Source organism: Rhipicephalus microplus, chromosome 6 (assembly GCF_043290135.1).
Source record: "Rhipicephalus microplus isolate Deutch F79 chromosome 6, USDA_Rmic, whole genome shotgun sequence".
NCBI classification, from domain to species: domain Eukaryota; kingdom Metazoa; phylum Arthropoda; class Arachnida; order Ixodida; family Ixodidae; genus Rhipicephalus; species Rhipicephalus microplus.
The window spans coordinates 129,938,341-130,071,428 of record NC_134705.1 but is presented as its reverse complement, the minus strand read 5'-3'; the positions used below and the strand labels follow the sequence as shown (position 1 = coordinate 130,071,428).

At 44.9% G+C, this 133,088-nt stretch overlaps 6 protein-coding genes across 10 annotated transcripts; 1 reads left to right on the top strand and 5 right to left on the bottom strand.

Moving 5' to 3' along the window:
- Window positions 1-2,482: 2,482 nt before the first annotated feature.
- On the bottom strand, window positions 2,483-10,503 carry LOC119168466 (sulfotransferase ssu-1). Its single transcript, XM_037419868.2, has 5 exons — window positions 10,338-10,503; window positions 8,893-9,181; window positions 8,007-8,271; window positions 5,983-6,186; window positions 2,483-2,888 (listed from the first exon to the last, which is right to left on the bottom strand). Exons 1-5 carry the CDS (start codon window positions 10,350-10,352, stop codon window positions 2,675-2,677), a joined length of 987 nt encoding a protein of 328 aa, XP_037275765.2. The 5' UTR covers window positions 10,353-10,503; the 3' UTR covers window positions 2,483-2,674.
- A 12,043-nt stretch (window positions 10,504-22,546) lies between these two features.
- Window positions 22,547-26,317, bottom strand: LOC119168004 (amine sulfotransferase-like). Its single transcript, XM_037419454.2, has 2 exons — window positions 26,107-26,317; window positions 22,547-23,731 (listed from the first exon to the last, which is right to left on the bottom strand). The coding sequence occupies exon 2, from the start codon at window positions 23,679-23,681 to the stop codon at window positions 22,701-22,703; it is 981 nt and encodes a 326-aa protein (XP_037275351.2). The 5' UTR covers window positions 23,682-23,731; window positions 26,107-26,317; the 3' UTR covers window positions 22,547-22,700.
- Window positions 26,318-33,154: 6,837 nt separating this feature from the next.
- LOC142765499 (sulfotransferase 1B1-like) lies at window positions 33,155-42,235 on the bottom strand. Of its 4 annotated transcripts, none has more exons than XM_075866571.1 (2): window positions 42,123-42,235; window positions 33,155-34,287 (listed from the first exon to the last, which is right to left on the bottom strand). In XM_075866571.1, the coding sequence occupies exon 2, from the start codon at window positions 34,255-34,257 to the stop codon at window positions 33,316-33,318; it is 942 nt and encodes a 313-aa protein (XP_075722686.1). In that variant the 5' UTR covers window positions 34,258-34,287; window positions 42,123-42,235; the 3' UTR covers window positions 33,155-33,315. The 4 variants fall into 4 exon arrangements, with proteins under 4 accessions (XP_075722686.1, XP_075722688.1, XP_075722687.1 ...); XM_075866573.1 differs by having other exon boundaries at window positions 42,093-42,176; XM_075866572.1 differs by lacking the exon at window positions 42,123-42,235 and adding an exon at window positions 34,664-34,775.
- Window positions 42,236-58,393: 16,158 nt separating this feature from the next.
- LOC119168467 (uncharacterized) lies at window positions 58,394-83,480 on the top strand. The gene is made up of 8 exons (XM_075866570.1): window positions 58,394-58,542; window positions 61,876-62,058; window positions 63,659-63,915; window positions 66,572-66,675; window positions 70,618-70,741; window positions 73,892-74,020; window positions 79,359-79,481; window positions 80,492-83,480. Exons 1-8 carry the CDS (start codon window positions 58,467-58,469, stop codon window positions 83,360-83,362), a joined length of 3,867 nt encoding a protein of 1,288 aa, XP_075722685.1. The 5' UTR covers window positions 58,394-58,466; the 3' UTR covers window positions 83,363-83,480.
- Window positions 83,481-94,142: 10,662 nt separating this feature from the next.
- Window positions 94,143-121,826, bottom strand: LOC119168468 (sulfotransferase ssu-1). Of its 2 annotated transcripts, XM_075866568.1 has the most exons (3): window positions 121,724-121,826; window positions 117,167-117,204; window positions 94,143-96,407 (listed from the first exon to the last, which is right to left on the bottom strand). In XM_075866568.1, exons 2-3 carry the CDS (start codon window positions 117,201-117,203, stop codon window positions 95,443-95,445), a joined length of 1,002 nt encoding a protein of 333 aa, XP_075722683.1. In that variant the 5' UTR covers window position 117,204; window positions 121,724-121,826; the 3' UTR covers window positions 94,143-95,442. The 2 variants fall into 2 exon arrangements, with proteins under 2 accessions (XP_075722683.1, XP_075722684.1); XM_075866569.1 differs by lacking the exons at window positions 117,167-117,204; window positions 121,724-121,826 and adding an exon at window positions 104,990-105,197.
- An 8,489-nt stretch (window positions 121,827-130,315) lies between these two features.
- Window positions 130,316-131,524, bottom strand: LOC119168469 (sulfotransferase ssu-1-like). Its single transcript, XM_037419871.2, has one exon. The coding sequence runs from the start codon at window positions 131,509-131,511 to the stop codon at window positions 130,564-130,566; it is 948 nt and encodes a 315-aa protein (XP_037275768.2). The 5' UTR covers window positions 131,512-131,524; the 3' UTR covers window positions 130,316-130,563.
- Window positions 131,525-133,088: the final 1,564 nt, after the last annotated feature.

Below are 133,088 nucleotides of genomic sequence, written 5' to 3'. Positions count from 1 at the left end.
CCATTAGGCGGTCGATTCGGACATGGTTTTCCTCTTGCGGTTCCGTTGCTTTCGCATCGTGTTCTGAGGTATGCTTCGTTATAGTTAGCACCGAATTTTCAAACTAAGGCTAAGAAAAAAAAATACGCTGCTAACTTGAGCAAGAAGGAGAAAGAGGACATGCAGTACTAAATATAAGAGTTACATATGTTGCCTAAGGTAACATGCGGGTGCTCTATTTTCTACTAACACGACAGTCAAACATCTGGGTAACGTCTTTACGTTTCAGTATTACGTGTGTAGCGGTAATCCACGAATTTCCAGGCATTGGCTGTAGCACACCTCGATGTGTGCTCCTGACACCTCTATGTCTGTTTCTGCACTTAGGTAGTCAGGGAAGCCTCTAACAGAGAGCCGACGTGGGGCGTCAAAATGGCGCTTCGACCTTTGTTATTTTACTGACGCTATCACTGGTTACGGTAGATACTGCGCCTCTTTTCACCGCTTCAGGAAAGTATCGAAGAACGTGCGGCGAAAATTACTCTGCGAATCGAAAGGTTCATATTAATCAAGGAAGAGGATACCAGCAAAAGGTGGTCACTAGAGAATAAAACGAGACGCCCCAATTAGTTCTACTATTTTATTTTCTTGTAATCAGGCTTGCGCGCCTTGTATTTTGTCTGGATGAATTCCTACAAGCCAGCTAATTGTTCTGTTGTACGAGCATTGTCTCGTCTGTAAGGCGAAATAAGAATTGTATTTCCACTTTTAATTTGTGTGTGCGTGTGGGGGGGGGGAAGACAATTGTCAATATGTTTACACGAAAAGTGGTGCTGGCAGTCATCCTAACACGTTCATTTCTTTCTCTTCGTGCTCATCTGTTGATTTGAAGAGGACGTCTGCTGTAGACCGATGTCTCAAGCTGCGAATAGTTATGAAAGCATTGAATCTACACTAGCACGTAACTGGCCGCGAAAAATACAAAAAGAAGTGCGCTGTGGATGTCGCATAGTCATTTTACTTTTGGTGTCTTATGGTTATCCTTTTATAACTTCTTTGACTACCCTGATTATACGACGCTGGCTCATTCAGTACACTCTTAATCGGGTCGTGGCTAAATGCTGGGTAGGGTATATTCAGGAAACCAGACTAAAAAATGCCCGGTGTCCTGGCTACATCTAGCACTTTAAGCGACACTTCCTTAAGAGTGTAGGGGCAGGATATAAGCCACCAGATGGGGCAGCAAGAATTGTCGAATAAACAATTGTAGTACGACTGTTCTTTTTTCTTGGGCTGCATGAGTGATTTTTTCTCTCTCACGTGACGTTCTCTTTTGTTGTTATTTTTTGGCATTGTTGTAACTATCATACATCCAGTTCTTTCAGTTTTCTGCGCTGGCGCCAACGGTGCTGTGTATAGTGTTTGAATGAGTATGAAATAAAGACAGTCGTCTTCTGGCTTTCTTTTGGCTACTGTAGAAGGAGGTTGCTGGCACGTACGACCGCCATGTGCGGGCGCCAGTGATCATACAAGCGAGCACGGGCACTTGCAGTGAAAGCATCCATCTGCTTCCGCATTAAGGGAGCTCTACTTGAAAAAAAGTTTGGAGTTGAACGGCAGCTCGTATAACAAGGATGAAGAGAAATAGAGATAGGAAAACAAGCAAACCTATGACAGCTCCTATACTAACCGAAGAAGAGCAGAGCACGGGCATCCAGTGGTTCCTTATTGTAGAGTTCCCACTTTTCCGTTTATCAAAGCAGTGATGATGCCAATGTTTTAGGTATGTAGAGTTTCCTCGGCACGAGTAGATTCTTGTTCGGGAGATTCGAAAAACTCCGTGCGTGACTTAAGCACTACTTTTCTGCTGCGTTTCATCGACTTCCTGCTTGTTACGGCAATTAAGATAGGCATCGTCTGCAGTGAGTTCTGTCAGGTTGTCTACCCGCATCAGATGTAGTCACGTAGCGACTCAACGCCAGTGCAGCCCCGACGCAGAAGCGGCGCGGGCATTCGCTCGCTTGCTCGGTATACGCGATGACATCCCTCTCGCGTGGTCTCGTAGTCAGCCGCAGCTTTCAGAAAAGTCCTTTGGCAAATTTTAGCTGATTATTGCGATTGCTTCTTGGTTATTTTTGTGGCTTACACTGTTCTAGACATTGTTGGTTCATTTCAACTCAACTCGGTTCTCAGCATCGGTAGCATTGTTGTGGCCTGTATGAAGCGCCCACAATATCCATGAATGGACAAAGAGCCGGGCCTGTAAAGTGCTTCGCACTTAGAACGTTGGCAGTCAGCACTCAATCGCGTCGTCGTTCTCCCTTTGCGCTTAGTGTATGCACTGTCGATGACTTAAAACTGTGTAGAACACCAACCAGTCCAACGCCGTTCCCATTTACTACCAGGAATTAACGAAATACGGGGTATTTTAAGGGCGCGTTTTTCTTTGCTCTCCACGGCATTAACTATAACATTTGTTAATAAGAAATGACTCGAACAACAATAACGAGAAATACTATTACATAGAGCATTGATTGGAACACAACATTACCTAGAGCATTATTCGGAATTATTATTGCGACTAGTCGGAATAGCAACGCAAAGTATAACGTACTAGACACCGATGAACGGCGGAAAGTAAGTAAGCAAGCACCGCTTGATTTGGAGATTGGTGCGGACATATCTGCCCTTCGTTTTAGAGTGCGAGGCAGTCCTTCCATAGGCTCAGTACGTCGATGTCTTTAAACTTCATTGCCGCTCTGTCCTTCAGCCTCTGCAGCTGCTCCGAGGTGAAGTGGTTCTTCCAGTCTCCCACGACACCTTTGCGGACCACGCTTGCGCCTTCCGCTGGCTTGCTGGTCGCTCGGTGGCCGGAGTGGTCCAGGTACAACTGTGCCCACCGGGGAAGCCTGTTATTGAGAGTTGAAAAAAAAAGGGAGGGGGGCAAAAAGCACTTCAACACGTGACATGTTGATGGATGTGTTGCCACTCAAAGTAATAACTTTATATATATAGTTGAACTGGTATAGCGCATTACGGGGAAGAAGAAACGGCCGAGCAGACCGACACAAGAGGGCAGAGCGCTACGCTCTGTCCTCTTGTGTCGGTCTGCTCGGCCGTTTCTTCTTCCCCGTAATGCGCTATACCAGTTCAAGTACGACGAACCAACTCGCCCAATCTTCAACACTCGTGGACTTTATATATATAGTTGAGATATTTCTGACCGCTTATGTTCGCGAAATGTTTGAAGTACGCTTGCATCTATACCATAAGTGCATGGTGTCTAAGCTCACAGTACAGCGAAGCTTCGATAAACGAGAATCGGCTTATAAACTGTTATTACCGATGATTATTTACAATGCTTTTCTAGCAAAGGTCGTTTTTATTCTTATCTTAAAGTGAACTATACTCGTTGACAATTGTTTTTGGCAATAAGGCGCAATTCGACAACGGACCCGAAAAGCGCGCAACCTTTGGCTAATAAAAGTACTCCCATAACTGTGTCAGTAAGTTATATTGTGTGAATCGTGATAAATACCTATGAATTTTCTACATGTTTTAGAATTTACCGAAAAGCACGTGTGGCTCTTTCAAACGTGGTGCTGCTGAGTCAAAGGAGGTATCATTGCTTGCTTTCTCTCTCTATACGTTGGCATATTTTTTGTATGAGTGAGAAAGTTGAACTTTTTACGGGTACCTGTCGACAAAGGAAATCGCAGCTGAAAGTGGCGAAGGAGATTTCATGCTTCATTAAAAGAAACGAACTTGGACCAGTGGATGTGAACGTGATGCCGCGCACCCCTCAAGCGTGACAGACAGTGAATGACTGTGCGCCGTGTTATCTGCCGTCTTTCTCTCCCTTTCCTCTCCATATTTTAACGTGGCCCCATCCTACTCTCACGTGTAGGGTAGCAGACTAGTTGCACCAAACTCGTTAACCTCTCCGCCTTTCCTTCTCTACTATTTCTTGTTTTCGAATGCTGAGCGGCGTCATCGGTTATATATGAAATGCTGACCTCACGCAGCCATCCTATTCTACAACAGCGCGAACACTGTAAAGCGCTTGCAAGCAACACTTCGCGTAGGAGCACGTGTTAAGAAGCAGCGCCCCGAATCTTCATTTCCCCTTAGCTTCCCCTTAATTTCCACGACAAGTTGACTGCAATCGTACCACTTTGTCTGGTATGACCAATTTATAGGCGGGCACACTTGGGGTGCTAGGGTGATGGTGGCCCCCCTTATTCGTCTTAAGGGAGGCGCCAAATTCGTCTTACCTTTACTCAGTCGTAAATGTCCCCGGTCCTGTTTAAATTACAAGGATATGACCATGCAAGTGTTTGATAATAACGGTGATCGCGAACCTTTGATGTTCCATTTCAAGGACTTTTAACGGTTCACCTCTGTGCCCCCGTTAAGCCGGGGACCGAATGGGTAGGCCATTGCAATAAGTGCGTAGGCACTCCGTTCTGTTTGCAAAATCGGAATACCATAATATTTATTGTTATAGATAAGCATAGAGAAAAAGTCGTCGTTTCGTTTTAAATGCCGAGTAAATTCATCGAGAAATATGCTCCACTTCTTGCAGTTCGTAGATTTCGGCTGTGAAATGGTGAATGCTGCGAAGTTCAACTATAGCAGGTTAATGAGACGCTTAAAATGCAACTTCTTCATTTCCGTGAGTATGAACAAAGTATAAAATGCCATTGAAATATATTAAGGCTAAAAAAAACGAAAGAACACACAGTTTGTGTCGACAATACGTAAGCTTTTTTTTTTCTGAAGAACTTGAAGTAGTTATATTAATGCTAGCAAATATGACTCTGGAAAACCATGATACCGTTTGGAAAAGTACCATGTCTCGGCTACCTTGGGAAATTTGTAGCAATATGTCCAGTGTGCAAGACTGCTTGTGGAAAACACGAAGAACTTAACTACCATGCGTAAATACAGAAAAAAACGAATATGCTTATGCCCCCAATTCCAGTTTGTTCACGTAAGTACGTATTCCGTCATCAGTATTTGAAATCACTCTATCAGCTCCACCGTAGACAGTGTGAGAGAGAGGGGGGAAAGAGAGAGAGGAATAGGAAGAGCAACAAATGAAGAAACAAGCAAGCAAACAAACAAACTTTGAAACGTAGCTTTTCAGCCTAACGTCATGTTCGTGAGGCAGCAATTATAAAGCCGGGCAATATGATCTCACACAGGGAAATTGCGCGGTATCTTTTACCACACATACCTCGAGAAAATGCAATGTTTTTAGATTTTCCGTATCCCAGTTTCCGTCTCAGAGCACTCCAATTCTCGCCTTGATAGCATTCGCGATGTGAAGCAACAAGACAGCGTTGCTTTCGCGTGTGCTCAAAATGAAGCGGCCACTTAAAAAAAAGGAAAAGGCCACTTTGAAAGCCGCCAGGAAGGCCACTTTGAAAAACTCGTTTGGGTAAGGCAGTCTCAAAAGAAAGTTCCCGATCTTTGCGCAACACTCCGGAACTGCAGAATTTTGAGCCACTCCATATTGCCTTATAGAAAAGAACAACAAATACGAGATATGCTACTGATGTGCAAACTATTCAATAGAAAAAGCGCAGCACGGAAAATTGGTGTAACACCTGTTCAAGATAATTTGAAAACAAAACGGCGGTTTTTAGTACAGCACCGAAATTAAAGTCACGTATTAGTGATTTACGTACAGCAGTTTTCACATTCGTAAGTGTTAGTTTGCGTTTGACGAAATTAGTTGCCCCAAATCGCTGTCTCCGGCATTCTACTCGCGGAAAGCAACTGTGTTTGAAACGGAGTGCATGTGCTCGCGAGTAACTGATGACGTTGCAGTGACGTGTTGAGACAAGCTTTGTTATACGTGAGGTACAACTGCTGGCTATGTATGTCAGGCTGACCCAGGACTACAACCTCGACGAAGATGTGTTTTGTCATACGTATAGTCCCTACTTAAGGAAAAAAAAACTGTACGGAGGTCTCTGCTGCTTATGAAGAACTCACCTGTGCCTTGGCGTGTAGGCCATCAATTCAGCTTGGTACTCTCGCTCGAGCTCAGCTAATCGTCGCACTTCAGGAACGCTGGAAGCTTTCAGCACCTTGGATAAGACGTCCGAGTCGGAGCGGAGCGCATCGGCGTACTCGGCCCCGAGGAAGTCGGCCAACGCGAGAATCCAAGACTTCGTGTCTCTTTTCAAGTCTTCGTACCTGCAGCAGCCAACAGAAACGTAGTCGGTTCAGAATAAAATGTTGATCACTTTTGTTGATGCAAATTAACTTTCCACCTTTCAACTTTCACTCGATCAAACTCACTGGCTAAATCACTGTCCTATGATTACTCAGTAGGCAGTTAATGTGCTCACGGGAATTATCTCTCTCTTGTACCTTTATATTTTTTATGAGCTAGATAAAGAGCTAGATGACGCCAAAACTGTTCGGTAAAAAAAATGACTGATCGCTGTCACAAGGATAAGTGTAGCATAAAATTGAAAAGTGTATGGAAAAACTCAAGCGTATAATGTGCATTGTTTCAGCACAAAGACTAATGAATGGATGCGATGACAATCAGTTGTAATGTCACTCGAAGAACGGCAAGCAGCTCGAAAAGAGCAGTGCTCCGGTCAAGCTGAAAGGATGTACGGAAAGAGCGTACATGTGAAGTAACAACTGTCACAGCTCGACATCTAAAGAGACCGAGCAGTGATTTTTTTTCGACCCCGTTTTTTCCAGCGTGACAGTAGTTAATCCCCAAAACACGTAGTTATTTTATGAGCAGTATTTTTTTTATCTGAAAGGCTCCGAGAACAGGTGTTCCCTTTTGTCCAGCAACGCTTAGAATTGATAGCGATGCCGGTAGCCCTTCTAGCGATTTCGCACGATGTTGTTGTTCTACTTTTGCAGGAGTTGCAGCTATGCTTAACCACGCTTAATACAATCTTTACAACTATTTTTTATATAACAAGCCATAACAATAAGACGATGTGGCTTCATACAGCTTCACAGCTTCTACGTATTTGTACCACGTTACGTGCGCCGGAACCTGAGGTTGTCGCGCCTGTGTCGTGAATGGCTTGTTCCGTCATCGCAAGTCTCTCGACGCACGAGCCAAGCCAAGTCACCGAAAACGTCAGTGCGCATATGCACGCCCGTGCGACTAGCAGTACACGTCACTTCTGAGGGAAATTGTAAATAAAAAAAACCACGTCACTCAAAAATCTTAGCGACCCGTTAAGTGCGCGCATGCTTTCATGAGCACGCAGAAAAGTTGTTCGAGACGCGCTGACGAGCATGGGATGATTACGTCATGCGAAGGCAGCGCCACTTCAATGCGTACTACTAACACAGGCCTATATGCACATTTTATAGTGTAATATGTTTCAGTATAAAGAAGCAAACAATATTTCAATACTAACAGGAAAATTGTTGACCGCGTACATTAGTTTACGGTCACATAACAGGACACATCAGATAATTGAAGTTTATGCCACCAGGTAGTGTCACAGGCTAGTTTCCCGATTTCCAACGAAAAAATTAAAATAAAACTCCGATTTTCACGAGTCACTATGAGGGACAATCTTTCCTTCCGTGCAGTAATTTCATTTCATGTTCTGAGCAGTTGTCAGTCTGTTCAAAGCGCGCTGGTCAAACACAAAGCAATAACCATGAAACGGACGCAAATGTACACACACGACGAGTGTGAGCGGTCACAGTTCTTACTTTACGCTTGAGCAGCAGCCTCCTTTCGGACTGGGGCCACTGCAGTGAGCGAAGTGCGATTGAAGCACTTTCGGTTAAAGCATGAGGCGTACAAAATGACTCCCGCCACGTGATAGGCGTGCGTGCGCGAATGATCACGCTCTGTAGAGACATGCGTGCGGCGCAACACGAGGGGCTACGACCTTGCTATAGTGCACTTGGCGCGATATCGTTAGTGATAACGAAAACACGCTGGAAAGTAAAGGGAAAGAAATACAGGACATGGCAGGTAACACACAGTCGATCACACTGCGTCACGCTTGTACACGCACCTGATGAAAAGCACGTTGTGGTCGTTTCGGTGCGGGTACCACGAAGAGAGGTGGTCAAAGTAATCCCCGCCATCCACGTCGCCGGCGAGGAAAAGCTCGAAGAATTCGTCGAAGGTACCTTGTTCAAACTGGTAGATGGGATAGAGCTTGTAGTGGTGGTAGAAGGAGACGCAACAGTCGAAAGGGTTGCGCACCACGTAGATGTACTTGGCTTCGGAACAGATGCGATCTTCGTCGTAGAGCATATGCGTCTTGATTGCGCTACCTGCAGATAGAGCCACAGAGGAACAATTGGTACTTTTAAACAATGACGACAAAGATATTGCAAAATGCTGAGATATCAAGAAGATGCCTATCTATCTATCTATCTATCTATCTATCTATCTATCTATCTATCTATCTATCTATCTATCTATCTATCTATCTATCTATCTATCTATCTATCTATCTATCTATCTATCTATCTATCTATCTATCTATCTATCTATCTATCTATCTATCTATCTATCTATCTATCTATCTATCTATCTATCTATCTATCTATCTATCTATCTATCTATCTATCTATCTATCTATCTATCTATCTATCTATCTATCTATCTATCTATCTATCTATCTATCTATCTATCTATCTATCTATCTATCTATCTGTCAATCAATCAATCAATCAATCAATCAATGAATCAATCAATCATCAATCAATCAATCTATGATTATCCCAGAGCTGTATTGACCATTCTGATTGGCTTGAAATGCCACCATTACCAAATTTGACCTCACGGCAGAATTTCACATCGTTCCGAGCAGTAATCCCTAACGCTGTAATTTCAAGGGGGGCAAAACTGAAGATCGTTTTGGGTAACTTTTCGACAAGAAAGACACACACCGGGAAAGGACAGTCCCGCCAGGGCCTCTACTCCGTGCCTCTCGAGGAAAGGCATGCTTCGGAAGAAATGCTCGACGCTCGGTGGTGGCTGGCCAAGTCTGCAGATGTGGTAGACGATGTGCTGCATCCAGGTTGTGCCGCACTTGGGGTACGTCACAATGTACACTTCGCCCGGGCGGTGGCGGTAAGCGAGCGCTCCTCGAAGGATCTCCTCGGGAAAGTGCTCGCAGAAGACGTACGAGCCGACGCGACGGCTTCGCACCACAGAGTACAGGTCTTGCTCCTCCCGCTGTACCATGATAGACCCACGTGGCGAGTTAACTATACGGGTTAACTATACGAGTTCACTGTTGTGAGTTAACTTGGTGGGCTACTTGAAGTTGCAAATGAAGATACCATAACACGAGAGTAAAAGAAGGCACGCACTTTGGTCACCAATTTCTACTACATTTCTTTGTTTTTCATTTCCAAAGCCAGCCCTTAAGCATAGTACTACGCAGCTCCATAAACAAATTTACACTTGCTTTGCGCTATGGGTAAAAGTGGCCACCTTATACATTCTCACCAAGTCTCTTATTTCACTTCTCTTGGAATGTGCGTAAAGTTGGAAACAAAAACAAAGATGCCGACTAATAAAGTGAACAGGAAACACGCAAATTTGCTTGGCCATTTGACATCGTTTATTGACGGCCATGGTAAAATGAAATCGCACTTTTGTCAATGATGGGGTTGATTCGCACCAGTTAATTGCGTGTTGCAACATAACGAGAAGTACTTCCGCTCGTTCACTAAAGACTAAGAAGGTAGAATACGCAGCTGGGCAGGCACGCGTAACTCCAGTGACGTGAAATATTTAGCAGTTGATCTATTAACACGTAACACTCTTATTGATTGATTACCCTAACACGTAATCAATCTTTGCGCGAGTTGCCCTGTGCTTTACCCTAAGTAACAGAGGAAGGTAGGACCGAACAGGGACACAAGCAGCGACGGGATAGGTTTTTTGGTGTCTGTGGAGATATTAGTCATACATCCAGCTTCGCAGCTTGTAGGGTCTGCCTTGGTGGAACAGTGGCTTGGGTGTTCGGCTGCTGACACGACGGTTGCGTGTTCAACGCCAGCCGTGGTGGTGAAATTTCGATAGAAATGGTAGATTCCCGCGTTTCGCGCGATGCCAGCGCAAGTTAGAGAAGACCAGATGATCGAAATTTTCGGAGCCCTGCACTACAGCGTCTCTCGTAATTTTACCGTGGTTTTGGGATGTGAAGCAATATATATTATTATTATCAGAACTTCTCAAACAGTCGCGTTCACTCCCCACGATTCTACCATTTGGAAAGCGTGAAAAAAATCGTCATTGAAAGTATATTGACCAAAAGAAATAGTGCAGTCACACTTGTAGACCCCAAAGAAACAAAGCCGCTAAAAAAGTGAAAGGAACTCACCTGTTCTTCAGGCATGCTGACTCGTTAGGTGCCGCTGCAACAACTACGAAGTCACTTGCTGGAGGTAAGTTCAAACCACTGTAAAGCGTGGTGCTGTAGCCCGCTACTTACAACGATCTGGCACAAGGGAGGCTCCAACAAAACTTGCGTGCTCGAATTACTTTCTTCAGTTGTAAGAGTCACGACCAATGCTCTTAGGAACCTTACGCAATAATCAAATGGAGACCACTAGGAACTATTAGCACTCTAAAAGCCATATACACATTGTATCGTTCGTACATCGTACATGTTAATGAGCTGCGTTGCGAAAGTGGCGTATAGGAAAGAATAGAACCAGTGACTGTGTTTTATAGTGCTTTACACCAGCGGCGTTGACGTATAACACACGTCTCACTCTACACGGCGAATAACACGCAATTCAATGTTGCATCAATCTACCTTCTTTAAGTATGGGGCAGTGTATGACGTACTGTAACGAAGACGACGAGTCACACCTTTGGGGTTTGCGTGCAGTTGGTTCGAATCCAAAACATGATGGCGACAAAACTTATCTGGAGCCAATTGCTTCGTAGATAGAAGAGATGATACGACCGACTCACGGGGAGTTGCCCAAGAGGAGACGAAGGGCGGCTTTTTCGTGGCGTTGCGGATTGATAATTGAGTCACACGACCACCGTGCAAAGGTGGTTCCGGGAACAACAGCTTCACGGAAAGGGATGGATCGGTACACAAGTGCACATGGGTCACGCACCAAAGGTGAGGGTCCTAGGCGAATATATTTCGCCAGACGATGAAAGACTAAAAAAAATAATAACGGAAAAATTTCAGCCAGTTCCGCTTAAAAAAAACTGTCGCCCAGCGAAACCACAAGCGCGCGAGTGAACCTGTAGAAGAATCGTCATCTTCATTATCAGCATCGTTCTCACAATCATGGTCTTGAATATGATAATTTGGCTTTATTTTTTTATTCACCTCACATCTAAGCATGTCAAATTTCCTGCGGGCACGTGGCACGCAAATTAGACCTTCTTCTTCTTCTTCTTCTTCTTCTACTACTACTACTACTACTACTACTACTACTACTACTACTACTACTACTACTACTACTACTACTACTACTACAAACACTACTAACACTGCTAAAACTACTACTACTAGTACTACTACTGCAACTACTACTGCTGCTTCTGTTGCTACCGCTATTACTAAAACTAATATAGTACAACCAGTACTACTACTATACTACTGTTACTGCTACTACTACTGTTACGACTACTGCTACTTCTTCGATTACTAATATTATTAAACTGGATATACTTTTAGGAAGTTTGTCACTTGAACAACCTCACTACAATGACGGGCAATAGTTGTACTTCGAATGCGGCAGAGCAATCGTAACGAGCGCTGATGTGGCTCAGGGCTAACCTAATAAAGCCTAACGAATGCGGTGCGTTCTGCCAAACCACAGCGCATGGGGGCCTTTATTCACACGTTTAGACCCTGTGTACCATAACAATAACGCTGTGTAGAAGTGCGATTCAGAAGCTGCGCATGTGCGATTTGAGCAGCTTTACTTTTATTGCAGCTGCCAAAATATCAGGTCCACGCTTCAATTAGTGCGTACTTGTAGAGACAATGTACGCTAACATGGCGCCACTAAGCGTTTCCAGATAAACAGTTTCGTGGTCATGGTCAGCGATGTGTAGTACATTTCCAACCACCGAGCTTCACACATCCTGGTACACTCATCATCCGGGTATAAAGGGCAGGGATGTATTCAACAGGAGCTTATGCCTCGCGCTTACTGGTAATTCCTGGTTCAAGGGAAAAATTGCAAGCCCCTATCCCACTCACGAAAGAAGTTCCACGGGTTACTCAGTCTTTTCAGACAGGAATAAAGACACACTGCTTCCTTTAGTGTAGCGCGCGTGCGGCTACGGACATCTAAGGTCATCACAGACCTGTTATTGGTTCGTTTCGTGCGGCTAAGAGCCACTTGTCCTTCTAAAAAGGTTGTAAGGTGCTAAAAACCCCGCATTGATTTAATAGGCTAGAGTCTCGTTCGTTATCAGAATTAACCCGACAAATAGCTCCAACAGCTAAGAATGGCCATGTACCACCATCCACCGAATCAAGAAAGAACTCTGTATCTGTCAATCATGCTGCAGCTTACCTTCACCTTCTTTCCATAAATATAAATCTCAAATCACTCTTTGACACCCTCTTTTTCTTCCCAAAACCTTCCTATATACTTTCCTACACATGGCTAGTATACTTCCACTTTGGTTTGCAGCTGCACCAAGTTTTGAGCTGTTGACACCAAGAGTTAGAACTGAAGCCTAAAAAGTTCAGCAGTTAATAAAGGCAGAAAAAGTTGAGGTCGTTTCACTATGTAAAGTGGGTGACCGTGGGTGATTACAAGTGCATTCCCGTCTTCGTTCTCGTCGCCGTTCATTGCAAAGCGAGCTGCTCCTTGGGCGTTCTCACAATGCGTGGTCGCCATACTCGCTACGGAGGACACAGCGCAAACCCAGCGCCTCGATTCGACTGATGTGGAGGAACACGCACTGAATGGTTTTGGTCACGTTCTTCGGCCGCTACCTAGAAGGCTCCAGTTGCTTTATCAATTGTAGGCTTGAAATACTTGTTTGAAACATTAAAAGAATAAAATTTTTGGTGCCCTAATAGGAGTGGTGAAACAAATAGTGCATTCACATTAGTGCTTCCACCGTCTTGAAGAGGGCATTAAGGGTTTTCGAACATGAATAGCATCCCCCCCCCCCCCCCCAAAAATCAAAACAAAGAGAAACATTGACGGAAAATACTTGCAGCTCCGCTGTAGAGAATAAGCAATGACCGCTTTTTTACTTCGCAGCGAGTTTATGAGCCCGAATGATCGTCTCGCCTCTTGGATACTTCGAAAGAAAATTTCAATAGACAGACTGGCAATCGCATAGACATTTATGAAACCGATGCAATCTACATTGCATTTCTACCACCGTTGCATGTTCGACTGTATGCCGACGCTGTAGATTTACAGCGTGTTGCAGTATTGTCACACACGTTGTAAGTATAGATCGATTCATGAATTGAAGAGTGCGCTTTTATTCAAAGCCTGCTTGAGGGAAGAATTTTTAACATCTCGGCAATTTTATGAACAGAAAACTTCATGGTGAAGTGATCCTGGAAGCTGGTGGGACTAGGTCGACGATGAACCGTCGTTGATGCTCGCTGACTCTTGAACTGACGCTAAGGCGATGCCGTAGCTTGAAAGGTAGGGACCACCAAAGGGAGTTTTTTGTGTTTCATTGACACTGTGTGCAAGTGAACACGCTGCGTGACATCTGCGGGACGCAGTGGTACCACGTTTTCGTGATGTATAAACATCGAAAACTTGAGTCTTCGTGCTGCTTCAGAAACGTGCGTGTGGACGCTTTGTGCGACGTGGGCAAGCCTAGACGTTTAGCTGCAGGCGAATACTGTTTGTACGCCCAAGGGGGTGTCTATACGACCCTGACCATAACACGGTGTCCTAGAAGCTAGCAAGCGATGAAAGCTCTTATGCAGCAAAACCAGTGGTTACTCGAGCTCCTCGAGAGGGAAATAGAAGCGTTCCACGCCACGCCGGACCTCAATCAGGCTATCAATGATTTCAATTGTAAGGGCTCGTCCATTGAGACTGGGGCGGGGCTGAAGGATATTGACTCCATGGTAGTCTTGCTCTGCTCGAACGATAGCTTCAGACAAGAAAATGTTATCTAGACACCAGCTTGATTGGAACTTTAGGCTCATGTCTATAACATTACTACGTGGGAGGAGTACAACATTGCTCTCAAAAATACATTTGCGGGCCAGACAAACCTATCCTAAAGGTGCAAGCGAATGCAGAAAAATTCCAATCGAGGGGAGGGTGCATCACGTTCTACTTCATTGAAAGGACATTGGAATGCAAGGCATTGGATCGCAGTATTCAGAATACATATGCTCAAGTTTTTGTGTTGTGGTGGTTTGAAGACACGTGCGTTTATATGAATATGGAGTAAAAACAAAAAAAAACTGAGGAGCTGCTGGCAGACTTCTGAAGACTAGAGCGAATAAACGAAGCAAGTATAGAGAAGCCACCAAGAAACAAGCTACACGGTAGCGACTCAAAAGCCACGACACTTCCAAGGCTCCAATCTCAAGAGCTTTGGTTGACATGTGTCCAATTGAGCAAGTGATCCCTAATGCATCGGTCACAAATAAAAGTGGTAGTGGTGGTCCCCCCCCCCCCTACCCGTGTAAAAAACGCCAGAGACTTCCGAGCATGATTAAGTATAGCAAAAATACTACAGGCGCGGACGGTATTAGCCTCAAGGACATGCCGTGGCACCGCCTACGTGATGACGTCACTCATAGAATGCTGGGTTGTGTTGTCTGCTAGAACACTGCATTTCCCGCACTTTGTGGGGGTGCTGACACCGCCCCTGTAAAGTTGTCTGCGCCGCGTGGCGCACGTGTCTCGCCCCAGGGCGTTATTTCGGTGGTGACCACCACCGGGCGATAGATGGCGTTGTGTTCGCTCTGAGTACCACTGTTGGTAGAGTGGCAGCGCCAGTGGTGGCCCCTGGCGGAAGGCGGGCCTTGGTGGTGGGCGAGCGTTGAGCGAGCTCTTCTGCGCGTGGCGGCTGCCGCGAACGGTTGTCTGTAGCGCGGGTCCCCGGTGCTCGGCACCGCGGGCTTCGCGCCGGGGTCCCGCGTGTAAGGTCAGGCGTTGGCGACGCCGCCTTGGGTATGTGCTAGTGTGTTGGGTGTGTTAGTGTGGGTTTATCATGTTATTGTGTGTTTAGTGTGTCCCTGCGTTATGTTGTTTGTATGGTAGCGTGTTAGTTGAAATTGGTGTATCATTCGGCAGACGATATCGTCGTCTAAATTAGTTAATAAATAAATGTATGTTGTGGGCTTTGTACCGACCGTGTCCGCTGTGTCCGTTCACTCCAAGAGCGTGGCTTGGCGATGCGCTCGTTCGCCTCGCCGAGACCCCACACTGGCTGCCCAACGTGGAGCTCTTGGAGTGTCGGACGACAGTTCTTGCGGTTCGGTACAGGGATTTTGTTAGAGCCGGAGTAGAGTAGGCCTAGGGGGGACTTCTTTGCTAGCGTCGGTGGTGTGCTTTGTTGAGAAGCGAGGGGATTGGTTTTGTAACGTGTTTCAATTTGTCGGCAGGTTGACTTTCTTTTTTTTTTTGCTCGCAAGTGTTGTTATTTTTTGTTGTTAGTTTTCAAAAACGTTGTTGAATTAGGACGAGAGCCATGCGGTCCGCATCCTGGGGTAAGCAAGGCCTAGAGCACGTGGTTTGTAGGCCAGGCCCGAAGCGAGTGAGTACGGAAGCCTCGTGGGTGGTCCGATTTTCTGTAAATAGCTTCTTCTATCTCTTTGGGCTCAGGGAGCCGGGCGTCGTTGCTGACTTGTATTGCGGCTCGACGCCGGGGCGTCGTGACACCGCCCAGGGCGGGCGAAGCTCCTTATAGCGGCACCCGTTCGTCCCCCGTAGTGTGCAACAAGTATAACATTTTGACCTCCAAGGTGGCCGGTGAGAGACTTCTGTGCGTTGTTGAACAATAAAAAATAGTGCTCAATGTACATGTCAATGGCTGCTAATGGGGAATGAGAGACAGGAGCATTCGGCTTTTAGTTAACGCGCACGCTGCGATCACCATTAGCAGCCATTGGCATGTACATTGAGCACTATCTGACAAGAAAGGGTTGCTACGTTATACTCGCTGGGTGTAACCTCCTTAGCTTTAGAAAGGTTTAGCGAGCGTTGAGCCGCAGTGCCATGAATACAATTAACTTGTATATACCATGAATGAACTCGAGGTGGTTAAAAATGGGAAGTAGATACGAAGCGCTAGCCGTAAGAAAGTAAAAGCCGAATTTTCCGCCTCTCATTTCCCATTAGCAGCCATTGGCATGTACGTTGAGCACTATCTGACTGAAAAAGTTTGCTACGTCATACTCGCTGGGCGTAACCTCCTTGGTTTTCGAAAGGTTTAGCGAGCGTTCGGCCGCACTGTCATGAATACAGTAAACTAGTATATACCATGAACTCGAGGTGGTTAAAGGTGGGAAGTGGACCCGAAGCGCAAGCCGTAAGAAAGTGTGCGTGTGCCACCTCTCGTTTAGTCCTTTGAATGTCCGCTGGATGGCGGTGCTTCTATATGGGGAAGGTATCATGAAAAGATACGACATGGTGGTACTTGGAGTGTTGAATAGATGGACGAACGGACACATAGGCAGATGCATGGATGAACGCATGAACGGACGCAGGGGCGGCTGCTTGAACGAACGCAGGGACAGACGCACGAACAGACGCACGCACGGACGGCCTGATGGACGCATAGACGGTCACACTGACGGACGCATGGACGGACGGAAGCAAGAACGAATGGACGGACGAATTCTTCGCCCCACTCTCCGTCATTCACTCCGTGGATATGCTGCCATTTTTCCTGTGGACATCGTGCGGGCTTGCCTTTGTTTTGAAGCTCAGTGTTTAAAGAAGCAGTAAGACCTGATAATACGGGCAAGCAGAATACTAATCGGTGCACCCGGTGGCAGTAATTTGCTTCGTAAAATTGCGACTAAGAACCGGTGCGGCCATGAAGGACGATGCAAGTGGTGTCGCAAAAGCAAAGCTGCCGTATCCCACAACTATACTACGCAGCAAGGCGAGCGCACGCATCCTATCTGTGACGTCAAAACGATCGCAGCGCTGGCCTCTATAGTGGAGGCCCTAGTGGTCAATAGGACATGGGACGAGAAGGTGTGGAACAATAACCCCTGCTGGCAATTATGTGGTAAATGAAATTCTAACAAATGACAGCTGTCCAAGCAAAATTTATGAAGACTGTGGCCATTAGTGAACACACAATCTCTCGTTAAAGTTCAGACTGTATATTGCGTAATTAATCTGCTGAAAGATGTAGTCTTCAAGGTCTGCAAATCCCAACACGCGTGGGTTTGGGTACACAGACCAATCTATAAGGAACACCAACACAGCGACGGTCACCTCGGCCTAGTGGCATGCCATCAAGTCAGGCTGCCTGGCATTAAAAAACAGTACCCTGCCATGGACATGCTGGTCCGTAGGACCTGGAGAGAGCAAGGCCATATAGCGCACCGACGCATGGAAAATGAACGAAGGATTCACTGCCGGAATGATCTTCCTTTTTTAACGTCAACCTTGCCCAGTTTTAGCCTTCGGGGGTATGACTTCGTCTCGAGAGAACCATTGTGCTGCCCATTGGGCGATAATAGAAACCGGCAAGAACGAAAGAAATCTTGTCTTGCCTAGCGGGATAAGCAAAAGAAGGAGCAAACAGGCTGCTCACCGGAAGTTTGTTTGCTGATGCTGACCGCCCTTAAAAGAGCTAGCCCGCGTGAGTTCTGTGCATCACGAAAATTCAGTTGCTTGTAGCGCGCTGAATTCCGGGAATGACGTCAATGAACAATAAATGGATGCTGATATGCGTAGGCGTGCGCAGGATTTCCCTTCAGGGTAGAAAAAAGGAATATACGGGACTGGTTTTGCACCCTCCCCTCTCGAGTTGCAATGTCCCACTCTATTTCTCCGTGTATAGAAACGACCTAGCGTCCCCTCACCCCTATTTGGTGACCCACCCTGCCCCTCCTGTGCGCACACCAATGCTGATGTGCTGAACGAGTATGGAATTCCTTTTCACTGTATATTTCAGACTTTAGGTGTTGTATGCTATTGGGGATGAAGCCCTAGAGCGACCCACAAGTGTTCCAGTCAGCTGCACACTGGAGACGACTAAGGCAAAAAAATGTGAAGTGTTCCGAAAAATTTTCAAAGGGAAAAAAGCCACCAAAATATCCTTAGCATATGCTAGTTCATTGCTGCTTCTGAAAAGCAAAGCGGAGAAAATTGCCTAGCCTAGTCATAAACTGTCGACGGCTTAATTGCCAGATGGTACGCCGGAACAGTTCTCCTTGTCGACAAGCCATAGCGATTGTCGGGAGCCTAAATGTATGGCGTGTTAGACTGCAAATAGCTACCTTCAGCCACCCTCTCCCTTCCACCTGAGTGAAGAACGAAAGATAAAAAATGCATTTTTCCTGTCTCACGAGACTGGACAGTTTATAAGCAGGGTATTGATAAATTGTCCTGCTGTATTTCAACGTATAAAAAACAAGGTCCTCGGATCGATGCGTAACACAGTAGTATTGTCTAACATAGATGACCTAGCCTCAATGAGAACTGGTGCTCAGATAATGAGGCAGGAAAAAGTAAAGACGACGTTATTTATACTATTTTAAGTTATTGCAGTAAGTGTTATATATATGCGAAGGAAAAAAGTGAATGAAAAGACAACTTGCTGCAAACAAGAACCAAACCTGTAACTTTCGATTCTCTCTGCAGGTTGCAGGTTTAGTTCCGATAAGCAGCAGGTTGTTGTTTCATTTTTTTGCTTTCTTGACATCTGTACATCACAGTTACTGGATTACACTTAAAACAGAATAATTAACGTCTCCCGTAAGTTCTTTGGTGTGTGTGTTTACTGAATTTCGTTAATCCTGTGTCAAAGAAATGGACCTTTGAAACATGATTTTCTTCATTTATGGACATCTTAGTGATTCTAGCAGATGATTGGGAAGACTTTCTGGTTCGGCTTAAATCTGCACTGGATGATCTGTGAGCTGCTGGGGAAAACCTGCAACCAGACAAGTGTGCATTTTGCAGAGATGAACTCGGTTACTTTGGCTTGAAGATCGGGAAAGGTGGCCTGCAGCCAGGTGAGGCGAAGCAACAAGCCACGTTGAGGGTTGGCACGCCATAAGGTGTTCACAGTCACCGCGTATGTTTGGGCCTGACAGTACTGGTTTTTTCCCCCACTATTACCTGGGAGAATAGCGCTTACTTCTAGGGCCATGAAACGCACAAAGTTCACACGAGGAGTTCAGCAACAAGAGGTTTTTGAGCAGCTCCGTAGGGTCTTTACCAACTCCTATTGATAATGTAAGCGAAATCCAAACTGGAGGCAGATGACGGATGGCACAGAGGAGAGGTGGAGGGGAACGAGTGAAGTACAAAATTTTTCATATATATATTAGAGAATGCACTTTTCCAATAGCATGTGCAAGGCAAGAAATTTCTATCTCACCAAATTACTGTATTTTCGGCGAGAACACAACATATCAGCAACTTTCATAAAAAGGAGAAAAATATGCTTCGTGGTCTTTGGCAAGAAAGCTCGAATCATCAGCTTGCGTATGCCATAGCAACGCTTCAAGGAAGTGGAGACATTGAAGGGATTTGAGGGAATAGTGAATTTTCCAGGCTGGTGCACATGCAGATAGTGTCCTTTGCTCTTATTTGATAATTGATTTACGTAATAGATGCGAAACATTGTTTGCCAGCACGCAAGCACTTTTGGAATCTATCTATCTATCTATCTATCTATCTATCTATCTATCTATCTATCTATCTATCTATCTATCTATCTATCTATCTATCTATCTATCTATCTATCTATCTATCTATCTATCTATCTATCTATCTATCTATCTATCTATCTATCTATCTATCTATCTATCTATCTATCTATCTATCTATCTATCTATCTATCTATCTATCTATCTATCTATCTATTTATCTATCTATCTATCTATCTATCTATCTATCTATCTATCTATCTATCTATCTATCTATCTATCTATCTATCTATCTATCTATCTATCTATCTATCTATCTATCTATCTATCTATCTATCTATCTATCTATCTATCTATCTATCTATCTATCTATCTATCTATCTATCTATCTATCTATCTATCTATATATATATTTGCCTTGGTGCTCTCATGATCACCTCCTTCGATGGGGGTACAAAATAATTAGTACGGAATTTTAAGATGGTTTGACGAGTACTACTTACTGGTCATGGCATGAATAATGTCACAAATACTTCGCGTACATCGTCAAACACTTTCCGCCAGACAGTAGCACATACCATCGGGTGGGCATGTGCCACTGGTCCGCGGGTGTGTGGCTGTAACGAGCTGTATATCGAGAGACAAAGCTATAAACTAAACGCTCGTGTTTGCGGGAAAAGAACCACGATGACATAACTGTTATCGGTACAACAACGAGGCCGTTTATGCATGAAAAAAAAACCGATGTATTTACAGAGGATGATGGAACTCTACTGCTGGTTAGGAAAAGAAAACATGCACTAAGAGTTAAGAAGTGCCAAAAACCGAATGAAGCAAGGAGCGAGTACAGCGGGGGCAGCGCGGTGGCCAAGTCGCGGAAAAGTGCTGACGGCTCAACGACGCTGAGTGAGGCTCTCGATGCTTGGGTAGCACCGGGGTTGCACTGCCAGCCACGGTCAGTGACCATGCTCACCATCGGGGTGGTTTACCTCGAACGCGCATGGCTCCTGCCACGCTGTGCATGAATGCTGGCTGAGGCTCACGGTGGTATAGACGCGTGGCTCGCCTGGCGGGAATGTCCTGACGACTTAGAAGTATGGCGGCTTAGGCTAGTTGGTATGACATGACGATAGTTGTAGCACGAGAACAGAACGACGACAAAGAGACAAAGTGTCTATCGTGTCCTTCTTGTCTCTTTGTCGTCGTTCTGTTCTCGCGCTATAACTATCGTCCTGGCGACGTTTCAACCAAGCCATGCCCAAGGTGGGCGGAAGGCTGGTTTGGCCCCAGGTACGTGGGCAGCTGGTTCGGTCACAGGTGCTTGGACGGCTGGCTTGGCCCCAGGTGGAAACCTGCTGTTACCTCGAGTCCGAAATCCAACCGGTCTCTGCTCCCGCGCCCTGGTTCTTCGATCGGCAGCAACTTTGTTTTGTTTTGTTTTGTTTCCCTGGGATGTTGGCTCATACCCACTCAGGGGGATTGGCCAAGAAAGTGTAGTGCAGTTTTTCTGTGATCATTTTAACTATGTGTAATGAATTGGTATTATAATAAGACTAATGTAAAAATAAAAACAACATAAAAAGAGCAAACGAAAAAAAATCAAGTTAAGCAATTTTGAGATTTGAGGTGTTATGATTACCACTCAGCTGCGTTTACTTGACTCTGCCCTGGGGAGTAATAAATAATTTTTTTGATCGAAGATCACAAAGGTATACGCTTGGTTGCCTGAATATAATCGCAAACGGCATTGAAAGCACCCCTGTGGCAATCTCCCAAAACTGAGGCACCAAAGCTTAGGCACCAAGCATAATAAATGTACGCATAAAGTTGGTTCTGTACACATGTTTTTGTTTGTTGTGGAGGTGCTCACTATCGGTTTGGATTTTGTGAGTTGTCATGAATGCCAACTAGGTCGGCCCTATGGAGCTTTGGTTTCAGTTTATTCCGCTTATTTAAACTGAAATAGCATTGCCCCTGAAGAGACTCACTGTGGCAATTTTGACTCGACGAACGCGCAGTATAAATATCATGATCCCAGTAGACATCTAACACCAGCATTTTACGTGGCCGTCAAGTATTCTACCACAGAGCCACGCCAGGTTTCGCAACTTGTTTTCAAGTAGACCGTATACTGTTCGTGAAACGTTAATTGTGATTGCAGTGCTGGCTATTCAATCTTATAAGCAGTACCACGTGCTCCTATCATACAGCCTCCATGACAACTGTAGTTAAGTTCCGTGCACTGAAGCTCAGTTATCTAGCAGTGTCCAAAGCCGCCATCCTCGATGGCACAAGCGCTACATATCAGCTTACCGCATCTGGTATTGCTAATACCCATGTTGCTGTTGGCATTGTCATGCAACAATAAACATGTGACTGCTCAACATATATCTGTGCACACAACATTTGCGCATATCATCGGCATCATTACAGAACCTTTCACTTCATAAAAAATTACAACAAACTCGTTTTCGCTCGACATTTTTCACATGGCACCAATTCCCAAAGCACCTAAGATCTACTGAAGTTTTTTTTCTTACCAACTGAATACTCTCTAGCTTTTTTTTAACAAACTAATAGAAATCGCATATTCATTCTCTACAATACATTGCAGAGGAATGGCGTATAATGAATGACTTAATTTTTTTGTGATATGAGTCCTGTAAAACAGCTTAACTGAGGGGTTGTTTTTGAAAGAGATCGTGTATGCACCTTATAAGTGCCACAGATTTGTGCGAAGTGACCAGAAGAAACTAAATTATAGCAAAAAATATTTTTGCGACCGGGCTTTTTATTCATTATTAACACAGTACACATTGTGCGTTACTACCAAATAAGGTTGCGTGGCTAAAAATCACTTCACACCGGACCACTACCACTGTTACAAACTCCTTTCTCTTTTTTACGGCAGCGCTAAGATGTAAATTAATTGACGGGAATTTCCGGCCAAAGGCTCATTACGTCACTTCCAGCTGTCTTAGAAGCAATGTACCGCTTCATCTTAGCAACGTGATCATCCCTGAAATGCTTTTTCCAATCACCTACGACACCCTTTCTAGCGAAGTCTCCCTTCATGGGTTTTGCAAAGTATGCCTTGAAGGCCTCGAAACCCTTCACCAAAGCCGGGTGCCACTCTTTAATTCTCGAAGACAGGTCAGTTTTATCAGAAACCTGTTGGTCAACAGAGCCAACTTTCGTCTTGACGGCGTCGTACTTAGAATTCAGGGAATCTTTCATATTTTCGAACGATACGGCGTTTATGATTTTTTTCAGCAGGGCTTCGTCATCACGCAGTTTGGCTCCATAAGCATCGCCCATGAACTCAGCAACGCGAAGTATCGAAGCCCTCGGGTCACGCTTGATTTGCTCGAAGGTGAGGAAGAGGACGTTAGGGTCGTGGCGATGCTCGTACCACGACAAAAGGTGGTCGAAGTAGTTCCCGAAGTCCACTTTACCGTCGACGAACTTGTCGAGGAAGTCATCGAACGTGCCGTCCTCGTAGTGGTACATGGCGAAGTTCTTGGTATGGTGGTAGAAGGACACGCAGCAGTCATACGGGTTTCGAGCAACGTAAATGTACTTGGCGTCGGGCGAGTAAGGATTTAGCCAGAAGGGCAGGTGAGTCTTGAACGCTCCGGGCTTGAGGGAGTGGGTGGCGGCGTCGGCTCCTTGGATCTCGAGAAAGGGCAGGCGCAGCACAGCGTCCGTCTTGTCTTCAGGTATGTTGCCGTCGGTAAGGATGTTGTAGACGATCTGCTGCATCCATGAGGTGCCGCACTTGGGATACGTTACGATGAACAGGTCTCCTGGTCGTGGCTCGTAAGCGATGGTTGATCGCACGGCGTCTTCTGGAAAAGCCTTGCCGATGTAAAGACCCTCAATGTACGTGAAAGCGTCGGTTGCCATCTTAATATTTCGAAGGACCACTCGTATAGGGTACCCTGCTGCCTGGAAACCTGCGAATTAAGGGATGTGCAGAGAAGTTTTATAGGGTTATCGGACGTACACAGGAAGATCAGCAAGTCTGCTAATAGGGGCATGCAGAAAAATCTCCAAATTAGAGTAAATTCAACAATCTATAGAGAAGTGACTGTGGAATGCATGAATGCTTTTTTGAGAAGACTCCCTAGTTCTTCTTAAATAGGGTTTCCTCACGGAAGAAATAAAGCCAGATGCTTGCGAATACAAAAGTAGCGTACTTTTTCTCCAGGAAGGACATACTTGCGAAATATTTTTATGAGTAATGTGTGAAATAAGTTTAACGGGTCAGCAAGCTTGCGAATTTAAACACACTGCAGTGCGGCTGACACCAAAACAAGATATAACTTAAGGAGAAGATGGTTACTGGGAGTCATGACGAAAAGAATAGTTGAACATGGAATGTCCCTCTAAAACGGTCTCTGTTCAACATTTTTTTCTAGTTCTGCAGGCTTCATCCTAGCTCATATTTGTTGGTGAACACAGTGAATGTCATATGCTTCCATTGAAACAAGCCCCGCTGAAAAGAAGACGGGGCCTATAGAAACTAAAGACGAGGTGGCTTCGCACCGTGATGCACAAGTTTTAACATAACTTTGCTCAAAGGTGGATCTCCGTGTGTGGAGATTTGAGGGCGGGATGTATTGCAAATCATGTTCATAATTGTGCATCTTGCAGCGTCAACGTTGCTAACTCACTTACTCACTTCCATTCTCATGTAATCATGTATATGCGGGGCAGATGATGTGGTGCTTCGGTGTAAAATTAAGAGAGCACTGTTATTCTACGAAAGGGCTAGTGGGCGCTAATTTTTATTTGTGTCTGGCAAGACGCATCTTAGCGACTTAGTACAGCAGGCGACTCTAACGTTGGGACAGCCAGGCGAAGCCCATCGGCCACTGCGCGGGCCTCGCGGACGGCCCAAAGTTGGTCGGACAGGTGGGAGCTACGAAGGGGCGACTCCCATGTTGCAGGTGTGGTATAGGGGCTTGATGCATTGTCTTGCAATCTCAGAACATGTGTACAAGCGTGGATACTTGCCCGCATGCAGGGCAAGTGCCATTGGTGAACACCTCGGGATAGAAGGCGTATAGGATCCTCAGGTTAGGGTACGTCCCCGTCTGCTATAGTCAGAGACTGAGGTGCTGGGGACTAATAAGTTTGGGGTGAGGGAGTGGGTACACTCTTCGCGTGAGCTAAATGTACTTTGTGGTTTTGTTGTACGTGCCAGACACAGGCACGTGAGTTCTCATTTATAATTTCTTTGCTTGCAGCCTGGTTAGACAACAATTTTTGGCCTGTCTCTCTTTTGTATAGCCACAGGACCCAAAAGGCGTGATCACTTGTGGAGTTGGTATATATACCTTTAATACACTGCGAGCATGTGTTTGACAGGCGTCGGTGACATTGCACGATAAAAAATACTGTTTTTCAGAATGTCCTAAAGGAGATGGCTGGAGTGTGTTTTGAAACTACCGAGAGCAGGGCTTGGCAAATTTTTTCACGCATGCACTGTACGGTCCTGTGTTTTATGCCTACATCTGGTTTTTTTTTTTGCTGACTGAAAAGACTTAGTTGCGGGTCAGCGCTTATTCTTGTCGATCCTAATGTTTGTTTAATCCCGTTTCTAAGCCCTTTATTGAGATGGGTTTGTGCCAAGTAGCCTAGCCGAGGACATTTCTCCAACGTCAAACGTCTTAAGAAGGTGTGGTGGGCAGAACTATGATTGTAACGCGAACGCTTCTCATCCTAGTAAAACAAAATATAAATAATTTGCGGAAACTTTACACATTATTTATTCGAATCTTATGTAGTGGTTACAGAAAAATGATTTGAGAAAGCTTAAGGAATGGGCCCCTTGAAACAAGTTTTGCTGCTTTTCACATTCAGAGGGTAACCAGATTAACATTGTAAAGAAGAAATTGAAGAAATTTGTGTAACACACAGTTGTCTTAAGAAAAGCCTATCGGTATATCTTGTATTGTTCATCGACTTTCTTTTTGCTGAACCTGAACTACACGCATAGCTTGTTTTTTACCGGTGTCAGGCTGTACAATGTTGATCACGGTTAAGCCCGAACAGTGTTGGCTAACTTGTACAACTGGCGTAAAGGATTCAATCGTGATAAATATTTCAAACCGGATCAAGGCCCACCGATAGTAATCAAAGTGATTGTGTAACACAAGTCTAAGTTTTAGTGAAGTCTCACTGTTGGCAATGATGAAGTGAAGAGAAAAAACAGAACTGGTGAATTATGAAGGCTATTGCCTAAACTTTTCGATGGCTATGATGCACAGAGTAAGCAAATGTACGGCATAAAACAGGATGGTAAGATGTTTTGATAGAAACTCACAAATTTCTAGGCACAGGAACGTGAACCACTGTAGCAGTAGTGATCTTAGGTTTTCCTGAAGAGCTTCCAGAAACGAGTGCACAGCATGAAGCTCAGGCAAGGCCCTCCGTTCAGCGCAAGCAGGCTCATGGCTACTAAGGTTCTTATCAGAAGGGCCCAGCTGTTGTTTTCGAATGTACTTGCCCTATTTCAACCCAATGACCGCTTTGACCGAATTGATATCCGCGGAGAAAGCTGTTTGTTTCAAATGAACCACGGCTCACTTGTGACAATGCCCACTTTAAGTATAGGCTTCCAGTTGAAAGGAAGACATCAATCGAACACGAATACGAGACTATAGCCTTATCATTCATGCGCTCGTGAAAAACAGATTTCAGGAATATGTCTCTTAAGGCATTAATAGCATGGGGGCAGGTGCGTGCTTCGATGCACAAGGATGACGTTGCTGCTGATGGTGCCCTATTTTCTTTTTCAGTGAAGGGTGAACTGAGCCAATGGGTATGACTTTTTCATTTATTTATGTCAGCTCCTGCCAACAGCTGTTGGCGCTTCACGGTAGGTCTCTAACAAATTCAACGGCACAAGTATGATATGCATCTACAGGCTATTACTTTTAAAACTTGACGTGGCAGTGTATATACGCCAAAGTATTTCATGCGAAATGAAGAAAATTAATGTAGTACGAAAGTAATTGTAAACACAAAGGACACATATTTTAGACGACCACAATAGGTAAATTCGTTGCTGCTGCGCCGTTAGGCAAGTTGAAGCCATATTTCAGTAAAACGTGACGAGACATTTGCTAGTTATTTCTAACAAAATGCTCGAAGCTACAATGATAGTGAAAGTGGTTCCGACCAAGATTTCGCTTTAGAAAATAGTTTTTCGTTCTCTTTGTTTGTGATTGTCGTAACTATTTTCTCAGAAATTGGAATAGATTATTCACCACTGCGCTATAATCTTTCTAGGTGCAGGACCCCGAAATGAAATGAAATGAAATGAAAACTTGAAGGTACGATGTAGAGATCAATTTTGCTTACATGTGGTGTAACTTTGCAGCGTGTTACGTTCTCTGTAACATTTGAAGGTGAAAGTCCGCTGCCTAGCACTTGGCAAAAGCCATGGTTGTATTGAAATTCGTGGTTATAGAAGCAGTTTAGCTAATGTACAACCAAATCTTTCTACGCGCCTAAACCAACACTCTCAACATTGGTATGTTTCGAGACCATGCGCTATAACTATGGTTTGGAGACACTGTGTAATTGTTTGCCAAATACTCTAATGAACTTTAAAACTACGTGTGAAAATATGGCACTTTTTCTAATACTTATATTCTGAGTATGCTTCGCTAAATATGTCAATATTTATATTTCCTTGTTGTACACTTTTTCTCCAATGTATAGCATGTGCATTGTTGGTCCAAAGTGCGTCTTGATTTGCCTTGCTTGTACCGTCGTGTTCCGAGAGTGAATCTGTGACATAAGGCGTTGTCAAGCTGTTTCATGCAGCTTTTTTTCTCTGTCTCAACCACTTAATGCAAAACTGTATGTGGCAAACAAACTGAACTCAACTCAGTTCAAAGCATAAATGTTTACCATCATATACTGCATCCTTTCTCACCCTTGCTCCACCGTGGTGGTTTAGAGATTATGGCACCAGACGGCTAAGCCGAAGGCCGTAAGACCACATCGCGGTGGCAGCGGCTGCATTTTCAATGGTGGCGAGCATGTTTCAGGTCCGTTTGCATAGATTTAAGGGCGCGTTATGGAAATCCGGGTGGTCGAAATTTCCGGAGAACTTCACTACGGCGTCTCTCATAATAATATCGGGGTTGCGGGACGTTAAACCACAAATATTAAGATTCTCCACCCTTCGCACCAGTATTGAATCAAGCCTTGGATCTAGTGACATCTAGTCTTGCTCTTTATATGATCTAATCCTGTGCCGGCGCAGCCGTCACGTATAGACGCGATATGCAATCGCAGCAGTTGTGATGTTTTGTGTCGCGCCTTTCTCTCGTTTTCGCCCCGATGGATCACGATCAACCATGCAATAACAGGAAACAGGGGAATAGGTATGAGTAAGGGGTGAAAGTTTGTTGCAGTGCGCCCTTTCCAATTAGGTGAATGCACAGAGCAGACTTCCTGCAATCCTCCCTTCTTAGGAGACTGAGGTTGGCGGCCTCACACCTCCTCATGGCCCCCTAAAGGTGTGAGCTACCAGTCAGCCGAGACAGTGATGGCCTCGTCCACTGATTTTGCTGGTTCCTATGAGCAGGGGTCTGGCCATACATTTTTTTTTCGCGAGGGTGGTGGGCACAAAGGGAGGTTCAGCCAACCATAACTTATATTGCTTCACGTGCTTGCACGAGAGGGCGTGTGTGGCATGTTTTTCAAAGAGCCAAATAAAAAAAATTAAGCTAGGCTCAGTATTGCAAGAACGCAAGCCACGCCTGAGCTTTTTTTAACATTTAAAACGTATTATGTAATGTTGGACAGTTGCCGAATTTGTCGTGAATTAAAAGAAAATTAGCAGATGGGACGTACAGTGGGAATTGACGATATGCGAAGCACAAATGAGGAAGGTTGATATATCACTTCAAAATCAGCACAGCGTTACTAGACGGACGTAAATAATATCGCAAATGAGCTACATATCATGATTATGATGTTTGTGCTAGCATTTGAGTTGGTCATCCATTACGTTCCGTAATACAAAACTTGGTATATTTGAAGCTAGCGAAACGGCCGTGAGCGCACTATGAGCGTAGCATGTAGTAATGTTTTACGAAACGAATGTCATGATTATCATGTTTGGACGAGTCATTTACCATCTTCGTCTAGTCGCGTCACGTGATACCAAATTTGTTTTACGTGAGACTAGCAAACGACCGTGAGCACGGGATGAGCGTAGCACGTAGTCGTCACATATTACTGAATTTTGTATATGTGAAGCTAGTGAAACGTCCGCCAGACGTAAGCGTGCTTGCGGGAGCACGAATTTCAAAGGCTATGCCGCATGTGCTTTAGTTTTTGATATGCTTTAGTTTTGATATGAGCTGCTTTGCGATGTGCGCAGCCGCGTTTGTGACGTAAGCTCCGCATTTTCCCCCACATTTCTTGCGTTAATAAACCAGTTGGTAGTGAGCGTTCTATCATGTCTACTCGTTTCCTGTGTCCCGTCTTTATTTGCGCTCTACTTTTATTTTTATATATTTAGTGAAATGGTCACGAACGCATAATGAGCGTGGCACGTAGTCATGTTCTTACATGATACACATGTCATGATTATCATGGTTGCACCTGCCATATACCTTCGTCATCAATTCACGTTACGTAATACCAGATTTAGTATGTGAAGCTTGCGAAATGACCGCGAGCGAATTATGAGCATGGATTGTGTCATGTTATTACATGACACGCATATTGTCATTTTCACATTAGGGCTTGTCACTTATGTTCGCCATGCCGTCATGTCATACCATACCAGTTTTACAATATGTCATATGATAAAACCACCGCAAAAGCAGCAATACCAGGACATGTAAATGATGACATTATTGGCATAAATGTCATGGTTTTCAGGTTTTGACTAGCCACTTATGCTCGCCATACAGTCATGTTATGCGATACAAATTTTAGTGTAAATACTATTATCGAAACGGCCAGGAGAGCTTAAAGTTGCCGGCGGCTAGATAGGCAGATAGATAGACAGATACGGTCAAAGTCGCCGAAGTTCGCTAAGAAATGCTTCGCATTTAAAAGTGGCTTCGTATAAAAATATCAGGCAGATCTCCCGCCTTGTGGTAATAGCTTTCATGCGCAGATAAGCACTCGGTGAGTAATTGTCAATGTTGCATGTCTTGGCTTCGAACCAATCTTTACGAGGAGGATCGACGTATTTTCGTAAGAGTAGTCGTGCGCACATCGTGGGCTTACCAGGAAGGCTGACTATACTTGTTTTTAAAGCATAAGGCAATGTCTTACGTAACGTCAGCAGTCACTCTAGAGCACAGACGTCAGTATTTCAAAATGACGTGCACTTTACATTGCAATAATGTGCATATCATACGTAACATTTCGTAGCATACTCCTCCGGGTTGGAGTAACGCTTGAACATGACTTGTGAGGTTATAAAAATATAAGGACAATCGTAGTGACGAATACGGCTACAGGTACGGGAACGGCGTAGAAGACGGTTGCGTTTCATGCTTGTGCCTGTTCTACGGAGGCCTCTGACTGCTTGATAGTGCTGCTTTCCTCACCCTCAAACTCTGTATACGCAATTTATAGAATGCGCTTAGTAGTCGAGGTTAGACAACTGTTATATACGACGAACAGACGAGACAACAATCAGTGGCCTCAGCATAACCAGCACGAACATCAACCGCAACAACCGTATTTCTCGTGGTTCTCCTCTACGTAGTCTCCTATACTGTATTTGTCACTTCGGGATGTTTATTGAAGCGCTAAGAAGGTGGAGACAGCACTGGAACAACTATTCACGTTTCGCTAATGTTATCCCAGTCTTAGTGTCTATTTACAATACAGTTTCAAGAAGTGGTGTGGATCTATCGTAGAATACCTGGCTGCCACACAGAACGCTTGAGTTCAATTACTAATCGGATCCTAATTTCATCGAATGCGTGGAATCAGCGCCACCGATGTCGGGTTTTGTTAACGCTTCTGCACTTAAGTTACCAATGCCTCTTCGTGCCGTTACTGGGTAGACGTGAACTGCCATTCACCTGAGGCTCATACCATGGTCAGTCGTATATGAACATGTTCACCATGTGTTTGAAAAAAAAAGTTTATAGCGTATGTGACAGAATTTGCATGGTATCATTGTCATGAAAAGACGGTCGTTTTCGTCTAGTTCTCGCACCCTGTTATAACAGTTTTCGTCTACATGAAATTAAGAAAATAGTTAGACAGATATAAAGATACTAGATAGATAGAACAAAAGATAGATAGATAAATGTCTAGGTAGAAACGCTGAAACTGCCCTTGATTTGCTAAGTAATGATTGACATTCAAAATGAAGTAAATCCTGCTGCTTTTTGAATGTAAATTGCATGATTTGTTACACAAGCGCTGAGTCAACAATTGTGACCAAAACAACCAACAAGGCTGCATCTGATGTGTACAATTTATTACCTAGTCGCCTTGTGATAGTGTTTTCGCTCCATGTTAACTTTTTCTTGAGCAATGCGCTACTTACCGAATAACATGATATTGTAGAGCAAAATTCGAATGGAAATGGTAAGTGATCGACTTATTACTTATTTCTGAAGCCTGTCTTGTTATTATCCCTGCCTTCTCTCCCTTCTGGGTTCTTCCATGGCTTTATCTTCCAGTGTTTCTTTTTAAGTTTTACGCTACAGGATAGTGTCTCTGTTTCACCCCAAGACAATGTATCTGGAATAACAGGAAACTGAAACGACATTGGGCACTTTTTATTAGTTCAGGAAGAAAAATAGCCACCCCTAAATGATACGGTATAAAACCAGCCATGAAAAAGAGGAATGGTTATTGTAATATGTTAAACAGTCTAACAAATATGGCCGAAACAACTACCAACTAAAGATACCATTAACCGCTGAAAACTGTGAGTGTTATGGTGTCACAACTTAAAGTTTATTTCTGTTTTTAGTCCTGCAGTGGAAAACTACGTGGGCGTTTTTAGTGGGGCAAGCACACCTCTGCGGTCATGCCAATCTCAAAGACCACAGTTTGGCATTGTGGCTATTTGTTTGTGATATACCGGGTATGTCCCACATTTTCCCAGAATTTCTTTCAGTAGTCAGCAACGCCACCTTGCAAGACGGCGTTTTAGTTGCAGAAGCTAGCGAGGCGTTTATGCTTAAAAAAGACGGTCGTTTCGGTCACTTGAGGGCAGTTGTCGAGACGGATCCAGCCACTGCGTAAAAGTATCTTCTGCACACTCGAAGAGTTTTTAGAGCAGTGGTATGTATTGAAGTTTTGTGTTTAACTAAAACAAAACAGGACACAGACACTTGAAATGCTTCACAAGGCCTACGGTGACGATGCAATGAAACATAGTCAAAATTTGAAGTGGATGAAGATGTTCTTGGGAAGTAGGAAAGCTGTAAACGACGACGACCACTTTGAACATTCATTGAAACCACAAACTCACGACTCAGTGCAAAAAAATGGGCCAGGTTCGGACAAGGAGCAGCTTAGGTGTTGGGATGATTGCAGATAAGTGTGGAGTATGAAAAACAATCGTTCATCGTGTTTTGTCGAATGATCTAATAAGGAAGGACTTCGTGAACATGATCCCGAAGTCCCGACGAGACACAAGGAGGAGTCAAACCGCGCTAATTGTTTCCGAGCTGCAGGCCTAAATGAATGTCGCAGCGCCACTCCCACTGTGCGGCCTCGATGTGGTACCACCAGACTTTTTTTTGTCCCCAATAATTCGAAGAACCGCGGAAGGAACTCAGCATGCGATGCTAAAGACGGTAAAATCACCTTCGAGGACCTTTTGAAAGAAGGTTCTCGTTGACGGATTCTAGGGAATTTACAATGATTGGGTGAGGTGGTGGAAGTAGTACAATGAATTATAGACAGACAGTGCTTTGATAAGTTCTGGAAAGACCGTAAACTGATCCTCAATCAAAATTATAACCTAAACTTTCAGGAACTTTTGGGACAGACCCTGTAAGATGTGGCTTTTAACACGGCAAGAAGCTTACGTTTGTTGGTGTGGTGTGAACGAATAGAATGAATAGAAGTTGTGCTTAAGGAAGGAGGGCACTCGAAAAAAGCGATGATCTTATAAACTAAGTTTATAAGGTAATTTCGTTTGATGCACTTGGGACAGCCCTACACTGCGAGGAATGTTCATTCCACACGTTTGAATAAGTGAAGGTGTGGTATTGCCGTCCTCAGTGTCTTTGAAGGAACCCCAGTATCAGCATTATCTGGCGAGGTCATTCCTGGTGCTTTAAAACGCAGGTTTGCTAATCCTTGTAGAAAAATTCCTTTTGTTAAAGTTTAATGTTATAATAGTTCATGAGGCAACGTCACACAACCACCATATGTTTATTTACTGTTTTAAAATATATAAGTAACACAGTTCTCTTGAAATAGTGCTGCAGCCATACTAGTGCTGCATTACCATGACAAATTTGTATTTTACTTACATGCTACTATACAAAATGTACATTCTTGAACCTTAGTAGCACTACGTAATGTTGTTGCTCGGCCAGAGGGTCATCACATCGCTTCCAGAAACCTTCGCGGAAATCCACTCCCTCAGTAACTCCTTATGTAAATCACTAAGGACGTCCTTGTAGCCACCAACAGTGCCATTACGCACGAACTCGTGACCTGGTGGTCTGCTCTTGAGGAACTCTAGGACACTTAGCACCTCCTCAGAAACCGTAATGTTTTTGCTGTTTCTGTAGTTTTCCACAAACTCGACGTTGGCTGTGATGAAGTCTCTGAAGAATAGACGCATGCTTTGCTTACTGGACATGTCGACTACTCGCTGTAGCATTGCAGGGTCTATGGAGATTCGGTGAGCGTACTGTTTACCAAGGAACTCAGCGATCCTGGTCACTTGCAACTTGATGTTGGCGTGCAGATCCTCGTATGTTAAGAAGAGTACGTTACTTTCGTTTCTGCGGCTGTACCAGGGGAGCAAGCTGTCTTCCAAGTAGTTGCCGAATGGTACCTGGCCAGCCAGAAACAACCGAAGGTAGTGGTCGAAACTTAGACACTCTTTCGTGGCAGTGGTCTGAGCTGTCAACTGATGGTAAAAGGAGACGCACACGTCGTAAGAATTCCTGGCGACGTAGATGTACTTAGCGCGGGACGAAAATCTCTTCTCGTCGAAAGGCAGGTGAGTCTTGATTGTACCAGGTCGAGGCATAGATCGCACGGCGTCAGCACCGAAGAGCTCTATAAACGGAGACTTCGCCAGGAATTCTGCGAGGTCGGGTGGTGGCTGGCCGTCGTTGTAGATTCCGTACGCGATGCACTGCACCCAGGTTGTGCCACACTTTGGGAACGTAACAACAAAGACGTCCCCGGGTTGCGGCTCGTAGGAGAGCGCCGAAATGACGGCGTCGTCGGGAAAGAATCGAGGCACTGGCACTCCGTGCATAAATTTGACCAGCTTCATCGTCGGAAGGTTGATCTAGGCGAAAAAAGTCTGAAAATAAACACGCAAAGGAGGTCGTTTTGCGGGATTAGAACATGAAGCAAGTGCTTAAGTTTGTCTACAAGTAAGAAGTGTGAACTAACTAACTAACTAACTAATTAACTAACTAACTAACTAACTAACTAACTAACTAACTAACTAACTAACTAACTAACTAACTGATTAACTAACTAACTAACTCAATAACCAACTAACTAACTAACTAAATAAATAAATAACAAACAAACTAACTAACTAAGTAACTAACTAACTAAGGGGCCCAGTCAAAAGTGTTTTAAGAGGAATTGTGAACGAAGTTAAAGAAAACAAATCAACGAACAAGCAAACACGCCAGAAAACAAGCAAGCAAACAAAGCAGCAAACTAACTATTAAGCTTGGGGGGCGGTAACTTCAGATTCTCCGTATTGTCAGGTCAACATACAAGAGCCTCACCACCACAACGCAGTAACAAGCAGACTGCAAGAGGGCACAGCTGTGCACGTCTATATTCGTAGCTGTCGAGTGCGGAGTCTCCTCCCGATATTAGGACGCCACATGACTCGTGACGTTGGCCTCGATTCAGACGAAGTATGCGCACTACAATATAGCAGCAAAAAAAAATGAGGCAATAAGTGGGGGCGTGTCTGTTCTGAGTTGCATCGCCTCATGAAGATATCCGAACCTTTGTTATCTTGTACAAACAGGTCAAAACACTAGTGGTGCTTTTTCTTTGAAAGACACGAGTGCCTAAACCAAAACAGTGCTAAATTTCATGGCAACGGGAAGAACGACTAAATGTTTTTGAGAATAAAATCTCTTGTAGACAAAATTGAGTGATGGTGGGGATAGTTATAACGGGGACTCAGAAAGTCAGCTTCGAACAAACACACGAGGCAAAGCATGTACGCGTTCGAATAATAAAATTGAGCGACACCCATTAAAGGGATCTTGAAACGGTTTGTTGAAGTTAGGTCAGCGTTTAGAATACAGCACAATTAAACCATTCTCACCAGAAAATTAGTGACATGCTGTGTATCAAGGCCGCTACGAACTATGATATCATACCCTCCTCCTCACATTTGCCTGGTTTCTTCAACTCATGAGAAACGCTGGCATCGCTGGTGATCGCAGAGCTGATGAGCACGCGCAACTTTTTTAGCATTTACTTGTATAGACCTCCGAAATTGCGGGCCGACAGATTGCGCGTAGTCTCGTATTCACATAGTGTGCCCGGCAGCACGCGCGCTGTCTGGCAACAGAGACGACACTCATGAACTGGCTCATATATTCTTTGAAAGGTGCCGCCACCCTGCCAGCCGATCTTGTTTCCACAAGTTCTACAGCCCATGACAGCCAATCAGATCGGTGACGTGGCTGTTTACCTGCTCTAGCCAAGAACATGTCGCTCTGTGAATAGGGGTTGAAGGCGTGTTTGACCAAGTCGCAACGATCTGCACCAATGTGCAGCGGATTCTCGGCTTCATAGTGTTGTCATAAATTACACAGCTTACTCAGGGAGCTCCAATCGGTCTCTAAATAACCCTGAGGACTTTGTCTGCCAACTCAAAGTGCTTGCTAACTCAATATCACCAAAGCAGTTTCAAGGTCTCTTTAAACACGAGCTGCGTTCACAATTGTGACGGAGACAACTAACGTGGCCACATTCAGTCTGTTTCATTTGCGACCTAGTTGCTTTGTTATCGTGAATTCGATCCCCCTTACCCCCTTCCCCAGTACAGGGTAGCCAGCCGGTCTGAGAACTGGCTAACCTCCCTGTCCTTCCTCATTTATTCCCCCTTCCTTCCTCCGTTCCACGATTGCATTTGCATGGGTCAGTTGGCGTTCTGGAAGGCAAAAAATTGTACCAGTCTCTTTTTTTTGCTGTTGTTCACGCAGCACTTTGCTGGGGTAAAAAGAAGAAGAAAGAAAGAGGTAGACTGCCGGTGTTGCGGTTAAGGCGTGTTTAACCGCAACGCCGGCAATATACCTCTGTCGTATGCAAGACACCTGAAGCGATTATTTTAGCGGATTTAAGCGAGAAGCTTCGGCCTCTCAGCTTAGTGAACAAGGCTTCCGTGTAGAAGGCGAAACGTCTTTTTATTATATTTTTGACGCCCTCTTGGCCGTCTTCTTGTCTTTTGCGGTCCACTATACGGTATACTTCCCAACCAGACGAGATGTCCAATTCTCGACTTCATATATGCCATCAGACTGGCGTGCAAGTGCTATTGGCGTCAAAGCGACTTCAGATGTGGACGTGAACAATAGTCGTGAGAAAGAGGAGAAAACACGCCATAAAGCAAACAGTAGAATCTGCCCGACACAAATAATATTTACTGCATAGACACAGAAAGCTGTGCAAGATTTCTGTTATGTGCGGGGTTGTCGGCGTCTTATACACGTACTTTTGGAACGGTATTGAAAAGGCATCATCATCATCATCATCATCACCATCATCATCATCATCAGCCTGACTACGTCCACTGCAGGACAAAGGCCTCTCTCATGTCCCGCCAGTTAACCGGGTCCTGTGCTTGCTGCTGCCAATTTATACCCGCAAACTTCTTAATCTCATCTGCCCACCTAACCTTCTGTCTCCCCCTAACCCACTTGCCTTCTCTGGGAATCTAGTCAATGCCCCTAATGACCAGCGGTTATCCTGTCTACGCACTACATCCCCGGCCCATGTTCATTTCCTCTTCTTGATTTCAACTATGATATCCTGAACCCCATTTGTTCCATAATCCACTCTGCTCTCTTCTTTTCTCTTAAGGTTACACCTACCATTTTTTCTTTTCAATGCTAGCTGCGTCGTCCTGAATTAAAGCTTAACCCTGTTTGTAAGTCTCCAGGTTTCTGCTCCGTAGCTAAGTATCGGCAAGATACAACTGTTATATACCTTCCTATTAAGGGAGAGTGGCAATCTACCTGTCATAATTTGAGAGTGCTTGCCAAATGTGCTCCACCCCATTCTTATTCTTCTAGTTACTTCAATCTCGTGGTTCGGCTCCATGGTTATTACCTGCCCTAAGTAGACTTAGCCTTTTACAACTTGAAGTGCACTACTACCTATCTCGAAGCGCTGCTCTCTTCCGAGGTTGTTGTGTATTACTTTCGTTTTCTGCAGATTAATTTTAAGACCCGCCTTTCTGCTGTCCTTGTCTAACTCCGTAATCATGAGTTGCAATTCCTCCCCTCAGTTAGTCAGCAATGCAATGTCACCGGCGAGGCGCAGGTTACTAAGGTACTCTCCATTAACTCTTATCCCTAACTGTTCCAATTCTAGGCTTCTGAAAACCTCCTGTAAGCATGCGGTAAATAGCAGTGGGGATGTTGTGTCCCCCTGCCTTACACCCTTCTTGATTGGTATTCTATTGCTTTCTTTATGAAGCACTGTGGTAGCAGTATATCCCATGTAGATTTCTTCCAGGATGTTCATATATACTTGATCGGCGCCCTGATTCCACAGTGTCTGCATTACGGCTGATATTTCTACTGAATCAACGCCTTCTCGTAATCTATGAAAGCTATGTATTGTGGTTGGTTATATTCTGAGCATTATATTCTGAAAAGGCATAGGCGACCTTAAATGCTCAAAACTTGCTTATTCCTACTCAGACGGGGGCGGAAGTCGAACTTCCGTGGGTCAGCGAGCGGCGGATCATTCTATCGAGCGGGGGACGGAGGAGGAGAAGGAGTCCTAATGACTGGAGTCATTTGAAACCAGTCGTCCCCCACTTCACTGTGTACCAGTCGGAGGCTCACTCGGAACGCAGGGAGGGTTTGGGACACATTTCCTTCCTCCCTAGATTGTCGCTTGGAAGTGATCTGGGGGCCGCCGTTGTCGCGTGGACGCTCTGGGAGAAAGAGAAGCCTCGGCTCGCTGAGTGTCATTCCCTTGTGTTCAGAGCCGGTTGGCGGCGACGCCGATTCATCCGGTGCCAGATGCCAGGCTTAGTGGGACGAAGATGCTGTGGGGTGCCTGCTTGAATGGAAGCTTCCCTTGACAAACTACCTGGACGGCGTAGCTGATTAAGGTGGCGGCGTGTGGCCTTTCCGCCGATGTCCACGAGCCAAGACCGCAAACCTGTGCGTTTGAGCACCGTCGCTTCAACCGAGCCAGCCCTCTGTTAAACTGGCGGGCGTATATGCGCTGCCCACGTTCCATTCTCCTGCTACGCTAGAGCTTTTCTTCCTTGAACAATGTGTTCGTGAAGGGCTCCGGGACAGTTGCTGTCAGCTGGGTTCGCATTTGTCTCTATAGAACTTGAGAATCTCTGTGGACCCAAATGAAGTGCTGTTGTCGAAGACAACCTTGCGCTGTAGTCCGAACGTTGCAAGCAACAGCCACAGAGTGTCGACAACTATTTGGGTGCACGTTAAATAACCCCAGGTGGTCGAAATTTCCGGAGTCCTCCACTACGGCGTCTCTCATAATTATATGGTGGTTTTGGGACGTTAAACCCCATATATCAATCAAATCAGAGTGTCGACAACTGCCCCCGATGTCGTTGTGGCCATTTGTTTGACCTCCAGCCATTTGGTGTATGCGTGAACAACCACCAGGAATGAACATCCTTCGATAGGTCCAGCAATGTGCAGGGTGTGCCAAGGTGTTTCTGGTCTTTCCCGATTCGGTATAAAAGCTCTTGGTGGGGCTCTGTAGTTGCATTGGCAAGGCTGGCGATCGGGAAATGTTGATTTGTTGTCACCGTCGATACTCGGCCACCACATGTAACTTCTGGCGCACTTCCTCATGGTCCCTTCTTCAGCACTTCTTTAGGGGCAACGAATGACTCTTGGTGGCATGGCGACCAAGTCCATGGGACTTCTTTCTGCAGGAGCTCGTATAGATCGTTGGCCACTGTAGCTAGATCTTCTCAAAACCGGTCAAAGAACGTTATTAACCCTAAGAACGACTGCAATTATTGTTTGTTAGTAGGTAATCATGATCAGTGATTGCTTGCACTTTGTCTTCAGTGGTGTGAATACCCTGCGCGTTAATGTGATGTACAGGAAACTTTACTTCAGGCACCGCAAAAACACAATTTTTCTTGCTGATGCGCAAGTTCGCATTTGATAGCCTTTCAAGAATGAGCTCCAAACGTTCTGTGTGCTCTTCATTGGAGGCGCCCCCGACAGTAACATAATCTACGTAGACGCAAACTCCCGAGATCCCGCTAAGTGTAGACTCCATAAATTTCCGGAAATTTGCTGGTGCTGCAGCAATGCCGAATGGTAGCCTTTTCACTTTGTAGAGACTCTTACTGGTGCTTATCACGAGCATTTCAGATGTTGATTCACTCACCTTCAGTTGCTGGTAGGCTTGTGTCCAATCGAAGGTGCTGAAGATTTTTCCACCCCGAAGCGTTCTAAAACCCTCTTCTGGTGTCGGCAGTAGGTAGGATAATGCCTTTGTAGACAGGTTGATGGTGCTCCGGCAGTCTCCGCAGAGGCATAGGGTACCGTTCTTCTTTTGGACGACATTGAGTGGTGTAGTCCATTCTAAATGTTGCGTCGGTTCGATGATCCTATGCTCCTGCTGTCGGTCAAGCTAATTCTCGGCTGACGTTCGTAGAGCAAAAGTTCCCGACCTAGCTTTCAAAAAAATTTGGTGTTGCATCTTTTCGCAGCTCTAGTGTGACCGGAGGTCCGCTGCTTCCTGGTATTCCTTTTAAAAAGAAAACTGGCTTGTACTTTATTTGAAGCTGTTCTACTGACGGATAGCTGGCTGCATGGTTAACTCCACCAACGACCACTCCAAGAGGGGTGAACCAATTTTGGCCGGAAAGGCTTGATCCGGAGCTGTGAACGACTAGCAATGGCAGATGGTGGGTCTGGCCGTTGTAGTACACCTCTACGTTGGCACATCCCAGTTGTGGAAGGTAATGTCCTGAGCACGTGCTCAGCTGCGTGTCGTCTTGTTGGTGAGTTGGCGCGTTTTCACTCCAAGTAGGTCAAAAAGTGTCCTCACTGATGAGCGTGCATGCTACTCCAGAATCCACTTCAAACTTGATGGGGCTATGGTGTACTACAATTTCTGTCATTATCTTCGGTCTCGTGGCGAGATTCACAACGTTGTTTAAGTCGTATAGAGCCGCGGACGTTAGTGATGTTCTGGCTGTGCTATCTTGTGTCTGGCCCTTTTGAGCGTCGACATTGTGGTTACGTCGCGCTGGACCCTTTGGCCTGGGCTGTATGCTTTTGGTTATGCGTGCCTTTTTTATGTGTCCCCATTTTCGCGAAAATTGCACGCAGTTGTCTTGAATCGATATACCTAGGGATCGTGCATGTCGTCGCATCGCCAACAGCACTGTGTTTTTTCCTTGAGTTGGCTGTGGTAGCAGAATGGCCTGGCTGCTGACTGGTGTTGTGCACTGGCTCGACGTTCTGTCGGATATCCCTCTGTTGGTGACCAGCGCTCTCCGCCCGCTGAAAAATGTCTTGCGCTTTGGAGAATATGAGACCCGTCTCTGCGAACAGGCGTTGTTGTAGGCCTTCGTCACGCAGTCCGCACACAAAACGACCCCACAACATAACGTCCAAAGGGAGCAATAGTGGTGTTAGCAGGCGTGGTAGTCGATCCTCCCACCGGCGCAGTAGGGGAAGTTACTGAGGTCGGTGTCCCGAAATTGCGGTCAGCAGCGACTTTTTTAAGAGACACCACACAATCGCTCACTTTTTCGCCTTCCAGTTGGCCTCGCAGTTGGAAGCGGGCTCGGCTGTAGACCACTGATGGCCTTGGATAACAGTGCTTCTGTAGCGCAGCTACGATGTCGTCGTAGTCGACAGTAGCTGCAGTGCGTGGCTGAATCAGTGCACAAACTGTGTCATATGTCTGCTCCCCATACAGCGTTGGCTCTCTTCATTGCTGCGTCGGTGATGTTGTTAGCCTCGAAGTAAAATTGCAGGCGTCCAAACCACGATGACCATGATGAGCCGTTGAATTCGGGTTGCCAATTCCGGAGCCCGTGCGTAGCCATGACTTGCTTTTCAAAAGCGTTGTGTAGTGCAGGTCCAAATCCCATCCTCGTCACCACTGTTATGTCCGGAAGTGTCGTCGTACCATATACGTACTCCTGGAATGGCTGTGAAAAGGCATAGGCAACCTCGAATGGTTAAAACTTGTTTATTTCTACTCAGAAGGGGGTGGCAGCGGAAATCGTTCTGTCGAGTGGGGGACAGAGGAGGTAAACTAGAAGAAGTCTCAATGACCGGAGTCATTGCAACTGGTCGTCTACCGGTCCCCCGCTTCATTGTGTACCGCTCGGAGGCTCGCTTGGAACGCAGGGGTGGTTTGGGACACAACAGTCCCATAGCAAGCTAACATTTCACAGAGCTCTAGGGGTATGTACTCGACTCGAAGGCGGCTGGGTCAAATCACGGTGGCGGTGACCGCGTTTCAAAGAAGGCGAAATGCTGGATGCATGTGAACTGAGATTTAGATGCACATTAAGGAGCATCATATCGTCTACTGAATCCTTTCCCTGAGGCGTGCCTCATGATGATACGATGAATCCGGTACGTAAAACCTGAACACATTGCTATTATAAGCTGTGATCTGATAAAATTTAGATTGGTACAAGCTTTACCATTGTTAGAGAACATAAAACTGGTTCTGCCACAGATGAGATACAGAACATGACATTTCGCGGGATTGCTTGGTAAAACATTGACCAAAAATGCTGCTGTGCAAAGAGTTGCGCAAAGCCAGGTTCGTATACAGCCACAAACAACAGGAAAAAGTGACGTTTATAAAAAAAGTATGTGCCACACTTTGGTTAATGTAAGTATATAACCCGGAGTGCCTACTTACCACCATACAGGGCAAAATCATGCAGCTCACCTCTTTTCGGACAGCTGAGAAAGCTGGAGACCTCAAGATGTCCACGAGAGTGCCATCACCCTTACTTGGATAAAGAGCACTGTTAGCGGACCCTTACATATATTGCAGGTTTTTATGAACAATTTCCCGCTATCTGATTGCCGAGTGCTCTCCACTGAGCGAAGACGTTGCTTTTTTGTTTGATAAGATTAGGTGAAGGTGGCTAGGTCAAGTAGCGACAACCGCATCTTCGTTGCTAGCAGTACCAATTGTCCGAATTGCACTGAATACGACAAGGAGCAAAATAACTTTGTGGAGTTGAAGTTCAAGTCCCACAAAGCCGTGATTAATTCAGGAGGAAGTTAACAAAAAAAAAACGGCAGGCCTGCGCGGAACACGTGGCATTCATAGCGAAAGCTGGCAGCATGGCCTTTAGAGTGACCTTTATAAACTTGTATATGTATAAGCACAACTCCCGTTATAAACTCGTATATGTATGAAGACTCGTATATGTATAAGCTTGTACATGTATAAACATATACAAGTGCCCTTGCATGGTACCTACTACGCCATGTGTCGTCATAATTTTTCCCGGCTTAACTCCCAGTATTCAATCATCATTCATCCTCGGAGATTTCTCCATCCTGCTCAGAAGCGAGGTACCCAATGCGGACCTTCAAGACATTATGTAAGCTTTGTTGAGATGCTGTGGCCGAGGACGATGAAAAAGTTGGAACGACCCACTCGTTAAGCAATTCACATTGTGTGAGACGTAGTAGTTATTTTACTGCTCTACCACTCTGTGTAATGTTTGTTAACGCAACCATTCGCGCAGCACGACGGCTGTATAGGGCCTTTCTGCAGCGCAGCATCAAGTCTCCGCATGGCTCAGAATATAATACTCGGATGCCACGCAAAGCGCCTGCCTTCCAATCTAACCCTGAATTCTTTAGGGGTGAAGCAGCTTAGTGTCCGAGCTCGCACTACGGCGGCCCTGGCTCGAAGACAGTGCGAATAAAAACAGCTACAAGAATGGTAGCATGGATAAAAACGGCTACAAGAACGCGCGTGGTTCTAAAAGCGCTTGTGAGAAATTGGCGGGGATTACCAAAGAAAAACACCGTGCGAATACGTCGGTGCCGCCACTAAGCCAAAATTTCCGCAGTGCAGGGAAGTCAGCGTGGTTTTCGCTATCTTTTTGCACACTGAACATCGCGCCTCCTAAGGCATGTTCGTGGGCGTTCATTCTCTTTCGGGCAGGTTTTTAGTTCCACCTGTAGCGTGGAAATTCCCACTCTCGAAGGAAGCACACGCATAACTCTCTTGCAGATCCTTTCGCATCTATCAAATGTTGCAAATAAATAGAAGAACAGGTTGTCACCAGAAGGGCTTGCATCATGGCGGCAATGCGGCTGTTAGTAGATATGTCAAGAGCGCAGTGATATTGAATGCAATACATCGTAGCCACGTGATTATATGGCATAATTTTTTTTGTGTGTGTGTGCATAGTCTGAACGAAAAAGATTTTAGGTGAATCGTGCCACTCGCTGGCATTGCGGCTTAAGCATTGCTCCTAGGGCAGAGCAAATGCGGTGGGATGGCGCGGTCTTGACCGCGGGCGTCAGCCAACGAAAGTGATTGACGCGTGAAGTCAGTGATTGATTGATTGATTTGTGGGGTTTAACGTCCCAAAACCACTATATGATTATGAGAGACGCCGTAGTGGAGGGCTCCGGAGATTTCGATCACCTGGGGTTCTTTAACGTGCACCCAAATCTGAGTACACGGGCCTACAACATTTCCGCCTCCATCGGAAATGCAGCCGCTGCAGCCGGGATTCGAACCCGCGACCTGCGGGTCAGCAGCCGAGTACCTGAGCCACTAGACCACCACGGCGGGGCATCGTGAAGTCAGTGTAAACTCGTTGATTCTGAGAAGGCCCAAATTAAACTCGTTACTGTCATGGTGTCGTTGTCACTGTCAAGCATTTCATGTGGTGGACGCAAAGCAGCAGGTTCATTGATATAAAACATTTCGTCGTCTTGCACTACTTTACCAAGGCTGCGGCCATAGAGGAGCTTGTGATCCCTTAGCTGCCTTAATACGCCTTTTAGTTGGCCGTCTACTTATTCTGCTTGGTCTGTTTCGAAGTGCAGACCACATTAAATCAATCTTAAGTTTGTTTGTACTAATCAGCTTGGGCTTAATTAACAGAAGATGGAACAGTTTTGTATTGATTGGTAAAATTTTCATCGCAACAGCTGTAATTACCTTCGGTACAATTAGCAGCCTTCATTACAATGGAGAAAGTCAACATCATAGTTTACGATCATCATTCACAGTAAGGTGTAATTAGCACGACTTGCCTTAGCGTGCTGTTCTCACCATGGTTTTTTTTTACATTTTATTGAAGTTGTTATGACCACATTTCAAGAAATGCACAACACATTACATGTATGTGTTGTGTAATGTGCACAACACATTACACAGGCTATGTAATGTGCTTGTCAAATTACATAGCTTCATTAACATGGTCTTATTGAAATGTGGCTTAATTACTTCTGTCTTAGCAGGACTTGGCTTATTTAGCTCGATCATAGCATGTTCTGACCTAACAAGCCATGTATAAAGCCCAACCAATTGGCCAATCAGCAAGCCGCAGGAGCCCAGGTGCAAGCAGACGATGAAGACAGTACAGGCCGACCATGATCATTGAAGACGTGGCCTCGGTTTTAGATATGATTGCGTTATTTCAAGGCGCTTGGCCGGAACTAATGTCAGAGGCCACCGTGCTCATTATTCTAAAAAAGGAGAGGGTGAGAAGGGGAAAAGGGGAGAGAGTAAAGTCTACCGGAAGAAGACAGAAAGAAATAGACAGAGAAAAATACATCGACACAAACAGATAGAGAAGAAAACGAAAGGGATAGGCTAAGAGAGAAAAACAGCGAGAAAGAAATAGAAATAAATCAAGACAATGAATTATTGGTTGATTGATTGATTTACCGAAAAAGCTTTATTGAAGCCCTGCTGGAGCCCCGCTGTGGTGGTCTAGTGGATAAGGTGCTCGGCTGCTGACCCGCAGGTCGCGGGATCGAATCCCGGCTGCGGCGGCTGCATTTCCGATGGAGGCGGAAATCTTGTAGGCCCGTGGGCTCAGATTTGGGTGCACGTTAAAGAACCCCAGGTGGTCGAAATTTCCGGAGCCCTCCTCTACGGCCTCTCTCATAATCATATGGTGGTTTCGGGACGTTAAACCTCACATATCATCATCATCGAAGTTTTGCTGGAGGCGATCTAGTGCGCAGTGGGGAACTCCCACGTCGGGGCCACCAGGCCATGCCTTTTTCGGCCGTTTCGTGGGCCTGCTGGACAGCTCAAAGCTGGTCGGCCAGGAGGCGCATGCGGATGGCCGCTGTCCACCTGGCCATGGAAGAAACTGCGCTTGATTGAATGCACCCCTAGAGCATATGTGCTAATGTGGACTTCTCCTCACATGCGGGGCACGTGTCATCCGGATGGTTCTGAGAGTATAACACGTGTAGTGTACAAAGATTCGAGTACGTTCCCGCCTGTAGCACTCTAAAACGTAAGCCCCCGAGGCCGATTCTATTTCGATTGAGGAGAAGGGCACTCTCTCCACACAAGGTAATAGTTCTTTGTACTTTCATTGCAGGTAGCGGGCACGTCCCTTTCTTCAGAAGCATCGCCTTCGTCGAGCCTTGTGCCAGCGTGGTCAGTGAGCGCACGCGTGGCTGCGTGGACCGTCTCATTGAGGTTTGTAGGGACGCCTGCTAAGTGCCCGACATGTGTGGGGAACAATATTAGCTAATGGTGTTTCATCCTATAGACATTTTGGAGTAAACTCAAGGCTTCTTCGGAGATTACACCGCAGTCGTAAATGTTCGTTGCTCATCCCGAATCACCGTGTATGACCTCATTATTGGTTTCAATAAGTGCCAATGCGATGGCTACTTGCTCGGCCATGGCTGCGTCGTTAGAGAGAATTCTATATTGCCGCTAAGTCCGCAATGGTCTGACATTCTCACGCGACGTGGCACTCAGCCAAACGTATAGCCATTATTACAGTGTCCATGTGTATTGTAATTCTAGAATGTCAAGAATTTCCAGGATTGGCTTTTGACGTACAGTAATAGACAGGCAGAATTATACATTAAAACACAAAACAACAAAGTTATGGTTTACAAGCAATACAGAAGTAAATTAACAATATTAAATTTAGTCGACGCGGAAACGTTATGTGCTTACAAAGGATGAGAACTGCTACGCGGAAAGAGAAGCCGCAATGTGTTCGTTATATATAGTTAGCTGCACAAACCTTTTGGCGTTGATCATTAAGCTCATTATTACAGTTGACCTTCAATAAAAAAATTGGCTGCGTATCTGCAAGTTACACTGTGAATGTCTTCGAAAGACGATAGTCTTGCGTGTGAAGAGAGTGAACAAAACGTTTATTCGATGTTCTGCGCAAGAAAATCGGTGAATGGCATTCTGGAGGCGCGGCGTTAAAGTGCCTCGAGCGTGCAGCGGAGGCGAACGAGCGCATCAAGTCACGTCACACGTGAGACATGAGCGCTATCTGGCAGTTATCCTGCAAAACGAAGCGCTCGGCGTGTGCGCCCGTCTCTGAGGTGATAAGGTGTAGACCGCAAGGCGACAGACAGGTAGGTGCAACCACTCTGTCGTCTTAGCAAAGCGTTGGAAACACTTGCCTTTTCGTGCAAGTGTTGCATAGCCAGCGCCGCGTGATAGACGCTAAGGTCCTTAGAATTACTTATGTATGCCTTTTCTAGTAAAGAGACACGCATACAGAATATTGACGTGTTGTTATGGTGCCTCAGATATGCGCAATAATTGCTTTTTAATTTACAATCACGCAAGTATGAACGCGGAAACTTGAGCAATATAGGTGGGCGATGCGGATGGGGTCGGCCGTTTGGAGTATTGTTTAGTCACTTTGGCGCCGTTTAGGGTACCGTTAAGGGTGGCCAAACAGACAGTAGTTGTTGATGTATAATGTTGTTGGAATGCTTCAACCTCCTATATAATGTGAGGCTCACGGGATGGCTTTAGGCTCTCTCATAGTCGAGTACTAAGTACTCGAAATCGCTAACCACTTTTTATAAACAAACAGACCAAAATTATTGCGTCGAAGGTCCCCAAGAAAGACTATCGTCTTTAAAAAAGCTCCGTGCATAGACGTGGAAAACTAAGACATTTGTGTTTTCAGAATAAAGTGACTGCTGCGCATCTGTGTGTAAAAAAAACTTCAGTCCTTAATCAGTTGTCCTTGCGGCGTGCAATGACTGTCAGATAAGGGCCGTTTGCAGTTGTTGTGACAGTTGTCATTCCTGCAAGCGCTTGCAAAGATTAGATAGGCGGTTGGCTACAGCACACTGCTGAGCAACACAGCCGTCATCATTTTCTAAAAATGATGAAGTCGTAAACACACTGCGCGAGTGTCTTCCCCCTGCTTTTGCCTTATAAGGAGGGTGTACCTCACTGGCCTACAGCGGCCGCTTGCAACACACTGAAAGGGCCCCTCAACAATCTCTGAAAGTGCACGTTGTTATCTTCTGGAGTTTCCCGCCTTTTTGTCTGCACAATGCGTGACGTCATACGTAGATTCCCGTGACTTCATGAAGAAAAGAGCTTTTGATTGGACCGCATATGAGATGTATGAGCTGTGAATGCTCTCTTACTCCGCTGTGCCACACGTCACCCGGTCCATTTTGCCTTGTCTAGTATTGCAGTCGTGCGCGATTAAATGACTGCGCTTTATTTTTTTTTGTGTTTTAGACTTCGCAAGTGGAGGTAACAGGGTGTAGCCTGAAATCACGAAGCCCTCACAGGCTCATCGTTTCGTGCTGACATTGCCAACTTGTTTTATGAAGAAATAAGTTACGGAAAGAATGTAGCTTCTGTAGGACGTTGCGGAAGGCGAAAAAACCACAAACGAACGAATTTCTTATCTTCGTTCAGGAAGAGCTTGGGGGTACTTCAAAACTTGAACGACATGAACGCCGATCACAACAGTGTTTAGTTATGCGGTTGCGTTTTCATACGAAGGCTGTTAAAGCAAGCTGTTCATTGCCTGCCTCAGTGGTGATTGACCAGCTCGACTCGGTAGTTGATCTTATGACTAATAGTAATGCTTTTAGTGTTTATCATCTGAAAACAGCCCTTTGATTGCGGGAAACGCCATAGTGGAAGGCTGCGGAATCGTCGAGCTCCCGGGGTTTTTCGACCTGCTCCAATATTTGAGTACACGGGCCTCATACATTTTCGCCTTCATTGAAAATGCGGCTGCTAGGGTCTTACAACTAAGCTGATGCCAAAGATAGCATAACCAGGAATTCATCAGTCAGGAAGACATATCTCATACTAAACTTGAGAATTGTCTTACAACTAAGCTGATGCCAAAGTTAGCATAACCAGGAATTCATCGGTCAGAAGACATTTTATCTCATAGTAAACTTGGGAACGGAACTCCCCGAGAGAGTTTGTGACCTGTCTTGCTCTCAGGCACTGTTACGTAACGACAAGCAGCCGAAAAATCAAGGTCAGACTGTTATTGGAAGTCCCATGGTGTTCTTGAGCAGCCCCCAGTGCACAGGATGTATCTCGTAAGCGCTTCAGAGCTGACGGCCGGTATCTCGTGTGCATGGTAGCATCTATCTTTCTGTGTGTGTCGCCAACGCATTGAACAAATTGCAGTGGGACAGTGTCATTGCATTTCTGCTGCCGCTTTTACAGTTGAAAAGCAATTCGAAGGAATGAGGGCGAATAAATTGATTTGTTAAATCGGGAAGTTCGTATTATTCAGGAAGAAATTATGAATGATGGGGCGCGACTAACGCGGCATACAAAAAACGAATGACCGAGGACGATGCGCTACTTGCAACTGACTTCTCCATTCTGTAATGAGGTGTGCTTGCAACGCCGAACAGATTAATGGAACTAGTCGACAAAATGAAACCCAATAAAAAATACAAAATAACGTTGATCAACAAGATTATCTCACGTGAAGTTCTGGAAAGGCTATCTCACTCTCGTACAGATTGATTGATGGGAGACTGATGAAACTATGTCCCTCTCACCCGACATGAAAGACCTCTATAGTTTCCCTTTATGTAGAGCCTTTGTGCCTGTGCATTACTGTTCTTTGCCCAAAAAAGAGGCTTACAACTATCCTCTCTGCACTCTTTACACTATAACGCCAGATGCATGAACGACCTGCCTATATCAGGTTGAACAGAAGAAGTGCCTGAGACTGGTTGGCTGGATGGGAGCCGACAGATGGAAACAACGTGGTGGGATTATCAGGTTGGACAGTGGGAGTGCCTCAGACTGGCTGGCCTAGTCTGAAGGCCAGCCAGTCACAGCACTTCCACTGTTCACCCTCATTATCCCACTACGTTGTTTCTACCTGTCGGCTCCCATCTAAATTTTGAACTGCCTCTATCAAAGTACTTTTATGCTCGGAAAGAAACACGTCAGGGCACCTTCCGGTTTGCCAACTGTAATGACGCCCCGCCCCTTGTCATGTCATAACACCACCTCGACCAATTTTTTGTATTGTCAGGGAGGAATTTTTCGTTACTTCTAAACCCGAAATAGTAACGTAGCTTCGTCCGAAAGCAACCGCACCATATTATTTGGCACTAATATACGTTTGCGCGGGTTAAAAGTAAGCTAGGGCAGCACGAGCCTGCATTACTCGTCTATCGGGGCTCAATAGTTTATGTAGGAGGGGTGGACAGTCAGCCAAGATACGACCAACGGCCGGTATTAAATGATATGGAGAACTAATGCTGTTATTGTACGAGCAGGCAGAGGAAGAAGGTTCCAAGGAGACGATCAGTGCCTGCCGTCACATATATCACTGAATAACAGAAGTAACCATCACGTTCTTGTAGTGGTTACTTTTGAAATCACTGAAAATTGCTTATTTATTTCAGAAAGAAATTCGATAAGTGCAGTTAACTCTCACGAAAGCGTCATTAAATGTAGTTGATGGGAACATAGAACATATTGGGTGCCTACTGGGGAGTGAGTGAGTGAATGAGCGAGTGAACGAGCGAAACATCTTTGGTGTCCGTTGTTAGATCAGAAAATTCCTAAAGTGGGGTTCCGCTAGCTTAACTGTATTTTCATTATGTTGGTGAAAGGCAAAATGGATTTATGTTTTTGCGAAACTGCTCATCCGAAGGTAACAGATTATTTTGTTCCTTTTAATTCCCCCAGGGCGTAGACTAGCGAGTTCTTTTGGCTCTTTTGGCAAGGCCTCTCAGTAAAGAAAATTTGTGGCAGGTGGAGCGATTGGAATCAGCGTGGACACACTGTTTCGCCCAAATAAAATGCTGGGCGCGTCCTTTTGGCATCTCTAGCGCAACCGAAGAAGCATGCCTTGGATGTGAATAAAGATTCATTCTTCCTGGTACCTCAGGACTGTTCAGACCTTCCTTCTTCTATTGCATCGGTACGGAGCCTTCTCGGAGGCCTTCACCTGGTTCACTCTCTAACCGTACGACGGCTTGTTATTTTTAAAGACAAGTTTTTGTCAAAAGACTTTCACGCAAAAAATGTGGTCTGTCGTGTGTCTGTCACACGATTCAGTTACCTTGTCACAGTTTCAGCCCTTGCCAAACGCCCAGCCATCTTCAACAGGTAGCGGCGTTTATACTTGTGAACGTTGTCGATCAAAAAGCAAATATTACGCATATTTATTATTGCGTAGGTATCAGGTGGTGTATTCTTTTACTAGAAAATACATAGATGTCGAATTTTAAACACCCTAGTGTATTTTAGGCTACAGTGAAAATGCAACGCTAGGCACGAAAAAGTGCTCTGCCGACAAAGTGGTGCTGCCATCTGGCAGTGGCCCTGGGTTCCACACAAGCTCATTTTTTCGAACGGCACTGCGTGATGGCGCCCGTGTATGATGTGGCACTTCCTCTATCTTACCAATGCCAGCCAGATACGACCGACTCATCATAGAGGAGGTGCTGTCTCAGTCAAGACAAAACATAAATGGCCATTCGACTCACAGAAGACTATCGCCTTTCTATGACATTCTTTTTGAAGCAGGCACATGCACGGCCAATTTTCGTCCCAGTTATTATTTCATATCCTCATGAAGCATTATTTCTTTCTGGGGTGGATGTATTACAGAGCCAGTACTTACTCCTGCAGTATATTCTGTCTTTATTATGTTTATTCCTAATTGTGTTTCATGTTATGACAACACTTACCCGTACAGATTTCCGATTTGTTTCACAGATATAGTTCAACTTGTTTTCCCAGTTCGTTCAACATTATCTTTAATGCAATTCCGTCCTGCATATGACTTATGAAGCAAGCTGGCAGTATAAAATAAATGAAGAAATAAATAAATAAATAAATAAATAAATAAATAAATAAATAAATAGTGAGCACCAGTGTTCATTGCCTGCTTTTTGAGACCACCTTTGTAGAACTTGTTGCTTACTGAGACTACCTTTGTCTACTTCAGCTGCCACAAGAGTTAAGTCAAAGTCCTGGATGTCAGTAGCCAGGATGGACACGTGCCACTAAGCGTCATTGTCGGTGCATTCACGTCCGATGCTGTAGCTGCCAAACTGCAATAGACATTCTGAAAACTCTCGTACCTATATGTACAATAAAGAGTCAACTGCTCCTGTGACCAGAAGGTTCACTTTCGCGTTATATTGATTGATGTGACAAGGATCAACAATTCATTTTGAGTACACGATACATATAAATGATACAGATACATAATCCTGAGCATGCTGTCGGCACGTGCCGGCACTCAGTGGTGGCTGCCGAATGTAATTGAAGCAGCTTCACTGCTTTAACATCGGGAACTGGAACAACAGAACAGGTGTCATCATACTGCAATTTCATTGGTAGACATTGCTCTACATCAGTTTGCCTACTAATGCAGTGAATAGTAGTTTGACTTTAATGAGTCTTCGCACAACCAAGTCGGAGAATCTCAGAATGTCAGCTAAATTCTTACCTTGAGTGGACCGAAGGTGACGCTAGTTCAACTCAATGCAGATAGCGTAATCGTGAATGTCTTACACATGCCACCTGACGCAAAGATTCAGTCATTTATTGACAATTTAGAACATACTCTAGAGCAGTTTACGAATAAAAAAAACGAGTTGTACCATGTGGCGGTTTTATCATAGACATAAGTAAATGAACAAGCGTGTATAGTGAACACATAGCTTCAAGTCAAGGTTTCAGAAATCATATTGCAGCATCAACACGAGTTACACTAACGTCATCCACAATGATTGACCACATTTTGTCAAACACTGGTAGTGAAGCTATCTCTGCCGAAGTGCTATAAGAAAACGTGTCAAACCGTTTCCCGAAATTTATTGATTGTCCTTGCACTTAAATACACCCAGAGAAACACACCATCCCACAGCCATTTAGCCGTTATTACGAAGGGATTACACAGGCAATCCAAGAAACACAGTTTCAGGTGCGAAGTAACTTAGGGTTGAGCTGAATAGGGTGTTCGGCGTGACCGCCCTTAATAAATATAAATATAAGGTAAATATAGGGTGAAGTATTAAACCGAAAGCAGCGCTAATGCTTGTAGGCTTAGTAACTACTTGCTGTACCCCTCATATCAATCAATTACTTGCTGTAAGTTGTGCATCAAAATAATGTCGTGCAAATGTTCATTATTAACTATGACATCAGCGCTATATGTGCCATAAATTCATACGATGCCCGGTCGATTGAAATCGCTTATTAAAAATGTTGTGTACGAAAGATGCCATGTGTGTATGCAGGTCTTGCAGAAATGGTGCAGAGGAATCGGAGGCTCGATAAATAGTCAATAATAGACAAGATATATTACGGCTTAACATTTTTAAAGAGAGTGATTTAAGATTAGCTGCCTGACGTAGTAAAACAGCAGTGACGTCTTGTCTCACGAACACAGCAGCTACGCCACCCCTAGTGCACCTATCCTGTCGGAAAACACGATAACCAGAGGGAAGGACATCCGTATCATCAATATCGTCATGCAGCCAAGCTTCTGTGATGACGGCCGCTTGAAGATTACGCCCAAGAATGACTGGTTCAAGCCTATCAAATTTTAGTCACCACCCCATACGAATAGAGTGATGGTTAAAGCACCAAGAGGCTGCCCAATGTAGGTCAGCTGCCTGCAAGGCGATAGTACCCTGAAGGTAGTGGAACAGGCTGAGCGTAAGTCTATCAAGATGGGGCGTGAGGTGGGATGAGAGGTGGCCAAAGCAATGGCAACCTCCTCAGCTTACGTTACAGTGTTGACTCCAAAAGAGAGGACATCAACGTCATTTCAATCTACGACCACGGTGGCCGTGAAGTTACCCATCGGGGAGGGGCCCAAGACGTCCCCGTAGAAAGCGCCATGGCGATCGGAGTGTTGCACCTAAAGGACCGTGGAGCGTGGTAATCTACAGCTGGCATGTTGATCGGGTTTCATGTTCCGGGGTAGTGGTTCGACGAACACTTTTTTACGCCAGAGTTCTGGTATGGGTGTCGGAGTGTGTGAGCCAGAAATGGCATTGAGGCTGAGCCCGTCTAGCAGGTAGACGGCACCCCTAAGGCGTCAGACGATTGATTGTACCAACCCGATGGGCTTCCCGCAGCTCTACAAAGGAACTGGGCACCCCTAGAGTCACAAATCGGCTATTAGATGTGGTAATAAAAAGGGTGAGTGCGTGTTTGTACACTGAACGAAGAAGGACGTTCAGCTGGTGCTCGTGGTGACGACTCAGTTGAATATAATGCGAGGCGTCGAGGATGCGACTGGTCATAAACTCATGGGCCAACTGCAGTGAATGGGTCCCGCGGGGGCGTCCGCACTTGGTATAGCTCCGCCGTATCATACGGCTCAGCTGTTGGCTAGTGCGTTGGAGCCCGCTATTGCCCCCTTGGGATTCAAGGATGAATTGAGGTGAAGCAAAATTGAGGTGAAGCGAAAGAATTGGAATTTTTTTTCGAGTCACGGAACGGGACCAGACGCGAAAAAAAGGGGGTTGGAGGTAAGTGTCTGATATTGAGAGAATAGAAAACTCATCTGGATAGTAACATAGGCCCCACAAAGAAGCGTAAGTGCTCGTCACATAAGCAGCTTTTTGTAGGTGCTCTTCGATTTAGTGCAGGGGAGCCAATGTTAGACTGAATATTATCATACCGTCATCATATTTTGCGTCATGGCGGATTGCTTTGCTTTCACTTCGCCCAGAAGAGAAGGAAGGTTCTTTATGGCCAGGTTAAAGAGTATGGGTGATGTGATGCCCCTTGGGTTGTACCACATGTGCCTAATAGATACGGTCCATGTTCGATATAATTGAGGCGGATGAAGGAGGCATGATGAAATAGACAGGCTTGAATCAAGTTCCAGCTCTTCCGTCCACATTTTGTGGTAAATCGGTTAGAAACAATAGCGCTCTGTCTGGCTTTAAGAAACGCCACTCTAAGATTGAGAGCGAGCACGCCTGTATTGTTACGGCGCATAGTGGCCGGTTTTATATTATCGTGTTGAAGCTGAACAGTATGTCCAGCGCCTACAGATGTCGGCGAAAGTCAAACATCGTGTCGGCAAAGGTCCCCCTGGTTTACAGGTAGGCGGAAAGACGTTCGCGTACCACGGTTTCCATGAGATTTCTGGCGCTGCATGTAGGTGAGGTGCGTCTCAATGCCTCGACGCTTACCAGTCTGCCTGATTTGGGTATCAATGAAACGAGCGATGCCGTTCATTCCGACGGGAGCGGGAGGTCATCCCATATCTAATTTATCAGATAGAGTAGCGAGTGGTGTGCTTGATCAGGGAGGTTAGCCAGGAGCCGTCCCAACCAGGAACTGTGCCTTGTCGCATTTTCGCCAGTGCAGTCCGTAAAATCAAAAGCGTGTATGGGGCGTCAAGCTCGGACTTAGGGGTGCCAGAATACGTATATACTGGGCCTGCGGCGTCAATTATGTGACAGATGTATCAGTCGCACGACTCTCGCACGATTTGATCTGTGGTGCCTTACACGGTGAAGCTGGCGTTGCGTTTCAGCCCGGGTGTTGGAAGGATCCAGAAGATTACGAAACAGCCCCCGTGTGCTCTTGAGCTCACCTAGATTATCACCTTCATGCAGGTGTGAGCCCAATTCAAATCGGCGTGCCACTGCCTCGTTGGACGACTGCTCATCGGTCATAATAGATGTTGAGTGCCCCGATCCATGTCATTCCACTGCCTCCTAATTAGCACCAGGTCACTGCTCTCGCCCCTGGTAAATAGTGTAATGGGCTGGAAAAGACAAGTAAGCGGGCAGTAATTAACACGACGTCCGGGGACACTCCCAATCGGGTTTGATCTTCTTAGCCACGGAAACTATCGTTTGTAGAGTGTAAACACAATATACACCCCGTAACAATATGTTACAGGATACTGACTACAGTCAATGAAATATTAGTCTTACTCACTCTTATCACAATGCAGCTTGTCACAATGCACCACCAAGGGCAGGCTTTTTTTGGGTTGTGGTAGAAGGAACAATATCAATTGTTCGACTAGTTTATTATGTTCAGTGCCCGTAAAGCTTTTCATTTGGAGAAATAAAGTGGTGTCAGATGTTGGGATTGAGCTAAGTAATAGAAAAAAAATATATGTTGTAAAACAAGTTTCGCGCGAAAGCAGAAAACTGGAAACATCTGAACTCACAGTAGTACACACTTTCGTAAGGCAGCATGTCCAAGTACCCACATATTTGTCACCCACATAGCATGTCAGGTACCCCCATAAGCATCGCATCGAAGCCCCACCGTCAGCTACAGTGGTAGCCCTCAAATTTTCATGTTACCATTGGGCAGTTTTCATTGACCAAATATTTGGTTTGGACAGTTTGAGTGAATGGCGTCAATGATCAGGCAGAAACTGTGAACCTTGCTTTGCAACAGCTCTTGTGACTTTGGGCTGAGACGACATTACATCGAGGGTGTCATGTGCAACCGCCAACTGGGCTTGAGCATCAGCCATGATGTTCTTATATGCACGGAAATTATCGGCATTTTTACTCGCCTCCTATGCAGATATATTACATACCGTTCTCCACCGTGCGTTATCTCCACTCAGCAAGTATGCCTATGGCTGAACGCCAAGTGTGAAAGAACAATAATTTCATTCATGGCTTCCGAAGTGCATGGCTGTGCGCCGAGTAGTGTTGACGCGGTCTTTCTTCAGTCCGCAAACGCCTTTCGATATGATATGTGGGGTTTAACGTCCCAAAACCACCATACGATTATGAGAGACGCCGTAGGGGAGAGCTTCGAAAATTCAGACCACCTGGGGTTCTTTAACGTGCACCCAAATCTGACCACACGGGCCTACAGCATTTTCGCCTCCATTGAAAATGCAGTCACCGAAGCCGGGATTCGATCCCGCGAACAGCGGGTCAACGGTCGAGTACATTAGCCAGTAGACCACCGCGGCGGGGCCTGGACGGGTTATTCGAGTTTAAGGTCATGCCATTTGGGCTCACCATGTAGGAAACTCTAAAATGTTGCCCCGCCGCGGTGGTCTAGTGGCTAAGGTACTCGGCTGCTGACCCGCAGGTCGCGGGATCGAATCCCGGCTGCGGCGGCTGCATTTCCGATGGAGGCGGAAATGTTGGCCCGCGCGCTCAGATTTGGGTGCACGTTAAAAACCCCAGGTGGTCAAAATTTCCGGAGCCCTCTCGTATGGCGTCTCTCATAATCATATGGTGGTTTCGGGACGTTAAACCCAACACGTCAATCAACTCTAAAATAGCCGTGTAGTGCCTGGCAATGTATCGAATATATTTCAATGTCGTTGCCTCGGAAAAGGCACTTCAGTTTTTGATATGGATAGAGCGGCTTCTCAGTGATGTTTCATTGCAGTGAGACGTCACGGACAGTGAGCAACTCACGGCGTATATATGAGCGGCAAATCCGTCATATGTTCGTAGTGCACGTAACCTACGATGAGAGAACAACCGTGCACCGAAACCAACAGTGTTTTTCGAGGTGTTCGCTGCGTGCAGGATGCTGAATTCACAAACTTAGTGGAACTGTCTTGACTGGTCGGGATAATGTCCGTTGTGGTGGTGAGAAGCTTGCTGATACTCGAATGCAAAAACTTTATTCTCAAAGTAAAAAAAATTATACGTGTTGTCTGACTTCAAGGTATGGATAGCACCAACACAGCACACAAAAGAAGCACGAAATGTTCTTGTTCGAGATGTCTTTGACCAAGCAAAGATTTCAGACAAATTTATCAAATCATGTAATGTTATGTGCCGTCATAGAGGTCATCATGACATGACATTTTTGGGCATTCTGTGACACCACAGAGACATCGTCGATGACGTGATCATGACGTCATCCACGTGAATAATCAGACCAATCGTGTTAGCGCTGAAGCTGCCACCGCCTTCAGTCAGTATTCGCCTTTCATAAACTTTCTACAGATTTCGCTTTGACAGTGGAGAGGTTACACCAAACAATGCCTGCATCGTTGCTATCATGCCAGCCGTAAAAGTAGCACACGAGGTACTCTTTATTTCACTCGCATTGAAATCAACATTTTGCGAACTAACACTGAGTCCTTTGCTCTGATAGTTCTGACAGCGTAGTGAAGTAGGCATACCGACGAATCCCGGCGTTTGCGTGAGGTCGATATACCACATGCCACATGTTTACCACATATTTCAATTCGATTACACGCTTGGAAAAGTACAGGAGGAATAGCATATGACATTGGCAAAACAATAAGCTTTTCTGCAAACATGATCACGATATTAATTTGAAGCCAGTCTGTGACGAAACTGCCGTACCGTTTCAAGCCTTCGGATTTACCCAGAAAAAAAATCAAAAGCTCTTACAAAAATCCCCACGATAACGAGCTCCTTTGTTCGCGGGGCCGAGTGCACACGTCAAGAGCTTCGGAGGACTTCTAATAGAAGACTACTTCACGAAAGAAGTCTTCGCTAACGCACAATGCGGCTATGATAATTAACGGTTATGGTGAATTTTCGCGTAATGTGGCTACACTACTTTATAGGGTACGGCTATTCTGAAAGGAATGTAGTTACAATATAGACTACGAATGTTTTCAGCACAGTGCTGTGAAACGCTGGTAGATTCCCAGAAACTGACATTTGCGCGTGCCCTGTCCTTTGTCTCATTGTTTGACAACGATAAGACAACGCAGCATATCAAGGGCATCAGCTCTGCATCGGCCCTGGGCTCTCGTGTCACCTAACATACTTCCAGGCATTTATTTGAAAGCGTGAGTCGGTTGCTTTACGGTAGCCGGAAGCATTCATCATGAGGCCGATTCAGCCGGCTTGCATGACAGTGATTTGGTTCGTCCTTTTCACCCTCTGTTTTCCTCAAAACACAGGTCAGTAAGCCTTTACTAAAGCGTTAGTGAGTGACTTTCAGGCATAGAATACTACAAAGGCTTATGGTGAAATGTGCTGAGGAGCACGAGAGATGGCAAATCAATCAAGGGCCCTATCTTATTGTTGGGTAGCCCCGCCGCGGTGGTCTAGTGGCTAAGGTACTCAGCTGCTGACCCGCAGGTCGCGGGTTCGATTCCCGGCTGCGGCGGCTGCATTTCCGATGGAGGCGGAAATGTTGTAGGCCCGTGTACTAAGATTTGGGTGCACGTTAAAGAACCCCAGGTGGTCAAAATTTCCGGAGCCCTCCACTACGGCGTCTCTCATAATCAAATGGTGGTTTTGGGACGTTAAACCCCACAAATCAATCAATTGTTGGGTAAAATTATATGAATCACCGACCATATGCCATGAAAAGTTTACCGGGTTACTGCTGAAGTATCCTTATTCAATCGCTTGAACATCCAATTCCTACGTGCGTGATACGTATATTACCCTCTACTTACACATATTCTCGCATTGATCATATACGTAAAGTTGCACTAATGAAATGTTATGGCAGAAGCTGTGACAAATATTTTATTCCCAGGGGCTCGAAGGAATGGAAACACCTTCCCAGTGTGGTTGTTCTTATCAAGGACCACTCAAAGTTTCGTGCGGTCATTAGACTCATTACAAGCATGATCATTCCCTCACTCCTCTAAGCAATCATTTTTTGTGTTAGCTATCCCCTTTCCCTACATTATTTTGGCTGCCTAAGTATGTCTTCTTGTGCACTGCCCTTCGTATTTCTTTGGTCTCGGGACTCAGTAATATTAAACGAAATCAAAAGGTACTCCATTACAAACGCTGGTCATGGCACCAGTGTAGTGGATTAGACGCCGAACAGCACACATGTACATTATGCTCCCTTTAATTCAGTTGAATTTCTAGCTAATCGGGTGAAATCACTATACTTCATACAAATGTTATGAATAACACCTATTACATTTTATGTGCCTCGTTATGTTACCTACCGAAGGGCCGTTAAGGTCATCCGATGACATAATTGACGGCCGTATAACTCATTGCATTTTGCTGAGCAACCGGGCTCCGGCTGTCACTTCTGTACCAAACGAACATGATCTATATACAGTTTTTTTTACAAGCTATGTATATCCCAGCTGCCGGCAAGCCCTAAACTATTCTTGCAAATCTTCTAAACACGCGACTTTGAGATGATGGGGCAGGTGGCGCTTTGGTTTGTTTTAGCTTTCTACTTAAGGAGGCGGGCAAAAAACGTTTGACCTACTATGGCCTCCGAGATGACAATCGCGCGGCAGCGTCTCTCTCCGGCCATCCCAACCGCACAGAGAGAGCACGTTTCTAGAAGTGCGCGTGGTCCGCACTTTGCTCTGCACCGCGGCGCTGCTCCGTATGTTCGAAAAGGCTGCCGCGCTCTTGGCGAAGCTTTCATGTGGAGAGAAAAAAAAATGATTTAGCGCTCTAACATAACTTCCTACTCATTTGTGAATGTCGAGCCAGGGTGTACGAGAGGCAAAATTAATGCTTGGGTGCATGTACTTTTAAATGGGCTTTTTTTGCGGTAGATTGGCGCCTCTATAGAGCACTTTTATCGCGATGCCTCTGCAAGAAGTTTGCATGTGGTGGAAAGTTGCTGTACTTCGAAGTTTGCAGGCTGTATAGTAAGGAGGGTGCTGGCGAAGAAAACGAAATTGACAGCCCGATCAACAAGCGAATTCACAATAGTGCCGTGTTCTATGCTCACGGGTTACACTCGAATTTCTGTTTGCTGTTGCTTTTCTCTCATAAAAATAGCACTGCTTTTGATTGTAACACCGTTTCAAGAATCCTCCCGTCGAGCAGCAGAAGCAGGATACAGGGAGGAGAGTGCAGGCGATTACCATGCGTCTAGACTATGTCTAGACTAAACGTCACCGGTTGTGCGACGACCACGGGCGGATCACAGGCACGTTTTGGTCACTTATGGTTACCCATTCGCATTGTGAATTTTGAGGTGTTTAGTGGATACGTTGGGCAATCTAAGAACGAACACCGAAATGTTTGCTTTTTCAACAAGTACGGAACACGCGTTCAGAGTTTGATGTACCTGGTATGAAACACTGGGGTATTACATAGCGGTGCGAATTTTTCTTTCTTTGAGGTGTGACAAAAACAACGTTTGTCGTTCAGCGAGTGTCATCTTCTTTTCATCCTTCTTGCCCATGTTAAAACTGCGCTACTTAACTTTACGGCAAAATGATTGTCTTAAGGCATTTTTTCAAAGCAGCACGCGTTTTGCGACATTAGTATTGCTAGTGATAAGTTGAACAGCGTCGCTAAGGTGGAAGTCGTATCTTTGTCATCATGCATATAAATTTCATGATTCTGCGAGACATGCCAACTTATCGGGAGTCAATGGCGTTGAAACGTAGGATGCAAAAATAAAACAAATAAAAAGAACAAAAAAATGTCGGTTAAAGGAAATGTGTTTCTCAAGTGCAAGCATCTGGGCCAACGGCGCACCGAAAATCTCACGACCTTTACGTAGCATGACGTCTGAATGCCATCGCCTTGTGACGCCGTGATATCACAGAGCGTCAACATCGACAATGACAAGTAATGAATTTATCACACGACATAGCGGCATAGTCAAAGGTGGGCTAACGACGAAGGCAGCGCAAAACCACGTGACATGTGGAAGCATTTGTGTGCTCCATCTTCGAGAAGCGGTGATAATTCACGCTAGGCGCCAACTTTTCGCGTAAGGAAGACGGATTATCAGTACAACACACTGAGAAGAAAAAGAAGCAGAAAAAAGAGATGACTTTCGCTTTTTAGTCATGTCGGAAGGATGCACAAGGGACCGTGTGAGTTCTCGGGAGGTTCAGTTACGTTTACTACTAAGTAGATACAAAACCGAGGCTATGTATCCAAGCGTATTCCTAACAATTGTTAAAGATTGGCGTGATTTCAGAAAAGAAGAGGGAGGAAGGGAAGTTACCAGGACTATAACCTGAAATCCGGTCAGAATTTTTACTCATATCACTGACGTGGGATGTCAAGCTATTCTTCTTGAGTGACGTTAATGAGATAGAGTTGAAAACACGGATTCAGGTGCAATACCCGTTCGTTGTGGTTTCGAGAATTTATCAATTATGATATCTTGCTTCAATCGAAACCAATTAAGCAGATTCAACTGAATATCACAAAGAAACAGGTCATCAATAACCACCTTTGGATGACCTGTAAAGAAGAAGAGACTAAAGGGGTCACCGGGCGATTTAGGGAACTGTTTTTAAGAGCGATAAAAAATTTCACGTCTCTTTTAACAGGTGCCACTGGCAAGAAAGTTGTGTGCTACTGGCAGGCATGGTCCCATAACACATCGTCACCGCATGCGTATACTGCCGACGACATCCCCATTCACCTCTGCACACACGTAGTCTTCTCCTATGCCAAGCTGGACAACCATGCGAGTAGCCTGCACCTGGGCAAAGAATTTGACGCAGGAACAGGTCAGCAAGTCAGAATGTACTATCTTCTTTAACATAAGCCAGTCTCAAAAACTTTCAAGACGAAGCTGTGGTAATTCAGCATTCATTATAAGCGTAGCAGCTTCATTCATGTCTTCTCCCCGTAGTCCAGAAGGAAGGCGAAAGTTCATATACGTTATAACTAAAACCTGAAGTGGCCTTTTTCTTATTGCCCAAATAGAAGGAACTTTCATAACGGGTTTTAGTGTATTAGCACCTCTCATGATAGCGCAAAGTGTTTCACTCAACGTTTGATATTTTTTGTGCAGCTTACGATGTGGTCCATGCTCAGGAAACGTATCGTAAAAGAAGCAAACTAAGGCATGTTTGCGTAGATACCGATGTTTTGTCAGCTTTTGTGTTACGTGGGCAAATATACGTAGCAAATAAATTAAACTGGGTGCTGACGTAACTGTTGTACTATGTGCCTTTGAGGTAAGGAGCTTTGTGTTTCTTTTATAATCTGTGACATCAGCTATTGTGGCAGAGGAGATCATTAGCCGCTGCCACACACTGATAGGAACTTCCCCTTCATCATCATCGTTATTGTCATCATCAGCCTGACTACGCCCACTGAAGGACAAAGGCCTCTCTTATGTTCCACTAGTCAACACAGTCCTGTGCTGGCTGCTGCCTCGTTATACCCGCAAACTTCGTAATCTCATTTGCCCACCTAACTTTCTGTCTTTTTCTAGCCTGCTTGCCTTCTCTGGGAATCCAGTTAGTTACCCTTATTGATCAGTGGTTATCCTGCCTACGCGCTACATGCCCGGCTCATGTTCATTTAGTCTTCGTGAGTTCAAAAAACTCTCCTTACATACATTTATACATACACAAAGAAATGTTTGCACTATCTTTACACAAACTATAGCAGCCCTAAAACCTAGCTTCTTATGATGAATACACACAAACTAATCTTTGTTTGAATGCTATCCCATGCATATGCTGTACTTCGCGGGTGGGAAACAGAGGCCAATATAGAAGATGACCAGACGGAGAGTACTGAAGGCACAGTTGTGTTTCCACGATGTCCTTTTGAAAACCGCTGCGCACATGTAGATAGCCGTGTACGGAACATTGAAAGACTGATGCTGTTCTATTTGCAAATATACCAGTGAATGTGGACCACCAACACCACCTGTCATCATCACCAATAATTTATGCAAGGGAAAGTTGACCCTTTGGTCTTTCGAGCGCTTACACAATAGCTTACTATTGGACGTCCGTCTGGTCTGCCTTGAAGTGTACCAATTATCATGAACGCCCCGGAAGCTCTACATTCCACGCTCTAGGACCAGCATTGTAGCATGCTTTAACGTTCCGTTTGTAAGAGTTAGTCAATTTGCGCATTTCCTTACCCAGTGCATATTCACAGGGGTTCTGTTTGAACAGATTTGTTCTTTACCATGTAAGAGACTAGTTTTCATTACTATGAGGGCCTCCATTTGAAATATTATATGTTAGTGTTATTCAGTTTTCAGTTATGACTGTAACTGTACTTATTCAGCCGGCGTGTGCTCAGTCTTACGAGGATGTAAGGTACTAGGCGCCGCATAATGGCTTTACTTCATGATATTTTCAGACGGGTACTTCCGATTGCTTCGCCTTAAAGAGAGAAACCCTAAAGTGAAACTGCTACTCGCCTTGGGAGACCGGTATGGTAGCGACCACGCTGCCTGGTATGAGGCCATCCATGACTCGCCCAGGAGGTACCACGTCGTGGGTATGCTGTATAGACTGCTGAAGGAGTATAGATTCGACGGCATCCACATCGACTGGAAAAACGCACTCGCAAGCGAAGGCAATAGCACGGAAAACGGAATCGTAAAGTTCGCTTGGGTGAGGCAATTGCAGTAACAAACACATCACATTTCTCAATAATGATGAAGCGTAGCTAAAGAAAAGCATTCACTCCTGCTGCGTAAGTCCATGATAAGGGCCACCAGTAGACAGCGGCACGTTGTGAAATGTACTGTGGTAGTGTTTTAATATCTCGTTGACTAAGGCAATGAATCACTAGTAAAACATTGAAATGAGAACTGGCCAAGCTGATTATGTTCTCAAGATGTTTCCTGGTAAACATCGCGACCACGTAGGTTGTGATTACCTCTAGTACGCGTTCCCAAAAAGAGAAAAAGTTGCTCGAGTAAAAAAAAAAAAAAGAAACCGGCGTAACGCCTTTTCAAAATATTCTTCTCGCCCAAAGCAAAACGTAAATTTTTGAATAACTTTTAGTCAGTATATACTGAGTGTTACTTGCAAGTAAATGTGGTATGTAGAACATTTTCACTAAGTTCTGATCAATGTTAAATCTAAAAATAAATTTGAGAAAAGTTTACCTTTTCCAGCTTTCTGAACAGCATTACACATCATTTGAAAATTTGATGTCATAAACTATTTTTTTGCTAAGATAATGTTTCCTGAGAGTGAGGTAATATAAAATATCGCTTCTAAGTGTTATATTAATACGGAGAAATGTGAAATGTGCAACATGTTTTCCTTAATTAGGGTAGGTTGTGTAAACATCTCACTAAAGTGGAAGAGCTCGTCAAACACATTTTAAACGATCAGACTACGATTTTTATGCAGGGACAATTTTGTACAAACCTAATTTTGAAAGAACATTTCTTTTGACAGGACGTTTTAGGAGGCATACTTTCAAGATTTTCGAGAAACTTCACATGCGGCTTACGGAAATGAAAGACTTTTGCACTAAAATTATTTTCACAGGACACTTTCTCCTTTAGATAGATAGTCCTCATATTTCTAAGTCAAATCGCAGATGTTCACGCGGCAAACCAGGCACAGTAGGCGCGGAATGAACGTAAGAATAATATTTTATCTCTATTGAAAGGTACTCATGGTGCAGAAGGACGCTGCTGTTGTATCATTACAATGTGAGCAAAGGCATGAGTTCGACCAGAGTATTAGTATTTTTTTCAGGTTTTACGCAAAAAAAGTTACGTCATTTTGGGATACGCCGTAATAGATGACTCCGGAAGTTTCACTGGTTTGCTTTAACACGTGCTGATACCCCACCAAACATAAATAAACCTTTCTTATTTTACATTCGCTGAAATGTAACGGCGGCGGCAAGGATCAGATTCACGTTTCTCAGGTTAGCATCCAAGCTCCGTAACCACATTAACACCGAAGCGGACGAAAGACACGACTTTCACTGCAACCACAAAAAAAAAATAACGTTGGTAAATTCCTGTTCCTCAACTCATAACATGATATGAAACGAACGCGTAATTTTACCACAACTTGCGTTTGAATGCAGTATTTTCAAAGGGACACTAAAGTCAAATAACAATTTCCGCCCGAGTGAAAGCTGTATGTACGACAACATTTAAACGACAATATTATCAACAACAATGCCCTACATACCGATAAATTAAGGTAAATGCACAAGAGCCCATGTGCCGCAGTAGGACCCTCTCAAAATGATCCCGATGACTTCAGACGGACCACCTACAATTAATCGCTAGTAATCGATCTAGCTTCACTATATGAAGACTGTTCCGTGCATCAAGAGAAGCAATAAAATGCTGCTTGTTCATTTCGGTTTGATTCACGGAAAAAAAAACCGCCGGAGGTTACTTTGGGGAATGGCACGAGTGGTTCAAAAATTCAATTTTCGCATAGTTTTACTGGATAGGTGGCACCATCTAGCGGGGCACAGTTGAACCGAAAAATGTCTGCAATTACGGAGTCAATAGCGGTAAATTGATCAATGGCTGTTTTTGCTGCTGTGGCTCCCACTGCTTTGAGTCTGCTGCTAATAGCGCAGTAAAGCCGGGCAACGTTGTGCACAGCCACAGTGACGTGAGTCGGTTCGGTCGGTCCGCTTCTTGAGGCGGGTAATTTGAAGTCCGCCCACCCAATGTGGACCACTAAAACGTAACTTTATTTCAAAGAGGCCCTTCATTGGCACAGAAATAATACTACGAGGTTTCTGGACCGCTATTTCAACAATGAACGTCGGCTTAATAGTTGCCTTTAGGGTCCCCTTAATGTCTGTGCAACGTTATTTGTAGTAATGAGCCTAAATTGGAGCGAATCTAAATTTCTTTTTCAGTGTGGTGAAGGAGAGGGAAGACGACAGTTCAAGCTTTTGTCGAATAATTAAAGCAGGTGTGCACTGTGCTTTTAAATCAACTGGACAATGATTGCTTGCAAAGTCAAATAGTATAAAACCGGTGCTTCGCATACTGCAGTGCCAGTTTTCAATATTTGAAGATCATCAACCATCAAACTCCCTCCCAGACTGTGCATGTGAGAGTGCCAACACTTCAGTGGTAAATCTTCAACCGAGTAATGTATATCCTTCATAAACATGGAAAAGACAGGTATTATGTGGGGTTTTATGCAGGCTACATATATGCTAGGTTTAACTTCTCAGCGTAAATGGCCAGGCTACAGAGAGAGATGCTGACAGCAATGACGCGGCAATATTTGAACTGTTGATTTTGATACTTCTTTTTTCTTGCAGCAAGTACAAAGAACTTTCAAGCGATTCGCAAACTTTACACTGAGCTGCACCACTGTTCTGCCGAAGGGGCGGGGACTCCAAGCAGTGCTTCGTCAGCTCGTGCCGTGAGTAAAATTTATCATGTTAAGATTGCCGACTGAAATGCCACTCTGCTGAAAATCGGTAGACACAGTCAGTTTTATACAAGAAATGCTGTTATGCGCAGTTTTCGCGCGTATAGTCCCGTTCCTGGGTTGAGCGCTTTTGCCGTCGACGTTGCCAGTCACTGGCGTAATCAATAGACCTGATAACATCACACAAAGAAAACATACAGGATAGAATGAAATTTCATTCCGGCCACTTTGCGTGGCAGCCGGATATTCTACCACACAGCCACACTTATTTTTCTTTTCACAGAGCCACGCGGAGGCTTGAAAGTGGCTTTGAATAATACCCATATAAAGACATCGTGTCGGGCCAGGAATCACGTTAGGTCGTGTAATATGCAGAGTGGCAGTAGAGTAATATAACAACCATTCACCACACAGTGCTAATTGTGCAACGACTGTATGGTTTGATGCCTCTCAACCACTGCAAGTTGCTTAGCCACAACTCTGCTCCATCATGAGCCTCGTGCAGCAGCAACAAAATACAGATATTACCTCACTCATGAGTAGCGGGCACCTTTTTTTTTTTAAAGACGATAGTCTTTCTTGGGGACCTTCGACGGAAAAATTTTGGTCTGTCTATCTGTCGGTCTGTCTGTACAGTTTTCTGTTTGTCCGCCCTTAACGATACCTCAAACGGCACCAAAGGGCCGACCCTATCCAAAGCGCCAACCAATATTTCTCAAGTTTCAGCGTTCATAGTGGTACGATTGTCAATTAAGAGGCAATGATCGAGCTCATCTGAGGCACCATAACAACACGTCGATGTTTTGTATGCGTGCCTTTATACCAGGGAAGGTATACACAAGTAACTCTGAGGAGTGTAGCGTTTTTCGCGCTGCGCTGGCAGTGCAACGCGATGCCCAAAAAGGTAAGCGTTTCCAACGCTTTCCTAAGACGACACGGTGGTGGCACCTGCCAATCGCGTTGCGTTCTACACCTTATCACCTTCTAGACAGGCGCGCATCCTTCTCCGCGGGCGCGCACGCCTTCGTTTTAGAAGATAACTGCCAGATGGCGCTCGTGTCTGACGTGCCTCGGTACGCTCGTTCGCCTCCGCTACATGCTCGAGGCACTCAGCGCCTCCAGCATACCTTTCACCGATTTTCTTGCACAGAACATCAAATAAACGTTTTGTTCACTCTCTCCAGACGCAAGACTATCATCTTTAGACGACATTTGCAGTGTAACATGCAGATTCAGAGGCATTTTTTTCTGCAGAAGGACGAATAATGGCTAAGTCTGCGCTATCCTGCGTCCCTAGAAGTATGATGCACAGGGCAGTTGAGACATTGTGGAAAACCAACACTTCAGGCCCAGTTTGCAATGACCCCACACAAAAATATGCGCGCTAAAATTCCCATTAGGCAGTATGCTAATCGTCGATGAACGTTTTGGTGACCTTCAGGTTACCTTCATTCAAAAGCCAGCGCCATCATTCAGGCATCAGACACGACATCCGGATTCTGATAGAACAAAACGCGAAAATCCGAATACTCAAACGCCATAAAAAAGCGTGTTCTCTCGCTTCGGACCCATTCTTTTGGGCCACATTCCAAACGCTAGCTAGCTACGTCCAAAATAGACAACGCAAATACTGCATCCGAGTTCTCAGTGCTTGTCGGCGCTATCGTTGGAGCATCAGGTACCAGTATACTAAAGTCATATTCGATGTTCTCATAAGCATTGCTTCGTAGAGAGAGACATCGCACCCTATACTTGCTCTCAAACTTCAGTACCATGGCTGGGTTTTCATAAACTGCAGCAGCGACCCGAAGCTAGAGCTAATCATGAAAGCATCAGTATTAATGCGGTAATTACCTCATCTTACGAAAGATGGCGCCATTGTGGGTGTCGCGCACCACGCAGCATGACTCTTGCTGCACCCAAGTGTAAAGGAGTATGCCGGACACTACAATCAGGCTTACCCTTCTTGCGTTCCTCTCGTCTTTTTTTGCGGCTGTTGTTATCTCCAACCAGCACGCTTTGCCAGTAGCCTTTTAATGCTTCAGTTTGCTCTATCACGTGGGAGGCAAGCCGTTTTTATCGCTGTAATCGTGTATTGCTGTTGAGCCACTTTTCGGGATGCTTTAAGTTTCTTTTTGTTTTGGTTTTTTAACTTGAAAGTGAGTGCGATACGCCAAATCCCCGGCAAAGGGTGTATTAAGGGACAACTTTGCTGTTAAACGTGCTGGCCCATTGGTCCCTTCAGACGTACGTAAAGCTGCTTGAAATCTCACCGTAAATCTCTGAAGTTAAAGCAACGTACAGATTTTACTGAAAGACATACCAACAGCACGTTTACCAGTTTAAAACACTTTTGGTCTGGTAGACGAAATGGCTGATTGATTGATTCACTGATTGATATGTGGGCTTTAACTTCCTAAAACCACTATATTATGATTATGAGAGATGCCGTAGTAGAGGGCTCCGGAAATTTCGACCACCTAGGGTTTCTTAAAGTGCACCCAAATCAGATAACACAGGCCTACAACATTTCCGCCACTATTGGAACTGGAGCCGCCAAAGCCGAGATTTGATCTCACGACCTGCGGGTCAGTAGCCGGGTACCTTAGCCACTAGGCTACCAATGCCGATCGGAAGAAATGACCAGAAAGGGCCGAGATTTCTCACGCTCCAGCCATGAACTATATCATTCCTGGTTAATCTGATGTTCTGGTCACAGAATATAACGAACTATGAGTAAATTGATGGAATATGAATGAGGCAGGGAAAGGCTTATTTACAGAAAGGCAGAGAGTTCGGCCTGAGTGATAGCATGCTCTATCTTGCTACTTTACACGGAGTGCAGGAAAAGAAAGAAAATAGAGTAATGGATGATGACGGTGAGATAGAGAGGTGAGTATATACAATTCTTTCCAGCTAAGAAAAGTGAACGATGACAGTCGTAATGCTAGAGGAACGTACTGAACTTGTATTAGAGAACTTAATATGAAATATCAATCGTACTGAAGGAAAAAAAATAGCGAGGACATATTCTTTCATCAACTTAGATGACATGGGGTGCAATGGAAAGCATACTCAAACAGGACATGGTGTGCTTACTAAAACAGGACGGATACTGCAAAACAACTGTTTAAAATGATGCGTGTACTTCCACTGGACTCTGTTGACGTGTCCAGTGTTGCTGATATAGTGGAGGGAATAATAAAACGTGATGACCCATTCCCATTAAGCCCCTTTACGTTACCCGCGCGCTGTACCAGAGCTGCAGCGAATCACTGTTTTAATTTACCGGCAGCTAGAAATGCTTACGGTCGAAGGCTCATAGAATTTTACGGCGCTCTCATATGGAATGCGATACCGACTGATGTGAAAGAGGCCAGAAATTTTTCACTGGCCATGAAGCATGCACTTCATGCAAACTTTCTAAGTAATACGACTGTATAGTCATTTAGAGTTAATAATATTATTATAATTATGATTATTCTAGTGTTATCAATATTCTTTGCTATAAGTTTCTGTGTTTCTTTGTATAATTCAATTATGTGTTTTTCTTTTTTTCTTTCTATTTTTAAACATTGTATCCAGTTTGATGTCTTTTTTCGCTGTGTAACCGCTTGAGCAAGTATGTAGGCATGTCACACCATTGGTCCCTCTACTAGCCAGTTAGGCTATGGGACCAAACAAGTGTTTGCGAAGTTCTTTTTTGTTACATGGATGTGAAAGTTATGATTAAAAAAAAAGGTGTGGTTGGGTATGTAGTCGCTGCACGGACACAACATCCACCACAGAGCGCACAAAATCTTGCACTCAGTTTAGGCTCGCAATGAAATTCTGCTTTCGCGAATGTGTGGTCACGGGCGCACTCGTCGCCTTGACGTCCAGCGTACGATCACTCAGCAGTTCTGAGAATTTTAATAAGGCATGATTTTACAGGTATGTGGATACTTTTCACGTGAGCCCTGTCGGCGATTCAACTGGCCGTGTGAGTACCAACGGCACCAACGTCTCATGGAGCGATTTGGACGCCCTGTATACGTCAGTCCCACGGGCTGCCATAGTAAGACACTTCACATAGTTTTCTTTGTTGAGCAGCCTTGGTTAGGCACTTCATTTTCACGGGAGCTCTTGGTCAAAGTTCAACTATTATCAATGCGAAACTCTTGAATACCTCACAAAACTCGAAAAAAAAACTGCCTGCTTCAACGGCGCCAACACAAACGATGCAAAAGGTAACTTAGTATCAGGTCGCAGTGAAGGCACGTCATCATGACATCGCAGATAGCAGGTATTAGTGACGTAAGCGCGATGTAATAGTGGTGTCATTACCGTGGAATGAAAAATAATTATTAAAGGGGGAAAAAGAGAAAGGGTTCGAAGAAGGTGGGCGTAGCCCCTAATCCAGGGCTTCACTGACCTCAGCAGTTCGCACCGCCTGTTCCAGAAGCGCCCATTCGGGCTCCTTTTCTTCGCTGGTGATTAACATGTCCCACTGCTTCATCCCGAATTGTCGCGCCGGTTTTCGAGGCGCGTTGACGTTGGGCGGCTTTAATTCACACTTTCACGTAACGTGAACAAGAGTGGCCAGTCCTCCACACTGCGGTAATGTACCGGCGTGGGCGATTGGTTTGTTGGCGTGTTACAAGCTCAGGCAAGGATATCCATTTATCTGCTGACGGCGCCACTCATGCCCCCCTTCCACACCAAGCCGAGACTGAGGCGGGGAGTATCATCATCATTCAAATCATAGCATGCAGAAAGGCTGGCCCGTCTTAGAGGCAATCAACCTCAAGGGGAGCAAGAAAAACTCGCAATGCCCACGGATCTAAAAGGCATGAAAAACCACGTTAAGTGAAAAACTTTTATAAAAGGAGGGAAGAGGGGGGAGGCACCAATACAAATTTTGAGAATAGGTGGTACAAGAGTCTTTTTATTGCGATATTATATAGACACTCTCGGCACCGTATATGCACATGCACCGTATATATATATATATATATATATATATATATATATATATATATATATATATATATATATATATATATATATATATATATATATATATATATATATATATATATATATATAAAATTATACACGTATATATACGGTGCATGTGCATATACGTATCTATATATATATGAACACGCAAGAGAGAATAATATTCTTTTAAAAAAGTGTCTGGCGCGCGGAATCGGGCATGGGACCTTCGCGTCATGAGTGCGAGGCGTTAACCACTGAGCCACAGTTGGACACGGCAGGATATCATTATCTGCTACCAGCGCCGCCTCTATTTTTTACAGAGGAGGCACTGTTACTACTTACCGCTGTTGGTGGGCATCTCTGGGAAGAGAACTGTCGAGCTTTCAGCATTATCAGCAAGATGGCGCAAAGAGCGCACGGCTGCTCTCATCTCTCACGCGTACTTCCACCAGCGTAGAGAATAAGGAGGTGTACGCTCGATCGCGCGCCCTTATCTTGCAGTGGAGAGGATCGTACCTGGTACATAATCTGTTGTAGTTACTGGGCGCACAAAAGTCACTGCAAGCGTTGCACATCCTCCGTTTGTGAGAACGGCGCGTTTTTCAGGCAGGGCAAAGTTACAACTGAGACGCTTATTCACGTTCATCTGTACCCGTGAATACGTTTCGTGCGTCATTTATGCGTGAGAAACGCGGGGTACGTTTTGATCTGCTTGCTATTCAGTGGGTGACCTTCTAATTTGTTGCTATCGCGTTCATTGCTTCGTCTTTGCGGCAAAGCTGTGACTTTTTTTTAAAATAAAAAGCTAGAGTTCCGTATGGCCAATTTTTGATGCCACCATAAAATAATGAACTGCTGTTCTCATTCATGACACTCGTTTCTTCAGGATTTTTGTAACATACACGCCCCGCCATTTCCACAAACTCAATGCAAAAATGAACACAATGTGGGTGATGCCATAATCGCTTCATCACACAAAAGTTTGAATTGAATTGAATTATTTATTCACAAGCATCACACACCAAAATACTAAGACTGGTTGAACCCATAGCTAAAGGCTACTAGAGGGTCCAATGAAAAATAAAAAAATCACAATTTTCATGTACAAGAGATACGAAAATGCCTGCAGATACAATCATTATACATTTTAAATTGCACAAGTGTACAAAAGGGAAGCAAAAGGATCGTTATTTGCAAAGTTACAAATCTTGGTAAACATGTAATAACAGTAGAATAATGTAAATTCATGCATTAATATAAAAAGTTATAATTTACGTGTTTAACGTCGTGGAAAACTTGTTTTGTAAGCATGCTTCAGCAAACTACTGGCAAGCGAAAAAATGACATCCTGATTGTTCACACTGAAGCAACATCGTTCAGACTAAGGAAGTATTTTTTAAGCACAGATAAAAAATTATTTGATTGTTCTATTTCTACTGGTGCTTTATTCCAGACATTTGCTCCTGCAAACTGCAGCAGGCGTTCCCCATATGTATTCCCGTTTCATTAAACGTTTGAGCAGGACATTAAAATTCTTTACACGAATGGTTCATTAAATATTTGTGCAAGAAAGTCACATTGTGCATCTCATTAGGCGTTAAAACAACACGTTAGGATAACCTTCATACAATGGTGTGTCGCATTCTCAAAGGTTTTGTAACTGTCCAGAGAATATAGAACTCTGAGGTCACGAAAGGAGACAGTTTATCACAGTGAGCGTACCAACATTGTGCTTGAGCTTTGTCGCTTATGTTGTAAAAGCTCGACCAATTGAATGATTGCTTAATATGTGCGGTTTAACATCCAAAAACCGTGCACCATATGAATATGAGAGACGCCGACGTGAAGGGCTTCGGAAATTTCGACCCTTTTGGTTTCTGTAACGTGCACCCATATCTGAGCCCACAGGCCCACAGCACTTTCGCCTCCACCGAAAATGCTGCCGCCGTAACCGGGATTTAAATCCGCGACCTGCGGGACAGCAGCCGATTTCCTAAGACACAAGACCGCCACGGCGGGGTCAAAACTCACCTAAATATGTTTAAAAGGCTATATGTAAAAGCAAGTTCACAATATGAAATTATATACAGTTCTGTAGTTTTCGTGCTGTAATTCAGAGTACTTCGTTACTGCCTAAGATGATTTTAGTGCAATTGTGTCCCAAAATGTTCAAAACATGAAGGTTGCGATTTTAGTGTTCTTATTTGTTTCTTTTTATGCCTAGGGAGATGGCCTGCAATATCTCTTTCAATCCGGCGTGCCTTATGAGAAAATTATTCTGGAAATACCATTTTACGGATTGAAAGTTCCTGAGAACAGCCAGCGTTCGGAACATATGATACCATATTATGAGGTAAGAATGTTGTCAATGTATAAAGTACGTGTCAGTCACTTTTATATCATAGATACACGTCATCGTGAATGGATGTTGTTTTTCTTAGTGAGCTTACCGTGTTAGGTTATAATTCGGTCACTCAAGAAACGTCAGTGCCGGAGTCCTTAGATTATCGATTTTTCTCTCTGTGATCCAAAGCAACGTTTCTGAAGAAAGAGAGAATGAAGGTAATGCTACCGAAACGAATAATTTACCCAAAACTGAATTGATAACTCCGATGCTACACAAATGCGCAGTGTACCGTATTCCTCCATTCCTTTGCTGGATCGCCGTAAAGCAGCCCTGGAAGACCCATACACGTGCCCTAAAGAAACAACAGCAAAAAGAAATTACGGGGTGCTGAATTCGCTCGTAAGATACGTTTTCGAACTGGGGTTACCAAGTGTCTCAGAAATTCTGGGATTGTCTAGGCTTTTCATGCAGCGTCCTGAGTCCCACGCCTATATATACCCTGTCGGGTCAGCTATGTGCCCCGGCTCTGTCCGGAACATCCAATTAAGAACTTTTTATGAAGTCCGGCGCACGCTCAGGAACGTGCGTCACGCTGCGAAACACGAATATGACGTGAATCACACGCACGAAGCAAACTTATGATGGCTTGCGAGGGGCTTTAGCTGAACTTGCAAGTGAAGTGCCACCACTTTTACGAGATACTTTATCTAGCAAGGGGAAGTTTTGCTAACAGCGCGAAGCCACCTGAACTAACATTCAAGAGGCCGTTACAATAGAGAAACGACAAATTAGTTTGGAACGTAACGAAATAAAGCTAAACGCTGACTCCCTATGTTAATGCACTCCCCCCCCCCCCGCTCCCCATCCCGTCCCGACTCACTTCCCGTCCCGTTCCAACTCCCATCTCGTCCAGACTCATTGAAGTGTTGGTAACAATATTCCGAACTTGTAAGACCCATTGTGTAAAGTTTTAGTGTGACTAGTAGTCACATGTTCCGTAGTAAGTTTGTTTTTCATCGTTGCGGTCTGTCCCGATTGATCAGCTCTGGGCAGTCCGGCTGGCTGCAGGGCCCCACCGTGAGGTTACATTTAGCTGCAACCTAAGGAAGGTGAGCTCTGGTATAGGGCTAGTCTTCCTGCCTCGCCTTCGTTGACACCACTAAGGACAAAAATAAAGTTTAAAGGGGTCGTGAAACGGTCGCTTTACAACGACAATGTGACACCATCGGCAGCCACATGTGCTAACTATATCATCAGCCCGAGTGGACCTGCGTAGACGCTTTGCCTATCAAAGAACGCGGAACTATATATGGTATATCGAGCGTGCGAAAGAGGCACTCACCGGCGTCTGCCATACGCGATCCGCGTTCCACAAGAACGCTGCTTATTAGGACGTCAGAGTACAAGGTAGTGCTAATTTCATATGGCAAAGACGCTGATGGGTGTCCCGGTTTCACCGAAACCGGGACACCCATCACAAGTACCGAAACCGGGACACAAGTACCGAAAAGTTACACGTTCCTCGATAGGCAAAGCATTACGTATGATGACGCCACCTCGTTAGTGCGTGTGGACGCCGGTGGCTTCGCATTGTCGCTTTAGAGCGAGCGTTTCATGACCACTTTAAAGGGCCACTCACCAGGTTTGACAATTTTGAGCTGACAAGCGCAATGCGTAGACGAGGTGTTCATGATCACGTCTGCCAAAAATTTCAACGCTAAGCGCCGCGGAAATGGGTCAAATTTCAAGATGAACGCTGCTCCCCATCCCTTCTGCCGGTGCGTGCCCAGATAATGAGGGCATGACGTGCACGTACGTACACGGCAATGCAGTGATGTTGGTCCTCTACGTAGACGACTCTGCTCCGACGTTGCAAACAGTGGCACGTGACATGGCAAAAATTATTTAACACGGCATGCGTAGTTTATGTAATTTTTTGCTTGAAGAGATTAATAAAGCTCTAGATAAATAATTAGACGCAATAAGAAAATGTGAGCATGCTTTTTCCCATTTTTCTCGCGTGAATTGCAACGAGATGCGGGGCTAATGTGTCGGCGTTTTGCATGCGTTCGTGTACCCGCGGAGCGCATCGAGCACACGACCACCGTGGAACGCTCCTACTCGTTCGCGCACTCATTGTACTCATCTATTCTACCGCGTTTCCAAACCATCCTGCAGAAACAGGCAGGAGACCACAAAATAACGCTGGTCAACAAAGCAACGCCGCTCGCGTGCTCGCGGGTTGGACTTGTTTGGGCACGTCATGCGCACGTGACCTCTTGTTCAGATTCCTGAGAGGGTGGGGAAAAGATTTGGCTTACAAAGGCTACACGGAGGAGCGGAAAGAGTTTTGGGCTCGCCTCCTCTCATCCTCGTTTCGCGCCACTTCAAAAATCCCGTTATCTCCGCTCGTGATGAACCGATTCAAAAAATTTTTGTCGCAAAATGTTCCTCATAGTACACGCAACAACTTACACTGTCTAACTGAAATTTGGTATGGGGCCTGGTGAGTGCTGTTTAAGCTTCCTATCTCTCTTTCTCTTTCAATTATTGGGCAACGACTACTAGCGTACAAAGCTCATTACGGCGAACGTTATGAGTTTCGTAGCTCTTAATTTCGTCCCAATTCCGGTATGCATCGATGTCTCCAGTGTGGAACATACTTGGGAATGGTCCCAGCAATACAACGGATAACGTTATTATAAACGAAGCCGTTGATCCACCTAGTGGCTATTTCCAGCAAATTCGTCTTATATGACTCGGAATAATATACGACGTAAAGAATAATAAAAAGTGCCATGTAAAAAGAAAGCTTTACCTGTGTGAAACGGTAAAATACTTCACGAAAGTCTTGGAAGGTTAGCCACACATGTGCTGTGTAAGGCTTCGATCTTTCGGCTATTAGGATCTTTTTTTTTCGAAACAATGCCACCCTCATAAAAAAAAATCAGAAGCGACGCAAATTGATAACTTAGATGTCTCGTAGTGGTGTCCTCACGTCCGCGTTTGCATCAAAGAGGTTTAAAAAATTTCTGCATCCCCATGAAGAAAATGATGACGAGTAGGTGAAGGTTAGTCCTAAAGTCTATATATATTACGTCACAGACGCCATCTTGTGGGACTGGTTTGTGCTTGTAGGTGTTTAAAACGGTTCTGTCGCCATTATCACCGATTCTATCCCATTGTTAAAGCTTTCTTTTATAAATCATATGTTTCGACCATACTGTAGGTTACCCTAGCGTTGCCTCATATAATGTAGCCAACGACTTCGCCGAACACGCTTTGGAATTTGCGCAGTGTCCTTGAATTTTTAACCCCCTCTGCTCACCTTTGTCAGTTCCTTGCTTTGTGTTACTCCGTCGTAGGGAAGACAATCTCAGAGGATTTGTAGAAAGAAGCGCGTGGCTGAAATCTGCTTCGCCAGGTGTCTACTGGCGGAGCAGACTCCCACCTTCTCCCAAGAAAGGCGTACCATAGTTTCCTAAAATTAACTAGAGGGGCTCTAGCGCTGCGATCGTTCAGCGACTATGGGAATGATGGGTAGTACACACATTTGCGTAGTCTTCGTACTTGCAGCTTCATTTATTGCTGTGTTTCGGTTTTGTTTTGAAAGAAAGATTCAACCCTTCTGAATTTCGGGACCCGATTCGGAAAGGTAAGTTTAAAAGACGAAAATGGAGAAGCACAACTGCTGAACATTCGCTAATGTTTGTTTTGTAAGAAAACAGTTCCAGGCTACACGAACATACACGGAGCCAAAATCAGGCCAGAAGTACGAATACGAGACAAATGTGTGTACTAACAATCATTCCCATGCTCGCTGAAGCGCCGTGCGTTGCAGCTCGCATAGACACAAGCGCCAGAGTTCCCTCTAGTGTATAATAGGAAACTCTATGAGACGTACGTCTGCTCTTCCAACAAACTCACTGAGTTTCATTTTTAATTATTTTTCTGATATTAAATTGGCGTTTATTGTAAGTAAGTGCGAGCTTCAATTATGTGTATATCCGCTATATTTCTTCAACAAATACAATTGACTTCAAAAAAAAAAGATTGGTATTACGAGGCATTCTCTAGATATTCTGAAGACACGAACCGAGTCTTCGAATGAATGGAAGAGAAGTACTCATGCCACTAAAGAAGCGAGCGGGCTGCCATGGAACCAGCGTGTGGGTTCTAGCCTTGTTAGCCCCATTTACTCGGCTTTCATTAGGCTACGGTTTTTCAAAAAAAAAAAGGTCTTTACAAAGGTGATATTCACTCATTCAACACGATGTGAAAGGCTATTGCTGGCCATAGCGCAGCACATAAAAATGATCTCCTAAACAAATGCAGGTCTATAGGCCAGCCGTCTTATTCTTTCCCAGAAATATCTGGCACCTTTCGGCTTTCTCGCAATAAGCAGTGAGGCGGGAACCACGAACGCCTTTCCGGCATGGTCATTACGCAATCCAGCTAACCGGAACGACTAGAGATGCCTCTGGCACCAACGCGTTTCACTAACCAGGATTCTAGCAATCATGCCTAATGAATTGGAAAATCACCAAGTCAAGCTCCTTTTACTTTTTGTTTTAATGCGTTACGTTCTAAAAATGAAAATTATAAACATAGAGGCACGTCTTGCCTAATGAACATGAAATTAGTAAAGGTGCTAGGTTATTGCTTCCGGCCATGTTATGCAAACTTTTTCTGTTCTGTGTGCCTTGCAATATTTTTATTACATTGTTGTATTGGTGCTAATACTGGATAGCACTTGCCTGTATTTTTTGTGTTTTTACCAACATTCTCACCTCTAAATTATGACCATTATTTTGTGCCAATACTATGTAGCATGTTGCGTTTTTTTTCTATTTATTATTGTTACCTTCTGCTTAAGTTTTGTGTCATTTTGATGCCAAATTAGTCAATAATTCTTGACGCAAAATTTTGATTTTTTTTTGCGTTGCTACAAATTCTTATTTTCACTGCTTCGGTGATTGTGGGTATAAAAATAAATGGAGAAATTGATAAATGAATGAATCAATGAATGATTAAAGAAATCTTTTATTGTGTAACAAGAAGGCACCATTGAGGCACTACAGACATATTTCCTTGCTGCTGTTTGTGCACACATGCTGGAACACAGTGAAAAAGAGTAGAAAGTTGCGCCAAGTCATGCCCATGAGTACTGAATGTTTCGAATCGTTAGATAGAATGAGTAGCCCTAAGCAATACTTGTGGAAAAGCTTGAACGAAACGACTGCTATTACATTTATGACAATACCCCAGGAAGAAATCACATTTAAATTTGTGCCCGTCAATAAAATCACTTGGGATAGAATAACTGTCTTCAATTTTTTTATAGATCTGTGACCTGCTGCGCCAAGGAGTTCCTACTAAGTGGGATGAAGAGCGGAAGTCGTCGTACCTTGTTCTAGACGATGGTGTTCACCTGTATTACGATGACGCAGATAGCGTCCGGCAAAAGGTGAGAACGTCAAGCTATATGAGCTGAGGAGCACTTCTTTATGATAGCATAAGCCGGAGTTTCTTGAAGGCTCGAAATGAGTGCCAAATATTTTTTTTTTGCGAAGTGTGTCATTGATAGTAGTGTGGGGCTCGCGATTGCATACGCACTTTAGACGAGCATTGTTTTAACGAGAGCGGCAGTCCGAATAAACGCCGAAGTTGTGCTGGCCAGTAGGGCACTAAGAGGAGGAGGTTCTGACTGTAAACGTAATAATTGAAATAGTAAAAAAACCTGTACATTAATCAGCATGTCGACTTTCTTAAAACTCAGATTACATAGAAAAAAGAACGGAAAAATGACTCAATTGCATTTTTGTTACGTTCCTTTGCCTCTTTTTTGTCTGTAGAGATCACTTCAGATTCAGCTTAACCTACTCACTTATTCGACAGATATTCTCAAGTAAGTGACAGTGTATCTTAATTAGTACCAACGTTTCCGCGAAAGATCCAGTGCTTTTGAAGTCCTACAAGTGACGTCTTACACTTTCATCGTTAGATGTCTGTTATGTTAGATGAACAAATACACAGAACACAACGTAGACATATTTATAAAAAACACCATGCGTGTAAAGATAAGATTATTTAGGCAAATGAATTTTCTTCTGTATAAAGTACGCCTTCAGAGTTCATCAATACTGATGCTGGGTTAAATATTTATTGAGGTTTAGAACAGCAACAATAAGGCACTTATTCTTCAAAGTAATTTGAATCGTCCAAGGAAGTACGTACAGAAATGTAAGCTAGATGGGTGTACCTAAAAAAAAATACTTTTTTTATTAAAGTGAAAATCACAAGGCGCTGCCTTGCTGGTTTCGTACACGTAGTGACTTTGAAGCCAGGTTTTCGGCTGATTTTTAAAGCAATAGAGGGAGCTAAAAGTGTCCTTTCCCAGTAATGTATCCACACAGAGTAATCAAAATTGGGATGAACATCGAAGTTAGTAATACATAACAATGCACTCGTTTACAGGTGATCTTTGCCAAGTGGGCTGGGTTAGGAGGTGTGTCGGCATGGCCTGTGAACATGGACAACCAGGTAGGCTTACAGAAGCGCAAAAACGACCTTCTAAAAGGCATTGTTGAGGGCATGAACGAAGACATCAGCCTAGAATCTGCGACCCAATTAACCGAAGCGAGTGTCGCACCAGCGAGAGAAGATATTGGTGGCATTTCTGTATTTAGTGTGGAAGCGACGCAATCGTCTTCAGTCACAGAAGCTTCAAGTGCTCGAAGTTCTATTCTCGATGTCACAACCGAAAAAGCAGATTCACGAAGCAATCATACAAGTATTCAAGATATCGATGTGGTCACAACACAACCACCGTCGACTGTTTCGCGAAAATACGTGCCAGTAGTAGTTGAGAAAGTGACTCATGACCTTATAAACAGTAAAACCACATTACCACCGCCTACGCACACTCTGGCTACTCTAAATTCTGGCAGCGAGCCGACAAGCACAGGAACAGAAGTCCCAACTTTTAGCCGAAGCAGCGATACCATCGTGCCAGTAACTACGGAAATACCACACAGTTCGTCTCAAATTACCACAACAAACGAAATAGCCGATTCGAGTAATTACAATACCAACAACGAATTCTCACCACATTACGAAACGCCGCCCGCTCCAAATTTCGAGTCGGATTTCTCAAGTACGGGAACAAAAGCGCCTAGCCACAACACTAGTGACAGCAACATGGAGTTCGTAACTACTGTAATACCGGACATTTCGCCACGAAATAATCCATCGACTCAAGTAGTGGAATCAACTAACTACAATATGGCTGACAAATTTTACCCACTGAACCAAACCACGGCTACTTCAAATACCGAGTGGGAGCTCACAAGTACTATAAGACAAGCGCCTACCCACAACAGTGGTAGCGAGACCATGGAGCCAGCAACTACGCAATTACCGGATGGTTCTTCAGGAATCAACGCCACGACTGAAGTAGGGGAATTGACTAAATACAATATCACTGACGAATTTTCACCCCTCAAGGAAACAACGACTACTCGAAATTTCGAGTTGGAGCTCACAAGCACTGTAACACAAGCGAGTACCCACGGCAGAAGTAGCGATACCATGGAGCCAGTAACAACAACAATACCGGACGATTTATCACGGGTTATTAGAACGACTGAAGTAGCAGAATCAACTAAGTATGACACTGCTGATAAATTGTCAGCGCCTAACCAAACCATGGCTACTCCGAATTTCGAGTGGGAACTCAGAAGCACTGGTACAGAAGTGGCTACCCACCACAGTAGTACCGATACCATAGAGCCGGAAACAACAGAAATACCGAACGATTGGTCACGCTTAAGTACAACGACTGAAGTACCAGAATCTACTAAGTACGACACCACTGATGAATTATCAACGCTTAACCAATCCACGGTTACTCCAAATTTCGAGTTGGAACTCACAAGCACTGTAACACAAGCGGGTACCCATGGCAGTAGTAGCGATATCATGGATTCAGTAACAACAGCAATACCGGACGATTTGTCACGGGTAATTACAACGACTGAAGTAGCAGAATCAACTAAGTATGATACCACTGATAAATTGTCAGCGCTTACCCAAACCACGGCTACTACGAATTTCGAGTGGGAACTCACAAGCACTGGTACACAAGTGGCTACCCACCACAGTTATACCGATACCATAGAGCCGGAAACAACAGGTATACTGAACGATTGGTCAAGCGTTAGTACAACGACTGAAGTTGGAGAATCAACTAAATACAACACTACTGATGAATTGTTATTGCTTAACCAAACCATGGTTTCCCCAAACTTCGAGTGGCAACTCACAAGCACTGTCACACAAGCGGCTACCCGTGGCAGTAGTGATACCACAGAGCCGGCAACAACAGAAATGCCGAACGATTGGTCACGCGTAAGTACAACGGCTGAAGCAGCAGAATCAACTAAGTACGACACTACTGATGTATTGTCATTGCTTAACCAAACCACGGCTTCTCCCAATCTTGAGTGGCAACTCACAAGCACTGTCACACAAGCAGCTACCCGTGGCAGTAGTAGCGATACCATGGAGCCCGCAACACCAGAAACACCAGATGTTCCATCACGCATCAATACGGCGACTGATGTAGCGGAATCGACTAACTACGGTATCACTGATGAACTCTCATCATTTAACCAAACGATGACTACTCCCAATTTCGAGCGGGAGGTCACAAGCACAGGCACAGAAACGTCTAACCACATAGCACCGGTGACTACAGAAATGCCAGGCACTTCTTCGCGCTTGATCGGAACCACGGAGCTAGCGGAAGTAAATACGTATCGTACTACAGAAGACGATTCGTACGTGACTCCTTACACGCAATCGAACGCGTCACCGGTGGGAAATACTTTCAGCACAGAAAGCCCAAGCGTATTGCGAAGCGTGAGTTCAACAGAACGGGAACAATTGGCGAGCTCCAGTACGAACACAGAATCACCTAACACTCGGGGTGTCGTTACGCCACCATCAACATCGTTATCCTTAATCTCAGCGGCAAATAAATGCGAGAAGCTAACAGTGGGAACGGTAGCCCATGAATCAGATGGTGAATTTTACTACCACTGCCACCGCGGCATTGCTCTCCTTCGCAAATGCGCGAAAGGTTCGAAGTTCAATGGCGCCACAGGGCATTGCAGCGTCCCAATTACAGACCGGCATGGTGTTTCAGCAGTCCAGGCATCTTCAATAAGCCAGCACGTTGTGGAACTTTTGAACAAATTAGTGTCCGGTGAAGTTTCATTGGGTAAAAATGAGAGCGTAGGTGTTGATGTAAACATCAAGTTTAACGTCGGAGGAGCAAGGAGTTAGGCAAATGCTTTGCAGATACATTTTGGTCACTAAAAAATTTTCAAAACTGATTTTATGACCTTGTAATTGTATTTAGAATTTGGAGATGTCAATAAAGCATTAAGTGTACGAAACAAAATCTTCGCGATGTTTTTTGTTTTACTGAATGACTGAAACTAGTCACAGGAACCTTTCTAACCGAATCATTTGTACGAGAAGATCCAGTACTCTTAAACATAAGACTGGTCACACTGAAGCAAATACTTGGTCCTTGGCCAAAGTAGACCTTCGAAAAAGAGCTCCAGACACCACAAAGAATTTGGTGGGACAAACAAATATTTTATAGAAGTGTTAAGGTACACCCTATGTGTAGTTAGTTGTCTTTCGTGTGTTTCCAGTGCATGTCAAGCCGCACAGAAAATCTGATTTTGTGCGTGCAAATGTAAACATATTTTACGTAACTGAACTTGTAATAGAGTACTTGCGTGTTCTGTGCTGTTGGACTGTAATGCGTTCGCCCATTTTCTGTTCCAATGTATTTATTTATCAGAAACGTTGGCGGCGTCTCATATGGGGTCTCAGACAGGGGTTGGTAATACGTCAAAGAAAACATATGGAAATGCAACAAAAGAAATATTATGCAGGACTTCATTATCGATAACTCTTCATCAATTGTAAATGCCAGCACTCACACATTTCATAATGTTTTCGCATATACGCACATAGAGAAAAGAGAGAAAAGAAGTAAATAACATGAAAAAACAGCGACGGCAAACATGAGTCGAGTGCGTATTATTTGAAAACGGAAGATCATGTAAAAGGGACGGGATTATCAGCACGCCCATACATTAATTACACGCATAATGGCAATACTTGCCATAAAAAAACATTTTAGGTGAATGAACAAGTATTAGAAAGCGTAACGTAAAGTAAAACCTGTTGCGCCTGCGTTATGTTGAGCATACGAGGCTGAATAATACGGATCGAAGAATAAAAGAAGTGTGAAAGTCAGTAGATTACTGTTGTTTAAGTTTTGTCATAAACAAATGAACAGCTTCACAGTTTATTAGTTCCACAAACAGAGAATTCAGATCAGTGATGGTGTGCCATTTTACCTTGCAGAGAGTATGCATTCAGAATGCATGCCATTGTCGCAGCCCTATTTACGTTTAGTGTCGTAAATTTTGTTTCCTAAGTGGGAGGAAGTACCTGGTGCTGTCATAAAGGCACCAACTGCCCATATATTCCTAGTTTCTGTGAAGGGAAAAAGAAAAAGGTCACAAGAACAATAACTGGATGATCTCAGTGAGTCTGCCGCTTTGGCAGCAAAAGAAAGAACGCATCATGCGATACTAAGGACAAAAATGTCAACGAACAAGCCAACCGCACCGAATGCAAGTACGTTTAGGCCTATCACCTAAAACAAAAACCTCCAAGGTAAAACTGATGTAACGCAACAATATGTCTAGCAGGGTTCCCAGTTTAATTGCGTAGTGCGGATAAACATAATTTGCCTAAATATTAGTGCTTGTCAGTAAAAGTTAGTAAAACAAAAACGCCACAACTAATCGGAAGAACGGCAGGCGGAGATACAGAACAGTGGACAACTAGCTGATATATATATATATATATATATATATATATATATATATATATATATATATATATATATATCAGTACTGACACTTTTAGTTGCCTTTTTGTTTGTCATCAATTGATTGATATGTGGGGTTCAACGTCCCAAAACAACCACCATATGATTATGAAACACGCCGTATAGTGGAGGGCTCCGGAAATTTCGACCACCTGGAGTTTTTTAACGTGCACCCCAATCTGAGCACACAGGCCTAAAACATTTCCGCCTAAACCAGAAATGCAGCCGCCGCAGCGGAGATTCGATCCCACAACCTGCGTGTCAGCAGCCGAGTACCTTAGTCATAAGACCACCACGGCGGGTCTGTTTGTTATCAAGGAATTATGGTTTTGCCGTTTCCAGGTGCTAGAGAACAGTATCTGAAGTCGTGAAAGTTCTTTGAGTTTGCGAATGTTCTTGCTGATATTCTCATTGATACATATAAAATAAAAACTCGAGAGCTGTCGCAAACGTGAATATAAAAGCTCGACCAACCCCGCTTCACGGCCACCGACAAAACAGCGAAGCTGGCAGCGTTCTCTTCGTCAGGCTAATGATTTTCTATGTCTTGCATGCTTTTTGCAAGCACGACAGCAGCCTTGAGACTATCACTCTGGCAGCCGTAGCGTACAGCGTCTCGTTGCCAAGCGTGTCGTATTCACCATCTCGAAAGGCGAAGGCACGCCGGCCGTGCACCAGCGAAGGCGGTCGGCATTTAGAGGAGTAACCATGTTCACATTTCGTGTACAATTTAAGCCCTGAATTGTCACGCCAGTAAACAGCACATGAGCAACTGAATAAACTACGGAAGGTACTGCGTTGATTTTCATGAAAGAAAACACACAAGCGCGTGACCTGCGCTCTGTATGGATGGATGGATGGATGGATAAGGCTGTACTCTTTAGATCGGGCGGTGGCTAGCGCCACCAAGCCGTAATACTTAATGAACCCAAAACTATATTTATTTTTTTCCCTTAAAATGTGAGTTTGAGGATTCGTACTTTGCAGTGAAGAGTTTAATTTTCACTCGTGCCTTGACTTTAGCCAACAATCAGATAACATCCTTCTAGTTAAGTCTACTTGCTTAAAGTCTATTTTGCCCTCCCGGTCCCTAAACCCCAGTGCTTTGAAAAACTCTGCGCCATCATCTTGAACTATAGGGTGAAGCCCTTTACAGAACATTATCAAGTGTTCGGCAGTTTCTTCTTCCTCTCCACACGCACTGCATACTGTGTCTACCCCTTTGTATTTGGCCCGATATGTCTTGGTTCGCAGTACTCCCGTCCTTGCCTCAAACAGTAGAGAACTATCCCGAGTATTATCATAGATCCTTTCCTTGGCAAATTCCTGCTTAAAAGTTCGATAGATCTCTAGTGCGGACTTCTTAATCATGCCCATTTTCCACATGTCAGTCTCCGTTTCCTTCACTTTCTTCTTAACCGATAGTTATTTTTGGTTTGGCCACCTGCTGTTTTTTAAGTATTTACCAGTCAACTTCCTGGTTCGCTTCCTCCATTTTGTATCGACATTCTTCATGTACAAGTAGCTGAAAACCTTCCTAGCCCAACGCTCCTTCTTCATTTCTCTCAATCGCTCCTATCTTGCTGCTAGCTTCCCTGCCCTCAAATGATGTCCATCCCATATCACCTTGTACTCCCTGATTTGGTGTATTCCCGTGAGCTCCTAAAGCAAGCCTACCTATTCCATGTTGCTTAATTTCTAATCTTGCTTGAACTTCTGATCTCATGCACAAGACCGCATTGCTGAACGTCAGCCCAGGAACCATGACCCCTTTCCATATTCCTCTCACAACATCATACCTATTGTAATTCCACAGTGCCCTATTTTTCATCACTGCTGCATTCCTGTTACCTTTAATCGTCACGTATATTTCGTGTTCCCTCAGGTACTCGGTCTCATTGCTTATCCATACGCCCAGATATTTGCATTTATCTGTTATCTCTAGCGTGACCTCCTGTATCCTAAACTCACTACCTTCTTTGTCATTGAAAATCATGACTGCTGATTTTTCCTTACTGAATCTAAAATCTAACCTATCTCCCTCATTACCACAGATGTCCATCAATCTCTGCAAATCTTCCTTGTTGTTGGCCATTAGCACTATATCATCTGCGTAAATTAATGCTGGTAGTGCCTGATCAATAAGTTTTCCTTGTTTGACTAAAGGGAGGTTGAAGCCCAGCCCACTTCCTTCTAATTTTGCCTCTAATCCTTGCAGGTACATCATGAATAATAAGGGTGACAGGGGGCACCCCTGCCTAAGCCCCCGTTTTACCTCTGCAGGCTTGGATACCTGTTTTTCCCACTTTATAACTACCTTGTTACCTTTATAGATACCCTTTAAAAGATTAGTGACTACATGTTCCACGCCTAGTGTGTCCAGCATTCCCCACAATTCCTCTTGAACCATGCTATAGTACGCTCCCTTGGTATCCAAGAATGCTAGCCACAGGGGCCTGTGTTCCTTTTCTGCTATTTCGATGCACTGCGTCAGTGAGAACGGATTGTCTTCCAACCTCCTGTGTTTCTGAAATCCATTCTGCAGTTCCCCCAGCACCCCCTCATCTTCTATCCATGCCTGCAGTCTTTCCTTTATAACCTGCATCGCCAGCCTGTAGACCACTGATGTCACTGTTATAGGACGGTAGTTGTTTATGTCAGCTTTGTCCCCCTTTCCTTTATAGATCACGCTCATCCTGCTAAGTTCCCATCCATCGGGAACTTCACCATCGATTATTATTTTGCTCACTGCCTCTCTCAACGCCTGCTTAGACTTCGGACCTAATGTCTTTATCAGCCTAATTGGAATGCCATCTGGGCCTGTTGATGTACTACTAGGAACCCTTTTCTCAGCCCTTTCCCACTCTCGTTGTGAAAATGGAGCCATTGCACCACTTGATTCGTCCTTGTCTATTGTGGTGCATAAAGTACTTTTTTTATGAAATTTTTCTGTCACCCTTGATCTTATATATTCAATAGCTTCGTTCCCTTCTAGCCTGGCACCTTGGGCTGTAGTTATAGAACTCTGCTCTAGGCTCGTCTCATTTCTTAGGGAGTTTAGATGGTTCCAAAATTTCGCAGCTGCCTTTCTATCTTTTTTATGTACTTCTGCCAGCCACTGAGCTCCCTTTCTTCTAATCTTTTCATTGATCAGAAGGGATGAAGCCCTTCTACAGCTTAGAAAGGTTTCCCATTTTCTTTCAACATCGTCTGTCGGTTCACCCCGCTGCTTAGCATGTCTGTGTTCCCTAGAGGCTTCCTGACGTTTTGCTATGGCTCTCTTAACTTCCTCATCCCACCAACTTTTGGGTTTGTGTCTTCTTTTCCGGGGTGACTTGTTAAGCGTCTTAGCAAGCTCTAGCTCAAACAGTCTAACTAGATTCATGTATGTCCACACTGTCTTATTATCCTCCGTGATTACTTTCTCAATTTGTTTAGTGGCTATTTCAATTTGCCTTTCTGAATAAAAATTTTCCTGTAGTTGCTCATCTTGTCTCCTTCCCACTTTCACTGCTCTTCCAAAACTTAGCTTGATACGTTTGTGATCACTACCCAGACTTCCGGAGCCACCTTCATCTATGTGCATTCCCCTGAGCTTATCAATCATCCTATGTGACATCAGTGCATAATCTATCGTCGACTGCCGCCTTCCTACCTCCCATGTTATTTGCCCTTCACACTTCTCGGTACTGTTGCAAATGATCAAATCAAGCCTTTCACACATATCCATGATCATTTTGCCTGTCGGGTCGGTATACCCATCTATATCTTCTATGTGCGCATTCATGTCTCCTAGTATAATTATCTCGCACTCTCTTCCTAACTCCTGAATGTCCTTTGATATACACTCTACCATTGCCTGGTTTTCTTCTTTGGCCTTTGCTCCCGTCCACAAGTACACGAAACCAAGGAGTGTCATTTGACCTGCCACTTTCCCTTTTAGCCATAAATGTTCCTTGCACTCCTGCTTGGCCCTTTGCCAGTCTGTACTTTTATGAATGAATGCCCCAATACCACCCCCCTTTCTGCTGCCTTCTGTTCTATTACAATATTCCCACGCGTAGTCCGGATTGTTCTTCATTTTATCTGTCGCGGCCGCCTGCAGCGCCATCAACCGACAGATAAAAAAAGCGCGTCCGCTGTTCGCGCCATCTGTTACCAAATAAAAGAAGCCTTAACCGTTGAACAACGCGCTGCTAAATTGTGCTCCCGCTCTAGTTTCGAAACGGGTGATGCGGCGAAAAGCGGACGCACTTTCTTTATCTATCGGCTGAACGTGTTGTAGACAGCTGCCGCAGAGCGAAGGCCAGGCTCTCACGAGTTCCCTTTTATAAAAATTGATACTATGTGTACACGTGAAACTACCACGCAAGAGTGAGTGATGCCTCGTTGGCTTGGGAATGCACCGAACTCAACACAAAATTTGGTATCAGAATGCCTGCATACGCCCCCTCCCACCTCCCCCCCTTTAAGGCGCTTGATATAAAAACTAGACAGTCAGCCATAAAGCCAAGCGTCAAATAAATGGTTAAGTCATTTCTACTTTACCTTCGCATGCATATAAAAATTGACGAATTTTCTCAAAAAAAAATGTTTTTAGTTTTTATGTTTCCCCCCTTCTTCCCTAGTCCTGCTTCAATCGTACAGTGGATGTTGATGTTTGTAGCAATCAGTTTTCGACCCCTTTTCATTCCACGTTTAACGACCGATATGATTTCACCATGCCTAAGGGGCATCGGAATTTATACACGTGGCATTGACGATGCATGCTTAACGTTGGTAGCCCCTTAGCTCTAGAACAATCCGCACTGTCCGCGTTGCGTGCTCTAGTTCGTCAGAACAATCTAGAATAACTGGGGCTTCTTGACTTTCTGGAACGGTGCGCTCTAAACAGGGCCCACACGTGGTCCCATTACACGAAAATTGAAACGTGCGTCGCACTATTGACCCCCTACCCCTCACATCGAAACGGTAATTCCACAGGTAATACTAGAAACGGGAGGACTAAAGTTTCAGGGCAACCATGGCAAGCGCCCCAGGTGCATCAAGTAGTTGCCAGCACTGGGCGCCACTGCCGCCTCTACCGGATGCAGATCTTTCAAGTCGCGTTTTTAAATAGGAATGTTATTCACCTAAAATATAACTGCAAAAACTACAGAAACGTGACAATTATCCAGCGAGTGTCAGCAATCCACGAAGTTTTGGGGAAATGTCTGATAAGTTTCTAAGCTGTGTTCGGATTAATGAGATCCGACAGTAGGTATTTAAAAAATTAAATAAATTGCATCTAAGATTGCCCGCAAAAGACCGAGTCATGCGCAGGAAAGGAATTCCAGGCAGGTGATTTAGGAGAGTGGTTTAAAAAAAAATTCTAGTCCGCCATTGTGTCACGATACAACAGGTAGATAGAGTACAGTGATAACAGCTGGTGGAATCTCCAGGTAAGCATACTATTTTCTCTATAACTGCAAGGATCTACTCAAGAGAAAGAAAATGCAGCGATAGATGGCCAAACATGGCCTGCATGCCAACCGATGGAGTAACCTGCAAAAATAGCTATAGTATACACCTCAACAGAAGTAACTGCAGTAACATTGGCAACAGTAAACTCTAATTAAAATTAGTGTAGTTGAATGTGATTCAACCAAAGTTGTCATGCGATAGCAGCAACTGTAGTGGACAGAATGCTCCGGCGGCGTGCCGCGTCGCAGGTAGTGGCATGCTGTTCATGATTCTCTTTGTAAACCTCGACAGAAACCACGTGACAGAAGTTGTGGTCATTGCGAGCACTGAGCGGTCAACGGAAAAATGCCGCTGCGCGTATCCGTTACTACGACAGCGTACGTGGGCAGTGGAAGAGGAGGAATGTGACGTGCGCTAAACTACAATTTGAAAGACTCGCTCATACATTTCTTTGGGTACGGCCCGGAAAAACTCGAGTTATCGTTTTAAGCTTCATCTATTGTATACTGCGGTATTTGTTGCTGGAATGTCAGAAATAGGTAAGAAACGTATCAAAACAAAAAGAGGGAAAAGAACAAGAAGAGTAATGAACATGCAGCACGGGATGCCATGACTGGAAGTTACAATTATTATTATTAATATTATGATTATTATTTATTTGATACTGTGGGCCTTTTCAGGCCTATACAAGAAAGGCCATATAGAGCAAATAAGATTTCATATCGCGGAGATGAAAAGAAATGGAAAATATGCGGCACAAACCGCAAAAACAACGATATACCAGTATAAAGCAATTAACGAACAATGCACATGTGTTTCACTAAAAAGAGTAGTTAGCATGATAACATCAACGGTAACATTGATCTACAGATGCAGCCGGTTAAGCACGTGTAGCGATGTGTGAGCACATGCGCGACACACTGTTTCAACCTTTATTTCGGCGAAGATAGCACATAATTTATTGCAATGCCTCTAAATGAATTTTCAACAGCAATGAAAATGATTCAAGTTCTGTAATTCCATAGTCTCCTTACTCGTAAGAGGTAGCTCCGGCACTGAGAACGCCGAGTTCATTAATTACCTGTTTCTGCTGTCGAACGACTGCCAAAACGAGTGTAACACACCCGTAGTTGAGTGTGTGAGTGTTTTATTTTTAAAGACGATAGTCTTTCTTGCGGACCGTCGACGGAAAAATTTTGGTCTGTCTGTCTTTGTCTGTCTGTACATCTGTCAGTTTGTCTGCTCTTAACAATACCTCAAACGGCCGACCCCATCCGCTGCGCCCACCAATAGTGCTCAAGCTTCAGAGTTACTACTTGTACGACTGTCAATTAAAAATCCATTATTGCGCATATATGGGGCACCATAACAACACGCATATTTTTTTATGCACGTCTTTTACTAGAAAAGGCATACATAAGTAATTCTAAGGAACATAGCGTTTATGACGGTGCGCTGACCATGATTTGCTTGCACGAAAAGGCAAGTGTTTCCAACGCTTTGCTAAGATGGTGACACCTACTCGTCGCCTTGCGTTCTACACCTTATCAGCTCCGAGACGCACGCGCACGCTGCCGCGCTTCGTTTTCTAAGATAACTGCTAGATGGCGCTCATGTCTGGCGTTTGAGGTGACTTGATGCGCTTGTTCGCCTTTGCTGTACGCTCGAGACACTATAACGCAGCGCCTCCAGAATACCAATCACCGATTTTCTTGCGCAGAACATCAAATAAACGTGTTGTTCACTCTCTCCAGACGCAAGACTATGGTCTTTCGACGGCATTTGCAGTGTAACCTGCAGATACAAGGCCAATGTTTTTTTTTAACCATTCCTTTTTTTTTCTGTTTCACTCCTTACCTTTTCATACCACTTTTTTTTCCGCAGCGTGGGTAGCAAACCAGAAATTTTCTTCTGGTTAGCCTCCCTGCTTTTCGCTCAACGTCAACTCTGAACGGCACCCGATTACGCTATGCCATTCTACTCTTGAAGACCAAACCCAAAAGTAGTGAAATCATTTGGATGCTCACACATCCTGCTGTGCCAATTTTGATATATATCATGTCAACGAGGTGACAACTAGAGCACCAAGACGCAGGTGAATAGACAGACAGACAGACAGACGGACGGACGGACGGACAGAGAGACAGACAGAGAGACAGACAGACGGACGGACAGACAGACAGACAAATAGATAGATAGATAGATAGATAAAACGTTCACTTTGCCTTTGTTTCGTTAGAAATTGCTTGTCATAAAGTGATAAGAGTATAGTATCGATAGATTGGCTTGAACTCCGAATGGTTGGTGCAGCTGTGTGCACATTTACCTCACTGCACCCTGCCGTAGCCAGCTGCCACATCTGCACAATCACGGAAGCCAGCGTTCTGTTTTGCATGACAGAGGAAATGACAATCCACGTGAAGACTTTTAGAGAGATTTAGAGCAACTCAAAAAGCACAGCAGATTCAGTGAGCTGGAGTATTAGCGAAGGCCATTGAAGCAATCCCACCTAGAGCAGATGTTGTTTTAGGCGGCTGGAGGAGTCTTACGGTACCTTCTGCTGATCGTTTCCGAACACTTCAGAACGCTTAGGTGGCACTTGTTACATACGGCGGGTTGTAATTGAGACCTATGAATACATTAGGCGGATTATTTCATAGAACAATGCTCCATTACTCAACGCTTCGTAACGCTCTCATTTGCACCTGGCAGTGGACAAAAATTATGTGACGTAAAACCCACGCCTTGTCTATTTCTTAAAGACCACTTGGGAACGTTGCTTCTGCTATGTTTTACTTTACAATGTTTTGCGACAATTGAAGAAGTGCAAAAGCTTAGCCAATATTACAGCAATCATTGAATATCAGTATAAAGGCTGCTGAGGTTTCGAAACCTGTGCTTCTTATTGTCAATGCCATGTCATTCGTTACTTGAAGGCAACAGCACGTGGAGATAATGGATCTAAGCTTGAGCTAAAATGCCATGCATAATACGTTTTTAGGCAAGAATGTGTGGGTGAACGTTTAATGATATGATGATGATTGATATGTGGGGTTTAGAGTCCCAAAACTACCATAGGATTATGAAAGACGCTGTAGTGCAGGGCTCCGGAAATTTGTACCACCTGGGGTTCTCCAGCGTGCACCCAAATTCGAGCACACGGATCCACAAGCATTTTCGCCTCTATCGAAAATGCAGCCGCTCCAGCCGGGATTTGATCCCACGATCTGCTGGTCAGCAGCCGAGTACCTTAGCCACGAGAACACCGCGGCGGGGCCTGGTGCACGTGTGTTCTGGCGCAATATAACCATAAGTTTTCTTTACACAACTTGAGGTACTGCGAAACTGAATGAAACATTGTGATGAGAAATCTTCACACAAAAAATTAATGGGAAATAAAGTGAATGATTGCAGTTAACTACTCTTATTTTTCAGATATAATCAATTTCATCATTGGAAGCTGCATGAGCAATGACAAAGTTTTCAGATATCAATGATTCAGGTACGCACGTTCCTTGTTGTAAAAAACTCCGTTCCAGATACTCGTCCGATGGGCCTGTAACTGATCGCAGTGTCAGCACGACTATCAGCAAGCACATAAAAGTAGTCTGAACAAATTTGGTGCAAAAGTATTGCATAAATGTAGAATAATGATCAAAGCAGTAATAAAAACTGAGTCAGGCCTAGGTAATATATGACGTATTTATTCGGTCATTGTAGAAGATGGTATCCATTTCGGGATCCACTCGGCATCGAAACCGAATGGTAACAAGTGTCATTGTTTGCGTTATCGGCGTTAACCACTTCTTAGATGTTATGGTCAGTGGCTGTGTTGCCGAGAAAACTATGCACTAGATCAATAAGCACAATCAAAGCTCATTGAAGGCATCACCCAGGCACCACCATGCGCAATATTCAATCACTTTATAGCTTCGTCAAAGCTTATGCAATTTGACAGGCACTGATAACTTTTGGGTATTTCCTCGCCCATACCAGACTTTGTTCTTTTCTGTTCTGTTCTAACAGTCTCATTGTGGATAGGTTGAGATCCATATTGCCTCAGCTACTTCATATAAATAAGTTCTGCAGGGAAAAAATAATAGAACTACCAGATTCGCCGGATTAAGGGCATGCTGTCCTAGAAGCCGCTCTTGTACAAAATGCCCTTTCCCATTCTCTTGTGAGGCTACAGTGGTTTATTGTATTTTAATTTTCTTACTAAATATTAGGCTGAATATTGTTTTTTTGTTTGGTAAAGTCCTGAGATATTTGTTGCAAGCCATTCGCGGTGTTACTTGAGAGTACGGTGCTAGTCTTGGGTGTATAAAATGCGTGCCCTAGATACAGATAACTTCAAGCTTATGAATATAATATCTTTAAGGAGATAGTGAATAAGTAGTATGGAACAGTGACTTTGATGTCTTCTACGTTGAAACAAAGTCAGATTTATTAAACCAGACATTTCGGTGCCAATTTGATATATTGTACACAAGTAACATGTGTGTTACCATTATACTAAAGTTGTCCCAATTAGAGGCTAAAATTTATTATTCCCGACACATAAATCAAATCAATCATTTTAGGCTAAAATTGTCATAGTAGATAATTTTAGATAAAGTGACTGCATGCCTATTTTTAATTACGATAAAGTGATAAACAATTTGATTATGTCAGGTTTGACTTTGAAACTTATGATTTGATTATGTCAGGTTTGACTTTGATTATGTCAGGTTTGACTTATGATTTGACTTTGAAAAATCAGCCCTGTCATAGAAGGCTCCTTTTTTGTCTCAAGAAAGTGACATTCGTTGCTTAGCTTCTTGCGAGTCACTGAGATTTGCCCGAATTGGCCTTAATACACGGGTAATTGGCTTAATAATGAGCGAAATTAGAAACAAATGCGTTATTTTGTCTACATACACAGGCGTCGAAGCAATAAACAAAACTGACTCAACGATGAGCAGTGGGAAATTTGTGGACAAAGTTATGGTATATCAGCATCTTTCCAAAGAGTCATAAAATCAGACACCACCGATATTTCGGCTATTCTGTCTTTCATCCGCTGAATCTGTTCAGGAGTGAAGTGGTTTCTCCAGTCTCCCACTTTACCCTTTCGAACAAATTCGCCTGTCATGGGAGTCTCCATTAGAGCTACGAAATTGAGAACACCCTTGATGATCTCCGGACGAACAGTGCTTAGCATAGGGGACTTGCTCAGGGGCGTCCTCTGTGGATCGTGATGGAACAGCATCTTCATATGGGCCAGGCTAGTCTTCTCTAGAATCCGGTTGATGAGGTCGGGATTTTCTTTGAGCTTGTTCTGCCACTGCGGTCCCATGAAAGCGGCGATCTTGAGAATGCAATTCTTAGTGTCCTGCTTAAGCTCTTCGAAGGTCAAGAAGAGGACGTTTGAGTCGTTTTGGTGTTCGTACCAAGATATGACATTTTGGAAGTAATCACCGAACTCCACCTGGCCCTGCATGAAGAGTTCAAAGAACTTGTCAAATGTCCCATCTTGAAAACGGTACGCAGGGATGTGCTTAGTGTGGTAGTAGAAGGAGACGCACGTGTCGTACGGGTTTCTCGCAATGTACACGTACTTTGCTTCTGGAGAGTACGGTATCTTGTTGAATGGCAGGTGGCTCTTGAAAGCGCTAGGTTGCGGCGCGTACACGGCCGCTTCTGCTCCTTGCAAGTCGAGGCAGGGGAACCGCATGAGGAGGTCGAAAGGGTTTGTAGGGTTTTCGGCGTTCATGAGGATGTTGTACATGATGTGCTGAGTCCACGTGGATCCTGCCTTTGGATAGCTCACCAGAAAAAGGTCGCCCGGCCGTGGTTTGTACGCCAATGTTGAAAGTATCGCATCGTCCGAGAAATGCTTGCCGATGTGGAGTCCTTCAATGTTCCTGAAGACGTCCGTTGCCATGATGTGCTGTCTGCTGACTTCAGCTGAAAAAAAAGCCGTACGTGAGAATTAAGAACGGGCTTGAGCATCGCGTTTTAACACATCTTTGTTTCCACGCTAAACGACTGTACATATTTCACAGGCAAATGATTTGGGAAATAACGACATTGTAGATTAACTGGTATGAGTAATAACTTAGTAAGCGAAAGGCATTTGCCTGAGTCTCAGAAAACATATACGTGCATTATTTCCTTCTCTTAAATGTAATATTAGCTTCCCCTATGAATGAACAAGACGCTGGAGATTTTTTTAATTTTGTTGCACTACATTTTTATCTCCCATGTCCTCTTACTTTGATGCTGCGCAGCGGGCTGCAGAAATAAAGGTCATATCCTCTACTTAACACCACTACTGCTGTATTACCACAATTTCAAAGACGCATCGTGTATTCGTTGTCCTATCAGCATCTTTAAGAATTTTCATTTCATGCTTTGTTTCACAGAAAACGAAGAAGTGTGTTTTGAATAGGAGCTACTTCTGCTAACTCCGGCGTATTTCAGTTTTAATTTAAGTCTGTTGATCAGTTTTCGCTGCTCCCTTGGAAGGGATGGATGTAGACTACCCCGGACGCCTGCCGGCACCAGCGGCGTCAGCGGCGGCCGCCTCCAGGAAGCGGATGGGACAAGCGAGCGACAGCGACAGTGAAGATACTCATGCTTACTATCTCAGCAGTGAGGACTTCTCAGATGACGGTTTCCAACCTGTGCTGAGCCGCAAGGCGAAGAGAAGGAACATGAGGACATCTTCATCCACAACTATTCAAACTGTAAGTGAAGCGCCAAAATCGAACACTTATACCATCCTGTTCCTGCCTGCACTTCCTACCGTCAGCATGAAACGCCTTAACAGACAGTCTGTGTCGAGGTCTCTGGAAACGCTCGTGCCAAATGAGATCACGGACATAAGAGTGAACGCCAGAAAGAATATACTGGCTGTGGACGTTTTGCACGCAAGTGCGTTGGGCGTTCTGCGCAGTGTAACTGACTTGGACGGCAACCAGGTGCGCTCTCCTGTTCCCTTGGGATGTGATGTATTAACCGGCGTGATCTACGACATTGATGTCGCTATTTCCAATAAGCACTTACAACTTCTTGTCAAGTTAACAACTGATACTCCAATTGTTGATGTCACCCGGCTAGGCAAGTCTCAATGTGTGAAGATTGCGTTTAAGAGCACATCACTCCCCTCTCATGTGAAGGTGGGGTACTTCAGACATGCTGTGCGGCCTTTCATTCCAAAGCCTCTCCAGTGCCATAAATGCATGAAACTTGGACATGTGAGCAGCGTCTGCGAGAATTCGGTGGTATGCCACCGCTGCGCCGAGCACCATGAAGCGGATAAGTGCGTCGCAACTGTCAAGAAATGCTCTAATTGCAATGGATCCCATGAAGCCACATCGAAGGACTGCCCGCGGATTCAGAAGGAAATTGCCATGTTGAAGGAGATGGTGCGCGATCACTCATCTCATCGAGAAGCCGCAGCTAAAGTCAGAAGACGTCGTTCACGTCGACGTCGGTCTTCGAGGACGCCCGCTACCTCCTCGACACGTTTGCGTGATCCCTCATCAGTACCACCTCCTTTGCCTCCTAGACCACATGCCGTGGGAAAGGCTGTAAAGGACAAAGCCAGTGAGCATACCCTAACTGCGACAGAGTGGCCTGCACTTCAAAGGGAAGCAGCATCAAGCGAATCGAAGGAGCTTCATGACGGCGAGTCCACACTCCCGGTTCGAGATCTTTCGAACCAAGACAGGCAAGTGACTGCAATCGTCCCGGTTCGAGATCTTTCCAACCAAGACAGGCAAGTGGCTGCAATCGTGCAGTCATTAATTGCCACGATTCGCACGCTACTGAGCAGCATACAATCTCCGTCTGCTAAGAGTGCACTGCAAATACTGGATGCACTGAATCCAGTTCTTGCTAACTTCGTATAAGCACAATGGCTCAACAAAATCTCATCTTCCGCACTGAAGTTAAAAGTGCGTCGATTTTTCAGTGGAATGCCAGAGGCATGAAGTCCCGTATCTCGGACTTTCGCCAATTGGTTCGGGCCAATCAATTCCCTATACTTGTCATATGTGAACCAAACGTATCAACGCCTTATAGATTGTCCGGTTATGAAGCTTTTTGTTCAGCCGCTTGCGAAGAACGAAGCAAAGTAATTGTTTACATTCGCACAGACTTGAATTATCTTTCGCACCCAATAAGTTCAAATGACGAGAATCAGTACGTGTGTCTTCGTGTGAAGAAGAATGCAGTTTCGTTCACGCTTATTAGTGGATATATATCTCCGTCATCGCGATTTGTCTGCGACAGATTAAAAGACATCTTAATGAGAACCGATGGGCCTTGCATCATCACCGGTGACATCAACGCCCATCACATGCTTTGGGGGAGCACTAGGATGAATGCCAGGGGCCGGAACATTGTTACATTCGCTTCCGATTACGACCTTTCCATCATGAACGATGGTACCCCCACATATATGCGGGGTCTCACGTATGGCAGTTGCCTTGACCTGACATTGGTGTCACGGTGCTTCTCTCACAAAGTTAAGTGGTTTAGCGATATTGAGGCTCATGGGAGTGATCACATACCCACCTACGTGACGATCGATGGTATCATAAAAAATTTCTCTTCCGGTGTTGCAATTGGCACTGACTGGTCAATGTTTGCATCGCGTGTTGAGAACGCTTGCCAAGAAGACCTCGCCTGCAGCCTGGAAAATACCATAGCGGAAGCTATGCAAGCGTCCAAATGTGAACTACCATTTTCGTCTAAAGTAACACAGTTTGACATCAAACTGGAAAAATTACGAGCTATACGAAGGCGTGCTGAACGACGATACAGACGCACAAGATCAATTTACGATCTGAGGGTAGCAAGGCGGCTCCAGAAAAAGATTCAAAGACGCATTTACAAACAGGAGAGCGAACGCTGGAAAGCATTCTGTGAATCTCTAGACCCTCATAAACCGTTGTCATATATCTGGAGAACAGTTCGTGGTCTTCGCACCTCTCCACAACAACGGCACCCCTTTAAAGCTTTGGCACTCCATCATGGAAAAACAGAACTAGAGGGGGCTGAAGAATTTTGCACGAGAGTTGCCGGGAATATTATGAACGAAAGCATCGACGCCATGATCGTTCCTGAGACGCGATTACCAGAAATGGACATTCCGTTCACCATGGAAGAACTGGAAGGTGCGTTAGTCGCTTCTACGCGCATGTCATCGCCAGGTCCTGATGGTATTACTTATAGTGCGTTGGGACACCTTGGACAAAAAGCCAGAAAAGAACTTTTAACATGCTTCAACAACTCCTGGCTCAGCGGCAGTGTTCCCCGAGAATGGAAAATAAGTCGATTAATACCACTTTTGAAATCGGGAAAATCACCATTGAACTTGACAGCGTATCGCCCTATTGCCCTCGCAAGCTGCTTCAGAAAAGTGATGGAAAGAATGGTTCTATTTCGTCTCGAGTGGTACTTGGAACGATACACCAAATACCCTTATTGCATGGCAGGCTTTCGTCGGGGCCGCTCCTCCATTGACTGTGTCCTTGACTTATTGACATTTGTTCAACAAGAAAAAAGTCGCAAGCGCATATCAGTGGCACTCTTTCTTGACGTGAAGGGTGCATATGATAATGTAGCTCACGATGCCATCCTCACTTCTCTCGCAGCAATGGGCATTGGTGGACGAATGTTTCAATGGATAAAAGATTATATAACTGGCAGGGGTTTCTTTGTACAAACATAGGAGGGTACAACTGCCCAACATTACACCTACTGCGGAGTACCTCAGGGAGGTGTTTTAAGCCCCACATTGTTCAATGTGGCCCTCATTGGTCTGGTGAAGGTTCTGCCTAAGTCGGTGTGCCTATCCATATACGCCGATGATATTTGCCTCTGGAGTGCTGCAGTTACTCGCCCTCAGGTGCGTGCACGAATACAGCAGGCAACAACCCTCACAACAGCCTACCTTCAGAAACAATGCCTAAATATATCAACTGTGAAGTGCGTGCTGATGGCGTTTACACGCAAACCGATGACGCCATACCCTGTTTACATCAATGGGAAGAGTCTCAAATATGCACGGACGCATCGTTTTCTGGGCATAATAATCGACAGAAGTCTTTCGTGAAGCCCACATTGTGCGTACTTGAAGAAGAGACTGCTATCTATTGTGCATATCATGAAATTCTTGTGCGGTAAAGCATGGGGAACTTCTGTGGCCTCCATGCTACAGCTGTACAGGGCCCTAGTTCTGGGTCTATTGCGCTACAGCTTGCCGGTACTGACTAACACTTGCAAATCGAATACTCATTCATTGGAAAGTTTGCAGGGTGAGGCACTGCGTATCTGCCTAGGACTGCCCCGATGCGCTTCTACTTATGCCACAATCATGCTTGCCAAAGACCATCCGGTCAGGACATATATAGTTGTGTATTGCCTCAGAGCGCACATTCGATATGCTAGCCGTGTCCCCGAGCACCACTTGGCCCTTCTACCTTCAGGAAGACCACGTGCTACGTTTTCAGACGTCATAGCCAAGCACCGAAACAGCATTCCATCAGGATATACGCCAGCTGCGAGAACGGCTTGTTCTTTGTGGTGCCTCGACCAGCCGCAAGCACGTCTAGAAATTCTGGGAATCAAAAAGAAAAGCAGTCACTCCAGAGTAGCATTGAAGCAAGCAACACTGCTATTACTACATGAGTTGTACTTAGACCGAACGCAGATATACACTGATGGGTCCGTCTCATCGAGCAGCTCATCAGGTGCCGCTGTAATTCCGGCTGCAGAAATGACAATCAAGTTTAAGTTGTTGCATATGACTACATCTACGGCATCAGAGATTGCTGCTATAAGGGCTGCTTTACAATATCTCGTTCAAGAACGTCCAGGAAAATGGGTCATATTCTGTGATTCGAAGGCAGCGCTTCAGAGTTTGCAGTCTGCCATGCGTAGGAGGAGTCATGACCAACTGGTACAAGAAATAAGACATTGCCATCATGAAGCTTTAGCACGAGGGCATGATATTATATATCAATGGCTGCCTGGACATATCGGTATTACCGGAAATCAATTAGCCGATGATGCAGCCCGCTCAGCCCATGAAGAAACCCGTGTAGTCCCGATTCCTCTATCAAGGAATGATGCAGCAAGACAGTTTTACCTGCTGCCTCGAGATCTCACACGCACGTTCTGGTCGTCTACCAGCTTCCAAAGGTGTCAATTTTATGAACTGGATCCTTCGCTCAAGCTAAAGCTACCATCACAACTTTCCCACTCCGATGCGACACTGTTATGCCGCCTTTGGTTGGGTGTTGCATTTACAAAGGTGTACTTCTTTCGCATTGGTATGGCAGACACTCCTACATGCGACTACTGCGGAGCTGAAGAGACCATCGAACACGTGCTGTGCAGCTGCGCTTGCTACGACACACAACGATGCCAGCTCCGGATGGTTTTGAATCGACTTGACCCCGGACCATTTTGTGTGCAGAAGATACTAGGACCTCAGGCATCTGTCTCAGTTGCGCAGAAAGCAACTAAAGCACTGCTACTTTACCTCAAGTCAACAAACCTGAGCGACCGCTTGTAGACTGTGTGTGCTCCCCGAGTGTGCTCGCGATTGTGTGTACCTTCTCATCTTTCTGCAACCTTTTTTCTCCCCTTTATCCCTTCCCCAGTGCAGGGTAGCAAACCGGATGTGCGTCTGGTTAACCTCCCTGCCTTTCCTCGCATCTTTAATTTTCTCTCTCTCTTCATTTCATGCTGCTGAATTGTTTTATTATTTTTGAAGTTCTTCTAGCTGCCCTGTTTTCGAACACCGCCATGACATGCTAACACGAGAAGTCGCAGCGCATGCCGAAACATAAAACGCACTCGAACGCTTTCGTATGATCGAGAGTTCGATGATACGACCATGGTACATGCGGACCATGGTTCATGGTAACTCCCCATTGTAACGCATTTCACAAGTTCAGGTTCAGCGGAATTTCCACGAAAACAACCGATATCGCGATAGTTTACAGCGCAGCAGCATCTGTCTGCTTAGCTGAAGCGCACCATTGTAGCTTAAAAAGTGCTATTCGCATTCCGAAACCAGTATGTCATAAAAAGTTGGTTGGTTTCCTAAAAATATGCGCACACTTCTCGTGTGCATGATATCATGTATAGTTATACGAGCAAGAACACGTAGAGATATAAAGTTTATGCTAATACATCATAGTATTATCTCACAGAAAGTAAATGCCGTGTGTAAATATGTGCCTTTTTTGTGCGCTGGAGCTTTCCACGAATCGATTGTGTCGGAGGCGCCATTCTGTACGACGGTAAGATGCTGCGATGAATTAATCACTCAAAAATCAGTATATTCCATATAAATGTCATAAGTGTAAATATAATGATTCTTTGCGTAAAATCAGTGAATAATTGCACAAAAAGCCCCTTAGGCATGTAAAAATGTACGTAACCTACTTTTTGTAAGTATTACTTATTAGAAATTCTGTTCAGTAAGGCTCCCTTGGACTGTCAGCCCCTCAATATTGAGATTGAGTGGCCCATGTGAAAAAATATTACTTCGTGAAGGGTTTTTCAGTAATATTGTTACGCATGCCTTGGAACAATATCAATTTCTGTCCGAAACCACAGTGGAATAATGAGCGCGAAGTAAATGCGACCACTGGGTCCGCCACGGTGGATCAGTGACGGAGGTGCTCGGCTGCTCACCCGAAGGTTTCGGGTTCGACTACAGTCGTGGCAGTCGCATTTCGGCAGAGGTGAAACGGTACAGGCAACCGTGTACTGTTTGATGCCAATGCACGTTAAAGAGCACCAGATGGTCAAAATTTTCGGAGCCCTTCAGTACGGCTTCTCTCATACTCATATCGTAGGTTTGAGATGTAAAACCACAGATTCAATAACAGTTTTTTTCAAGAACATCTAAATACAAAAGTACCATAGATCTTGCATTAATCTCCTCAATATACGTCTTCCACAGCTGGAAGTCGAACATGCGTACTAGAGAGTATTCCTCCAATAACACAGCCAATCAGCTACCACGGAAAGCGTTACTCGGCTAAACAGCGACACCTTTAAAGAAAAAGGAGGAATGTGTTAACATACGAGGCAGAGTAGCACGTCGCGTATCAAGGTGTGCTGTGGTTTACATGTATAGCCAATATAGGCTTAGGCGAAAACCCTAATAGACGGAAAGATGAACAACCTCCGCACCTCAGCGCGATAGGGTGACAAAGAACCTCAGCACGTCGCGTTCATTGACTATGTCCTACGTGTAAGAGAAATGTCAAATAGTTTTTTGGTCATTTCGATTGTTAATTTATGGCTTGCAGCAACGCGTATTATTGCGAAATATTGCTGTTGTAGAAAGATTCCAGCCACGAAAAGTAGGTAGAAATGAAAATATGTGACTCACACTTTTTTTTTTGCAATTGAAACAACAAGTGTTAAAAAAGGCATAACACACCATGAAGATATGCACACATAGTATACCAGCGGCTTTAGCATTGTTACGAGAGCACCCGTTTCTTCTAGTGCACTCACCTCTGAACAAAGGCGCAGCACAGTCACAGCGAAAGCTAGAAGAGCCGCCTTTTAAAGCCTCTTCAAAACACTCATTGGGTAACTACTGCAAGCACACTTACTTGATGCCCACTAGGGCGTTATTGATAAACTTTTGGGTAGTAGGCCGGCAGTCACCTTGCTATTTTTCGCCATTCTTCCGAGAAGCGTGGTATCCGCTAAACACTTGCGAAGAATGTCGTGCCAATTGTTCATGAAATGGCTGACGACAATGAGGAATTAAGGCTGAAGTGAGTATGCGCCACAGTTAATAGGGGAACAAGAACAAGCTTTTGTGATGCGTTGGAGCATAGGACGGCCTACTCGTTACGCTATTCGCATTGTGCGACGACTGGTTGTTTTTTCGCTGTTTTAAAACGCTTCATAAGTCGTACTAACGCGATTGCATTCCCTAGATCAAGACTGCCTAAGTCAAGTTTGCCGACAAGTCACAAGCACCAGCGTAGCTCTCTGGTAGAATACTGGGCTGGCACCCAGTGAACCCAGGTTCGAGCCCCACTGTGTAAGGGTAGGCTTGCTAGGTTTGCCAACAAGTCAAAAGCACCGGCGTAGCTCAGCGGCAAAATAGTGGTCTGGCACCCTGCAGACCCAGGCTTTAAGCCCCACTGTGTCTTTTGTGCTAATTTATGTCTTCTAATTTCTTAATATGGTTACAGGCGTGCACTGGTGGCTGCGGCAGCGGTGGCGGCGAACAACTGCGCGTGACCCGAGTTGTGATCTCATAACAGCTTTCGCTGTAAAAGATACAATGGCATCAGTTAATCATTTTAGTATGAACAATTTGCTTCAGTTATCGCACACACATGGTAGGAAATTATGCATTCAGGGGTATGGTTTTTTTTTAGTGAAACAAGTATATTCCATTTTCCTCCTTCCGTAAGAAGTTTCTCATCTGAGCAAAACTAGTTCATCACGTGATAAAGAACAAGGGACATTCGAGCGTTTAGAACACTTACCTTATGTCAACGAAAATCAGTGTATATTCTGACAATGGGCCTTGCCGTTTCAAGTGGTTGTAGTATTTGGGTGGACGGGCAATGTCCGCAGTGCGTCGTACCTTAAAATTAGGCCCGCTGACAACACGGGTAGTTGGAAAATTTATAAGAACGATAGCCTGGTAGAAGTGATATTGTCTTTCGTGAATAAGTCAGTGCAAGGCGCCTATCAGGAGGGCCGATGCACTGAAACGAGCGTGCTATATGGCCACCTTATCGTAAGTGGAATCTGCGTAAACATATTCGCGAGGACTATCTCTTTGGTTTGTCCGAAACCACATTGAAGAGAAGTGCCTCTTGACGTACGCACCCAAAAGGCCAACTACTGGCGATAGCACTGGAGAGGGCATATCTGCGAAATGGGTCGAAGAGAACCTTGGCATTTCATTCCGTAGATTGCAACGCCTAAACAATGGTTTCCCAGGAATGGCTCTGCTTCTGTGTCCACGGTTTCAGAAGACTGAGAATTGCACACATATCCAGAACACTCAGATTGTGCGTCTGAAAACAATGTTGTCTTTCATTGAGCTGGTAGTGCATTTTGACGCACGGAAACACGACTTCATGCGCACTTGGTTCGTACATACATAGATTACTACGCATATGTAACTCGCGTTCGAAAAACTCCTGAAAACCTCGCAATGCATGAGAACGATAACTGCCAACGTTGGAACTAGTTTGTAACACAGATTTACTTTAACTGGCATATATATGTAAGACAACACCATTGCAACAGCGCATTCTTCACAGCGTCAACGACTCTTTCTCTCGGCCGTTGAACACGTTGAAGCCGTAGGCTTATTAGGCGATGTGCGCGCAAAATGAAGAAACACGATAAACACGAGCCAAAGAACGGTGAGACCGGCATCGAGTTGGTTTGTCTTTAATGCTTTAATTTTTAGTAGGGCTGGACGCTCCAAGACGACTCAGATTTAGCCTATGGAATAGTCAAACTCCTTCGAAGTGTGGTTCGGCGGCTCGGATTGAACCCTCAATTGTCAGGGCAGCAACGAAGCATCTCAAACTCCTGAGCCACCTCGAATATTTCATGTGCTCTTGGCTGCAGATGATTTTATGAGAAAAACTATGCGCAATATCCACGAAATATATGTGGCAAGCTGTGCTATTCAAGCTGAAGCCCACAGAAGCCGAACCATTTGTTGCCATAAGAAGACATAGACCATGCAGATGTTCGGCCCATGCCGCTTTAACCGGATGAAACCATTTTCTGCACTGAAAGATAAGACCAAAATACTTTCCCAAGCAATGAGGAGTACTCAGTGCCCGTGCCCTAAACATTCAGCGTGGTAAAATAATTTTATTTCAGTTTTTTCGCCGTGCCAAGCTGATTGCATGTTGCGAGCTTCGCGGCCACGCCGTGAGGCGTCGCCGCAATCGAAACGACGACAGCGCACCCTAGGCGTAGGTAAACTCTTTTTGTAAAACAAATGATCTTGAGACATAAAAATAAAGAATATTCTTGTTATTTTTATGCAAACATAATACAAACCAGTTGAAATGTTTCAATAATTGTTCGCGGAACGGAAGTTGCTAAGCGCGGGCGCAGATGACTCGTATGCTGGAGCACCAGCGGATGCAGTCGCAGCAAGCTGCATCAGTTCATCATGGCAATAAATTATCATGCATATTGCTGCAAAAAGTGGTGCAGCAGCTCTAGAAAAAAAGGTGCGAATCACTTCTTCAGGCTTCCGTCAGACAACAGGTACGTTGATTCCCGTTATTTCGTGCGAATGTCGCTGACTAGTTAAGGGAGAGCAACAACGCGTGCCATTGAGCAACGAAGCTGTAACGTCCACTTAGAGATCACCTTCGATTGCTGAGTCGACGCAGACAGCACCCACTATCAGTACTACACGACACCCACCCAGAGTGCAGTTTCTCAAGAGTAATATTGCGGCACGAGAATATCCTACCATCAAGGTTTTCTCCGCCAAATGCCCCTGCAGTGCCTCCACGGGTCCTGCCTAAACCACCTGTTTCTTTTACGATACATGGAATTACGAAAAAATTGCCCATTTCTTCTGTTGGCCTCAGACAACTGACGCTATATCACATTTATACAACGTATAGTGATTCTCTGCACGTGTACACCGACGGATCCACCACGCTAAACACCTCCGTCGCAGCCTTTGTCATCCCAGACATAGATATCGCTCGACGATTCAAAGTGGACCATAAAAGCGCATCAACTGCCGCAGAGCTTGTCGTTATCCGGGAGGCAATGAGATTTATTTCTGGAGAGCGACCTCGAGCCTGGACAATTTTCTGTGATGCGAAACCCGTTTTGCAAACCAATAATTGCATCATGAAGCAAGGTCCCTAATACATCTTAATATAGAAATTGCAGAACCTATTCAGGTTGCTTCAACAAATGGTCATCTTATAACTTTCCAGTGGATTCCCGCTCATTGTGGCGTGATGGGAAACGAAGAGGCAGACGATTAAGCTAAAAATGCCTTAAGCAGTGCCCCTGAAGTACGCATTGCGTTTTCACGAGCTGACACGAACGCCCTGCTTCGCTGCGTGATGCGCAGCTACACACTTCAGCACTGGACCAAACCGGAACGGCGGCACCAGCGACTTCACAAATGGGACCCGGAAATGAATTTCCGCATGCCCCCTAAATCGAAACGGCAACTGACAAGTATGATCCACCGCATTCGTCTTGGTGTGGCGTACACAAGACGTTACGCACATATCATCGGTCGCAGTGACACCGGTCCTAATTGTGAACACTGTGATGTGGCAGAAACACTTGAGCACATATTTTGTGTCTGCCCAGCATACGCACGTGAACGACAAACACTGTTTTTTTCTACTGAACTATACCGCAGTAGGTCAATAACTGATGAGACCATGTTGGGCCCTTGGCCAGACACCAACAGTGCAACTGCGGTCACAAGAGCGGTCATAACCTTTTTGGAAGCAACTGGACTATATGCGCGGCTATAAAATTTGTCTCAGCTAGAAAGAATTCTACATACTCACCTCTCTATCTCACCATCGTCATCGATTATTCTATCGTCTCCCGTTTCCCCTCCCCCTGAGTAGAGTAGCAGGCCAGAGGAAGCTATCGCTCAGGCCGGCTTCTCTGCCTTTCTGTGGAATAAACCTATCTACCTACCTAATCCGTAACGTGAATCGGTATAGATAAGTTTTATCGTTATTAAAGACATCTATATGTAAGTTTTCTTCGATCTTTGTCCGCACAGTTTACGAGAAATAAAATTACAACAATCATTTGATTGCTCGCGAAAAGGATATACTGTGCAATACTTTGGTCAGTCATTATATTCACTACTGCGCTCTTTACAGTGAGCCTGGTGATAGAATAGGTGAACTTAACGCCAGGCGTGAGAAGCGTAGGTAACCTGGGCGTAGTTACATTATTAGCTTCAGCTAATCTCTTGGTATGTCTATAACGAAGTCACGATTCTCTCCAAATCTCCTTACTGAACGCTGCAGCAAGTTCGCAGCAGTCTGAGGAAGAAAGATGTACGAACTAGAAATTGTCCATTTTAGAAATGGTGAGGTTGTGGTATGGCGAATTAACAGAAAGAGACAAAACACGATTGCCGGGGGGAGTCCATTCGCACGTGCGCTCCGAGTGGTTGTGTCGCCCGCTACCTCCCGGGGCTTGCGTAGCTCTCGCCGAACGGCCCGCCGTCCTCGAACTCCTCTGACCGTCTTCCAGTCAATTTTTTTTTCATATAAAAATTTGCCTCTCTCTCTATCACTCTTAATCCCTCCTTATACTTTCCTCGTGAGCTGAGTTACGGTAGTCACTTTGCGTTTTTCCTATTTATAAATCAGTATCTCTACCCCCCCCCCCCCCTGGCCCGGCCACAATGTTTCCTCCGAAATCAAATCCTTCGTGTACATCTCCCTCGGGAGAGAACTGAAACTTTTCCATGTTTTTTCTCCACTTGATGTGTCATAACAATGTCTCTCTCTCACAAACACCAGGAGCGTAGCCAGAAATATTTTTCGGGGAGAGAGAGAGGGTTCAACCATACTTTATTTATGTTCGTGCATGTATTTTTATGGGTGCATGTATACGTACGCAAGCAAAAGTGAACATTTTCATGGTGATTTGCACGCACACACACACACACACACACACACACACACACACACACACACACACACACACACACACACACACACACACACACACACACACACACACACACACACACACACACACATTTTTAGGGGGACACGCACACACACACATTTTATACATATACATACACATATATGATAGGTTAAACTTGAGTTGAGTACCATCCCCTGCATTTCAGATTTGAAGCGTGGCTTCATTACGCCAAGCACCTGGACCTGCAGGAAAACCCAAGAAGCAAAGTTCATGTGACCTACATGCTGTGCTCGAAGCACTTCGCAAAGGACTGCTTCACCAGTGCTGCTTGCAAAAGGCTCACCAGTGGAGCCGCCCCTCTGTGAAAGTGCAAGAGCCTAGGATGAGGCCCTTGGTACACCCAGGTGAATATAAGTTGGCATTGATCAAGCATTACTGTTGTTCTTGACTATCATCCAGATAAATGTCTGCAATTCGTCATAGCTTGTAATTCCACCTAACCTATTACGTTTTACATTACAGATTTTTTCCAAGAGATCAAGGCATGGTAAGCCACACAAAAAAGCGATATTGATTCCGTTAATGAGGCATTGCTTATGAAGTACATATAATTAAAAGCAATATCTGCAATGTAAGGATAAATTATTTGCTTCAGCATTGTTTTTTAAGGCTAAAATTGGTCTGTGTGATGCCCATATTCACTCTGAGGTACAAAATATTTTGAAACGGGGTGTTGAACAAGCAGGAGTTCACTCGGCGAACAAAATATTTATTTAGTGCAAGGGCTAACTGAATGCAAGCCTGCGATCAAAGCAAGTCTTCTTCCTTTTCTATACTCGAGCTCCTTGCCCACTGCCCTCGTTACAATCACCCCCGGGCGACGAGGGAGCCATCCTGGCGACCTAAGGACAGGTGTACACAGAAGGGCTATGGTATGGCTTGAGCCCAGAGACGTGCGCGATTTCTCGTCCCCGATGGCGCTTGTCCGGAGATGCGTCCAGCGGCTCGACAAGGTAGTTGACAGGGGATGTTTGGCGTACAACTCGATAGGGACCATGGTACCTAGACGAAAGCTTGTGGGAGAGTCCTGGAGGAGTAGAAGGAATCCATAGCCACACCAGTGAGTTAGGAGCAAAGTTCATAGGCGTGGTTGACGCGTCGTGGCGATGTTTTTGGTGCGTCTGGTCATGTGACGTGAACGCATGGGCAAGCTTCCGACATTTTTCAGCGTGTGGTGCTGCTCGTGAAATGGTTGCTAACTCTGAAGGGTCCGGTCGGTAAAGAAGAATAGTATCCATTGTTGATGATAGCTCGCGTCCATAAAGAAGGAAGAAAGGCGAAAATTCAGTGGTGCTTTGCGTTGCAGTGTTGTATGCATATGTCACAAAAGACATTATGCTATCCCAATTTGACTGGTCGGGTGAAGAGTACATGGCCAGCATATCTCCAAGTGTACGATTAAAACGCTCTGTCATCTCATTAGTCTGTCATCCCATTAGTGCGGTGTATGATGCGACACTCGCTCAGCAACGCTTTGACGGCATCGGGGAAAAAAACTCGGCCACGGTCACTTAAGAACTCCCGAGGTGTTCCATGCCTTAAAACAAGGTTTTTCAGTATAAAACATGCAATGTCTTTTGCGGTAGCAGAAGGTAAAGCAGCTGCTTCAGCGTACCACGTTAGGTGGTCGATAGCTACAATGACCCAGTAGTTGCTACTCGAAGTATACGGAAGCGGATCGTAAAGGTCCATTCCGACACGATGGAAAGGTCGTGCTGGACATGGCAACAGCTGCAAGGGACCAGTAGTATGTTGAGCGGGCATCTTGCGTTGCTGGCACGTAAGGCAGGACCTTACGTAATGGCGAACAAAACGGTACATACCACGCCAGTAGTACCGCAGCTGTAAGCGAGCGTATGTTTTTAACACACCGGCATGGCCACATTGCGGATCATTGTGGAACGTGGCGCAGATGTCAAAGCGGAGATGTCGGGGTATGACCAATAACCACTTACGGCCGATCGAGCAGTAGTTACGGCGGTAAGGCACATTATCCCGAATAGCAAATTTTGTGCTTGACGGCGAAGCGTCCAGGAAACTGGAGCGGGCGTCCGGTTCAAGAGAAAGTCCTAAAGGGAAGAAATCCAAGCGTATTTGCGTTGCTCAGAAGGCATGTACGAAATTCTGATGGCCAAGGCAGCACTGGTGGAGATAGGTGAGCAGAGAGGCTCTGAAGCCAACGGCAAGCGTGACAGGGCATCGGCGTCGGCCAGAACGGTAGATAACACGGATATCGAATTCCTGTAATCGCAATGCCCAAAGAGCGAGCTGATGATTCGGATATTTTAGCGAAGATAACCAGCAAAGTGGTCTGTCACAATATCAAACGGACGTCCATATAAATAAGACCGAAATTTTCCGATTGCTGAAATAATGACGAGGCACTCCTTTTCAGTGGCACTGTAATTCTTCTCGGCTTTACTGAGGGTGTGGCTGGCATAGGCGACGACGTACTCGTCAAAGCCATCCTTGCATTGGGCCAGTATGGCCCCTAGCCCAACACCACTAGCATGCGTATGAAGTTCCGTTGGAGCAGATGGATCGAAATGTCGAAGTATGGGAGGCGTAGTGAGGAGCCGTTGGAGTTCCTGAAATGCATCATCACACGCCTGCGACCACGCTGACAAATCAGACCTTCCGGCGAGAAGATTGGTCAAGGGGCGATAATGCAGGCGAAATTGCGGACGTAGCGCCGGAAGTACGAACATAGGCCGATGAAGCTTCGGAGCTCTTTGATGGTGGTTGGTTTGGGGAACGCCGCGACTGCAATAAGTTTTGTAGGGTCCGAAAGAATGCCGTCCTTAGAAACCACATGGCCGAGGATTACAAGCTTGCGAGCGCCGAAGTGGCATTTCTTCAAGTTAAGTTGAAGTCCCGCCGTGGAAAGGCACGTAAGAACTTGCTCGAGGTGGCTGAGGTGGGACGCAAAGTCGCTTGAAAATACCACAATATCGTCAAAATAACAGACGCACGTTTTCTATTTCAGACCTCACAGGATGGCATTCATCATCCATTCGAAAGTGGCAGGTGCATTGCGGAGGCCAAAGGGCATCACGGTGAATTCATATAGTCCATCCGGTGTCACAAAGGCTGTCTTCGGGTGGTCACCCTCTGCCATGGGCACCTCCCAGTAGCCGGAGCGTAAATCTAACGAAGCAAAGAACTCTGCTCCTTGTAGGCAGTCCAAAGCATGGCCGATGCGAGGCAGGGGGTACACATCTTTGTGCGTTATTTTGTTCAATCGGCAGTAGTCAACGCAAAACCGGATGGGTCCGTCTTTTTTCTTTACGAGAACAACCGGGGAAGCCCAGGGACTGTTGGAGGGCTCGATGAAGCCAAGTTTCCACATGTCGTCTACTTGTTCGTCGATGGCACGGCGTTCAGCAGATGACACACGGTATGGACGCTGTTTTATCGGGCCTTGTTGACCGGTATCAATACGGTGAACGATCGCAGAGGTTCGGTTTAAGCCTGACTGGTCACGATCGAATGAAGAGCGAAAACGGAGTAGAAGATTTATAATCTCTTGGCGCTGAGTTGATGCGAGCTCAGAGTCGATGGCATCCGAGAAGACGTCCAGAACATCATTAGGCGCGTTGGTAGGAGTGACAGCACAAATTGGGAGCAAAATCGTAGAATCGGGTATAGTAGCTCGAAGAATGCACTCGTAAGGTTCATAGCTTCCCAGGCATTCTCCCCGTAGTAGGGATGACGGGCTGTCCGAGGGATCGCACACATAAATGGCAGCGTGGCCGTTGCGAAAAACGATGACGGCAAACGGAAGCATGCAATTTCGACGGCACGCAGATGTGACCGATGGAATAAACAACACAGGCGATTTCAGAGGAGAGGCACACGACACCGGGACAACAACAGCTGAGAAAGGCGCAATGTCAACGTCAGAAGCAGCAAACACTCTACACGAAGCGTCATCGTCGGTGTCATAGCACGGCACAGATAACGCTAGTTCAGAAGGAGCACAGTCGATCAAAGCAGAATTTGGATGAGAGAAAGTCCCATCCAAGGATAACATCATGCGAAGAACGGAATAAAGCTACAAATGCGACGACGTATATTCCACCTTGAATGACGACTCGTGCAGTGCACAAAGCTGAAGGCTGAACATGGTGGGACGTAGCTGTCTGCAAAGATAGGTCGGTAAGTTTAGTGGTCACTTTCTTCAAGTTTCGGCACAGTTTCTCGCTGATTACAGATACGGCAGCTCCAGTGTCAACAAGTCCGTGTACCCTAATACCATCAATATAAAGTATGATTTCGTTCGTGGGACAGCAGTTAGGTCTTGAAATTTTCGCTGTCAACACAGTTCTTGTCTCCAGAACTGCGCCCGTCAGTTTTCTCCTCGCGGTGGGCTGTTGCGACGAACATTGAAGAAATAGATCTGCGACGAGGAGAAGGCGAACGGCTTGAGCCAGACGGGCGGCGACCGGGACGTACGTCTAGAGGTAGATCGGTAGGAACGGGATATCGTGGCTGAGTGGGCATGTAGTGTGAGGCCCCTGCATTGTCATGAGAAGGGAAGCTGCGACAACGGCAGTGACGAGCTATGTGGCCTGGGATGCAACATGAAAACCATATTGGCCGATTATCCGGAGTGCGCCACTGGCTGACGGTAGGGGCACTTGTCGCTGAATAAGGTACCGGAAACGGTCGTGCAGGTGGTGGCGTCATATAAACGTTCCGAGTTGCTTCGTATACATCCGGAGACGGGACAGTCAACGGGCGGGCAGGTGGCGTCGACGAATAAACGTGGCGAGTTGCTTCATAGATAGCCGGAGACGATGGAGCACGTGGCCCAGCAACAGCGGCTGCACATGTTAGTGGTGTGGTAACAGATGGTTGGGCCTGAGCTGGCGGCAATGCTTCGTCAACTTGTGATTCAATGACCTGGCGAAGCGAAAGCGACAAGGAAGCCATCGGCTTGGTAGTTATGGTGATTATAGATAGCTGCCGGGCGACCTCCTCGTGTATGAATTGCTTTATGAGTGGCATTAACACTGAGTGGTTGGCAGTGTCATGGGGATAGTCGAGGGATGAGTGGTCCGCGGTGTCTTGAGCAGCGCAACGTGTGGAAGCACGTTGCCTACGCAGCTCATCATAGCTTTGGCAGAGCTGAATCACCTCGGCGACCGTCTGGGGACTCTTCACAGCAAGCGTTTGGAATGCACCGTCGTCGATTCCTTTCATGATGTTTCTTATCTTGCCTGCCTCATCCAGAGTCGAGTTGACGAGCTGGCAGAGGAAGAGCACATCTTCGATGTAGCTCGTGAAAGTCTCATCTGATCTCTCTACCCTGCCACGCAAACGCTGTTGAGCACGAAAGCAGTGGACAGCAGGACGGCGAAAGACTTCCGAGAGGGTTTTTGCCAATTCCGACCAGGTACTGAAATCACTTTGATGATTCCTGTACCATAATTTCGCTACGTCGGTCAGGTAAAAACTCGCATTCGTGAGCTTATCGGCTGCGTTCCACTCATTGCACGCGCTCACCAGTTCATACTCGGCAATCCAGTTGTCCACATATTGGTCCTCTGTGCCACCAAATAGGGGGGGGGGTGTCGGTCTGCCGGAGAGCGCCAGCGCAGAAGACAGGTATGGGTGCGAGACCTGGAGTGGCGGCCTGAGACGCTCCCGGATCAGTCATAGTAGAAGGTGGTTGGAGTGTATGGCTGCGAAGTTTTAGGGTGAGGACCAGATGTACCCAGCACCTCCACCACTTGAAACGGGGTGTTAAACAAGCAGGAGTTCACTCGGCGAACAAAAGATTTATTTAGCGAAAGGGCTAACTGAATGCAAGCCTGCGATCACAGTGCGTCTTCTTCTTTCTCTACCCGAGCTCCGTGTCCCCTGCTCTCGTTACAATTTTTTTACAGATATGCTCCCAAAATACCTTCTGTTTGAGCACGCCAAGCACTTATAATGCATGCAATGTAAATGTACTCGCTGATAGTCTTTCAATCAATTTCCGAAACATTGATAGTATTTTGTCATTGCAGTCTACTGCCGAGCATCAATGGTGGCAGAAGCAGAAGACAGCAGTTTAGGAGGTAAAAAAGCTGCATTTTTAACGTGCATGGCAAGAAGCTGCGGCTACTTGCCATGCTCAAAAGCACCGCTAATTTCACACAAGGGTTATTTCAACATGTGCAGAGGATATGGTAGACACGTTATTCATCGTGAGAAAAATATTGTGGTGAGCATTTCGAGATGAAAAAAAAATGTCAGCCACGCCAAGGATTCACAGGTGTGCTGACAAAGCAAGCAGAAATGATACGCACGTAAAACCTTAGCTGCCAGAATCGAAAACAGAAGTAATGAATGTCAGTAATGCTAATACCACGAACAAGCTTCCCTTGTATAGTGCCGCACCGGAAGCATAAGTACAAGATAAGTACATGCGCGTGGCACCTAAATGGAACATGGTTTGTGCGATTCAAGATAGCTATGTTAATCCTCCATCACGCCAGCTTTACTAGAAAACGCTGCATCATACTCATAGGTCGGCAAGCTCACTTATGAGACAACTCACTCAGACTTCGATCAAGCTGCGAGTCTGAGCGAGTCCTTGTGAGAAATATTTTGTGAGTCTGAGTCTGAGTGAGTCCGGTTGAAAAAATTATCAGCGTGAGTCCAAGCGAGTCTAGCTTAGGTAATTTTCGGTGAGCGTGAGTCCGAGTGAGTCCTAAGTGCATAATATCGTTCATGTGTGAGCGTGAGTGAGTTCCATCGTTTTTGCCGACCTATAAGTCGTACTACTGTACCACTACGCGGGAGACAGATTCTCTACAAGTCCAACTCCACATGGTTTTTCACCATATTATCATTAAAGCAAGCCCCTTGCCAATCATCCGTGCATTTGTGAATGTAGTTTGCTTCTTCCCATACTTATGCCACAGTTTCACCTTTACTGGGAATATGTACTGTAAAAATGACTTTTCCCTTGTGAGTTACCAGCAGCCCTCCAGCTGTGCAAAAGAAAATGACTTGCGCTCATCTGGGAGGGTTTCATTGGCTCTACTATACAGCTACAAGCTCCTCCTTTTTGCAAGGCATCTCAGTTGCATTAGTTTACTCCAATGTTTTTCTTGTGACTTCATTACCATGGTAGCGCAAAAACAGTGTACGATGACATGTTGACATGTACTAGTGAACACAAGCAGAGAGAAAGAGAGTGCGAGAGATTATGAGAAGGCAAATGGGTCAAACTGAGCTATTGTGCTCAAGCCTACTACTTTGCACAAAGTGTAAAGTGGCTGAACAGGAAAGAAAAGAGTTACGCGTATATTCAATAGCTGTGTACCATATTTGTTTCGCTAGAGTAGCAACTATTCAAAAGAACAGCATATAAACCTGCTTTGAAAACTTCATGTCAGATGCCACCCAGAGGCCACCCCACCCTGCACAACTGTTGCTACAGCTTTGTCACCACCAATACCAACAACGGCCACACAATTCGGCACACCACCCAATCAAAGACATACAGTGTTTCAGATGAGTGTACGTATATTAACTGAATTACATGTTGTTTCACAAAACTATTAGACATTTAACAGCTGTAATTACCCAATGTAGTTAGGCAGGCAAAACATGTAAGGTATAATGGTATGAAGAACAATGTTTTACACCTTTTGACAGATTAGCTTGGCATTTGAATATAACATTCTCATGAGGCATTATGCCTCCCGCACAATATATGTCGAAGCACCTATAGTTCCATAATAAATATAGGGGGTGCAGTAGTCCCAAACAGTCCCACAGAGTGTGCTGCAACAGTTAGAGCAAAGTGTCACTGATCCAACTCCTAAAGAGTTTCAGGGACAGTTCCTTGATTTCAAAAGGTGCAAAGCAGCCCATTTAGGAGTAGCAAGGGTAGAGAAGCGCAATTTTTTTTCATAAATACCTAAAAGATACTTTTCATAAAAAATAGAGATAAAAATTACCACGGGGTGTCACTGGAGCCGATGATTCAACAAGCATCCTGAAAAAAAATGTACAATTGTGAAAACATTGGCTACAGCGACACATTGTGTTCATAAATTTTTTCAGCCCCTTCTGGTTTTCACCTTTCTTAGAACTTCCTGTCTTGCACATAAAGAAGTCTTGTTAAAAACATACTGAATACGATTGTCAACCTAGAGGTAATAAGGTATGTGATTTATTTAATTTTCATACTGCAAGAAGCATTAAATTGCAGCAATAACATGATTATCGTTGTTTTCTAAGTTCTGCTGGTTCCAGTGGCCTCTCTGGGCTTTCAGGAACTCCACTGACTGCAGCGATGTCCACAAGTTTTCAAAGCACACCAACACCAGCCCGTAGAAAACATGCTTCTGTGTACACCCCTAAAACCAAAGAACGTATGGGTGACCATGTGAATAAAAAAATTAACGGAAGGCATTTGCGAGAATTAGACGGAAACACCAAGTTAAATATATAACATGACTTAAGGCACTGAACATGATCAAGCCACATGTACCAAGAGACCTTTTTGAATTGGTGAAAGCTCCAATTCAGCTCTGTGGGCTTTCGAAATCTGAAAAGCAATAGTCAAAGGAGATGAAACAATTTGGACTAAACTTATTCTTCTATTCACCAAAAGCCTATCGCTTCTTGAGGAAGGTACTCCACTTGCCGCACGTGAGAACATTAGGGCACTGGCTGGCAGACATCCCCATGACTCCTGGCATCATACCTGGTGACAAGGTCATAATTCAATCTATAACTAAGTATCGGCCAATTGAAGACAAAGCATGTTGTCTGCTGTTTGATGAAATAGTTTTGACACAAAATTTAACGCATGACCAGTCAAAGAATATTATAATTGACTCTTGAGATGACGGACATAGCAGGACTTCTCGTGTGGCAAACAAAGCCCTTGCTGCGGCTGTGTCTGGCATATCGAGAAGTTTGATGCAACCAGTCGCTTTTGTGGTCTCTCACAATTCAATTCCAGCACTTGTGATACGATGGCTTTTGCTAGACTTAATTCAACAGCTTGAAACGAAAGGTCTCTTGGTAAAAGCAGCAATATGTGATCAGGGCTCAAACAATGTGAATTTGTCAAAACAGCTTGTTCATTGTTTAAAAGAGCCCTTTTTTGAAGTTAACAACAGAAGAGTGCATTTTATGTTTGACCCTCCACACCTGATCAAATCCACACGGAAGAATCTGAAAAGACTAAAACTTATAATTGGGTCACAGGTTGTGGTCTGGGAACACATTGAAACCCTGTACAAAAAAAAAAACGCGTCCCACAGATCCGGCATCTAGGAAACCTGAGAAACATTTGAAGAGTAGATTGGCAAAAAAAAAAAAAAAAACAAAAAACAAACTCAGGGATCAACACATCTACAGGATGTCTTTCTCTGACATGAAAGTGAAGTTTGCCACTCAGATTTTCATCGAATCTGTTTCTGTTGCATTACTCACTCTCATAGCCATTGGAGAGCTTACCATAGATGCAAAAGTTACATAGGAATTCATAGAGAGAATGGACAAGCTTTTGAACCGCCTCAACAGCTCAGCAGTGAGAAAACAGGACGACAAATTGAGGTTTGCCATGTCACATGGCTCTCAACACCACATCTTCCTTGAGCAGTGAATAAGTTGTATTGCTGGCTGGCACATTGGTGGTCTTTGACGCAAGCAGCCACACACCATCAAAGGATGGAAAATCACAACCAAAGCCTTGCTTTTGTTTCGGCAAAATCTAGAAACAGAACTTGGCTTCTCATACTTCTTAACACGTCAAAAACAACAAGTTCCATTGGAGAACTTTTTTGCCACTATTCGTAAAAGCATGGTTGCTATGAAGCGCCTTATGTCTACAAATTCGCAGCAACCCTAAAACATATTTGAATAGGAAAGTTTTTCCGGCTATCTGTACAGGGAAACTGTGAAGTGACAACAAATGCATTCCTCACCAACATCGAGGATGCTTCGGGATTTGTGTCACTAAGCAGCACACCTGCTGTTTGTCAGAGCACCCTGCACGACTTTGCGGTTATGCGCAGCACCTTTACAAGAAAAAAGTGATATGATATGTGAAAATGTCATACGTTATGTCCCTGGAACTCTTTTAAAGGACTTTCTCGGCATGAGGGCCACTGACTGCACATGCAGCAGCACGTTATTGGACAAAGATGGTAGAGTTCTCTCTGGAAAAAAGCAGTTTTTTGTATTGCTCAAGAAAAATGGTGTTGCAGAGCACCTGTTCAATGCCATATCAGCGGCGACTAAAGAGCGCATAAATTACATCAAGCAATAGCACAACCAGTTCACGCGTGAAATTCCCTACACTGTAGATTTCACAAACGTATGGAAGCAGCCAATCCAGGGCATGCCAAAGAAGTCCAATCTTTGTTGTTCCCCTGCCTGCAACACCAAATTTCTATACGTTTTGTAGCAAGAGGTTCTATTGGTACACCACACTTGCTAACAAAAACACAGAGACCAAATCCAGGAAAAGTACTGCTGCAAAAAACCCCCGCAAACTTAGAAATTAAATAACTGATATATGATCAAAAATTACTAATACTTCAATATGTGACTCTGTACTGAGGGGCTTCAGGTAATTTTGACCATATGCTGTTCTTTAATGTGCACTGACATCACATGTACATGCACTGCCAGCATTTATTTAACCTCCATCGAAATGAAACTATTGCAGTGGGAAAACATGCATCTTTCTGGTCAGCAAATCACCACTGTAACTACTGTGCCGCTGTGGCGCCTTACTTTTCGTTTAATTACCAGTTTTTTATACGTGGACGTTCATATTGAAATACCTGCGAAACTGTCTCTTCAGTGGTTGCGTACATCTGTGCCAGACAAAAATGAAATTTCTGCATGCAGAAGCTGTGATCTCGGTCTACGCTTTAGACGACATGATCAACACTGCATTATCTTCACATTAATAATAATTTTCGTGCTTTACTGACATTTCGCTTTTCTGTTGTATACCAAATTTTTGATGTTTTTTGTAACTCACACACACTAACTCTAAACTATGCAGTGTATCTTATCTGTCCGAATGCTTGCTATGCTTATTGCATACATTGCTTTACATTGAGCTGGCACAAAGTGGGCCAACATGTGCTCTGCTCCACATTTACACTTTTGAAAGGCGTTTTGAATTTGCTTACCCATGTGTGCCAATGTTTGTTGCTCATTGCCCGTGCAATGTACATTCAAACGTAAACTATGTGTAAAACAAGTATACGATAACGACATGGCCACTTTTTTTGCAATGTGACCACGACCCGCACTTTAATGGTGTTATGTTATACATGCGCTATCAATCAACGCAGGTCTCGTCTCGTTACGTGAAAACTTTTCGGAACACTTTCTCTAATCCAGGTGTGCCTGCATGATGCAAATATAACTATATCGTACAATGTATATGTAGTCGACGCATGCAATCAGTTACAATATCTTTATTGATAAACCCTTGTCAGACCATATAAGCATATTATGACCGTTTGCGCATGCAGATGGGTGTCGCATGACCCATTCTCCGCCGCGGATTTTGGTTTCTCGATCGCGAAAGCCTTACTAGCACAAACTGCAAAAGAGGTCCAACAGCGGTTATGAAATTTAATACTGAGAGAGCCACCACTCTGATTACAGCCAGTGCAGTGTTCGCATGACACCCGTGCATATTGCATGACGTGCTACTCTAATCAACATGGTGCGATTACAGGCATACACAAGCGATTCGAACTACACTCTGCAAAGACTCTGTGCCATTTGCTGAGTGTGCAAACTGTGCGCGCATTAACGGAACCTGATGGAACAATGTAAATGCTGCCGCAATAAAGGTTCTTGTGTATCTGCAACGTGCGCTGTTCTCGTTCGGTGATCGCGCAACTATGACAATCTAAAAACGTCTTACTCGATGGAGCATACTCATTTCAAGAAAATAAAGGTAATGAGAATGATTACAAACCATTTAAAATGCTCTACGAGCATGGCCTACCTACCATAAGCCACCAATGAGTTGACGATTGCAAGCAGAAATGTTGGAATATTTGTGGATCGGTATGATGCGACTGGCGAACATATGATAATCACTGGAGCAAGCAAAATTGTCTGCCCTATGATTTCTTCACCCACATAACTTGCTCAAATCAATAAAATTATAACACGCAGTTTTAAATAAAACATATTATTTTCTTATTGTTGTTGTTATATTTGTTACTGTTGCAAATGATACACATTTTTTTTTATAAGTGCGTTTCCCTATGAAACCCAGACGGCGCTACCATCGCTTATAAATTGCTGTCTCTAATGGCTCCATGGGCATGTCACGGACCTGGCCGTGCATCAATGATGCTGTGCGAAATTCTGTACGTGCAACAAAAAAAGTCACATCTTTGCCGCAAAGGCGAAGCAATTAACGCGATAGGAACAAATTAGAAGGTCACGCGCAGAGTAGCAAGCACATCAAAGCGTGCCCCGTGTTTCTCACGTACAAATGACGCACGAAACGTACTCACAGGTACAAATGAAAGCGAATAAGCGTCTCAGTTGTTACTTCGCTGTGTCAGAAAAGCGTGCCCTTTTCACAAATGGAGGATGTGCGACGATTGCAGTGATGTTTATGCGCCTGGTAACTACAACAGAATAGTTCCGACGGAACTCAAAGGCTAGCCAAGACGTACGATTCTCCCCACTGTAAGATAAGGGCACGTGATCGAGTTTAAACCCCCTTATTGTCTACTCGGGGGAAAGTACGCATAAGAGATGAGAGCCGTCGCGCGCTGACTGTGCCATTTTGCTCATAATGCTGAAAACACAATAGTCCCCCCTCCCACCGAGATGCCCTCCAACAGCGGTGAGGGATAGATATGAATAGCTTGCCGTTTCAACGTTGAAGGAGGCTCAGTGGTTAATTAACGCCTCGCATTCACGATGCGGAGGTCCCACGTTTAATTCCTCGCGCCCGAGTCTTTTTTCTGAAATTTTTTCTTTCTTGCGTTTTCATATATGTAGTTACGTATACATATACGGTGCATGACGCCGACACCGGAGGCGAAATCTAGCCGAGAGTGTCCATATAATTGCTATCGCAAAAAAAAAAAAAACGAAGGCGTGCGCGACTGGTGAGAAAGATGCGCGCCAGTCACGGAGGTGATAAGGTGTAGAATGCAAAGCGACGGGCAGGTGCGACCCAAGGAGGATTAAAAAAATAGCTGGAGTGGAAATGATTGCGCAGAAGTGAAGCCGTTCCTCTGGCAAGATGGTGGTTGTGGCGGCCATCTTACTAGGGGAATGATAAAGTATCACCGTTCAGCGATTAAAAACAAAGCGTTTCCCTCGCATGCCCAATAGTTTAATGTGGGAACTTTTTCGGGTCACATAGTGCTCCAAGTGCGTCTTACAGTTACTAGTTTTCCTTAGTGAGCCTCTAATTGGAGGCAAAGTTCTTTGAAGATTCAGTTATTCATACTCGTTTCTGCGTGTTATTTCGTCGGGAACAACTATCTTTTAATATCGAACTAACGTACCATTTACATAAAATATCAAAGCCACTTGATCTTTAAGTGGGCACTATCAGAAAAGAACATGTTTCCGCCATCTTTGCAGTGGCAAAAGGCGGCTTCACTTCTGCTGGCAAGGCATTGCGGGAGCTTCCACTCCAGCAATTTCTCTTTAATCCTCCTTGGTGCCACCACAATGTGGTCGTAGCAAAGCGCTGGAAACAGCTTCTTGAGCATCGCATTGCACTGTCAGCGCAGCGTGTTAAACGCTACAGTCCTTAGAATTACTTGTGTGTGCCTGTTCTAGTATGAAGGCAGACATACAAAACATAGACATGTTGTTATGGCGCCTCAGATATGCGCAATATTTTTTTTTTATTTGAAAATTTCACAACTACGAACGCGAAACCTTGAGCAATATTGGTGGGCGCTGCGGATGGGAATGGATGTTTAGTGCCGTTTGAGGTATCGTTTGGGTGGACAAACAGACAAATGCGTGGACAGACAGACCAAAACTTTTCCGTCGAAGGTCCCCAAGAAATCGTCTTTAAAAAACTGCACGAACGAGAACTGACGTGTAGACGAAAGGGCTCCGAGGCAGTATACGCATAGTGAGCGTGCTTGGTGGATTTGCTGCTGTAGCACGCCGTTCGCAATGAGAGCCATCGCTGCTGCATGGGACCACATGTGTAACGTCATCGCAGGCATTTGTTTTTTTATTTGAAAATTGCACAACTACGAACGCGAAACCTTGAGCAATATTGGTGGGCGCTGCGGATGGGGATGGATGTTTAGTGCCGTTTGAGGTATTGTTTGGGTGGACAAACAGACAAATGTGTGGACAGACAGACCAAAACTTTTCCGTCGAAGGTCCCCAAGAAATCGTCTTTAAAAAAACTGCACGAACGAGAACTGACGTGTAGACGAAAGGGCTCCGAGGCAGTATACGCATAGTGAGCGTGCTTGGTGGATTTGCTGCTGTAGCACGCCGTTCGCAATGAGAGCCATCGCTGCTGCATGGGACCACATGTGTAACGTCATCGCAGGCATTTGTTTTTTTATTTGAAAATTTCACAACTACGAACGCGAAACCTTGAGCAATATTGGTGGGCGCTGCGGATGGGGATGGATGTTTAGTGCCGTTTGAGGTATTGTTTGGGTGGACAAACAGACAAATGTGTGGACAGACAGACCAAAACTTTTCCGTCGAAGGTCCCCAAGAAATCGTCTTTAAAAAAACTGCACGAACGAGAACTGACGTGTAGACGAAAGGGCTCCGAGGCAGTATACGCATAGTGAGCGTGCTTGGTGGATTTGCTGCTGTAGCACGCCGTTCGCAATGAGAGCCATCGCTGCTGCATGGGACCACATGTGTAACGTCATCGCAGGCATTTGTTTTTTTATTTGAAAATTGCACAACTACGAACGCGAAACCTTGAGCAATATTGGTGGGCGCTGCGGATGGGGATGGATGTTTAGTGCCGTTTGAGGTATTGTTTGGGTGGACAAACAGACAAATGCGTGGACAGACAGACCAAAACTTTTCCGTCGAAGGTCCCCAAGAAATCGTCTTTAAAAAAACTGCACGAACGAGAACTGACGTGTAGACGAAAGTGCTCCGAGGCAGTACACGCATAGTGAGCGTGCTTGGTGGATTTGCTGCTGTAGCACGCCGTTCGCAATGAGAGCCATCGCTGCTGCATGGGACCACATGTGTAACGTCATCGCAGGCATTTGTTTTTTTATTTGAAAATTGCACAACTACGAACGCGAAACCTTGAGCAATATTGGTGGGCGCTGCGGATGGGAATGGATGTTTAGTGCCGTTTGAGGTATCGTTTGGGTGGACAAACAGACAAATGCGTGGACAGACAGACCAAAACTTTTCCGTCGAAGGTCCCCAAGAAATCGTCTTTAAAAAAACTGCACGAACGAGAACTGACGTGTAGACGAAAGGGCTCCGAGGCAGTACACGCATAGTGAGCGTGCTTGGTGGATTTGCTGCTGTAGCACGCCGTTCGCAATGAGAGCCATCGCTGCTGCATGGGACCACATGTGTAACGTCATCGCAGGCATTTGTTTTTTTATTTGAAAATTGCACAACTACGAACGCGAAACCTTGAGCAATATTGGTGGGCGCTGCGGATGGGGATGGATGTTTAGTGCCGTTTGAGGTATTGTTTGGGTGGACAAACAGACAAATGTGTGGACAGACAGACCAAAACTTTTCCGTCGAAGGTCCCCAAGAAATCGTCTTTAAAAAAACTGCACGAACGAGAACTGACGTGTAGACGAAAGGGCTCCGAGGCAGTATACGCATAGTGAGCGTGCTTGGTGGATTTGCTGCTGTAGCACGCCGTTCGCAATGAGAGCCATCGCTGCTGCATGGGACCACATGTGTAACGTCATCGCAGGCATTTGTTTTTTTATTTGAAAATTGCACAACTACGAACGCGAAACCTTGAGCAATATTGGTGGGCGCTGCGGATGGGGATGGATGTTTAGTGCCGTTTGAGGTATTGTTTGGGTGGACAAACAGACAAATGCGTGGACAGACAGACCAAAACTTTTCCGTCGAAGGTCCCCAAGAAATCGTCTTTAAAAAAACTGCACGAACGAGAACTGACGTGTAGACGAAAGGGCTCCGAGGCAGTACACGCATAGTGAGCGTGCTTGGTGGATTTGCTGCTGTAGCACGCCGTTCGCAATGAGAGCCATCGCTGCTGCATGGGACCACATGTGTAACGTCATCGCAGGCATTTGTTTTTTTATTTGAAAATTGCACAACTACGAACGCGAAACCTTGAGCAATATTGGTGGGCGCTGCGGATGGGAATGGATGTTTAGTGCCGTTTGAGGTATCGTTTGGGTGGACAAACAGACAAATGCGTGGACAGACAGACCAAAACTTTTCCGTCGAAGGTCCCCAAGAAATCGTCTTTAAAAAAACTGCACGAACGAGAACTGACGTGTAGACGAAAGGGCTCCGAGGCAGTACACGCATAGTGAGCGTGCTTGGTGGATTTGCTGCTGTAGCACGCCGTTCGCAATGAGAGCCATCGCTGCTGCATGGGACCACATGTGTAACGTCATCGCAGGCATTTGTTTTTTTATTTGAAAATTGCACAACTACGAACGCGAAACCTTGAGCAATATTGGTGGGCGCTGCGGATGGGGATGGATGTTTAGTGCCGTTTGAGGTATTGTTTGGGTGGACAAACAGACAAATGTGTGGACAGACAGACCAAAACTTTTCCGTCGAAGGTCCCCAAGAAATCGTCTTTAAAAAAACTGCACGAACGAGAACTGACGTGTAGACGAAAGGGCTCCGAGGCAGTATACGCATAGTGAGCGTGCTTGGTGGATTTGCTGCTGTAGCACGCCGTTCGCAATGAGAGCCATCGCTGCTGCATGGGACCACATGTGTAACGTCATCGCAGGCATTTGTTTTTTTATTTGAAAATTGCACAACTACGAACGCGAAACCTTGAGCAATATTGGTGGGCGCTGCGGATGGGGATGGATGTTTAGTGCCGTTTGAGGTATTGTTTGGGTGGACAAACAGACAAATGTGTGGACAGACAGACCAAAACTTTTCCGTCGAAGGTCCCCAAGAAATCGTCTTTAAAAAAACTGCACGAACGAGAACTGACGTGTAGACGAAAGGGCTCCGAGGCAGTACACGCATAGTGAGCGTGCTTGGTGGATTTGCTGCTGTAGCACGCCGTTCGCAATGAGAGCCATCGCTGCTGCATGGGACCACATGTGTAACGTCATCGCAGGCATTTGTTTTTTTATTTGAAAATTGCACAACTACGAACGCGAAACCTTGAGCAATATTGGTGGGCGCTGCGGATGGGGATGGATGTTTAGTGCCGTTTGAGGTATTGTTTGGGTGGACAAACAGACAAATGCGTGGACAGACAGACCAAAACTTTTCCGTCGAAGGTCCCCAAGAAATCGTCTTTAAAAAAACTGCACGAACGAGAACTGACGTGTAGACGAAAGGGCTCCGAGGCAGTATACGCATAGTGAGCGTGCTTGGTGGATTTGCTGCTGTAGCACGCCGTTCGCAATGAGAGCCATCGCTGCTGCATGGGACCACATGTGTAACGTCATCGCAGGCATTTGTTTTTTTATTTGAAAATTGCACAACTACGAACGCGAAACCTTGAGCAATATTGGTGGGCGCTGAGGATGGGGATGGATGTTTAGTGCCGTTTGAGGTATTGTTTGGGTGGACAAACAGACAAATGTGTGGACAGACAGACCAAAACTTTTCCGTCGAAGGTCCCCAAGAAATCGTCTTTAAAAAAACTGCACGAACGAGAACTGACGTGTAGACGAAAGGGCTCCGAGGCAGTACACGCATAGTGAGCGTGCTTGGTGGATTTGCTGCTGTAGCACGCCGTTCGCAATGAGAGCCATCGCTGCTGCATGGGACCACATGTGTAACGTCATCGCAGGCATTTGTTTTTTTATTTGAAAATTGCACAACTACGAACGCGAAACCTTGAGCAATATTGGTGGGCGCTGCGGATGGGGATGGATGTTTAGTGCCGTTTGAGGTATTGTTTGGGTGGACAAACAGACAAATGTGTGGACAGACAGACCAAAACTTTTCCGTCGAAGGTCCCCAAGAAATCGTCTTTAAAAAAACTGCACGAACGAGAACTGACGTGTAGACGAAAGGGCTCCGAGGCAGTATACGCATAGTGAGCGTGCTTGGTGGATTTGCTGCTGTAGCACGCCGTTCGCAATGAGAGCCATCGCTGCTGCATGGGACCACATGTGTAACGTCATCGCAGGCATTTGTTTTTTTTATTTGAAAATTGCACAACTACGAACGCGAAACCTTGAGCAATATTGGTGGGCGCTGCGGATGGGGATGGATATTTAGTGCCGTTTGAGGTATTGTTTGGGTGGACAAACAGACAAATGTGTGGACAGACAGACCAAAACTTTTCCGTCGAAGGTCCTCAAGAAATCGTCTTTAAAAAAACTGCACGAACGAGAACTGACGTGTAGACGAAAGGGCTCCGAGGCAGTATACGCATAGTGAGCGTGCTTGGTGGATTTGCTGCTGTAGCACGCCGTTCGCAATGAGAGCCATCGCTGCTGCATGGGACCACATGTGTAACGTCATCGCAGGCATTTGTTTTTTTATTTGAAAATTGCACAACTACGAACGCGAAACCTTGAGCAATATTGGTGGGCGCTGCGGATGGGGATGGATGTTTAGTGCCGTTTGAGGTATTGTTTGGGTGGACAAACAGACAAATGTGTGGACAGACAGACCAAAACTTTTCCGTCGAAGGTCCCCAAGAAATCGTCTTTAAAAAAACTGCACGAACGAGAACTGACGTGTAGACGAAAGGGCTCCGAGGCAGTATACGCATAGTGAGCGTGCTTGGTGGATTTGCTGCTGTAGCACGCCGTTCGCAATGAGAGCCATCGCTGCTGCACGGGACCACATGTGTAACGTCATCGCAGGCGCTGACAGGAACGCGGGGTTACTTGGTCGATGAGCCACTAGCATTCAACGTATGATCCATTTGCGCTTGTGTCAGCCGTGCTCATAATAACGCAGACCAGGATCGCGAATGAATGCTGGACAGGGCATATAGAACAATGTCAAGCACAGTGGCAGAATGGTAACCCTTCAATCAGCACTGGCAAACGTCGCAGCAGTTGAACCTCAGCAAGGTCGTCAAACCCTTTTTTTCTTTCTTCTCCCCCGCCCCGTTTCCTATCAACGTGCGTCAAATAAATGGACGTATTCTGTTGGTTCGCACCTGTTCGTTGAATGCAGTGCACCAAACCGGCCCAGGTTTACAAGAAGTGCACATTTTGAGACAACCAGACCTTCAACAAGCAAAGCGCTTGTCTTTGTAGTACTATAAGAAGCCTCCTGGTTATTCTTTTTGGCAGCTTTGGTAGTTACTTAGCGATATTTGTTTTCATTGCTTCTCTTTTATATACAACCCTCCATTTTGTCACTTAACGCTTTTTCTTGCCGTATCAATTAAAGGGAGGGTTCTGTACCTGCTGATGCAACCACAAGTTCCTTTTTTCACAAAGTCAACAGTTTTCTAGTCTAAATGCACCACACTTTCATTGTCCTTAGTGTCTCTTGAAAGGTCCCTTAGCTCTCACCTCCTACCACCTCACAACTTGTTGTATCTCACTTCACCATTTATAGTCTTATTTGCCGTCTCCTCATGAGTTCCAAACCAAGGTGTTCCGGGAGTCTTGATGATATGTGGTGTTTAACGGCCTAAAACTTATTATGAGAGACGCCGTAGTGGAGGGCTGCGAAAATTGAGACCACCTGGGGTGTTCGGGAGTCTTTTGGTGCATGTCCGTTCCCGATTGAACACAATCGAAATAGCAAAATCAGTTTTGCAACCAAAACACCTCTCTAGAAGCTTTAAAACACCTCGTACAATTTCAATTAGCGCAATGCTCTCTGCTTAATTACTGCAGTATTCCTCGTTTATCTTGATGCCATGGCTTTTTCCTGCAAGTTCGTGTACTTACTAAAAGAATTTCTTCATCTTCAGCGGTATTTGTTTCCTTTGACTTTAATTATTTCCTGTTGTTTGCAAATATCACGTGATGATTCGGTTTGCCCACTGGTACATGTGTCGCACTGATGTTTTGTAAAGTGAACTTGCCGCAAATGAATAGAAACGGTTCAACTACGTTTATAAGAAACAAATGTGAGCCAGTGAATCCATCATGGTGAAGATTATTTGTTTTGTATGAGTGGGATGAGAGAGCCTTTAAATATTTCCTTAAGCAGGTAATGCGCTGGTCCAAGATTTCCTAATATCACTGACTCTAATGTACCAGATTCTTTAAAACAAATCTCTGAAGTTCTTGAACTTGAGGTTTCATTTCTGGAGTAGGCAGTCAGGCTGACGATGCGAGCCTACAGCAGGAAAAAGGAATAAACCAAAAAGAAGTGTTTCTTGCATTTTGCTTGTGCACATAGGTAGCTGATCGATTGCGCAATGGGTCTTGCCTATTTTCACAACGAATTTGCAGAGACGACATAGAATTCGATGCAAAAATCTTCAGCGAGCAGATTGCTCGTTTGAAGGCAAGAGGTTATCCTCGCCATCTGATATGCGCATTCGAAAAGTTGTGAAAGTGCTCGAAGATCAATGACACGTACACTGATTCTGAGGCCGCTGCTCGTAATCAGGTGGCATGGATTCACTACCTGCATTATATGTCACACAAAGCCCATAGCATTGGTAAAAAACCAGGGGTTGTGTTTCAATCACCGAACGCATTGTCGCAGTTATGTACCAGAACCATTCCGTCAGAGAGACCTTGACATAGTACTGAAATAGAAAGTGATATGTATTTGCCAGAACAACAGTATGTAGCGAGATTATGTGGCGCTACACAGTGTACTCTTATTAATGGAGAATTTTTTAGAACAAGGCAGAGATAGAACACAGGAGGGGCTCGAAAAAATACTCTATTAATACGTCCTTGAGTTACCAGCTTCTATCTTGCCGGATAACTCAATTCTTAGAACACCCGTCACGGAACGGCGTCAGCTCCGGGTTCCATCCCGGACCAGGATAAGTTAAGTGGAACTATGTAGATTTATTCCATTGCCTATAAAGATTTCCTTGTAGCCTTGCGTAACACATGAATGGCTATCAACTTTCCCTTTCACAATATTTGCGCCAACTTGTATAGTTACTGTCACATTTATTCTTTTGCGGTAACTCACATCGTCACCTTAAATATGGTGGTCGTATCGATGATACGGAGTTTCCGTATGACGCCGAAATGTTTCAAGAAAACATTCGGTTTAGGGTACCACACGGCTGCTTTTAAGGAATGTCTGTGTCTCTCCACAAAGCCATGAGCTCTGGCCCAGCCCTTGTCTTGTAAATTTTTCGTTTCATCCGTTCTATCTGCCCCTGCGAGAAGTGATTCCTCCAATCACCTACTTGGCCCTTGCGAACAAAGTGGCCAGTCCTGCGTAGCTTCGTAAACGCCATCACATTATGAAGTCCTTTAAGAAGCTCTGGTCTGAGAGAGTCCATCTGTGGTGAGTTGCCGAAACCTCGTCTGGGAGCCTGCCGACTGTCGCTAATATTTCGCTTCATGTATTCCAAGCTGGACTTCTCCAAGACGCCCTGCAGCAGCTCGGGATTTTCTTTTAGCTTCTTCTCTCTTTCTTGGCTGATGAAACCAGCAATTTGAAGGACATACGTTGTCGTGTCTTCTCTGAGGTTTTCGTATGTTAGAAAAAGCACATTAGGGTCATTTCTATGCTCGTACCATGAAAGAACGTTGTCAAAGTAGTCTCCAAAATCGACTCGCCCTTCTAGAAAGAGTTCAAGAAACTCATCGAAAGTGCCTTCCCCGAATTGATACGGTGGATTTTGCTTCGTGTGGTAGTAAAACGACACGCAGCAGTCATAAGGGTTTCTCGTGATATAGATGTACTTCGCCTCTTTGGAGTAAGGGCTCATGTGGAAAGGCAAGTGGGTCTTTAAGACGTGTGGTTTCGGCGCGTAGAGGGCGGCTTCGGCGCCTTGCATCTCTAAAAAAGGCATTCGCAGTACTTGATCTAAGGGATCTTTAGGTTCCTGGGCGTTCATGAGGATGTTGTAGACGATGTGATGCACCCAAGTGGTTCCACATTTTGGGTAGCTGACGACGAATATGTCGTCCGGCTGCGGCTTGTACGCCAGCGTTGACATTACAGTGTCCTCTGGAAAGTGCTTGCCGAGGTAAAGGCCCCTGATGGCATGGAAGGCCTTTGCAGCCATAGTTCTTCAGCTGGTACTCCTGCAAAATACAAATGTTGGGGCTTGAGTCATAGCATTGCGGACGCTTGAGTTGTTGGAAGACAACATTGCAAGTATGTACTGCAGATTGATCTGCTAAGATAATGCAACTGCAGTCATCATCATTAAATACTAATTCTTCTAGAGACATTATACACGCAGTCAAAATAAGCAATAAACAAGGTATAGCTCATATAAAGGCAAATTCAGTTGTAACTTATAAACAGGGAAAACGTGATCGAGAAAATATACATGGCACAAACCATCCTTAGCCACCAAAACCCAAACGAAGCATAAGATTCAAGAGTTAAATTACAAAATGATTTCACTGTTCTTGGTCTTGAGAAAATACACAACTTGGGTTTTATATATTGAAAAGGGGTTTATTGACGTGTGTTGCGACGGCGGCTCTACAATTAAAACACAAGCGAAGCAGAGCATCGTTCAGGCAGATGCAGGCGACGATCAGCACGAGGCGAGCGAGGCAAGCTAAGAACTTAGTACCCAAGCGTTGGCGATTCTGCTTGCCAACGATGCATTTTCTTCTTCACAATTTGCCCTTGCCGAAAAAAGCCATCCTGGCGACCTTGGAGTCTGGAGGTAGAGGGCTATGGTATCGCTTAGGGTGGGCCACGTGGACGATGTCACGTCCTCGCCGGCGCATGTCGTCAGATGGGGAAACGGGATCAATTAGAAAATTCACCGTCGAGGTTTCCTCCAAAACGTGGTAAGAGCCCTCATACTTTGGGACGAATTTTGAGGAATCACCAAAAGAACAGCCAGCTATACAAGTGATCCCGGCGAATAGCTGTGACTTCGTGGAGAGTTGGTATTGTTTTTTCTGTGGCGTTGTCGTTCTTGTGACGTAAAGGTGCACACGGCATTCTGCCGCTTGTCGTGCAGCTTCGGACACAGGTGGACATTCGGATGCGTCAGGACGTTGTGGAAGGAGACTGTCGATGATGTGGGAAAGTTCGCGTTCATAGAGGAGGAAGAAAGGTGAAAATACTTTCATGACCAATCTCTCAGAGTGGATATGGGCCAGTGCTTACAGGCTACAAAGGTTACAAACTAACAAAGGAAGTAGACTGTGCCACGGTGTTGTATGCGAACGCGATGAATGGAGGAATGCGGTCCCAGTTGGTATGATCAGATGTTACATACATCGCGAGCATATAGCCGAGGCTGCAGTTCAATGTCTCCGCGAGCCCGTCAGTCTGTGGGCGGTAAGTCAAGGTCTCGCGATGGACAACATGGCATTCAGAAAGCAGAGCTGCGATGGCTTCTGATAGGAAGGATCAACCTAGGTCACTTAGAAGTTCTCGTGGTGCACCATGCCGTATTATGAAGCGATGGAGGACGAAGAATGGTACGTCCCGCGGAGTGGCACCTGGTGGCGCAGCGATTTCAGCGTAGCTTGTTAAATGGTCAACGGCGACTATGACCCATAGATATTCATCTGATGTTATCGGTAGAGTGTCATAAAATAATTTCTGATCTGATCTAAAGGTTTGTCAGGGCACAGAAAGGGCTGAAGCGCACCAGACGAGTGGAAAGGC

Bases quoted from the DNA above. Each gene is read 5' to 3' on its own strand.
- LOC119168468 (XM_075866568.1), bottom strand. From the start codon at position 117,203: ATGCTTGTTGAATCATCGGCTCCAGTGACACCCCGTG. The intron at 96,408-117,166 runs GTAATTTTTATC...CTTTTTTTTCAG, and splicing joins GGCTCCAGTGACACCCCGTG to CTGAAGTCAGCAGACAGCAC.
- LOC119168004 (XM_037419454.2), bottom strand. From the start codon at position 23,681: ATGGCAACCGACGCTTTCACGTACATTGAGGGTCTTTACATCGGCAAG.
- LOC142765499 (XM_075866571.1), bottom strand. From the start codon at position 34,257: ATGAAGCTGGTCAAATTTATGCACGGAGTGCCAGTGCCTCGATTCTTT.
- LOC119168467 (XM_075866570.1), top strand. From the start codon at position 58,467: ATGAGGCCGATTCAGCCGGCTTGCATGACAGTGATTTGGTTCGTCCTT. The intron at 63,916-66,571 runs GTGAGGCAATTG...TTTTTCTTGCAG, and splicing joins GAATCGTAAAGTTCGCTTGG to CAAGTACAAAGAACTTTCAA. The intron at 79,482-80,491 runs GTGAGAACGTCA...ACTCGTTTACAG, and splicing joins CAGATAGCGTCCGGCAAAAG to GTGATCTTTGCCAAGTGGGC.
- LOC119168469 (XM_037419871.2), bottom strand. From the start codon at position 131,511: ATGGCTGCAAAGGCCTTCCATGCCATCAGGGGCCTTTACCTCGGCAAG.
- LOC119168466 (XM_037419868.2), bottom strand. The intron at 8,272-8,892 runs GTGTGTGTCTTT...CTCTATCTGCAG, and splicing joins GGCGGGACTGTCCTTTCCCG to GTAGCGCAATCAAGACGCAT. The intron at 6,187-8,006 runs GTGCGTGTACAA...TGGCTGCTGCAG, and splicing joins CACAACGTGCTTTTCATCAG to GTACGAAGACTTGAAAAGAG.